General features: G+C 38.7%; 1 long non-coding RNA gene across 1 annotated transcript; it reads right to left on the bottom strand.

Moving 5' to 3' along the window:
• Positions 1 to 74,890: 74,890 nt before the first annotated feature.
• Positions 74,891 to 112,018, bottom strand: LOC145527049 (uncharacterized). Its single transcript, XR_014069432.1, has 5 exons — positions 111,959 to 112,018; positions 92,742 to 92,934; positions 89,947 to 92,038; positions 89,599 to 89,727; positions 74,891 to 75,162 (listed from the first exon to the last, which is right to left on the bottom strand). It is a non-coding gene; the product is annotated as an uncharacterized LOC145527049 (long non-coding RNA).
• Between the last annotated feature and the right edge of the window lie 32,161 nt (positions 112,019 to 144,179).

The following is a 144,179-nucleotide window of genomic DNA, read 5'->3' as shown; positions in this document are numbered from 1 at the left end:
GTGTATAAAACAGATAACTAATGAGAACTGCATAGCACAGGGAACTCTACTCAACACTCTGTGGTGACCTAAATGGGAAGGAAATAAAAAAAAGAGGGGATACACATATACATGTAGGTATGTATACATATACATAGGATTCATTTTGCTGTACAGCACTAACTAACACAGCATTGTAAAGCAACTATACTCTAACAAAAATTAATTTAAAAATTACTAGAATCTATTTTGCCTGACTTCCAGGATAGCTTTCTGTCCACTCCTCCTTACTATTTATAGCCAGAGAACTTACCTGACAATAAAAAGTTCTCAGAAGGTCTAAGGTAAGCATTGTGGGTAAGTACTTAAGAATTTATGATGTAACCTGAGATTCTTTGCTCTTAAAACTGCATATAAGGATAAGCTTTGCTCTCTGATATATGCTGGTTTCAGCCAGTTAACAACAATCACGAGACACGTTATAGTTTTATTTTGGTACATGCTCTTCTGGTCACGGCAAAAACCAGGAAACAAAAAGTTTGTTCTTTCTAACCTTTGGCATCATTTAATATTACTGGGCACTCATCATGTACATGCATTTATATAAGTAACATTTACTTAAATTTTAAATCAATCACATTTATTGAAACATTCAAAAGGAGAGTTCAATTTCATTCTACTGGTGCCAAATATTTATGATCTACCATTCATCTCTCTAATTAGCTTGTACAAACAAAACAACTTGCTTAAAACAAGAGATGACCAGAATGTCTTTCACCAAAGTGTCATTTCACTTTAAAGATAACTTACAGGAACGTAACTATGACTGTGTCTGGCAGAGAAGAGGTACTCAAGAAGTGTTAGAGCTGTTATTTTCTGGATTAAAAAAGAAAATTAGCATTCAGAACAGCCCCTTTGAATTTAATCACTCATTTGCTTTCTGGTATTAGTTAATATGGATATGGTTGGAACTATCTTATCTTGAAGATGTTGAGTTTATTCACAGTTGTCCTTGATTTTGAGCATCCAGAAAGAATTGGTGATGTGGAAGTGGTGAGAATCTGTGGACATGATGGGGTCACCCTGGGTGTGAGAATCACAATGAAAAGGAGTATCAATCCAGGCAAAATGAACCCCAATTTGTAAAACACAAGATTTTATAAGAGAGAAAGAAAAAGAGCAAGTGTCTTCCCAAAGGTAGCAATTCTATAAAGGAAGAAATAAGATGGATATAAGGGTTTAGACGTTAAATTCTAATGAAGATAATCAGGGTGACCAGAATACAGTGAGGTTGAGATCCACAGCCTAACTGTGTATTGGGAAACTTTTATGAACAAAACAGTGGGTGAAAGAGCCCTGAGCCACAGTTTAGAAAACTGTTAGAATCTCTTTGAAAAAAAAAGAGAGAGGAATCTGAAGATTCTTTGTGTCTACACATGATACAGCTGACTGAACTCAGATTTAAAAAGAAGCCCCGGGGAGCAAGGCTTTGGTATATTTATAAGAGTGCAGAGTACCGGGCCTGCATTTTTGACTACACATAGAAAGTCCCCAGTAAGTGAGTTATGTTTTTGTGCGTTTTACATAACCTATGAATTAATAATATGTGAATAAATGGGCTGTAAAACCAAAGATGAATATCACACACAAAGAGCCTAAAACAAAGCCTCTATCAGAATGGTGGCATGAAGTCTAACATCCAGACATGAATTTAGAAACAAAACAAAAAAAACTAAGCAAAGATCACAAGAAAAAGAAGGCTTAATGGCTTAAATGGTACCTGAAGATGGAGGCAGAGTCCTTGTGGGCAATCCTTCTTTTAGGGGAAGGCTCAGGTGATCAGGGAACCCTAAATGAAAGCCAATCAGAGGCGCTGACTTAGATGGGAAAGGCCATGGAGTTAAGTTCTAGAAATTTGTTTAAGGGACCCCTTCTTCAGATAATTTGTTATGTATTGTCTAGTTTGACATTTGCATCAATTATCTCACTAACAAGACAGAAAAAAAATTCTATGAAATGTGGTGATGTCAGAAAGCTGTGGGGGAAAAGAGAGGATTCAAGCACCAAATGATAGAAGCAAATTAAAATTACCGTGATGGGCCAAGCTGGTATGTATAAACTTATACAAAGAATGTAAAGTTTTATATAGGGTTCAAAGAGGCAGGATAGTGATTCAGTTCCTAGAAATTTATGTTGCCATTTATTTTTTACTTGATCCTAAACTTATGTAATGCAGGTGCGTGCGCGCACGCACACACACACACATACACACACACAGTCATCTGAGTTTACATGTAAAAAAATATAATGTCAAAATTAAGTACCCTTTTATTCTATACTGGTTCATATTTTGTAAGGTCTATTGTGTCCTATAGTGATTTCATTTTGAAAGACCCTGAAGCAAGGAATTGGCAAGTTTTTGCCCAGAGGAAACGTCAATTTAGGGTGTCAGCAGTGTCTTCAACCAGTTGAAGACATAATATGGAGGAAGATTTGACTAATTGTATTATTATAGAATATAGAAGACAATGGGCAAAAGTACAGGACGTGGATCAGTTGTAATATAATGAATCATATTTTATCAATGGCACTATTCAGCAATAATCAGCCAGCCTCAGGACGTGAGGATCTCTAGCCTCTACTAAAGGCTGGTTGACTATTGCCAATGAAGGAGCATGGATAATAGATTCTTTATGTTTTTTTCTCCTCTAGAGTAAATAGCATAGACCGTAGAAAAATCATGGAATCAGAAAAGCTTGTATCTCACATATATACCATCTCTGTAGTGTCAGCTCTTTAAACCTCTGTGAAAACTGTTTTCAAATCTGCTTTACTGTTTTCAGGAAAATTAGATTAAATAACCTGTGCAAAGGACCCATCACAAAGTGGATGCGAAATAAATCACAGAAAAATATATAATTCTATGATAGCAATGATACAGTCTCTACAGAGTAAAACTGGCAAATTTCTTAAACATCTTCCACCAGATAGAAGAAAAGAAACACAGGAGAAATCTAGTAATATCCTTTTTGCTTTCTGATCTGATCTCTAATGCAAAACTACAGGTCACCCTCTGAGGACCTTCTGATCACCTCAACAAGTGAAGTTCCATCTGTAGAAAACATTTACTTGAATTAAAATAATTTCACAGATGAGTCAGCTTGCTGATGGAGAGAAAATCAAAACCAATAAATTAATTAAAATTCTAAAATCTAGGTTCAGACAAGTACTATAAATCTACAGATATAATAATATGCACAATTGCAAGCAGGGATTGTTTTTGCTTTACTGTTTCATTTTCTTTCAAGTATTATCTGAAGAAGGGGCCCTTTACAGAAAGAAAAATACTATCATTTAAAATACTCTTTAGAAGTTAACCCATGAAAGTTGATGCTTGATCAATAACTTTGGAAATTGCTTTACCTTTCAGCTTTCTCTTTACAAAAAAAAAAGGAGAGCCTTTAGGTAGCTTAGCTTACAGACTAATTTTTAAAATTCATTGAAATGTCCTTTAAGTGTTAGTGAATTACAAATTACAATCTAAAGTTTGTATCTTTAAGTGCAAGAGAAATTGTGCTGGGTCCTCATTATGAATTTACCCAACAAACCACAACTAAAATACTCATTAAAAACAGAGTAACTTCCTTGAACACAGTGCTAGGGGAAAAAAGAAAAGAAAAGAACGCTCTGGTGTAGACAGAGTGAGGAATATAGCTTTACTTAGAGAACTTCACAAAACAGCTCAAAATTATGCACAAAAATTATTTTGAAGACACTTCACATAGACTTCTTTTTTTTCTTTCAAGTTTGAGAGCAGATGAAAGACATTTGCTGTACTAAAAGCAATAGCTTTCACCTGATCTGTGAACTCTGCCAACTTCAAGGATCTGGGAAGAACCAGTGCAATGAGCAGTGGTTCCTGGACAACAGGAGACACGAAGCTTATGCAAAGATGTTAGAAACTTAATCCAAACAATGATCACCAGAGACAGGAGAACAGAAAGAAAATATGGAGGGAAGGTACAGGCAGGAGGGGGGCCTGGGAGGGAGGGGGGAAGAACAGTGACATTTGGTGATGAACCATATGTGCGTGGTTTGAAAGACATGACTGAATTGTTTTTGGTGCAGTATTATTCTGACATTTAGAATGAGGCAATTTTCCATTTCCATTAATGTACTGCCAAATAGAAGGGGAACTGTCGCGAATTAAAGACTAAAGAAAGCTGTTCCTCAAAGTTGTATTAAATCATTGCTGATGAACTCATTAAGATCAAATTAATGAGGTAAATTGTACTAGGATTAACCGGCAAGAAAACCCAAGCAAGATTATACAACTTCACTAACTCTAAGCGGCCCATTGTGAAGCACTGTCAGCACATAAGGTGCACAGGAGAGCTCTTCCTTACTCTCTAAATCTCTCAGTCTCCTCCGGAAGGACTCGGGATTACCTCAGAACAAACGTGAAGCTCCTAACAACCAGAAGACATTAGAGGAAATAACCTCCCCATACTCATCTACCCCAAGTTTCAAATAGAAAAACAAGCTAAAAGGTGCCTACTTTGAAGTAAGATAAGAAGCAGAGACAAACTATCTGTGATCTAGACAGAGGATGAGATATTTGGATGGCAACACTGATTCAATGGACATGACTTTGAGCCAACTCCCAGAGATGGAGAAGGACAGGTAAGCCTGGTGTGCTATAGTCCATGGGGTTGCACAGAGCCAGACATGACTTAGCAACTGAACAACAGACTCTGCATTTATCACATCCACCCCCAGTCTAATCTCAGCAGAGAAGATCATTATAACTGTACACATGCGTCTCCTCATTCTACTGGAAGTCAAGTAGACATGATTGCCTTCCTCAGTTGAGGGTGGAAGATCCTCTCTGTGATCTTCAGTCCCCTCTAATTAATTTCATCTTTCAGATGGAGAATCTGAAAAATTATTTTTAAAGTTTCCAAAATCCTCCAAGATTAGCAGCTATTTATAGTAATGTAATCAGTTATAGAGCAACTCAGACTTTTCATTTCTATACTATTCTCAGCATTAGAGTTCTAAAGGTTGAAGACAGCTGGAAAAAACCAATGAACCAACCAAGTAACAAAACAGCAGTAACAATATGCTCCATAATTTTCCAGTGGCCACACTCCACCTCTTACCTTGAGTCCACAGTCTAGAACTCACCATTAAAGTCTGGGTGACTTTTTATATGATGATGCTCTGTCCTCTCATGATATGTTCATCACTGGTATTTTGATTTCTTCTTGCTGCCATGGAAAGCAGAGGCTCAAGTCAGAGCTCCAAATGGCTAGGCCAAGACCGTCTCCTTTCTCCTCCCCATGGTATCTCCAGTGTCTAGCAGGGTGTTTGGAAAATAGGAGGCACATAATAAGTGCTTATTTAAAATGGAGGAATGAATAACAATATTATGTACTTAATCGTAGAATTCTTCCCACATATCAACAGTCCTGGTTCTAACTTTGGATTTAGATATAACAGAACCATGTCTTAGATGAAAATTAATCTACTGACTTTTCTCTTTTCTTTTTCACAGTCATTAAAGTAAAGCTCAGCTTCCCCAAAATGTTTCCTTCAGAGTATGTTGTTATATGGTTTTTAAATTTTCAACTGAAATTCAGTTCAATTTGTATATAAAATCCTGTTTTAAAAGTAAAATTTCATTTGAGTTCAATTTAAATGACTGGATTATTCATATTTATACAGCATTTTTAATCTCATGATCCTAATGTCCATTTACATTTTTTTCCAACATAGGGCAGGATGGAATTATTGTTTCCATATTACAGGCACTGAAATAAATACCTGTAAATATGATTAGCCCACCAGGCTCCTCTGTCCACGAGATTTCCCAGGCAAGAATACTGGAGTGGGCTGCCATTCCCTTCTCCAGGGGGTCTTCCTGATCCAGGGATTGAACCTGGGTCTCCTGCATTGCAGGCAGATTCTTTACCTACTGAGCCACCTGGGAAGCCCCAAAATATATAATATTCAGTAAATCACCAAGTCATGGTAAATATGAAACTCAGGATCCAATCCATTATTATTTTTCCAACTAATTACAACATACCCAACCTCTTCTTTCTTAAAATTTTAATTTTCTACTGTAATTTGGTTTCCTTCATAAAGCATCTAACTTCTGCTTGCTGTGCTGTGCTCAATCGTTTCCAACTTTTTACGACCCCGTGGACTGCAGCTCTCCAGGCTCCTCTGTCCATGGGGATTCTCCAGGCAAGAACACTGGAGTGGGTTGCCATGTCTTCCTCCAGGGAATGTTCCCAACCCAGGGATCGAACCCAGGTCTCCTGCATTGCAGCTGGATTCTTTACCATCTAAGCCAACAGGGAAGCCCAAGAATACTGGTGTGGGTAGCCTATCCCTTCTCCAGGGGAACTTCCCAACCCAGGAATTGAACCAAGATCTTCTGCATTGCAGGCAAATTCTTTACTAGTTGAGCTACCAGGGAAGCCCCTAACTTCTGCTTACTACACTTTAAATGAAAATGTTCATAAATTGTTCCATCTATTCCCCATCAACTAATTTTCAAGGTCATTTGATATGGCCAGTTGCTGTTAAATCAGTGCTAAAATAAGTTCTGTTGAAGTCAACTGGAACCCAAGAAAGGCAATTGATGAAAAGTTTGAAGCCAGTATAGGTCTCTGACTCAAAGCTGTAGCCACTTTAGATCAATTAAAGGGATTATTGAATGCTGGCAAGGGCAGGCCACCTAGCCCTTTCCATTTGAAAGACTATAACATGGAAAATGATTTTGTCTAGACATTGTTACCTCAAATTGTTTATAAACACTAAATTCAATATATTATAAACAAAATGCATGAAATAAAGATGAACCACCTTTGCCTTTTAAATCAGACAATTCCATTTGATTTTGCAATCTTTCATGGCTGCAGCTTACTGACCTGATGATTATACCCACAGAAAAAGTGACCTTAACAAAAGAGACAATTCGAGAGAAGAAACCTAAAAAAATCTCGTTTGCTTTGTTTTTTTTGTTGGTTGTTATTTTTCAAAGTATTTTTAAATCATTTGTTTTATAGATGAACCAAAAACTTTGGCTGAAACAAAAACTAAGTCAACTTGCTTGAAAATGTTCTGGTCTAAGGGGGCATTTTCGCAGGTTCATTCCTTTTTTTTGCGTAAGGTCAGACCTCCTATTGAATGTTGTTTCCTCAAATGAGGATGCTTCATTTGTAATCCAAGTAAAGTCACCAAGGACCATAAATAGCTTCCTGACCTCATTGGGGCTGAGCTCCATGCTCTGTTAGCCAGCTAAGCAGAGCATAGTGAAGGCCCATCTAACCCTGGGTATGTACATTTCCAATGATTGCTACCTGCATTCATGCTTATGAGGCTCACCAAAATACGAAAGGAGTATCCCCTTTTCTGTCCTCTGGCTTTAGAAATGGCTTCTTCATCAGTATAATGCTATACTCAGAACCTTTTCCAATGATCCCTATATGCTTTCTTCCCTGATTTACATTGACATTTACTTACTTTATTATAATACCATCCACAATTTTAACAAAATGAAGATGTTAGAATTATATTGTTTTTATTTAAAATGGATTTTGCTTCTAAATAGCATGAGATGGACAACTTCATTTGCACATGATTCTCTATTTGCCCTCGGAATCCAGAAAGACCTTCCTTCTAATTCTGGACTTGTAGTTTATAAAGTTAAGAATTTAAAAAAATCACTTTAATCTTTATGGCAGCTTAACAATGACAATTTTCCCAATGGAGTACATTAGTAAAAAATATCCAAGGAGAAGCTTGTATATGCTCTGTAGCTTCAGTCTTGTCCGACTGTTTGTGACCCTATAGACTGTAGCCCACCAGGCTCCTCTGTCCAGCCAAGAATACTGGAGTGGGTCCTCCTCCAGGGAATTTTCCCAACCCAGGGATCAAGGAGAAGCTTATGTCAACTCAATTTGCCCCTGACAATTTTAGTCTCTCCTAAATCTTTCATACCAATTGCCATAGCTTGCTTTCCAATATGATAATATTCTATAGGTCTTTCTACTTATAATAAATCTCACCGTCTACCTCTTCAAAATACTCTTTAAAAATATATTTGTTTATTTGGCTTCACCAGGTCTTAGTTTTAGCATGTGTGATCTAGTTCCCTGACCAGGTATTGAACCTGGGCTCCCTGCATTGGGAGCATGGCGTGCCAGCTACTGGACCACCTGAGAAGTCCCATCAAAATATTCTCGAGTATTCTCACTAGTTATAGGAGACCTTTTTATTCTTCTTCTTACATAGTTTGCTTTGGCAAGTCATAGCTATTTATTCATAACTGATTATCATGTTTGATAGGATCTAAATTTGAACTTCTTTACCGAAAAATATATTTTCTCTAATTTCATGCCTGGGGAATTTTGTTTTATTTTCTACATAAGTTGCTATAACCTTAAGGTAACTTCAGCACACAGTTTCCTGTCTGGCACCTCTCCAAGTACAAACATTCCCATTGGGAGGCATCCTTATGAGGGGCACTGCATCTTGACACCTCACCACCTCAGATTGATGAATCTTTTTTCAGACATTTTATTCATGTCTCTTGATAACTGCCACTAAATTCTTTTCCTCAGACTTGGCTTGTCTTACAGCAAGACAACTCCACACCCAATTCTCTAGCTGTAACCTCTATGTCTTCTAATCAGTACATACTATCTCTGCTAAAATAAATCTCTTGGATTTAACATTTAGTTCCTTCCCCAAATCCTTGCATTATCTTTCCAAAGCTTTCCCCAAGTGACAAGACAGATACAAGTGAAGTTACATTCTGCCTTGTATTTGTAAGGCAGATACACTTATGTACCCACTTTCATGTACTATCTTTCCAAGTGCCATTGTGTACTTGTGTATTTCTCTGTCTGTCACATTTGCCCCATAGCCATAGAGATGTAAAAGTAACAACCTTAGAGATAGGAAAACTGACCTCACTAATTGTTCATTACTGCTAAGCATAGTGATATTGAATTACATTGCATCTCCTTCTTTTAGGTTCTCTAAAATTCAAGGTTTTGTCTTTTAAACAACATTCTCCTTCCATTTCTCACTCTAGACATCTTTCCATGAGTAACATATTCAATTAAGAACCCAGGCTAACTCTCTCAGAACATACTAGTAATGGACATGGGAAGCTTATTCTGTATCCAGAAGTTATCTTAAAGGAAGGAGGTAAGAATGCTGAATGCGTAGTTGTTGGCGTCAGAGAAAGTCAAGTTTGAATCTGTTTTGCTACTTAAGTATTGTGCAAACAACTTAAGCATTCTGTCCTTCAATTTCTCCATTTATAAAGTGAAGATAATAATAAAGCTGAAAGTGAATGTATTAGTCACTCAGTCGTATGTGACTCTTTGCAAACACATGGACTGTAGCCTGCCTGCTCCTCTGTCCATTGGATTATCCAGGTAAGAATACTGGAGTGGGTTGTCATTTCCTTATCCAGGGAATCTTCCCAACCCAGGGATCAAACCCCACGTCTCCTGCATTGCAGGAAGACCCTTTACTGTCTGAGCCACAGTAGAAGCCCAATAATAAAGCTGCTGCTAAGTCGCTTCAGTCGTGTCCGACTCAGTGCAACCCCATAGACGGCAGCCCACCAGGCTCCCCCGTCCCTGGGATTCTCCAGGCAAGAACACTGGAGTGGGTTGCCATTTCCTTCTCCAATGTATGAAAGTAAAAAGTGAAAGTGAAGTCGCTCAGTCATGTCCGACTCTTAGCGACCCCATGGACTGCAGTCCACCAGGCTCCTCCGTCCATGGGATTTTCCAGGCAAGAGTATTGGAGCGGGTTGCCATTGCCTTCTCCAATAATAAAGCTATCCTACTGCTATTTACAACAACATGGATAAACCTTAAGGGCATTATGCTAAGTGAAATAACTCAGAGAAAGACAAACAACATTACATGATCTCTCACTAAGTGGAATCTTAAAAAAAACAAACAAGCTCATAGATACAGAGAACAGATCAAGGGGGAAAAACATCTTTTTTAAATAAAAGAAAAATAAATCTATCTTATATGCTGATATTTTGTATATGAAGCACATTTACTATAATACCCTCCATAAAATAAGTATAAAAACTACCAATAGAATTTCACATACTGCATTTGAGCATCTATGATGGATCTAAAATCATATTATATTTTAGAGTTAAATAAAATATTATGACCAAGAATGTTCCGAAAGGAATATTTTTAATATATCTATGTTAATAATCAGAATATCATGGAAAATTTCATAGTTGAAAGCAGCTCAGAGAGACAAATTAGGGTTTCCCAGGTGGCACTAGTGGTAAAGAACCTGCTGCCAATGCAGGAGACCTAAAAGACACGAGTTCTATCCCTAGATTGGGAAGATCCCCTGGAGGAGGGCATGGCACCCCACTCCACTATTCTTGCCTGGAGAATCCCAAGGACAGAGGAGCCTGGCAGGCTGCAGTCCACGGGGTCGCAGAGTTGGACACGACCGAAGTGACTGCGCACACAGGCAGGCAGGGAGGAGAATCAGCTGTCTGAGGCCTCACAGTTGGTTCTTTATAGTCTTGGACAGGAACTCAGAGTGCCTGACTCCTAGCTAAGTGCTCTTTTCTTATACAGAATGAAAGGTGATCAGCTCTTCTCTGAAAATTAGTCCTAGTTTGCATTTACGGAAAAAAAAAAAAACACATTTTTTTTAGAAATACAAGTAATTCTGTATCCTTAACTCAGAAAGTCAACTGAGCTGCTTTAAGAAGAAAAATGGTCCCATTTGAAGGCAAATTGCCCATCAGCTGCCAAGACAACTTCAGCTATAACCAATGTCTATGGTCTGGAAAAATGCTCTACTGTACCTCCTCTTCTCAGCACAGACCTCTGTCTCATTATAGTCATTTCTTCTCACTGAACTTTTTCTTTGTTGTTATTACTGAGCATTGTAATTAAACATTCTTCCTGAATCTGCCTGGCAGCTGCCACTGTGTTCTAAGGAACCATTCATAGCCCTGGGCATTATTATCCTAATCCTCTATTATAAAGAAAATGACTTTATGCCAAAAATCAGATACAAATACTGAAGAGACTTAACATTTTGTTTTATTAGATTCGGTATTAATTGACATTTTGGGGGTGGGGATGGGTCCAATTCTTTAAGACACTAGGACCTCTGTTAGATTAAAATAATCACGCAATTTTGAATTCTACTTGAGTTATATTCAGCTTATGTGTTAACTTCAACATAGCTTGGGAAGCAGTCACTGAACTGAATATTCATATGGTGTGCATGATACAGACACTGAACCCAATTTAGTAAATGAATACTTGTAATTTCACCAAATCCCCGCTGAGAGATTATTATGCAGATTTATGAAGGAATATCACTGAAGCAATTCTTGGCTATGTCTTCAGTCACCAAGGACTCAAAGTATGTAAACCTCAAAACATTTCCAGTGTATTCACTGCTTCCAGTATCATCTTCTGAACTTTTCTGACATTACCTCTCACTCTCTGTCTCATTTCTAATTTTCCCTTCGATATTCTTGCCCTTGAGCAAAAAGCCAGCATCATAACACCTATGATCACTGCCAAGCTCCTCCTGACAATATCCTGGCTGCCATAATGCCAGCAATCTGTTCCAATCCTGTCATTGCAAAATCTCATTAAAGGCAAAAGGATGCCGGAACACAAGTTATAGGTACACAGTAAGAGCAGGCTCATGTTTCATGTTTCCAGGAGTGGCTATGCCTGGTGCTGAGGCCCCCTAATGTCTTCCAAGAAGTCACATATTGGCAAAGAGTTGGCCTCAGAGAGCAAAAGTGGCACAAACTGCAGAGTAGAGATGCATTCCCTCAAGGGATGTTTAACAGGTCAAAGTGACCAGGTTCTGAACCAGCACATTTTCCCAAAAGCATGTGCAAAGGGAGATATTCCACAGGCTGGTTGAATAATACCAGAAGTGCACACTAGGAGACCTGGATTCTGAGTTAAGCCCCATGATTAATTACCTCTTGGTCATCCTAGAAGAGTCACTTAAATTCCCTGCACCTCACATTCCCAGGCTATTGGGATATCTGGCCTTCAATTTGATGAGGATTTTATACAATTTACAAGTGAGGAAAAAGACCTCATAATTTTATAAATGACAAACCTCTACTTATACTACAAAGTAGCAGGAAAACCAGAAATGCATAGTTCCAAGAACACCAGCTCCTGAAATGACAGACACTTAAGTACGTGCAGTCGTTCAGATCTAAAAAATGATCCTTGTGTCTCTGTGAATGTCCATTGCGAGTTTACAGAAAACTCCAAATAACCAGGGCAAATCTCTTCATTATAACTGACAGAATTAGCTTACTAATATCCACTTCTCTAGCCTTATTTCTTTCTGCATCCCACTGGAATTATCTCTCTTTTTCTGGGATTAAAACCTAAAAGATATTTCTGTAGCAATATATACCATGACCCAGGGTTATGGTTAACAGCTTGGGCTTTGGACTGAAGCAGCTTATAGTTTAATCTCAGCTTCCTTACTTTCTTAACTTCTTTAAGTCTAAATCATACTAGCAGTAACCTCTTTGGGTAGATGTGAATATTAACAAGATATTGAAAGTAAAGTCCTCAGCACTGGGCTTGGTACTTAGAAACACTTAATAAATTTCAGTTCGTCTTCTCCTTTTTCTTCTTTTTATTACCGCAAAGAAACTCTATGCCAATCTTTGGGAAAACTGGATCGAAGTGTGAGGTACTATTGGTCTAAGAATAACCCTTGGGGAAAAGGGTTGAAGAGAGATGAGATAGAACTAAAGTGTTTTTTGTTTGTTTGGTTTTTTACTGGCTTTTTACATTGGGCTGGCCAAAAAATTCAACTGGGTTTTTCTATAAGATGTTATAGAAAATTCTGAATTAACTTTTGGCCAACAAGGTGCATGGCTGTGTAAGACTGAATGAGCCACTTAACTTCTCACAGTTTGTTTCTTCAACTGCAAAACAGAGATAATTACACTGATGTTTATGTGAAGTAGTACTAATACATATGAAAGAACACACCCAGGAAAACTTTTGGGTCAACTGAAGTGGACAATGGGGCCCCAATCCAAGGACCAGAACTTAAAACCATTTTCACAGGGGTGCAATCAGCAGTCAGGGCTACAAAGTCCTCCAGGGCCTACCAAAAAGGAGCAAAAACACTCTGACTACAATCAATCATAATAACTAGGCCTTTGCTAATCAACATGTGGTTCAGAAACCAATAGCATCAGCCTCATCTGGAAACCTGTTAGAAACACAGATCTCAGGTCACACCCCAAACCTATGGAGTTCAAAACTGTCATTTTAATAAGTTTCCTGGGTGACTCGTCTCATGTGCATATTAAAGTTTGAGAAATCTGAAAAAAAAATGGTATAGATGATCTTATTTACAGAGCAGAAATAGAGACACAGATGTAGAAAACAAACATATGGATTCTGAGCGGGGATGGGGGATAAGATAAATTGGGATTGACATAAATACACTACTGACATCATGTATAAAATAGATAACTAATGAGGATCTACTCTATAGCTCAAGGAATCCTACCCAGTGCTCTGTGGTGACCTAAATGGAAAGGAAATTCTAAAAAGAAGGGATATATTTACACATATAGCTGATTCACTTTGCTGTACAGTAGAAATTAACACAACATTGTAAAGCAACTACACTCCAATAAAAATTAAAAAAGGAAAAAGGTTTGAGAAACACTTGCCTAGACCATCTATAAACTGTAGTCTATACAAGCAAAAGATAGGTAGGCAAAAAAGAGAAGGAAATCTTTAAGTAGGGAGTTGTCAGCTCATTGCGGGGAGGGGGCATGGCATGACATTGGGTTTTGTTTCTCCCACCAAGGGGTGTGGGGCTTCCCAGGTGGCTGGAGGTAAAGAATTTACCTGCCAATGTAGGAGACACAGAAGCTGAGAGTTCAGTCCTGGGCTCAGGAACATTCTCTGGAGGAGGAAATGGCAACCCACTGTAGTATTCTTGCCTGGAGAATCCCATGGACAGAGGAGCCTGGCAGGCTACAGTCCACGGGGTCGCAAAGAGCTGGACAGGGGTTTTAACTAAGTTGGGGCAGGGTTAGGTAGATGGGGCACTGCTATGAATGTTGTGCTCCCCCAACACTCCCCCAACATTCATATGCTGAAACCTAATCCCTAGTGCAATGTTACTTGGAAGTGGAGCTCTTGGGGGGTGAACAGGTCACAAATGGGATTAGTGCCCTTATAAAAAAAGATCCAGAGAGTTACTTCACCCATTCTAGCATAGGAAGATGCAGTGAAAAGACAGTCTATGAGCCAGGAAGTAGACCCTCACCAGGCACCAAATTTGCAGGTGCCCTGATCTTGGTCTTTTCAGCCTCGAGAACTGTGAGAAATAAAATTCTGCCACTTGTAAGCCACCCAGTCTGTGGTGTTTTGTTACAGTAGCCCAAACAGACTAAATGAGCATCAAATGAATCATTTGAGAAGATGAGGGGTTTCTTCAAGAAAGGGGAGTTGGCATTTGGATAGCTAACTATTTGGTCAATTTGTGATTGCCTGACACAAGAAAGAAGAAATTGGAGGTAGCAGAGGTAGACAGGGAAGCAGCAGCCGAGAGGGCAACCTGCATACCTTACATCCTGAGGGGCCCAGATGCCTGAGCGTCCGGACGCCAGGCAGCACTGCTGGAGACAGTCAGGTTGGAGCTGCCCGATTTGCGTTAGATTTCCTAGTTCTAGAGACACCACACTGATAACTTGATCCCCATGTCCTGTTACATCAACAAAACCTCCTCACCTCTCTTCTTCTTTTTTACAGACGGAAAGATGAGCTGCGAGTGTAGAGCGTTCCAGAAGCAGGACTTGGGAAGACCTGGGAGCATTTTCTCCCGGGACTTTGCCTCTGAATGTGAGGAAGTCAGGCTGACTTCCTCTGAGTTTTCTTACTTTGTTATGTTTGCTCATCTCCAAGATCTCTAGCTTGCTCTCCCTATATTGAAAGAGGACACTCTTAGAGCTGAGGCCATGTTTTGGGTTTTATTGGAAGTCTCATCACACCTGGCCCAGTGTCTTAGGCATGCGTATGCGCATGCTCGGTCGTGTCTGACTCTTTTCTTCCCCAAGGACTGTAGCCCGCCAGGCTCCTCTGTCCCTAGAATTCTCCAGGTAAGAATACTGGAGTGGGTTGCCATTTCCTCCTCCAGGGGATCTTCCTGCCCCAGGGATCAAACCCACGTCTCCTATGTCTCCTGCATTGACAGATGGATTCTTTACCAATGAGCCACCTGGGAAGCCCGTCTTAGGCATACTAGAGGCTAAGTCAGTGTGAATTGAATTGAATTCTTAAGTATGTGAAAACATTAAAACTTTGAACGTTCATATGACCCTGCACTAAAACTGATAAAAATCAATATAAACATATGGAAGGTGGAGAATAAAAAGAGAAAGAGTTTATTATAGAGTAAGAGTGCAAGTAACATTTTTAAAAGGTTTTTTTATGTGGACCGTTTTTACATTTTTTATTGAATTTCTTACAATATTGCTTCTGTATTATGTTTTAGTTTTCTGGCCATGAGGCATGTGGGATCCTAGCTCCCCAACCAAGGATTGAACCCACTCCCTGTGCGTTGGAAGGCACAGTCTTAACCACTGGCCTCCAGGCAAGTCCTCAGCAAATAACATTTTTATTCATGTAAAGTATTTTTAGTTTCTTCTTTTTGTAGCCACAATTTGGTTCTATGTCTTGGGCCTTTAAAAGTTGAATACTTTAACATCATCGAGTTATGTCTTTGCTTTCTGGCTTATGTGCAGGCAAACACATCTAGTATGAACTCAGGTACATAAATGAAGGGATTCTGCATTTTCGCAGGGTCTCCATCACCCACTTCTTGTGTTTCCTTCTAAATCACAGAGCCTAAATTTTGAATTAAAAATACAAAGGAAGGAGTAAAACTTGGGCTCTAGAGAAATAGTTATGATAACGTTTAGATAACAGCCCTTTAATCAACCTAAGTCATGTTGACCTGCCTTCTGATACATCATCTCCAGGAGTATGTACCCAGGAGGACTGCCGTGAATCAGAAACAACCCACAAAATTCACTCTGCGTGACACCACTTGGAAGCATTTCCAAGTCTGTGGAGGCATAGGAAATATACACTTCATTTTTAACTACTGTATTTTTTCCACAGTTCCCTTTCTTTCTACAGCAAATCGTCACTTCCACAACCTCGCTCTCTTTTGGAACTGTCCCTGACCAGCATCCCACAATAAAATAGTAAGAACAGAATGGATATATTTGTACTCTATTTTTTCCTACTCTCCAGACGGGAGTTGCTCTTTCTCCAGTAATTTCAGAACATGCTCCTGATAGTTCCTCTCCCTCCTTTGTATTAACTCTGCTGTGTGATGGGGTGAGTATGATGAGCTGGTAGAAGGGAAGGAGATATGGAAAGCACCCAGGGAGTTGCTCCCAATTCCTCCCTAGCCACGGTCAACTCAGCATTAAAAAGAAACAGAAAGTGCTTCACTTCAAAATGACTACAGCCTGCTTGTTTCACACTGCATCTTCTGTCCAGCCCACCCTGCCCAGCCTCTGCTAATGACTCTCAGACTTTCAGAGCTCGTTTTCAAGAGATCTTATAATGCTTACACACTTTGCTAAATACCACATGAATTCATGCCCTGAGTGTTACTTCACTAACCAAATGAGGAGCAATCACCTGAAACAGAAGAGTGTTTTAAGCATGGTACAAAAGGGACTCATGGATGTCCATAATGAAAGGCATATAGTTTATACATCTAGGAATACCGGACACACATACAACTTCGTGGAGATGTGTAAGAAACCAATGAGAAAGAAGACAAAGGAGCAAACACATTATACTTTAAAAAAGGAGAGAATGGTGAGAAATTTTTAAAAGAGCTTATACGCAGAATATTTAAATATTATTCAAATGAACATTTACAAAACAGGATGAAAGAACAAATAGGAGAAGGGGGAAAGGGATAGCTAGGGAGTTTGGGTGGACATGTAAATACTGCAATATTTAAAACGGATAACCAACAAGGACCTACTGTATAGTACACAGAACTCTGCTCAATATTATGTAACAACTCAAATGGGAAAAGATCTTGAAAAAGAACAGATACATGTATATGTAAATAAATAAATTAAATAAAGTACAATAAAAAAAATCATCGTACCTACCACAAAAAGAGCAACGAAGTGGGATTAATAAAATGTTAATCAGTTAAAAATTAGCATTTAAATATAGTGTTCTTGGTCTAAAGAAAATTGGTACTAAGTGATGGAAAACAGTAGAATGGGAGGAGAAAAGAGAAAAGAAACGACATCTTTAACCTAGGATATTTATTTATGCTTTTATTATTGACATTTTTTTCTTCACTTCTAGAATGCAACCAGAATGAATCAGCAGACAAGCCTGAACTGAAAGACAGTCTACAAAATAACTGACTTGTCAACTTCAAAAGTGTCAAGCCCATCAGAGTGAAAGAAAGACTGAGAAATGTCCAGATCAAAGACAGCTAGAGGGATATGACTCTTGAATGCAAAGCACAATCTAGTAGTTTCTTTTGTTACACATGATAATACTGGGACAACTAGCCAAAGTTAAGAAGGTCTATAGGTAGCATTATTGTGACCATGTTAAATTCCTAAGCTTACTATTTACATTTTGGTTATGTAAGAGAATGTCCTGATTTTTAGGAAGCATACAGTGAAGCATTTAGAGATAAAAGGTAAATCAGCAACTCTGATGAAATTCAGAAAAATTATGCATTGAAATAGGTAGATATATTAATAGGTATAGATATATCTGTATATGCATAGAAAAAAAGAAAGAGAAGGAAAATAAAATGTTAATAATTGGGTAAATTATATATTAGAATTCTATATATCATGTGGGTAACTTTTCTGTATGTCTGAAGTTATATAAAAATTTGAGAGTAAACATAGGAGAGAACTGAACATCTTACACTCCCCCTTTTCATTTTCTAGCAGCTGCTGTTGGAAGTTTCAGGAAGCACAGAGAAACTCAAAGTTCCAGTCTTACCTCCTGCCCAGGACCTAAACTGCACAACCACAGCAAGAGTTGAAAGTTGATTGGCAACACGTGCCAGAGATATGCAAAAATTGCAACATCAACAAAAAAATCCAGTCAACTCTCTACTCCAGAAGGTGGGGTGGGGGATGGTGGGGAAAAGCAGAGGGCGGGGGGAGATGGGGCGGGTAGCCAAAAGGACGTTTCCTCTTCGGATCAGACTCATCAGACTCATCCTGGCTGCTGCTACAGCTTTTCCGGAGCTAATCTCTCCTGCAAAGAGGGAAAATTAGCCTCATTTTGTACTAGGCTATTTCCATTTTAAAAGTTCCCCAAAGATCTACAGGTTTCACAGTGATGTACTCACTTAGCACTCGCTCTCCAAAAGTGAGGCAGTTATGTAAAAGGAATAGGAATGCCAGACTTTGTGTCAGAAATCCCAAGTCTGTGCCTTTTTGTCCCAGCTCTCTATTAATGAGTTGTCTCATTTGACCTTTTTAAACTCATTTTCGATATCTGTAGACTAGAGGCACCCATGCCTGTTATTGCCGAGATAAAATCTAAAAGTGAATGGGAAGCACTTTGTAAACTGTAATATGCTCTATGTTATCACGTATTTCTATGAGTGCATCGAAGAAAGAAAACTCATCTTCTGACTCCTCTTCCTGCCACTTCTCATGGCTCGTTAAGGGAAGGTACCAGAGACCAGGTGTCCTAAACAAACGGTCCCCAACTCTTTGGCTACAGAGATCTGTTTCATGGAAGACAATTTTTTTCCCATGGATTGGGGAGGGTAGTTTGAGGATGATTCAAGCCCATTACATTTACTGTGCACTTTATTTCTATTATTATTACATCAGCTCCACCTCAGATAATCAGGCATTAGATTCTGCAGGTTGGGGTCCCCTTAAACTGCTAGTTCTGAGTAATTACCTTGAAGCTTCAGTTGGTCTTTTTATGTCAAGAGAAACAGAATCAAATCACACAATTTACGTAAGTTATAAGCAGTGTACTCCCTGGGGGCCCACTTCCTCTCCTCTCTTTCCCTAAGAGTGGAACAAGTCTTAACACACAGCTATTGCTCAGAAATATGATCCCCGGAGCTCATCACTGCCTGAGGGGTCATGAGATAGGCACTGGCGTGTGATGGCTCACCAGCCGCCCTTGTGAGGGTCCTCAAACTGGCCTCTGCTCTCTGAGACAACAAAAGTTAGTCCAAGCACAAATCCACCAAGGACTCAAGCGGACCAGGCAAGATACCTTCAACCCGGGGCTCAGTGGGCAATGGTAAGCCATTATGATGGACACCGATATCATTCTCTGGTCTTCCCTCCGGCGATTTCTGTACCCACTGGGCTTTTGGGAAAAATGGTCCCACCATCAAATGATTTTCTTGTTCTGCCTAAGAGTTTTCACACAAAAGCTTCAGTTTCCAAGCAAATAAATACATAATATCAAGACAGAAAACTGAGTGAGCTGGAATCGGCAGAGTCCTGTGACCTCTAAGAACCCGGGTTCTGCTTGGTAGCTTGTACTGTCCCATTCTTTTCCTGAGTGTATTTGTATTATCATAATAGTTATTTGGTGAGAGTAGGGGTGAGGCCAAATCTGCTGGGCAAACTCAGTCTCTGGGCCCCTGCCAGCCTGCACTCAGCCGGCAGCAGCCAGGTCCTGGGTTGAGTTGTGCTGGGGGTTTCAGTCCTATGCAAAGTCGCCTAAGATGATTCAGCTCTTTTCTCCGCTGCATTTCTCAAAGCTTTTTACTTAAACACATGCCTCTGACAATGTTCTTCCTACCAATGGTTTGTGCAAGCAGAACTGCAAGCACCCCTCCCCTTCATGCCCCACGGTACAGGCATACACGTTTTCCCATCCTGTCCAAGCTCCCTGGCCCCTGGGTTCCCACCCCAGCAAATCCTCCCAGCAGACTGTTTAAATGAACTGTCATCCTTGTCACATCGCTCAGACAGGGAACCTCTACCCGCCGGACTGGAGACACATGGGTGTTCCAAGGTTTGGCACAAAACCTTGTAAAATGAGGCCAAGTTTGCATCTCCTTGACTTTATATATTCTATTTGGATATCTTCCTCTCTCCCCCACTGACCCCCCAAATGGAATACTGCTGAAGAGACCATCTGCCACAAAGGCCCATACCCAGTGATCAAAATATTTTAGCTTCTTTCCCAGCTTGGTATCAGTGACAAAATATGTGAGGCTTGCAAACTGGCCTTTCAGAATTGAAGCTTCTTTAAAAGTCAGGTGATATCCACATCCTATTTGGCTCAGCCAGTCATACTCAGAAGGCATTGTGTTTTATGGTAAATTTCTCTTCATCGGACAAAAACCAAGCCTACAAAGGAAAGGATTTGAGGAGGGGCACAGCTATGGTCTTAGGCATTGCCGTATTATCTGAAAAAGATGAAAACTGAACAAATGACAAATAATAACTCTGGCAAGCCTACAGAGCCTGGGAGGGATCTGGATGTTAAAGAGAGCCACTAGTTTTACAAAGCACACACCTGTTCCTAGGCGGCCAGTGAGTGACACACACGCCCACATAATGTTACGCGTGGAGACCCAGTGGCGAGCGCTGCTCTTATACCCACCCAACGCCGGACACACATCAGAGACGGTCTGCCCTCCTCAGGGCTTGGTGAGGGCCAAGCTAGGGAATCAAGACCATCTCTAGTTGGGCTCCGCTTTAACGTTACTATCTTTTGTTTAAGATACGTGGCTCTGGAACAAGACAGTCATCTTGAACTTTGACACTGGGAACTGGTCATTCGGGGTCATGACGCAGCTCTGACAGGCCCTAATTACAGTCCGCTGCATTTCACTCAGTAAGATTTGAAGCTTCTCCAGAGTCTCCTCATTTAATCACAGGACAGGGTTTCAGAGATGGGTCTCAAAGAGCTAAATTTTTGACAGGGATAGCAACCATGCAAACTATATTTCCCTGAGAACATCTGCACCAAGTCCCAAGAGGTATGATGTTCAGCGTTCTCTGTCTGTTCTACAGAGAGGCTTCTGATGTCTAAACCGTCACTCACGCTGTCTCTGATTCTCTTCCAGTGACCTCTTTTAGAGTGCATGTGTGTGCTCAGGCCCTCAATCATGTCTGACTCTTTGCAACTCCATGCACTATAGCCCACCAGGCTCCTCTGTCCATGGGATTCTCCAGGGAAGAATCCTGGAGTGGGTTGCCATGCCCTCCTCCAGGGGATCTTCCCAACCCAGGGGTCAAACCCACATCTCCTGTGTCTCCTGCATTGGCAGGCAGATTCTCTATCACTGAGCTGCCTGGTCGTGGCCTTCTAACTCTCTTATTATAGCATTCTCCATCAGCATTCAAGGACAGGACTCATAAAGTCAGCCTTACTCAGTCACCTTATTATGAGAGTAAATCAAAGCAGTAAGTCCTGGTTTTCTGGGAGTTGAAGGTCAAATGTAGAAGGGGGGATAGTGTTATCCTAACAGAAAGTTCTATATAAAAAAATCCCTTCCCAATCTTTCCCCCCATGTCCACTAGCTTTAACTGTATCATGTTTATGTGTTTTAACCATGTGTCTCAGATTTCCGGGGTCATCCAGCATGGAAGAAGAATTGAGGTGCCACATATATCAGGCTTAGACCAGAAAACATGATTAGCATATGGGTTGCATGTATATACAAAATTTTCAGAAAAATGTATGTGAAGCATTCCATACTCACAACAATCCCTGAGAATTCAGTTTCAAAGCTCCTCCCAAGGTCCATGACATATAACAAATGATCATTTTGCTGAAGTTCAAATTCGAATCCTATGATGGAAAGAAGTTGCTCAGGAACAAGTCACTTAGCTAGTGAGTGAGCCCAGGGGTGGCTCCATGTCTCAGCTCCAAGGGGCTTTATACTGGAAGGCAGCTGAGAGCAGCGGTTAAGAGCATCAGTATTGGAGGTAGGGTGTACTGAAATCCAGTGCTGGCACAAAGTAACTCTGTGACCTTGGATAAGTCAGTGAAGCCCCATGTCTCAGGTTCATCATCTTTGAAATGGGGAAGAATGGTATCTACCTAGGAGAGTTCCTGTGAGGACTAACTGAGTCGATGCATAGATCTGAGCTGGGATCCCCTGCAAAGAAGATCCAGAGGCAAACATTATGGTAAGGATAGTTCATGTGGTTGCGACAAGCCTAGGGTGGCAACAATGAGGGTAAAAGGAAAATGAAACAAGAGATTTGACACAATGCAGCATGTCTCCTGCTATACTGGCTCTTCTGCAAAAGGTAAGGAGACCCAGCACACGGCCCAGCAAGCATTCTCTGAACACAGAGGACTTTAATGCGGTTTCTATGGGAGGGTGGCCAAGGAAGAGCTGGGCTGTGTGGACTTCACAGCCATCCACAAATGAGACCATGGAGGGGGATTCACCTTTCTGGCCCTTTCCACCACCTGAATGCCACTGGTTCAGCCTTATTCTACCAATAGCCCTATCTTTTGGAGACACCCTGAAAGCCACACCCATGCCTCAGCCAGGTCTCAGAATGAAGGAGTGCCGGGTGCGAGTTGCATGTTGCAAGTGAAAGATGTAGTTGAGGGATGGGAGAAGGCACGTAAGCTTTGCACCCCAAGAGCGGTGTGGAAGTCCTTAGACAGAGCCCAGCACATGGCAGGCTCTGAGAAGTGCTTCCTATTCTTGTTTGCTGCTGCTTGTCCCCCAGAGTAAACCACTGAGAAATTAGAGCTCTGTTTGATTGAGAAAACAAGCTCTAAACAGACAGTCAACTAAAGGCGCTGGTACTCAAATAAAATAAAAATTAAGATATTGGAAATGGCTTAATTTGTCATTAATGACTCATTCTTGGCAAGTAAAAAAGAAATGCTGGATAAACTAAAGAGGACAAAGAAAACAGCCACTGCCCTTCCTAAGAGAGGAACAAGTCCATTACATGTTTTATATGGAAATAAGAAACTACCCATGAGACTCTACCAGGACCTGTCCCTCCACACAGCGACGTGCTGTGGTGGTGTGCAGAGAAATCTGCATGTGGGAGGAACGTTAGGAGGAAGGAAAGGGAAAAGGGGGCCAAGATGAAGTGGGAAGCAGGCTATAAATTAGGAAGAAATTGGTATTCTTTCAAACAATCACATGAGAAAAGATTTGAAGATCAAAAAGTTGAAAGAAAAACCCTCCTCAATTTTTATGTTTTATTATATAATTACCAGAAAATATTTTCAGCTGAATGTGCAGAATTCTTGTTTGGAGAAATGAAGGAGGTAGTGGAGAAAATATTCACCCATTGATCAATGTAAAGCTCTTAGAACCAACGCCTGGCACATATTAATGTCATGGAAATATTATATTTGCTACTGGCATTACTCTATTGGGCTTCCTGGAAGCTCAGATTGGTTGGAAGATCCCTTGGAGAAGGAAATGGCTACCCACACCAGTATTCTTGCCTGGAGAATTCCATGGACAGAAGAGCCTGGCAGCCTACATCCTTGGGTCCCAAAGAGATGACAGGACTGAGTGACTAAGCACACACACTTTACTCTATTTCTCTTTCTTTACTTGATAAAAAGTTCACTTCCTAACCCAAAACAACAAAGCACATATATTTAGATTCACAGGGTCACAAGAAAACAAGAAGATTCTAGATAGTTCTAATAGTCATATGCAGGGAAATTTGGCAGTGTTCATCAAAATAAGTGTATTTTATGCCGTGACTGATCCAGAAATTCCACTGCTTGAAATTTATCCAATTCAAATGTACTTTCACAGGTTAATAAAATAATCAATGTACAGCATTATTTCAACTTTTTCTGCAATAACAAGCATAGAAAAGTATACCTTAGTGTTTATTAGTAGAAGACTGACTAAACAAATTATGCTATATCCACACAATGGAATACTCTGCAGCTATAGAAAGAGTAAAGAACTATTTTACATACTTATACGGAAAAAGTTCCAGGCTATACTATAAAGTGAAAAACTCAAAGTACAGAATGTCATGTATAGAATGAAATCATTTTTGAAAAGGTAAATAAATATAAGTACATATCTATGAAGACAAACACACACCTATACACTTGTATATGTATAAAATAACTCTGGAAGAATGTACCCAAAACCTAATCTGCCTACAAGGAGGACTAGTTGACAAGGATAAAGATACAAGGAAAATTTTTCCCTATATACTTTCTCTTACTTACTTTTGAATGTCTTTGACCCATGCAAATGTATTATTATTAAAATGAACTAAAACAAAGCAAAAGGAAGTGACTTAAATTGCTTATGTTTAAAGAATTCAAATAGAATGTCCCTACAGCTGCCTCTTCTCACAAGGAATTCTGTTTCTGGGGGTTCTTCAGGCCATGGGGGAGAGGAAGTCCATGACTGCTTTGCTCATGAAGTTGGCAAGATGGATGAGGCATCCAAGATGTGCCAGGAATGGGGAGCACATGTATTTTATAAGATGGATAAGAAATGATTTCAGGTCAATGTTCAAGTTGGGTGTATGTCACTACTGAGCTTCATATCATGTATGACAGCCGCCCATATTATCTGAGGTGAGCATTGTGACAACATAGTCATATCTATGGCAGAGGTCTATTTACCTCATTAAACATCGTAACAACTAGCACACTGCAAAATAAGAAAGTAGATATGTCACATTTTTCTTACTGTCTTCATCCTGGGGCTGCCTTCTACAAAGAGGGTAAAAATCAAAAGTGGACACTCCAGACCCAACTCAGGTCCTTAGTGACTGGACCAGTGTCTTAGCATCCCTCAGCCCAGCTTTCCTCTTCTGCTGAGTCGAGCTGCTGGGAACAAGTCAGAGCACACTCTAATTATCAAAGAATCAACTACAAAAGCAGGGGGTTGTTCTTCCCATTAAACACAAAGGAAAACCAAGCTTCTCCACCCATTTGTCCAACGCTTGGTTAGAGACAAGAGGATAAGGGTTTTTTGTTGTTGTGGTCGTTGTTTGGGCTTTCTTCCTTTTTTGTGGGGGAAGCACAGTTGATGTACATTGTGTTAGTTTCACGTGTACACCAAAGTGAATCAGTTATACATATACACATATCCACTGTTTTTTCAGATTCTTTTCCCATCTAGGTCATTACAGCATATTGAGTAGAGTTCCCTGGGGTATACTGTGGGTTCTTATTAGTTATCTATTTTATATACAGAATTATGTATATGTCAATTCCAATATCCCAATTTATGCCGCTCACTTCCCCTTCAGGAATCATAAGTTTATTTTCTCCATCTGTTACTTTATTTATGTTTTATAAATAGGTTCTTTATATAAGTGATATCATATTTGTCTTCCTCTGTCTGACTTACTTCACTCAGTATGACAATCTCTAGGTCCATCCATGTTGCTGCAAATGGCATTACTTTGTTCTTTTTTTATGGCTGAGTAATATTACATTGTAGGCTTCTCAGGTGGCACAAGTGGTAAAGAATCCACCTGCTAACTCAGGAGAAACAGGAGATGTAAATTCAATCCCTGGGTCGGGAAGATCCCCTGGAGGAGGAAGTGGCAACCCACTCCAATATTCGTGCCTGAAAAACTCCATGGACAGAGGAGCCATGTGGGCTACAGTCCATGGGGTCATGAGACCTGGACACCACTGAGCATGCACAGACACAATATTCCATTGTATACATGCACCCCATCTTCTTTATCCATTCCTCTGTTGATGGACATTCAGGTTGCTTCCATGTCCTGGCTATTGTAAATATTGCTGCAGTGAACACTGAAGTGCATGAATCTTTTTAAAGTATGGTTTTGTCTGGATATATGTCCAGGAGTGGGTACGTTTTATTTAGTATTGAATTAACTAAGGGTGTTAGGTAGGGTGTCCTAAAGCAGAACATCTCTCTATCCTGACCCTACCCAAACTCACTGGCTGAACCCAGCAAGACACCCACTCTCCTTGACCTTATTCTTCATTTGAAAATGAGGCAATCAGACTGCATAAAGTTTCCCTGCATTTCTGAAATTCTAATTTCTGAGATTCTTCTAGTCATTCCTCCAACCAGCATTTACTATGCACAGCACTGTTGCTTTATAAATCTCAACTCAAAGTGAGTTAGGATTCTGAAGACAATTCAGTTAGTAGCAATCTTAAATGTCAATATTTGAGTTTACCTTTTTTCTTTAAGTCCTTTTGAGAACAGAATATCATATAAGTGAAATTAAATTATCAGTGAAAAAATATGAACTACTTTATTATATAGATAAACCAAACTTATCTTCGTACTGTGCTGTGATAAGTCACTTTAGTCATGTCTGACTCTTTACGACTCTGTGGACTGTAGCCTTCCAGGCTCCTCTGTCCATGGGATTCTTCAGGCAAAAATACTGGAGTGGGTTGCCAATTCCTTCTCCAGGGGATCTTCCTGACCCAGGGATCAAACCCATGTCTCTTATGTCTCCAGCACCAGCAGGTGGTTCTTTACCACTAGCGCCACCTGAGAAGTCCAAATTTATCTTTAGGATATATCATATTTATGTTTCTTAACTGCTGCTGCTGCTGTCGTGTCTGACTCTGTGTGACCCCATAGACGGCAGCCCACCAGGCTCCCCCGTCCCTGGGATTCTCCAGGCAAGAACACTGGAGTGGGTTGCCACTTCCTTCTCCAATGCATGAAAGTGAAAAGTGAAAAGTGAAGTCACTCAGTCGTGTCCAACTCTTCGCGACCCCATGGACTGCAGCCTACCAGGCTCCTCCATCCATGGGATTTTTCAGGCAAGAGTACCGGAGTGGGTTGCCATTGCCTTCTCTGATGTTCCTTAACTACTCATTGTAAATATCCTAAAAGATATGCCCTCCCCTCATTTTGACTAACAGTCATTCTCTCATTTCCAGTCTGTCTGTAGGGCTGGTAAGGCTATTCTTTTGCCTGTGTCTTGCTTCCTGATTTAGTAAAACAAGGCCCACAGGTGATATGAGAGGCTTTGTTCTAGAGTCATTAAACTATCCTGGAGACACAGTAATAGACACACTGTATATGATTAGAGATGGGGCAGCAACATGATTACTGGACGCACCGAGATTTATGGAGTGTTTTACAGATTTTATCAGCTTTGTACTCATCACGTACCAAAAGCTCTCTTGTGGGCTTAAATATATGGCATAAACAACATCAAGAGACAAACAAGAAACGGAAAACAATACAGATAGTAGAAAAATTATAACAGCCCAGTATACAAAGAGTTCCTATCAATTGATAAAGAAAATTCTACTTATGACACATCTTTATTTATTCATTCAACTACTATTTCTTAAGACCCTCTGTAACACAGCACTCTTGTTTTGTTAAATAAGAACCATCAGTGAAGTAGGAGGGAAAGGACCAATAAATACTTGAAACCTTTCTGAATTACAGAGAAATACCACCTTAACAAAGAACGAGATAACGTTTTTGATGTTACACATTGGCAAAATGATTAAGAGTGATTAAATTCAGTGCTTTAAAAAAAAATCATTATTGGAGAATAGTTGATTTACAATGTTGTGTTGCTTTCTGTTGCATAGTGAAGTGTATACATGTATCCACTCTTTAGATTCTTGTCCCATATAGGCCATTACAGAGTACTGAGTAGAGTTCCCAGTGCTATATAGTAGGTTGTTATTAGTTATCTATTTTATATATAGTAGTGTGTATATGTCTATCCCAGACTCACAACTGATCCCTCCCTACCTCGTTTTCCCCTTGATAACCATAAGTTTGTTTTCTACATCTTTGATTCTATTTCTGTTCTGCAAATAAGTTCATTTGAGGCACTCTCATTTTGGTGGGAATGTGAATTGCTATAAACCATTTTGGAAACTTTTCTGGCAATAGGCATTAAAAGTAAAAACTGCACATAAAATATGTGAAAAGCAGAAACACACATTCTCTAACCTACATCATTTTTTCTAATGTAACACGTATAAACATGCAATATTTATATAAAATAAGAATATATAATAAACAATAATATATCTATTTAAGTAGTAAATATATATGAACAAGTGTGTTAAATACAGCATAATTTTCTAGTGGTTTAAACAACAACAACAAAAAAAACCTATAAATGGCCAGAAAGTGTTGAGCAAAAAGTGGTATATCATGGTGGGATATATAGAGTCATTAAAAGAATGCATTATTGGCCAGGAAAACTGTCCAGAATGATTTTTTGAAGCTTTACTGATATGTAATTGATGTAGAATAACTTGCATATGTTTAAAGTGTATAATTTGAAAAGTTTGACAGACATAGACAATTGTGAATCCATCAACACAATCAAGATAATGAACATATTTTTCACACACCCCAATTTTTCTCAAGCTTCTTTGTAATCTCTCCCTTGGGCAACTCCCCATGAACTCTTTTCCACCTCCCTTCTCCCTGTCTGCAGGCAGCCACCATCTGCTTTCTGTCACTGCAAATTTACTTGCATTTTCAATAGGTTTATATAAATGGAATCCTTATGCATTCTTTAGTTTTTAATTTCTTTCTCTCAGCATAATTACTTTGAGAACTCATCCATGTTGTTTCCTGTATCAGCGGTTCATTCCCTTTTCACTGATGAGTAGTATTCCACTGTACAGATTCACCAAAGTTGTTTATCTATTCACCTAGTGATGAATATTTGCATTGTTTCTAGCTTTTGGCCATTTATTTGTAATGAAAAAATGTGTGTACCAGTGCTGTGGGGTCATATGCTGTCTTTCCTCTTGAGTAAATCCTGCAGTGGAATAACTGGATCATATTGTAAGTGTATGTTTAATATGTTAAGAAACTGCCAAACTGTCTTCCAAAGTAGTTGTAGAATTTTACATTCCCACTAGCTGTATACAAGAGTTTTAGGTTTTCAAAATCCTTCCCAACACTTCATACGTTTTTAAAGTATTAGCCATTCTGCTAAATGAAAATGAAAAATGAAAGTGTTAGTTGCTCAGCTGTGTCTGACTCTTGAGACCCCTTGTACTGTAGCCCACCAGGTTCCTCTGTCCATGGGATTCTCCAGGCAAGAATACTGGAGTGGGTTGCCATTCCCTTCTGCAGGGGATCTTTCCGCCCCAGAGATCAAACCCGGGTCTCCTGCATTGCAGGCAGATTCTTTACTGTTGAACCATCAGGGAAGCCCAATAGATAGGTATTTATATCTAATTGAGATTTTTATTTTCAATTTTATAATTAAAATTATACACAAAAAACTATATTCAAAATCCTATGATAAACTATAATGGAAAAGAATATAAAAAAGAATGTGTATATATGTATAACTGAATCACTTTGCTGTTATAGTAGAAATGAGCACATTATAAATCAACTACACTTCAATAAAAATACTAATAAATGTACCTGAAAGTATAATTATGTTGAGTATCTTTCATGTGTTTATTTGATATCCATCTATTTTCCTTGGTGAACTATACATTGCTCAGTTGCTAAGTCATGCCCAACTCTTTGCAACCTCATGGACTGCAGATGCCAGGCTCCTGTGTCCTTCAATATCTCCCAGAGTTTGCTTAACTTCATGTCCATTGAGTCGGTGATGCTATCTAAACATCTCATCCTCTGGTACCCTCTTCTCCTTTTGCTTTCAATATTTCCCAACATCAGGGTCTTTTCCACAGCTCTTCATATCAAGAGGCCAAAGTGTTTTGGCACTTTAGCTTCAGCTTCAGTCCTCCCAATGAGGGGTTGATTTCCTTTAGGACTGACTGGTTTGATCTCCTTGCAGTCCAAGGGACTCTCAAGAGTCTTCTCTAGCATCACAATGTTCAAAAGCATCAGTTCTTCAGCGCTCAGCCTTCTTTATGGTCCAACTCTCACAGCTATACATGACTACTGGAAAAACCACAGCTTTGACTATATGGACCTTTGTCAGGTGAACAGGTACTGTATATTTAAGGTTTTTGCTCATTTTTTTAAAGTTGGTTTTTTTGTTTTCTTGCTATTTATTTTTATAGGACTTTATATATTTGAATTTAAGTTCTTTATTAGATATATACTTTGCAAATATCTCTTCCAGTCTATGGCTTGTCTTTCCATTCTCTTAACAATTTTTAAAGACTAAAAATGTTTAATTTTAGTAATATCTAATTCGTTAATTGTTTCATGGAGCACATTTCAGTGTCATATCTAAGTCATCTTTGCCTAACTAAAGGTCACAAAGATTTCTCCTATGTCCTCTTTTAGAATTTTTAGTTTTAGGGTTCATATTTAAGATCCATTTTATTTAATTTTATGTTTGGTACAAGGTATGGATCAAAGCCTATTTCCTTTGCTTATGCAATAATTGCTTATGCAATAGTTCACTTTCATTATTTGTTGGAAAGATGATACTTTCTCCAGTGAATTTCCTTTATAGCTTTTAGAACAACGCTGAAAGAGTCAAGGGGCAGATGGCATTTGAACTACACTTTGAAGGAGAGTGTAGGTAAAGGCAGTCTCACACCAGCAGTTTTCAACTCCCATATAACCATCGAAAAACAGGCCTTGGGTCTATTAAATCATTAAAGAACCCACACAGCCTGTGCTGTTTTTATTACCTTGTGTGGGTTACCCACTCCAGTATTCTGGCCTGGAGAATTCCATGGACTGTAGAGCCCATGGGGTCGCAGAGTCTGACACACTTTCACTTCACTTTTCACTTTAGGTGTCCTTTGTGAGGAAGCATAGGTTTCCTCCCACTGTGGCACAAGAGGGGTGCACATAGGCAAATTGCCCTGAACTGGTTGTTGAGAGAGACCCATTTGCTAAGGGGGACTAATGTCCATGATTGAGGCAGACCTTGCTCTGTCTCTAGGTAAGGAAGGCATTTCTCCACCATTGCTTGACTGAATTGTATTTTCCTTGCTGACTCAGATTAAAGAATGCAATAGGTAGAAATGTTTAGAGTCCTCTTCTCGGATTGCTAACCAGTGTACAGTACTCTGCTTGACAACTAGGAGTATAACATCTGTGTGAAAGGATAAGTCAGCGGCCAGGAGCTTTGACAATGTAGGACTCAAAGGGCAACAGCAAAGCTCTGTGCATGAGACCCTTGAAATCAAACCCGGTACTCAAGATGTTTCTACAATGCACCCTCTCTGATAACACTCTGGTTTAGAACCCTCCATTGGCTTCCCATCACCTAAGGAGCATGTACAGCACCTTCATGATCTGGCCTGTCTTGTATTGATCAGATTCATTTCTTGCCAGATCCCTCAACCCTACTGCCCCAACTCAAGATGCAGATAAACCAAACATTTTCTAGTTTTCTATAGGAGTCATGCTCTCTCTAGCTTATAGGACTTAATGTATCCTATTCCCTCTGCCTGCAACATCTTCCTCCATTTCCCTTAACCCACTTTTCCAAGCTTGTTCCCTATAGTCTCTTAAGATTCAGCTTTTGAGCCTTCCTCAGTTTCCAACTCTATGTACTCTTAACGTATGTTGCTAATCAGGGTTGATTATATAATCGCAGAATCTAGTGCAAACCAAAAATGTGGGGCTCCTTGTTCAAAAAGCAGGGGGAAAGCGTTATTAAAGATACTACAAATGTAAGCTATTGCTTTCTTTTCCCAGTCTCCTGACTTGTGTGTTTGCTTGCTATTATTTACTATTTCATGTAATTTTAACTAAAAAATTGTAAAAGTTAATTAACATGAATTTTACTATTCATCTCTATATTATGCAATACCAGTTCTTTCCCCTTTTAAAAGTTGAGGTAAAATTTATATATTACATTATACTAATTTCAAGTATACAACAAAATAATTTGATATTTGTATACACTAAAAACAATCACCATAATAAGTCTAGTTACCATCCATCACCATACAACTGACCTCCTACACTCATTTTATTCCCTACCAAGATGCTTTTTTTCTGGTAACTGTCAATCTGTTCTTTGTATCTATGAATTTACTTTTGTCTTATTTTGTTTCTTCCTCAGTTTTTTCCCTCATATAAGTGAAATAAAACAGTATTTGTCTTTTTATGACTTATTCACTTAGTATAATACCTTCAAGGTCCAAGCTTGTTGTCACAAATAATGAGATTCCCTTCTTTTACATGGCTGAGTAGTATGCCATTGATGTGTGGGTGTGTGTGTGTGGGTGTGTGTGTGTGCATGCACGCCGTATCTTCTTCATCCATTCATCCATCAATGGATATTCAGGTTGTTTTCATATCTCTGCTCTTTTAAATAATGCTGAGGGTGCATATATCTATTTGCATTAGTGTTTTCATATCCTTGGGATAAATATACAAAAGTGGGATCATATGATAATTCTATTTTTTTTTTTGAGGAACCACCATTTTTTTTCCATAGTGGCTATACCAATTTACATTCTCACCAATAGTGAATGGAGGTTTCCATATCTTTGCCAACACATTATTTTTGTCTTTTGGATAATAGTCATTCTAACAGGTGATATCTCAGTGGGGTTTTGATTTGCGTTTCTCTGACAATTAATGATTTTGAACATATTCACAAGTTCCTACTGGCCATCTGTATGTCTTCTTTAAAAAATTATCTACTTAGATCATCTAGCCATTTTTTTTCTTTTTTTTAAATTAATTAATTTATTTTAGTTGGAGGCTAATTACTTTACAATATTGTAGTGGTTTTTGCCATACATTGATATGAATCAGCCATGGGTGTACATGTGTTCCCCATCCTGAATCCCCCTCCCACTCCCCTCCCCATCCCATTCCATCTCTCTGGGTCATCCCATTGCACCAGCCCTGAGCACTTGTCTCATGCATCAAACCTGGACTGGCGTTCTGTTTCACATCTAGCCATTTTTTAATAGAACTGTGTTTTTTTCTTTTTTTACAGTTGAGTTGTTTCAGTTCTTTATATGTTTTGATATATGATTTGCAAATACTTTATTCTATTTAGGAAGTTACATTTTCACTTAGATGGTTTCCTTTATTGTTCAGAAGCCTCTCAGTCTGATACAGTCTTGTATATTTTTGGTTTTGCTGTCTCTGCTTTTAGAGTCAGATCCAAAAACTCAGTGCCAAGACCAATGTAAAAGAGCTTACTTTCTATGTTTTCTTCTAGGAGTTTTGTGGTTTCAGGTCTTAAATTCAAGTCTTTAATCCATCTGAGTAAAATTTTACATATGATATCCACTGAGTATGATGTTTGTCATGGTTTTATAACATATGGACTTTGTTGTGTTGAGGTGCATTCTCTCTATACTCATATTATTGAGAGCTTTTTTATCATAAACAGAGGTTGAATTTTGTCAAATACTTTTTCTACATCTATTGAAATGATCTTATGATACTGATTATTTTTTAATTGTGGTACATCATGTTGATTATTTTGCAATGTTAAACTGTCCTTGTAACCCTGGAATAAATCCCACTTGACCATGGTGTATGATTCTTTTAATGTATCATTGAATTCAGTTTGCTAAAATTTTGTTGAGAATTTTTGCACCTATGTTTGTCAGGGATACTGGCTTGTAATTTTCTCTTTTGTTGTGGTATCTTTGCCTAGTTTTGGTGTCAGGATAATGCTGACCTCCTAAAATGAGTTTGGAAGTGTTCCTTCCTTTTCACTTTTTGCAAGGGTTTGAGAAGGATAGATACAGTTGACTTTCCTTATTCCTGAGTGTCACATTCACAGGCTCAACCAACCATGATTAAAGTTCAAAACACAGTTGGTTTAATCTGTGAATATGGAACTCACGAACATGGACAACTATATGCATGACATTCATTTTATATAAGGGATTTGAGTGTGATTGGATTTTGGTATATCCAAAGAGAGTTCTGGAAGCAATGCCCTGCAGATACTGAGGGATGATTGTAAAAAATTTTCTTTGAATCTTTGGTAGAATTCACTAGTAAAACTGGTTCTGGGCTTTTGTTTGTTGGTAGTTGTTGGTTTTGTTTTTTTTTTTTGAATTGCTGACATGTTCTTTTTACTAGTAACTGGTCTATTCACATTTTCTATACCTCCATGATTCAGTGTTGGAAAATTGCACGCTTCTAAGAATTTATCCATTTCTTCTAGGTTGTCCAATTTGTTGGTATATAGTTTTTCATAGCAATCTCTTTGATCTTTGAACTTGTGTGATATTAATTGTAATTTCTCCTCTTTCAATTCTGATTTTATATACTTGAGCCCTCTCTTTTTTCTTTTGCTGAGTCCAGCAAACATTTGTCAATTTTGCTTATTTTTTCAAAAAACAGCTATTAATTTCATTAATATTTTCTGTTGCATTTTTATACTCTATTTCATTTATTTCCTCTCTGACCTTTATTAGTTTCTTCCTTCTAATTTGGGTTTTGTCCTAGTTCCTTTAGATGTAAAGTTAGACTGTTTATTTGAGATTTTTCCTGTTTCTCGAGCAGGACTGTATCACTAAAAACTTCCCTCTTAGAATTAGAACTACTTGTGATGCATAATATAGATTCTGGAATGTTGTAGTTGCATTTTCATTTGTCTCAAGGTTGTTCAGTAGCATATTGTTTGATTTCCATATATTTGTGAATTTTATAGTGTTCTTCTTGTAATTTATTTCTAGTTTCCTGCCATTATGGTAAAAAGAGATGACTGATACAGGATTTTAATCTTCTTAAATTTATTGAGACTTGTTTGTGGCTTAACATGTGATCTATCCTGGATAATGTGCCATGTGCACTTGTTATTCTGTCACCCACTCATGTCCGACTCTTTGCGACCCCATGGACTGCAGCATGCCAGGCCTCTGTGTTCCTCACCATCTCCCGTAGTTTGTCCAAGTTCATGTCCATTGCATTGGTGATGCCATCCAGCCACCTCATTCTCTGATGCCCTCTTTTCCTTCTGCCCTCACTTTTCCCAGCATCAGGGACTTTTCCAGCGAGTCAGCTGTTTGCATCAGATGACCAAAATACTGGAGTTTCAACTTTGGCATCAGTCCTTCCAATCAGTATTCAGGGTTGATTTCCTTTAAAGATTGACTTGTTTAATCTCCTTGCTGTCCAAGGGACTCTCAAGAGTTTTCTCCAGCACCACAGTTTGAAGGCATCACTTCTTTGGCACTCCACCTTCTTTCTGGCCCAGCTCTTACAACTGTACATGACCACTGGGAAGACCATAGTCTTGACTATATGGACCACTGTTGGCAGAGTAATGTCTCTGCTTTTAATCACACTGTCTAGGTTCATCATAGCTTTCCTGCCAAGAAGCAAACATCTGATTTCATGGCTGCAGTCACCATCTGCAGTGATTTTAGAGCCCAAGGAGAGGAAATCTGTCACCACTTCCACCTTTCCCCCATCTATTTGCCATGAAGTAATGGGGCCAGATGCCATGATCTTAGTTTTGTTTTGTTTTAATATTTAGTTTTAAGCTGGCTCTTTCTCTCTCCTCCTTCACCCTCATCAAGAGGCTCTTTAGTTCCTCTTCACTTTCTTCCATTAGGGTGGTATCATCTGCGTATCTGAGGTTGTTGATGTTTCACCAGCCTATCTTGATTCCAGCTTGTAACTCATCCAGCCCAGCATTTCTCATGATGTGCTCAGTGTATAGGTTAAACAAACAGGGTGACAGCAGACAGCCCTGTCGTACTCCTTTCTCAATCTTGAACCAATCAGTTGTTCCATACAGTGTTCTAACTGTTGCTTCTTGACTTGCATACAGGTTTCTCAGGAGACAGGTAAGATGGTTTGGTATTCCCATATCTTTCAAGGGCTTTCCACAGTTTATTATGATCCACACAATCAAAAGCTTTGGCATCATCAGTGAAGCAGAGGCAGATGTTTTTTGGAATTCCCTAGCTTTCTCTATGATCCAGTGAATGTTGGCAATTTGATCTCTCATACCTCTTCCTTTTCTAAACCCAGAATGGACATATGAAAGTTCTTGATTCACATAATGCTAAAGCTTCAGTTCAGTTCAGTTCAGTTCAGTCGCTCAGTCATGTCTGACTCTTTGCGACCCCATGAATCACAGCACGCCAGGCCTCCCTGTCCATCACCAACTCCGGGAGTTTACCCAAACCCATGTCCATCGAGTGGGTGATGCCATCCAACCATCTCATCCTCTGTCGTCCCCTACTCCTCCTGCCCCCAATCCTTCCCAGCATCAGGGTCTTTTCCAATGAGTCAGCTCTTCACACGAGGTGGCCAAAGTATTGGAGTTTCAGCTTCAACATCAGTCCTTCCAGTGAATACCCAGGACTGATCTTTAGGATGGACTGGTTGGATCTCCTTGCAGTCCAAAGGACTCTCAAGAGTCTTCTCCAACACCACAGTTCAAAAGCATCAACTCTTCGGTGCTCAGGTTCTTCACCAACCAACTCTCACATCCATACATGACCACTGGAAAAACCATAGCCTTGACTAGATGGACCTTTGTTGGCAAAGTAGTGTCTCTGCTTTGCAACACACTATCTAGGTTGGTCATAACCTTCCTTCCAAGGAGTAAGCGTCTTTTAATTTCATGGCTGCAATCACCATCAGCAGTGATTTTGGAGCCCCCAAAAATAAAGTCTGACACTATTTCCACTGTTTCCCCATCTATTTCCCATGAGGTGATGGGACCAGATGCCGTGATCTTAGTTTTCTGAATGTTGAGCTTTAAGCCAACATTTTCACTCTCCTCTTTCACTTTCATCAAGTGGCTCTTTAGTTCTTCTTCGCTTTCTGCCATAAGGGTGGTGTCATCCGCATATCTGAGGTTATTGATATTTCTTCTGGCAATCTTGATTTCAGCTTGTGTTTCTTCCAGCCCAGCATTTCTCATGATGTACTCTGCATATAAGTTAAATAAGCAGGGTGACAATATACAGCCTTGACGTACTCCTTTTCCTATTTGGAACCAGTCTGTTGTTCCATGTCCAATTCTAACTGTTGCTTCCTGACCTGCATACAGGTTTCTCAAGAGACAGGTAAGCATACAAGATTTTAAGCATGATCTTACTAGCATGGGAAATGGGTGCAATTATCCAATGGTTAGCATATTCCTTAGTACTACCCTTCTTGGGAATTGAGATGAGGATTGACCTTTTCCAATCCTGTGGCCACTATTGGGTCTTCCAGATTTGCTGACATATTGAATGCAACACCTTGATGGCATCATCCTTTAGGGTTTTGAATAGTTCAAAACCTTTTATTAAAAGCAGTGTTTCCTAAGGTCCACTTGACTTTGCTCTCCAGAATGTCTCAATCTGGGTGGCTGACCACAACACTGTAGCCATTTGGTTCATCTGGATCTCTTTAATACAGTTCTTCCATGTATATATATGTGTATATGTATACATATGTATGTATGTATATATGTATATGTGTATATATATATGTGTGTGTATATATGTATATGTGTTTGTATATATATGTATATAAAGTCTACCTGGTCAATGTGTCATTAAAGGCCAGTTTTTATGTATTGATTTTCCTTCCTGGTTATCTAACCATTAACGTAAGTTGGGTACTAAAGTCCCCTATTATATTGTCATCAGTTTCCCCCATTAAATCTTAATACTTGTTTGACATAAATATTCAAGTGCTACTGTGTTGGGCACATAGATATTTATAAATGCTCTATCTTTTTGGATCAAATCCTTTATCACTATGCAATGCTCTCCTTTGTTTTTTATTACAATAGTTTTTAAAATGCTATTTTGCCTGATATAGGTATACCAGATTTTTTTGTTGTTTCCATTTGCATGGAAAAAATTTTTCCTTCCCTTCATTTTCAGTCTCTGTGAGTATCTTTACACATGAAGTGGATCTCTTGTAGGCAACACAGAGATGAGTATTGTTTTTTCTAACTATTTGGCCACCTTTGTCTTTTGATCAGAGAATTTAGTCCCTTTACATTTAAAGTAATTATTGACAGGGATGCATTTGGTGCCATTTTGTTAACTATTATGTTTGTTTTTGTAGTTCTTCTCTGTTCCTTTCTTTTTTCTTTTACTCACTTCCTTTGTGGTTTGATGATTTTCCTACTGTTATGTTTAGATTCCTTTTTCATTATCTTTTCTGTATCAACTATCAAATATTGCTGTTGTTGTTCAGTCGCTCACTCCTGTCCAGCTCTTTGTGACCCCATGGACTGCAGTATGCCAGGCTTCCCTGTCCATCACCATCTCCCAGAGTTTGCTCAAACTCATGTCTATTGAGTCGATGATACCATGTAATCATCTAATCTCTGTTGCTTCCTGCCCTCAGTCTTTCCCAGCATCAGGGTCTTTTCCAATAGGCTGGCTCTTCACATCAGGTGGCCAAACTATTGGAACTTCAGCTTCAGCATCAATCCTTCCAATCAATATTCAGACTTGATTCCCACTGCTTTGATTTCCTTGCTAAGGGACTCTCAAGAATCTTCTCCAGCACCACTGTTCAAAAGTATCAATTCTTTGGTGCTCAGCCTTTTTAGGGTCCAACTTTCACATCCATACATGACTACTGGTAAAACCATAGCTTTGACTAGATGGACCTTTGTTGGCAAAGTGATGTCTCTGCATTTTAATAAGATGTCAGGTTTGTCATAACTTTTCTTCCAGGGAGCAAGTGTCTTTTAATTTCATGGTCGTAGTCACCACCAGCAATGATTACGAAGTCCAAGAAAACAAAGTCCATCACCATTTTCATTTTTTCCCCATCTATTTGCCATGAAGTGATGGCACTGGATGCCATGATCTTCATTTTCTGAATGTTGAGTTTTAAGCCAGGTTTTTCACTCTCTTCTTTTAACTTCATCAAGCAGCTCTATAGTTCCTCTTCACTTTCTTCCATTAGGGTGGTATCATCTGCATATGTGAGGTTACTGATATTTCTCCCAGCAATCTTGACTCCAGCTTGGGGGGTTTTGCTTTGAGCTTACAGTGAGGTTCACACTTAATTACACTAAAAGTCAGCAAAGGGGGCACCAAAATAGGCAAAGGCAAGAAGCTGGGGTTAAAAGAATCTGAAGACAAAAAGGAAGCAGACATGTCTTTCATGCATGTTGCCTTCTCATGCAAGATCAGCCAACACTCATGTACTGAACATGAATGAATATTGAACAGAAATCTTTCTTTGCCTTACCATGTATGTATATAGAAATTTTATAACATGTGAAAATGACCTCCAGACTGTCAGTATCTGATTAATGAAAGACAAGATTCATTTCCAGCTGAAAATTTCATATACATCTAGAGCTCTTTAGTTATCCCTTATAATCCCAGGGATGGGGGAGCCTGGTGGGCCCCTATCTATGGATCGCACAGAGTCAGACACGACTGAAACGACTTAGCAGCAGCAGCATAATCATTCTTGCTCCATCTGAAAATATATGCAACAGCATTTTATCTGCAGTGGAAGCTCAGAGTCATAACCAGTGGACCACCAGGGAATTGCATTACATATGTAAAGTTACAAACCGCTTTCATCACAGTCCTATTCTTTTGTGGGGCTAGACACTATGCTCCCAACTTATAAATAAATGTAAGCTCTTATTTAACATCCTATAAATAATACTTGAGTTATAGTGAAAGCATTGCCATTTATTTTCTTCTTTCTCCTTATGGACCAGGAAACACAGCTCTGCATTTCAAGCACCCAAGTATACTATTATTTTGACTACACAGAAAACATGGCAGGGTAAATTTAAAAATAATTTGGGTGAAATCCATCAGGAAAGTCTCCTGGTTGATCAGGTTCAGATAAAAATTAATCACAGATTTTTTATTAATAAGTAACTGTAATTTCCTCCCCCCCAAATATTACCCAGGTAATTGTCTTAAATCTCTATTTCATTTTGTGTATACAGACATGGCCTCAAAAAATACTCTAACAAAGATGGGAAGCAAGTCTTGCAAGTTCATATATTATCTCTGTGCAATTTCCACCATGAACAGAGCATATTAGTGCATTTATTTACCATCTGTGTCTGTTGGTACCATGGCCAGTTACCCTAGAGGACTAAGACACCCTATTTTGTAATAGACATTTGGACAATCACAGGGCTTCCCAAATGAACAATGTGAGGTCTATATTATGTGCAGATGGAAGACAGATAAATAGCCAAACATGGCAGGTTCAGCAATTTGCTTGGAATCCTCAGTCCTGGAGGATTAAGATAGGCACACAGAAATATGTCTAAGCCAGTCTCCATTTTCATGAAACAGTAATAGTGACACTTAGGGGAGATTTTTACACTAGTTTTTCACTTATACCACCAAATAAAATTGTCACTTCATTTAAGAAGTACCCTTTCTTGGGGAAAGCCCTGTTATCTGCCTATTCACAATGTCCTTTAAAAAATCTCTTTTTGTTTTCTCTATGGGCAGCTTCAGGTTGGAAAAGAAACAAAAACAAGCAAAAAACAAACAAACAAAAAAAACCCCATGGATTTGAGGCATGAATGACAGATTGGAAAACAAAATGGCTGGGCAGTTCTTCTTTTTTGGCATTCAGGAAACACAAGAGTATCTGCTTTCAAAACCAAATTATATTTAAATTTAAATAATTACTTTTTGGTGTATTCATCACTTTAAAAACCAGGATAATCATCACATTTGTGCAGTATTTTTTGCTGTTGTTAACTCTGCTGTGGTTAACTTCTCTGCTCAGGAAATCAAATATTGTCCTCTTAATCATTCATCATTTTCATTGGCTTCCTAGACAATTAGGTACAGATCATTGAGACCTAAGAAGCTCTAAACATTTTTCCATAGACTTCACTATCCTTTACTCAGTATATATAATTCACTATTATATTATTTGGTGCATAACTCCAAGATCTCTCTGCTATTTATTTGCTTTTCTAAGAATTTCACAAAAAGTAAACTATTATTTTAGTAATATTTAAATATATATTTCATATAAAAATGCTAAATAAACTCCTTGAGATTTTGCAAGTATCTAGATAAATAGAATGTTGTGGAGTTCATCTGCTGAATCCTCAGTCTAGAACAATGACCCCTTCTGCCCAACTATGTATTTATTCCAAATAGCTTAGCTACTCATTTATTCATTAAGCATTTATTGAGTACCCATTACAGTCCAAGCACTGTAAAATATACTGGGACAAGTTGATAAATGACTCACTCCTTACTGTGGAGTATCTCATAGTCCAGAGGAGGACAAAGAAAGCATATACAATAAATTACAACTCAATGTGGTAGGAACCAAAATAGAGTTATACATAAAGTACTATGAAAGCACTGAGGCAATGTGACCAATCCCTACTCAGGGAGTTTAGGAAGCCTTCATAGGAATGATAAAAATTCACCTGGGTCTTCAAGAATGTATAGAGGTTGGTCAAGTAATGAAAGAATAAATGGATGAATGAACAATTTTGACAGGATGACTGAAGAGACAATTATCAACACCAGCTGTGTTCTAGGCAGCCTTGGGAAGGGTTTTCTAGATGAGAGGAATAGCATTTGCAAATGGAAAGACAGGACAAAACATTGCAAGCTTAAGGAATGACAAGATACTCAGGTTAATTGAACAAAAGGTGTGTACAGAGGAAGATGCAAGGAAAGGAGGTGGAAGATCAGGTTGAGACCAGCATCAAAATCTCTTAAGTCCAGTGTTAATGTGTTTATACTACATTCTGGAAGAAACAGAAAGGCAACAAAGATTTTTAGGCAGAAGATTTAAAACATTCAGATGCACTTATTGAGCACCTAGAATATGTCAGGTCTGTTCTAGACCCAGCATTTATAGCCATAAAGAAACAGAAAAGAACTCCTGATTTCAAGGGGAATGGAAGATAATAAGCAAAATAAATAAGAAAAGTATATGTGGGAAATTTAAAGGTGATAAGTGCTAGGGAGAAGAATAAAACAGGAAAGAGCACAGTGATTCAGTTCAGTTCAGTTGCTCAGTCATGTCCAACTGTTTGCAACCCCATGGACTGCGGCACGCCAGGCTTTCCTGTCCATCACCAACTCCTGAAGCTTGCTCAAACTCATGTCCATTGAGTCAGTGATGCCATCCAACCATCTCATCCTGTTGTCCCCTTCTCCTCCTGCCTTCATTCTTTCCCAGCATCAGGGTCTTTTCAAATGAGTCAGTTCCTCACATCAGGTGGCCAAAGTATTGGAGCTTCAGCATCAGTCCTTCCGATGAGTAATCAGGACTGATTTCCTATAGGATTGACTGGTTAGATCTCCTTGCAGTCCAAGGGACTCTCAAGAGTCTTCTCCAACACCACAGTTCAAAAGCATCAATTCTTCAGTGCTCAGCTTTCTTTATGGTCCAATTCTCACATCCATAGTGATCAGATTTGTTTTAAAACAACTCTTCTGGATTATTTGAGGAGATTAGAGGCAGACTGTAGACAAAGATACAAGTTAAGATTCCACTACAACATTCATGGCAGGTATGATGCGATGAAGAACTGAGATTGTACAATGGGAATACAGAGAAAGACAGACCCTAGAGAATCAAGAGGACTCCACTGGGGTGAATTGTGTGTGAGAATGAAGAAGCAAATGAAGGATAAGGATGATGCTGAGTATTCTCATCAGAGTTTGACTCATTATTAGAAAGGAAAGATAATGAATCAATTTGTATAAGTGTTATATAATTTCATTACAATCATGTATCTCTTAAGCTCTCTTACACCATTAGCTATTATGTCTCTTCATTCTTTTAAACAAGAAATACTAAACAGATTCAATTACCTGAGATAGTTCAGTATAGCCAACAATATCTTTGCCTCTGGGAAATGGTTTCTTAGCATCTGAATAGTCATCCAATAGGTCATCTTGGGAGAAAGTTGTTGGAAAATTTCTGTACCTTTTTTCTGATTCTACTGTGAGCCATACAGTTAGAGACATTGTCCATCATAAAGCACATTCTTCATCCTATCCTAGCTTCACAGATCAAAAGAAGCACTGAAGTCTGGTGGTTTACACTGAAGTCTTATAGTAAATTTTTAGTGAATGATAACTGATATTACACTTGTTACCATCTCTGAATGTAATGGACATATTTGGGGAGTCAGTGTCAACCACTTGGTTCAGATTTTTTTAGGTCAGGACAGTACTGCCATGCCTCTAGTTGCATCCCATCCCAATAATGAAAATGCAGATCTTTTCTGAGTCTCTCTGGTGACTCTCAATGCTCCCAACCACGTGTGTCATCTGGCATCAGTGTCTGTTGCTGCATTCCTGGCTGCTGCGTCAATGACAACTCCATCCTTGTGGGGGCGAACTGAGGAGACAGATGGTGTCTCAGTACAGGGTGGGAACTGTCAGTCATGGAGGAGAGGGCTAAACGTGAGGCTGGAGTGTGGATCAATATCATGCCTCACGTGGATCCAATTTTCTGTTGTTCAGTTGCTCTATTGTGTCTGACTCTTTGCAACCCCATGGACTGCAGACGCCAGGCCTCCCTGTCCTTCACCTTCTCCTGGAGTTTGCTCAAACTCAAGTCCATTGAGTCAGTGATGCCATCCAACCCCTCATCCTCTGTTGCCCCCATCTCGAACTGCCTTCAATCTTTCCCAGCATCAGGGTCTTTTCCAATGAGTCAGCTCTTTGCATTAGGTGGCCAAAGTATTGGAGCTTCAGTTTCAGCATAATTCCTTCCAATGAATATTCAGGACCAGGATCAAATAACAGAAGCTAAAATGAAGCGACCTCATGTCTATTCATTCTTAGGGAGTTCCTGGATCCATTTGAAAGACTTGAATTTTCTTTTCCTAAAACTAGAGGGAAATGAACAATCAGATGGGGACTACCTTGTTCATTTTGCTTAGCCATTATCCAGTTTGGACAAGTCATTGATCAATCACTGAAGAAGTGTTGTTCCTAATATAAAAATAAACTCTGTAAGGGAACTAAGACCAACTGCGTTTCTTCTCAAGTAGAAGAGGATGGTCCCTCCCCTGAAGTGAGCCCAGAGTCCAGAAAGCAGTCACAGTTTTGCAGAGGAGAGGGTCCCCATGGAGTCACAACAGTTTTCAGAGCAAATTCTGGAAGCAAAGAGCTGACTCCAGTAGTAGTAATTTATTCTTGAGAGCCAAGAGTAGTTTTCAGTGGTAGAAGAAGCAAGAGCTTTTGTTCCTTTTCCTTAGGAAGAGTGCTTTATACAAATTTCCTTTTATTTTGAGCATATATATATATATATATATATATATATATATATTCTCTTTTTACTTTCTTGCTTTTCTGAAAGTTAGTTCTGGGGATAAAGGGAAGAAAAAGATTCAGGGATATCTAAGGACCTCTTAAGTGGGAATAGAGACTACAGCTGAGTAACTTCATGCTTGCTGCTAGGTCTTCTTACAGCAGAATAAATAAACGAAACTCATCTTCAGTCCATGGGAGATGAAAGAAAATTTCTTCCAAATATCTTTTTGTTCAAGAAGGGTCTCTGTCACCTGCTGGTTGTCTAATTGTTGGCCTAAAGGAAGGTTTGTACAACATAAGGTGGTGCTCCAGAGAGAAATGAAGAACACAGGGAGAACCCAGTTATCAAAGTATCAGTGTTGTTCTGTGGTGGGGTTTCTATTTATCCTTGTTTGAGTTTACCAGATTCCTATTTTGATCCTTTAAAATAAATATCCTTCTCTCTCATAGAGAAGCCATTCACCGTGCATCTATTTTGCTTGCATATGTGTTTACAAACCCTTGCTTGCACATACATGCAAACAGAAAGGGGAACAGGCACCCAGAAAGAAATATCTTAGGTTGGCATACAGCCGTGTAAACAAATGTACACTGAAGCCTCTGACAAGACCAGAAAAACTATAGCCAAATCTGTCCAAATGAAGCCTAAAGCCCTGTACTTTACACTAAGTTGCAGGTAAAGGTAGAGAGAAGAAAGGTGGACCTGGAGGCAATCATATGAGTTTGGGGACTTCTTTCCTCCAGCTTGAAATGTATTGCTGGTAAAATGTAATTATTCAATATTTAGGATTTTTTTCTTCCTCTGAGAGATGAAGAGAGAGATTGGATGCATGTGGCACTGATCCCCAAAAGCAAGGGGAAAAAAAGGACAAGGGAAAATTTGGGGCAATAAAAACTGGCAAGGAATAGGTGAGAGGGAGGCATTCCCAGCAGCATTCTCCAAATTGACAGAACAAGCTGAGGCCTCCACAACCCCTTTTCTTGTGTTTACAGATGTGCAGACCCCAGGGCAAGATTTTTGGGGGTACTGTCAATCTAGATTCAACAGAAGGGACAAAATAAAATACAACCCATTAAAATGTTGGGAAAAGGACCAATAAGAAGCCTCCATGAGATTCACAGATAAACTCATCCAAGACCTCTGGTCCTGGCTGCTCCGTCCCCTTCCCTCCTACCCTGTAAATCACCAGGTAAATGACCAGGTAGGCAAGAACTTCCAGGATCCAGGAAACTCCCAGGGACTCCTGAGTTCTAACCTTGGAAAATACTCAGACTTCAATTGCTTCAAGGGAACAGAAAACAGTACTGATGAGTGCCTACTTGGCTGGTGCATCCCTTCTGAAGAACTAAGTCCAAATTCTGTACCAACTATATTAACATATTAATAATTTCAGAAAATTATAGCCAGGTGCCCCATTTTCTGTCTGGACTACCTGGTTTCCTGGGGTTTCAAGACTTTTTAAAAGACAGGGAGCGGCACATCATTTGATCCTGAGATAACCTTTACAAGCCAATCTCTCAGACAAGCCTCTCCCTCCCTGGTAGACATATGCATCGTGAAGAATTTGGCAAGGTTCAATCGATAACTGAAGTAATGCAAGTAATGACACCAGTGTGAATGCTGCTGGCTTAGATATTTCCTGTTTTTCAGAAAGAACAAGTACCCACTATTCCTGTCATTTTAAGGGAAAGAAACAAGGACCATTATTTCCTTGGCTTAATATTAATATTAAGTGGATGCCCAGAGAATGTTGTCAATGAGAATCTGTGTTTAAGCGATAATATATTCTAAAATGCTTGGCCCAGAGTTTTCTTAAGAAACAGCTCTTAAGATAATGAAGTTTATGACATTTTTAAATATTCTCATGGTTTAGGATTAGGGGCAGGAGGGGAGATGTGGAGAAAGCCCAACAGCTACCTGATAGACCGTTAATGTGGCTACTGCTGCTGCTGCTAAGTCGCTTCAGTCGTGTCTGGCTCTGTGAGACCCCATAGACGGCAGCCCACCAGGCTGCTCCATCCCTGGGATTCTCCAGGCAAGAACACTGGAGTGGGTTGCCATTTCCTCCTCCAATGCATGAAAGTGAAAAGTGAAAGTGAAGTCGCCCAGTCGTGTCTGACTCTTCATGGACTGCAGCCTACCAGGCTCCTCCGTCCATGGGATGTTCCAGGCAAAAGTACTGGAGTGGGGTGCCATTGCCTTCTCTGATGTGGCTACTGAGGAATGAATAAATCCATGAAGAGCCATCGCATCTGAATCATTTTCATTGATTAAAGAGGGCTTACAGACAGCTCACTGTCGAATGCAAGTTAGGAAGAAACGGTATGTGTTATTACAAGTGTCTGCCCTACAGAGGGCTGGCCATAGTCACACACTGATATTATTTTAATAGTATTAAAAGTCTTAAGAATGGGCTTTTTCCATGAGATGAGAAAATTTTACTTTCTTTTTAGTTAGAAAATCAACCTACAAGATCGTCAAAAAAGATTAAATTTTCAAAGAAGGCAGTTTTATAAAGCGAGGTCAGCATTTAAAATTGACAAGAAGTTCTGGGCTTGTTTCTGTTTGTTTTTTTTCTTTTACGAGATAACTTTTTGGGAAAAACACAGCTAAAAATTTCAAAGTTGGCAATAAGGCTTTCTTGGATCTGTTGGTATTTCAAACATGGCCAGGATGGAATACATAAATAAACAAAAACAAACACAAAACCAAATATGCTTATTCTAACCGGATGGGCAGAAGAGACGGTGGGATGGCCACAGGGATGACTGACAGCGTGACCTAGGATGGACCTGGAGCCTTGCTACCCAAGCTGAGGATTGCAGATCAGCTGCATGAACATCAGGGAACTCGTGAGAAACACAAAAGCTCAGGCCCCACGCTAGACCTACTCAATGAGACTGCATTTTTAGCAAGATCCCCAAGTGTCTTGCCTCCACATTAAATTTGTGAGAGTTTAATTCGAGAGATAGTGCTTTTGGCACAGAAGAGCCTGAATTTTCACATAGAGTATAAACTGGAGTCATGACTATCTAAAAAATATCTAATGAGAGAGGGAGATGGCACATTTCTAGGTAAATTTGTGACAATAGCAGGTGCTTTGCAGAGCACATTTTGAAAGAAACCTGATTTCTTATTCTAACTGCATGAATCTGTGCTGCAGCATTAGTAGCTGAGAAGATGGCAGGCATGCACTTACTGCAGACATTTATTCTTTGTGGTATGTAAACATTTAACAACTAACAACACAGGATCTGAGCATCTCTGTAAGTTAGCATAAAAATCAGCTCAAGACATATACACTATCATGTGTAAAATGGATGGCTAGTGGGGAGCTGCTGTACAGCACAGGGAGCTCAGCTCAGTGCTCTGTGACGACCCAGGGAGGGAGGCTCAAGGAGGAAGGGACATACGCATAGTTATGGCTGACCTGCATTGTTGTGTGGCAGAAACCAACACGACACTATAAAGCAACTATACTCCAGTTAAAAAAGATAATCAGCTCAGGACTCTGGCAATGATCAGGAACTGACACAGGAGCAGAAAAAGAAGGAAGAGTCAAGTAAGATAAGGAACCAAGCTGTACCGGTGCAGCACTTCAGCCAAAGGGCTTAGGGTTACCCTGGTGGCTCAGATGGTAAAGAATCTGCCTGCAACACAGAAGACCTGGGTTCGATCCCTGGGTCAGGAAGATCCCCTGATGAAGGGAATGGCAACCCACTCCAGTATTCTTGCCTGGAGAATTCCACGGACCAAGGAGCCTGGCAGGCTACAGTCCACAGGGTCACAAAGAGCTGGACACGACTGAGTGAGTAACACAAACGGCATCTTCTATGAGTTTGGTCCAATGCTGGGCTCCAGAATAGATTTTTGTCTCTTAAATCCAATAGCAACCCAAATGAGGAATGAACTCTTATTTCACTAATGAGGAAATCATGGCCTAACAAGGATAAAATAATTGCCCAAGGTCACAAAACTAATAAGTGAAAGAACCAGGATTTGAAATTAGTTTTGTCTGAGTCTGATGGCTCTCGCAACCATGCTATGCTGCTAAGTGTAGATATCGTTTCAGTAAGCTAAATATTTAGTAAAATGTATACAGTTATTATGACACTCTGATTCATGCTAAACTGCATGCTTCCTTTGTATTTATATAGTCTTGAATTAAAAGAAACTTTTCATATATTGTTAAAAATAGATATCTGAACAAGGTGGACGCCAAATGGTAATTTTAGTAAAAATTCCAGCACCCAGAGTCAGTGGCATGGATAGACAACATCCGTTATTGAATTCTGCCCAAGTCAGGCTTGTCTGCAGTCAGGGGTGCACTATTTATTTACAGAAGGATGACCTCTAACACAATTTCAAAGGATTGTGATCATTCACCACATCAGTATTAACCCTCTTTAATCATAAACTGTCGGAAGAATTACCTTAGGGAAACAGAAGGTGGAACTCTCGAGACCACTGTCATGTGTAATTCACACGGAATGTGTGTTGACCAAGAAATAGATAGTGATCTAAGCTGCTGAATAGATTTGTGATTGTGTGCTTGCACATGTGTATATGTGCTCATGTTCCTGTATATATGCATCGATCAAAAGCTTAGATAAACATCAAACCTTTTGCAAAATAAACACAAAAGACCAGTAAAGATAGTTTTAGACTTTCTACTTTTACTTCAATCATAACAGTTTAGCTTTCTCTGTTTAATGCACTGCGATTCCATGTAAAATTTGTAGAGTTATTCAAAAGCTTTTATACGGCTTCAAAAAAAAGAAAACCTTGAAAATAATTGCTGTTGTTTTTGTTCAGTCACTCAGTTGTATCTGACTCATTACAACCCCATGGACTGCAGCACGCCAGGCTGTCCTGTCCTTCACCATCTCCCGGAATTTGCTCAAACTCACATCCATTGAGTCGGTGATGCCATCCAACCATCTCATCTGTCATCCTCTTCCCCTCCTGCCTTCAACCTTTCCCAGCATCAGGGTCTTTTCCAGTGACTCAGCTCTTCGCATCAGGTGGCCAAAGTATTGGAGTTTCAGCTTCAGTATCAGTCCTTTCAATGAATATTCAGGGCTAATTCCCTTTAGGATTGACTGGTTAGATCTCCTTGCAGTCCAAGGGACTTTCAAGAGTGTTCTCCAACACCACAGTTCAAAGGCATCGATTCTCCGGTGCTCAGCTTTCTTTATGGTCCAACTCTCACATCTTTACATGACTACTGGAAAAACTACAGCTTTGACTATATGGACTTTTGTTGGCAAAGTGATGTCTATGCTTTTTAAAATGCTGCCTGGGTTTTTTATAGCTTTTCTTTCAAGGAGCAAGCATCTTTTAATGTAATGATTGTGTTATAAATCAAACTCCTCACTTCATGGATGAGAAATTTGAGAAAGATTCAGAACCCATGACTACTTGTGTGTGCCTGCTGGCTGCCAGACACCCTCCCAGAGATTTCCAAGGATGTTTCCATTTTCTGTCCACAGGCTGACTAAGAGAGTAAAGTTGACAGAGATGAGTTAACTTGTCTAGGTTTGTCCTAACTATTTGGTCAAGACAGACTGGAGGTTAGAGGCTAGGATTATTAACTATTAAGTGACTTTCACTTCACTTCACTTCACTATGCTTTTCCCAGGAGATCTTTTTATTGGCATAAAGACTCTTCAATCTTCACATACTATTCCCAGGTTAGATTATTGAACTCTGCTTTCATAATCTGTTCTTTCTACACAGAGAATACAATATTAAGCAACACACCATGGGAAATACATATATATATATTTATATATATATATATATATATATATGTGACTCTGAATAGTTTAGTGTATGTATGTATACGTATATACATCATGCTAAGTCGCTTCTGTTGTGTCCAACTCTGTGACCCCATAGACCGTAGCCTAACTGGTTCCTCGGTCCGTGGAATTCTCTCAGAAAGAATATTGGGGTAGGTTGCCATTTCCTTCTCTCTCTCCAAATATATATATATATATATATACACACATAAGACAGAATATATATATTCTATGTCTTATGTGTATATCTATATCAATTTATATATATATATATATATATATATATATATGTATACACACACACTTACATACACTAAACTATCCAATAGATGCTGTTTAGAGTCACACTTGTCTTATTTTTTTCCCTTGGTTTCTGGCCAAGAACATCAACTAAGTATTACCTGGTGTTCAAGCTGCCATCTTGACTTAGGAACATTTTTCTTTTACCCATATGTAAGATATACAATGGAGTAGGAAATTCTTATTATTTCAGTAGACCTCAACCCACAATAAATGGGCAATAATATGTATCTTATCCCTTTGTTTTACATTTAAGCAGAAACAATGATTCTCCTCCATATGGCTGTAACAGTAATGCTCACAAAGCTACTTTGCTCATTTAACTCACATATGGGAAATAAATCCAAATATCATGTGAATGGACTTCAATATAGTTTTAAACTTGACCTGTGAACTTGATGTCACAATGAATTAAAATTTTCACACTATATAGTTTTTCCATAATTTTTTCCCACCTAAATAGCAATCTAGTCAGGGCAAGAAGATGTGGTAGAGAAAGTGTCCTAGTTAACCACTACTGAAGATAGATTCAGAATCATCAGTAGATTCTGAGATACAATTTAATGAAGAAGTGTGGTCTGCTACATATTTTAGTGTGAATTCCTGGCACACTGTGGGGTCTTGCAGTTTAAAGATGTAGGCTGTTGGGACAAAGAAATAGAAAGAGGAGGAAGAGAGTATTCTATAGCAGATAAAATATGGACTTGATATTCAGAGTTCTTTCTCTTTCAAGTTTCAGAAGATTGAACACTTTTGGCACCCCAAAATGTCTGGGTGGTTGATTGAATTATAACTGTTCAATTTATATGATTTCACCAGGGTTAGAAGTATATTTGTGAGCTAACAGTCCTTATATTCTGCCCAGGGGAAAAAAGAGGAAAACAGTTATGAGGGGAAGGATAATCACAACCAATCGATGAGATGTGGAAAAATAAGCAATGACTAGCTCTTCCCTTCCTGAAAAATATCCCATGCTCAGCACTGAAAACTTTAATGTGACCCCTTCTCTATGATGACGATGACAAAGCATGTTCCAACTCATAAAACTTCCAGTAGCAGCAGTAATTGCTATTTCAAAGAAGAAGATAGAGAATTATAAAAAGAAAACTTTTTTTTTCCTTCACATTTTCAGTAGGAAAAAAATCCATGCAAAAAGTTAGAAGAGAAAGAAATATTTAAGTTAATGTAGTAGATATCAAAGCTATAATATCACTGAAACTTGTAAATTTGCCAACATTTGTGGGCTCCTTTGCCCCAAGGATCTAGTGTTTCCCAAATGAAAAACAGGTTTTAGGAGGACTTTCGTTTATTTCTCAGCCACTAGGAAAATAGAGAATCAAGGAATGCTCTGAGAGGAAAGAACCTATAACATCATCTAATTCAATTTTCTTATTTTCTGAGATAAGGTAACAGAAACCCAGAGAATTTAAGTAAACTGCCTGAAGCCAAACAGTATCGTCTCCAAACTCCTCCTCCTGGTTTTTTTTTTTTTCTGCCTTTCTCCTATGTCTTTGCTATTATCACGTGAATAATTTATGAAAGGTTAGAGTTGGAAGAAATATTGAAGATGCTTTTTTTTTTTTTTTACCATTTTCTCCTTCCCAGTGTTTAGCTGTCAAGCATTTGCTTGAACATCTCTGGTGACAATAAATTTACTATTAAAAATTTTCAAGGCAGTTTTTACTAACACATTGAATAATGTCTAAGAGATTCCTAATTTTCTCTAAATATAAAAGTACTAGAAAAAGTAATTAAATGACCAATCTCCAAACTATTTTTAACCCTGTGATTAATGTAAGAACAGAAGTTGTCAACACTAAGATTAACACTATAATAAATAATATTGAAGAATCCAGTGTAACCGATCATTTAGTGATGCATTAAAAGGACCCTTATCCACTTCAAAAAGTTCATTTTCTCTCCCAAAGTATGACTTGGGCTCTAGGGAAAAGAGGGCTAAGCTAATATAGGATTATTTAAATTCCCAAATTTTTCTTATTCCTATTCAACACTGCCAGTTTCTGTTTCTCTCCTAACTGAGCTATGGAAGGAGCAACTGCCTTGGTTATAGATCAATATCTAATTTTTGGAAGTTAATTTTTTAAAAAAAACATGGGTTCTTTTAGGGGAAAGGGGCATAATGATGCATAATGAAAAATACTATGACTATCTTGGCAAATTTTCTATGTGAAATTCCAACAGAATCCATCAATTATACTAAATGACCAATAAAAATGTTCAATCAAAAACTCATTTTAAGATACATTGTTAATGAACTGTATATAATGATGCTTAATCAAAACTCGACATGATCGCATGGGAGAAAAGTTCCACAGGACCTCAAGAGCACTATTGTTCTGAATAAAAGATTGCAATAAAACTGTATAATTAATAGCCTACGGTCATGTGGCATTCTCTGGGGAAGCTCATTTTTGTAACAAACTGTATTGCTTTTCAAAACACAGGAATTGTGTTCTATAGTAGCACTAATGCCATAAGCAGAAAGCATCATTTTTGAGGCTGTTTTTATTTGACATGGAAATTTTTATGGTTGTTTCACACTAAAGTATAACTAAGATGCAAAATCAGTGAATGAATCTGCTGACCAGAAAGATGGAAAAAACTCAATTTTGCCTCAGTTTTACATCTTCACACTCTAGAAAGTAAAAGTGAAGTTGCTTATTCATGTCTGACTCTTTGCGACCCCATGGACTGTAGCCTATCACACTCCTCCATCCATGGGATTTTCCAGGCAAGAGTACTGAAGTGGGTTGCCATTTCACACTCTGGAAATGATGCACTATTAACTTTAAATTCTTTTTTTTCCAATAAGAGACTTCCGATAAGTGGGTAAGACTTCACCTTCGTGCAGGGCATGCAGGTTCCATCCCTGGTCAGGGAGCATAGATCCCACATGCTTCACAGTCAAACAAACCAAATGTAAAATAGAACCAGGATTGTATCAAATTCAGTAAAGACTTTAAAAATGGTACATCAAAAAAACTTTTCCTTAAATCTTTCAATATCTGTATCAAATAATTCTATATGGAACATTAGTCTTTTCCTGGTGAGACAGTGTAATAGTGACAGAGAGCATAGGCTTCTCTAAGATCCTGAGATACAGTCCTCAAGGTACAAATGAAGATGCTCATGGAAGAAATATAGTAGATTGTGAAAGACACTTTGTTAAAAACAAATATTTACTTGAGCACTTATGTTAAGGTCAGTGTATGAATTTAGATAATTTTGAGTCCTCCCATTTCAGTGAATACATTAATAAGTAACAATATTTTACATTTAACATATATGCAGCCAATATATAGTTCTCCCCAAAATGTAATTTTATGCCAATTTTATTGATAGGAAAATAAAATGAGAACATATTGGAAGACATGTGGTCCACTTATGAAGGTTATCAATCAGAAGTCAGCATTGCAGTATTTTATTGCTATAAATTTGGGATGAGGCCATTGGCCCAAATGCTGATTATAGCTTATTTTTCATAAATATGCATATTAAATATGAGACCTATTTCTAAGCATGTAAACTAAGATATATCAGCATCTCCTTCTCTTGCTGCATCCAAACTCAGAATTAAGGACATGGTAAATACAATGCATATTTCAAGCCAATCAATTTAATCAGAGTCCTATGAAAGTATTCAAAAACTCTTTCTATAAATTAGATGGCCCCTTGACCCAATGAGCAAGAAAATCATAACTGAAAAATGAGAAAATTTTATATTTTCCCATTAAATCTCAGAAGGAATATGAGAATGGTTAGTCAATTATTCTCAGAATGGTTACTCATGAAAAAATTATTACTGGATACACACAAGAACTTATTCAGAAAGACTCTCCATTAAGAGCAGAAACCCATGGACAATGGCAATTCCAGTGACTCTGTATTGTCAAAAGGAAAATAAACAAAAATTAGATTCTATGATTTCCTCTAGGGAAACCCTAATTTTCTCTAGGAAGACCTTGATTTTGTGTGTGTGTGGGTGTGTGTGTGTGTGTGTGTGTGTGTGTGTGCACACTCAGTCACTTAGTCATCTAATTCTTTGCAACCCCATGGACAGTAGCCCACCAAGCTCCTCTGTCCTTGGGATTTCCCAGGCAAGAATACCGGAGTGGGTTGACCTTTACTTCTCCAGGGGATCTTCTCAACCCAGAGATTTAACCCAAGTGTCTTGCGTCTCCTGTATTGGCAGGTGTATTCTTTACCACTAGTGCCACCCCGAGAAGGGCACAGCAAACTACTCTAGTATTCTTGCCTAGCGAATCCCATGGACAGAGGAGCCTGGTGATCTAGAATCCATAGGGTTGCACAGTCAGATACGGCTAAAGTGAATTAGCATGGCATGGCACACACACACACATATATATATATATATATACTTGCATATATATATGCATCATTATATATATTATTAATATATATATATATAATTTAGCCATATATATATAATTTAGGCTTTCCTTGAAATATCTATCTATATATACATATAAATATATATTATAATATATGGGCTTCCCAGGTAGCTCAGCTAGTAAAGAATCTGCCTGCAATGCAGGAGACGCCAGTTCAAATCCTGGGTTGGGACGATCCCCTGGAGAAGGGATAGGCTACACACTCCAGTATTCTTTGGCTTTCCCTGGTGGCTCAGATGAAAAAGAATCTGTCTGCAATATAGGAGACCTGGGTTTGATCCCTTTGTTGGGAAGATCCCCTGGAGGAGTACATGGCAAACCATTCCAGTATTCTTACCTGCAGAATCCCATGGACAGGGGAGCCTGGTGGGCTACAATCCATGGGGTTGGAAAGAGGTGGACACAACTGAACAACTAAGCACATTACAATATATACATATTTATTTATATATTTCCCTGAGGTAGATAGTTAGATAATTTCAGGTAAAGCCTAAGGCTTAATCAAGCATCTGCAGATAGAATCCACACAGATAGCACAGTTAACTAGAGATGGGGAGAAGGTGAACAAGGAAGGGCCCAGAAAGATAAGCTGAAGCAGCAAAGACTTACTGGTAAACACTACCTTTAATGAGCCCCTCATTACTTCCAAGCAGTTCCACTCAGTACTGCCATTTCCAATCTATCTACAAGGAAATGGGTGAGGACCCTTTTACGAGCCCTGTGTCTCTTGCAGGTGCCCCTAAAAGCACTGGAGGTTCAGGTTTTGGTAAATCCTCTACTGTGGACTGGTGGGTGGGTCAGCTGGAGTCCAATCAGGAGACAGAAATCACACCCACCAAACTGAACAAAAAACTTTAACATGCAGAATTATTAAATAGACAAAAGAATAGTAATACCAAAAGGGGTAAAGAGAATCTTAAAGATTACTGAAAGAGCAGGTGAAGGGACCAGCTGCTACTTCTAGGAATGAGACACAATTCACAAGAAGGAAATAAACTAAGAAGTCCCTATCCATCTCCCCTTAAGGCTGAGATTGACTGTTGGAGAGGGTGTGGCTGCAACCCACTGGATAACACTGAAGTTCATGGAGGTAGCACAGGCTGAGACTGTCAAGCAGAAAACAACCTGTTGGAGGGCCAGAGAAATTTGCTAGGGGTGGGCCCTGATGTGGGTAAACACTCGTGGGTCTCCCAGACTGCCCTGTCAAGAAAGTTGCCCACTGGAGTGCTGGTTCTCACTGAGAAGCCACTTGCTGGGGTGTCTGAAAAACTCCTTGAGGAGGTGCTGGCAAAAGTGCCAGGAAAACTTGCTGGAGGATGTGTATCACTTGGTTTCTTACATGAAGGTACCTGCTGGCCAGTGCACTGAAGAAGCAAGAAGAAAAGCAAGAGAAGCAGGTTGCCCATAGAGTTCCTCTAGCATCCTCTACTGAAAAAGCTTAACATGAAGCAAGTTGGCAAAAGAGAAATGTGTATAGGATCCAGGTTCAGTGTCAAAAAACACTACAGGGTTTCCCTGGTGGGTCGGTGGTAAAGAACCCAGCTGCCAATGCAGGAGACATGGGTTCGATCCCTGATCCGGGAAGATCCCACATGCCATGCAGCAACTAAGCCTGTGTGCCACAGCTATCAACCTGAGCTGCAACTGCTGAGCCCACATGCCACAAGTAGAGAAAGCCCAGATGCAGCAATGAAGAGGCAGCACGGCCAAACATAAATAAACAGAGTAAATGAAATGATAAAAAAGAAACAGCTTTACATACTAGCTACCTACCAGCAATATTAAAAAATAAAATAAAACAGTACACAGAAGAGTGGGTTTGGATTGAAAAAGCTACACATTGATGATTAATATACGGGGATAATGAATCTGGGAAACTAAGTTCTAAGTCTGGTCTTCTGAATCATATTTTCCCTAATCTTCAAGTTACCAGCGTTATCTTCTTTGGAGATAGGAAATCAGGATGGCCCAAATTCATGAAATTAAAAGACTAGGGGTTGAGACTAGGAAAACAGTGTGTGGGGGGGAAACAGCAAAAATCTTGAAACAATAGGGACACTAGTTGTTATCCATGACTTTGATGACACAGAAATTACCCTGGAAGGAAACAAGATACTCACAGAGTGGAGATACTAGGTCTCAAGGCAAGAACCAGAGCCAGTGCTTGCAGGAATCTGGGAGACAGTATTTGTGCCCTAAATAAGTTTATTGCCTTACATTACACTCAACCTTGTCAAATCTAAAATTAGATGGCTCCCAACTTTCACACTGTCTCCCAGTAACTAACACATGTGTATATGTATGTATGTGTGTGTATGTGCATTTTATTAGTTGCCTTAATTGCTAAAAAATGACCTATGAATTGAAATCCAAAGAATATAAATATTTGAAAGTATGTGTATGTCCCAGTTGTAAATCTCAATAATATTAAAATAGATGACAAAACAACAGTTTTAAAAGAAACTGGATATTAGGTATCAAAATAAGAAAAGCATATTAGCCCTGCTGGTACAGTATTCAAGTATTGAACTAATTTATTGGGAAGGAGTGTTAACCAATGATATTGTACTCTTAAGGACTGCTGGAAATGAGGAGAGTCATTGGTAAAAGGCTGATAGACTTTCAATGTTTCCTACTGCCAATTCATAGATTCTGAATTTCATGGATTACCAAGCATATTAGAAGTTGATGATGGATAATAGCCTTATCTACGGAATCAGCCTAGGCTTAATTTCAAATCCCACAAGCAAGGAAACTTCAAAGCAGACAGACATGGAATGTTAGTACCCATCTGAGCTATCCTTACAGGCTTATTGACCCAAATCCCCCCTACCCTCTCCAACCCAGGCTTGTCTTCTGGAATATTACTCTAGAACTAGAGCCTCTGGAGCATTGTTATAGCATTAATAACTCAGAACTGAGGGGAAGAACTGCTGGAAGGAAGTGGGCCAGCCATGGCTCTTGAGTTAACACCAATGCCTGTGAGCAGCTTGAAGAATTTCCCAAAAGGTGGAAATGTATCCAGGAAATATTAGGAGATCTGAGAAAAAGATGGATCTGACCATGGAGCAGAAATAGGAGACATTCTCTAGGGCAGGGCTTCAAAATGGTTAAGGTCAAAAGAAAGGGATCATGTCAGCATGCAGACTCTGATGAAGTATACCTGGGACACAGACAGTCTGCATTTCTAACAAAGTCCCAGGTAATGATCCTGCTACTACATTATAGACCACATTTTGAAGAGCAAGTCTGTTGAGGGCACTGGTTCTCAACCAGAGATGATACTGACTCCTCAGGGACATTTGGTAAGGTCTGGAGACCTTTTGGGTCATCAAAATGACCAAAAGTGCTATCGATAGAAAAGCGCTATTGGCATCCAGCGGATAGAATCAAAGATGCTGCTAACCACCCTACAATCCACAGGACAAGCCCACAACAAAGGACTGCCCAAAATGTCAATGGTGCCAACATTGAGAAACCCTACTAGAGAGAACTTTCTCTGAAGAGTTTAACTCTTGAGTACTTTTCCCCTAGAAAGTGGGTAGAAATGTGGTAAATGTTGGGCTTCCCTGGTAGTTCAGCTGGTAAAGAATCCACCTGCAATGCAGGAGACCCTGGTTCAATTCCTGGGTCGGGAAGATCCCCTGGAGAAGGCAATGGCAACCCAGTTCAGAATTCTTGCCTGGAAAATCTCATGGACAGAGGATCCTGTGACCCCATGGAGTTGCAGAGTCAGACACGACTAAGCGACTAAGCACAAACATGAGTGGTAAATATCGGGTTTAAAGAATTGCACATACACTTGCAGAGTTGCTGCCATGTTATTTCACTTCCCTAGCTTTTCAGTAAACATATATTCCCACACAACTTCGTTTGGTGATTTACTAGTGCTTGGGCTTCCCTGGTGGCTCAGATGGCAAAGAACCTTCCTGCAAAGTGGGAGACATGGGTTCAATCCCTGAGTCGGGAGGATCACCTGGAGAAGAGAATGGCTACACACTCCAGTAGTTTTGCCTGGGAAATCCCATGGACAGAGGAACCTGGTGGGCTACAGCATATGGGGTCGCAAAGAGTCAGATATGACAGAGTGACTAACACACACACACACACACACACACACACACTAGAGTTCAGCAGAAAAAGGGACAATAAAGGAGGCAAGGACTCTTCACAGGTACAGACATCAGCTCAGAGAAACTAACAGAATAAAACTGCTGGCAGTTACAATGAGCAGTAGAGAAAGAAGAGCAGATGGGAGGCCATGAGTTCCCAGCAAAGTGAGAGGTGCCTCCAGCAGAAGGGAAGTGTCAGGTCAGAGCATGTGATTGAAAACCTCCCATTTGTACCAACAGGGTGTACTAAGAAATATCTCCCTTTACCTAGATAGGTATGATTTGGAATGCCAATGTGAAATACTAATGAGCCAGACTATTCGTCAGTCAATACCAAGTGGTTTGCTAAGGCCAGTACCCATGGTTCATGGTGTACCAGGTTAAATAATTTAAAGATGTGCACACACATACGTGTGGATATTTGGTAGTTTGATGAGACTGGTGAGAGGCTTCCTAGAAATGGAAAGGGAGGTTGATAAGAGTGGAGCTCCCTGGTGTTATAGAAGGCCCCAGATCATGAAAGTCATTTATGTGTAAGGACATTTGGTCTTAGGGTTCTAAGTAGGGAAGACATGACTTAAGATGGGTCAAGGACGCATCAGCAAAAAATGTACAGCAAATTTCACAGGAAAGTCAGAGGAGAGTGAAAAGCTTGTAACTTATCATCCTGTGATCCCAAACTAAATGATCAATAGATAACCTTTGGTCTCCTTCAAGACAAGCAAGAGTGGATGGCTTTTCAAATCTCATCTTAGAGAACCAAACAGGAAGCCCAATAAATGTAAAATATTTCATATGCTATATGAAAATGTGACTCACTTCACAGAAGATATAAATTGGAAAAGCAATTTTCAATAAGCAGTTTAAGTCATAATTAATAAGGAGTGAAATTCTATGTAAAGGAAGAGCCACCAGCTCTTGAACTTGGTGACTATAATGTCCACCCTGATTAAACTTAAAAGACTTAGGCCAAAGATGGGATAGCCCCAGTCCTTCAAAAGTTTCATCTGGGCTGAAAAAAATCCATCCTAGGAAATTAGCCACTGCCCATCCAGCCTGCACTCCCTGACAATACCAGACCCAGATAAATGACAACACCTTATCCGTTTAAATGTTCTTATTTACTTGGTCCTCCCTTGTCCCAAATTTGCCCATTTGACCTTGGCTGCCTCTCGTTCTTGCTTTACAGATAATCTACCTCTTGTCACATTTCCTTGATCTCTATCAGTTTGGAGCTTCAATTGCTTCTGGATGTTTCCAATCTGCCCAGCACAGTGGAATCACATCCATAGGACTGAGAAGAAGCTTCTGAAAGAAAGTAGTTGTGTGGGAACCTGAAGTAAACCATACTTCTCTTATTCTTTTCTTATGTCACAAATGATGTCTATCTTGTCTACCTTCCTTACACTTACCCAATTCACAGTATTCACAAAGGTGAGAGGGGGAACGATATGTATGAAATAAAGTGTTAGGATCACCCCCTAAACTTCTGCAACTGCCAATTTATCTGTCTAAAATACCTTCTATTCAACTCCACTTCCCTCCATATGATCCTTCAGACTTTGATGTCAAAGACCAGATATGGTGTTCAGCAGGTAGCTCACCTTTCTAGCCTCATCTATAAACTGAGACTAATAGTCCCTGCCTCATAGAGTTGCTAAGAAGATAACAAGAGTGGTTGGTTTAGTCACTCAGTCATGTCCGACTCTTTGCGACCCCATGGACTGTAGCCCACCAGGCTCCTCCATGGGATTTCTCAGGCAAGAGTACTGGAGTGGGTTGCCATTTCCTCCTCCAGGGGATCTCCCCAACCCAGGGATCAAAACCGAGTTTCCTGCATTGCAGGCTGTCTCCTTCACTGCAGGTGGATTCTTTACTGACTGAGCCACCAGTAATGAATGTCAAATGCTTGGCATTGTTTAGAAAATGTAGGAAGCATTACAGAAGTGAATGAGGGAGAGAATGGACAAGTAAATTGGCTGCGCTTGACAGAAACTGCCACTGAGTCTTTAGTCATAATATTACCAATAAAAATGATGGCCAACTATGTGTCAAGCACTGTTCTAGATCCTTTCATTCTCACAGAAACACCCAGAAGTACATATCTTTAACATCTTTGTACAGGTAGTGATACATTTATGCCTGTGCTAGGTGTCAGGGATGTCTCTTCTCTCCTAGGGCTTATGATCGGCCTGTTGGCTAGAATAGAGATTCTCTGCTGTATCTCTATGCCCTTTAATGCTGCTGCTGCTAAATCGCTTCAGTCGTGTCCGACTCTGTGAGACCCCATGGTCTGCAGCCTACCAGGCTCCTCCGTCCGTGGGATTTTCCAGGCAAGAGTACTGAAGTGGGGTGCCATTGCCTTCTCCTATGCCCTTTAATGCAGAGCTGTTTAAACAGTAAGCCATAACCAATTTAATATGTAAAAGAAAGAAAGAGAAAGAGGAAGGGAGGAAACAGAATAGAATGGGAAAATTAGAGAGCAATGCCCATAGCTAAGGCCATTATTGTTTCATAAAATCTTTGTGTGTGTGTGTGTGTGTTTGCATGTGCATATAATGCATGTTCAATGTAAAATTTGTTAACAGTTGGTCACAGTCAGAAAAGCTGAAAGTCTTTGCCTTGACAAGGTGCACAGGATCCACATTAGCCTGCATGAAGTGCCTGTGGCCATGCTCTTCATACAGTGCTCAAATTGTCTAACAAGTAGCCTTCGGTAAACCACGATTTAGTGGAGGAAACTTCTACCATTTTCCCACATATTGCTTAAGTTCCAACATTCAGGTAGTCACTTTTAAAAGTTGTGTTGCTGACCAGATCAAAAAGACACACAGCCACCCTCTAGAAGTTGTGTTAGTAGCTCAGTCATGTCTGAATCTTTGCAAACCTATGGACTGCAGCCCACCAGGCTCCTCTGTGCATGGAATTCTCCAGGCAAGAAAACTGGAGTGGGAGCCATTCCCTTCTCCCGGGACCCTCTAGAAGCCCATAGATGGCCATGAACTTTTTGGAGGCTAGCAGACTGCCACAGCAGAAAAGCAGCGGGCCCTCTTCTTGGCCTGTGTTTCAAATCCCAAGCCGGCTGGCCTCACCCTTGATTTATTCTGTGCATGAACATGCATACGTCTTCCACAGATTAGGTGTTCCATATCAAGAGATGGAGGGAGGAAAAAAGCCATATATTTTCAGGTGCTGTAGCTTTCACACGAGGCACATTTGTCAGAGACACAGGTTCCATCCATAACTCATTGTGAGACCAGAGCATGTTTTGTTGTCACTGCTGACACTGTTATATTCTGTAGCAAATTCCCCCAAATGGTACCCCTGTTCTATTTCCTGGCATCAGTGTCTGGGAAGAGAAAGTCAGGTCGTCTCTCTCTCGTCCTAATTGGTTTTTGTAGACCTGTTTATATCTATGTCAGGGCTGCTATTTTCAGGCATTGCCTTTTTCCTCCCAAGGTTTTTATAGTGTATTATTTACCCACAGTAACCAAGGGTGATGATTATTTTCAATTCCAGGACTCATCACTCCTGCTCCTTGATGTTTTAACCATTACTTTTGATTCTTTCTATACCCTGCAGCAGCTTATAAAAAATAAAATATAATGAAACATTCAAACCGTTGACATTCCCCTTATGGGTTTTTGGAGAAGCAGCGGTGTGTTCTGCCTTTAGCTTTCATTTCATTGGTTACCCTGGCATTTGTACGACATTCTGGGAACAGCTAAGCAGATCCACCTGAAACCTATTTTCATCCTTGTTGTCATCAGCATCACCATCATCATCACTCTCCTCCCACTTCCACGGTGGATTAGACAAAAGCCAGAGTAGCTGCACTAACAGCCATTCATTCCGAAGCCTGTCTCCACTCCTGAAACTGTCCTGTTGCAGGTCAGCCTTAGAGGGAGAGGGAGAAACAGAGATAGGACGTGAAAAGCCAGGAGGTGCGCAGTAGCCCAGGGAGGGGACTTCACTCCAGGGACATGTTATGTGTTTATGTTCTCTCTCTGAATCCCCTGCTATGACTTATATTAATAGAATTTGCTCACAAATGAATAATTTCATAGCAAAATTAGTGTGCGTGCACATGATATTCAGCAAATTAAAAGCAACTAGTACAAAAATTAAAATGGAAAGTTCCTCAGTTAGTGTCCTTTCTATGACCGCATAAGCTGGTGCTTGGGGACATTTGTCCTCCCTCTGGGAGCCAAGCCCAAGTCCTGCTTGAACCATAGATGCCTAGGAAGTATGCAGGTCCTTTGTAAAGGTCATTTCTCAGAGGCAGGATGGTGTATACAGCAGGGATCCCTAACCTCCAGGATCCAATGCCTGATGATCTGAAGTGGAGCTGATGTAATAATAATAAATATAATGTGCACAATAAATGTATTGCACTTGAATCATCCCCAAACCATCCCATCTCCAGGCTGGCCTGTGGAAAAACTGTCTTCCACGAAAGGAGTGCCAAAAACTTTGGGGACTGCTGATCTAGAGGAGAGAAGAAATATCAGGAGTCAGATAATTCCCAAGTTCAAGATTATTTCTGCCACTGAATTGCTGTTTCATGCTGAGGATCTTCAGTTCTCCTGCATGAAAAGGAAGAATGGACTTTTCCACTAAAATGCTTGGATCTCGGCTACCATCCTCCAGTCCCCTGGTCCCAGGGCTCGCCCCTGGCTTTCAGCCACCAAGCAAATGTTTGCAGAGCCTAAGCCGGGCGTGCACCACTGCCCTTGTCCGATGGCTCCCCGCTACTTTCTTAGAAAAGAAAGCCTTACTTGACTTGCTGCATTCCTGGCCGCTCTGTGGGTGGCAGGGATTTCCTAGCAGCCCCCAAGTATGTTTCAACATTTCATGTGGCCCATCCAGGTGACCTCCCAGCAGCTTCTCCTCCAGGGTGGCTTGAGGTTGCCATGAAGGACTCTGCAGACTGTGTGATTTTCCTTCAGGACTGGCCGTTTATGTCCTTTAAGACAGGACAGGGTCTTAATGCTCACCCTTGTCCTCCGAAGCATTTGAACTCTCATCACAGAGTGCCTTGTTACCTGACAGAGTTCACAACTGGACAGTTCCAGCCAGTTTGTTCATCCTCACTTTTATTTTTCTGCCCCCTGGCCAGAGGTGACTGGTCACATAGTCTTTCTCTAGGAGTTTTCAACCAAACATCTTAAGATTCAGAAACAGTCAGCAGCCTTTTCTTCTGACCAGGCTGCTGCCAAATCAATGAGAAAGATTGAGGCCAGAGCTAGAGAGAGAGAGTGGAAAAAGAGTGAGCAAGAGAACTGAGCAAGTCAGAGATGGGGACAGGCGGGAGGGAGGGAAAAAGAGAGACAGAGACAGAGAGAGAGAGAGAGACAAGAGTGGACTGGCCTACTTGAGTTTCAGTGTTCATCCATGCCACTGCTCATATACCACAGTTCAAGCAGTCTTTCAAGAAACTTTTCTTTTACCTAAGAAGGTACTATTTGGGTCTGTTTCTTGCAACTAGGGGCTGGTCAAAAATTTAGTTCAGGTTTTTCCACATGCTGTTATAGAAAACCCAAATCAAATTTGTGGCCAGGCCAATAAAAGAATCTTAAACAAAATATAGTCCAGAAGAGATCCAAAAGTCATTTCATCCAAAAAGCTTCTCAAAGCTTGGGTTTCCTCTGCCAAGTATTACAATGAATGCCACTTGTGACAGGGAACAAACTCCTTCCTAAGGCAACCCTTTCAATCAACTCCAGCCATTCTGATTAAATTCTTAGTCTGAATTGAAGCTTTTCCCATGGCACTTTCCTCTTATTAGCCTTGGAACTACCCCTTAGACAAATATACTTTCCAAATGGGAGTTCTTTAAATATTCCAAAGCAGTTAAAATGACATCTCTTACTTAAGGTGTCAATGTTTGTTTTTTTCACAAGCCCCAAATATCCAATTTCTTCCTGTCTTTCTCAGATGATGCCTTTTTAAAACCCCTTCATCTTCCGGTCAGCAGTTTTATGACTACCTAATGGTATGGAGCCCAGAACCGGACACAATATTCCCAGTAGGATCTGAGCAGTGCATAAAACAGACTTCTCTCTTCCCTGAGTCCAGGACTATACTTCAGCCTAATGCTGTACTTACTTTTTGACAGTCACAAACTTACTGAACTGGTAGACTAAAATCTCTAATTGTATTTTATTCATGCTACACGTATGTTTCTACCTCCTCACCCTTGTGCTTATGAAGCTGGCTTTTAGATCCAAGTGTTATTTGCACTGTTCCTACAAAATCTCAAATCAAATTCAGTGAGTCAAAAATTGAGGTGATGATGATGAAAAAGTTCTAGAGATGGATGTTAGGGATGGTTGTACAACAATGTAAATGTACTTAATGCTACTGAACTGGTCACTTAATGATCAAAAAAGTTATGTTACTTGTGTTACAAATATTTTACCAGAATAAAAAATCAAAGAAAGTTGAACATGGACTGGATATTATGATCTTGGGGAATTGCTATTAATTTTTTTTAGATATTAGAATTAGAGTGATATAGAAGGATGTATTTTTAGAAGACAGAGAAGTATTTAGCAGTCAAATTTTATGAGGTCTGCAACTTTCTTTCAAATTGTTAGAAGAATAAATATTTAGAAAGAGAGGTAAACAAAACTGATAAAATATTAACCATGGTTTAACAGAAGTATTCAGTACCTGAATGTTCATTAGTGGTATTCCTTATACCTTTTATCATGTATGGAATTTTTCTTATTAAAAAGTTGGAGAAAATTCAGCCCAATATTTTGTCTTGTTAAGATCATTTTGAATGATGAGTCTGTCGGTTTTGTTATCCTTCCAGCATTTGTGTGACTACAAATTAAATATTAAATATTACCCATATATCTTTGTTCTGGTCATAAAATTGCTGAGGAGGACGTGATTGAGAACTTAGCACTGAGCTAGCCATGAAGCATCTTGCTCCAGGCCCACCTCATCTCATCCCTCAGTGTCTTTACATATGGTTGTTCAACAAGGTATGTATCCATTTAATTATCCTAATCCACATCGTATTTCTCCATCACAATACCAGAATATGGAACTGACACACACTGCTGGCTTCTTTTTTGCAGTTCATGTGAACCCTGGTCATGTTAACTGTGCAAGCCGCACACGGTGATAGCATGATAAACCTGAGCTTTGGAGGATGACCACCTCCCCTTAAAGCCTCGGTGGGCTACTCGGCAAGGATGTGACCTCACAGAAGCTCAATAACTGTCTGGAGTTTGATTTCTTCATTTGTAAATTGGAATAAGACAGAAGTGGTTGCCATGATTAGGTAGATTTCTGCGTTGCCCTAGCGTCGTGTCGCAGGCCAGGTGCTGGGGTTGGAGCAGAGACTGTGGCCGGGCGAAGGTGCAGAGTCAGCGCAAGTTCACCGCCCCTGGGCCCTGCTGAGATGCTCCTCAGACGGAGCATGGGCTTCACCAGTTCTTCTTAGACAGAAGAACAAAGAACAAGGCCTCCAGACAGTGACAAAGGATCTGTGTGATAAGGAAAAGAAGAGAGAACAGGAAGACCAGACCATGTCACAGGATGCCCCAAGGGGTAGGAGGACATCCTGGCCCTAGGATGTGGTCTGAGAGTCTGAGATGACCAGAAGTAACAGCAGGAGGGCAAAGAGGTGGGAAGAGCCTCCACAGAAGCCTGCAGCCCTTTCCTAGTCAACTCTAAATATGACTGAACTTGTCATGTGCATAAACACAGCTTAAAAGATATTATCACCTCCCTCATGAACCTCCCTCCCACCCTCTCCTTCCACCCCTCATGCATATACATAGAGCTGATTCACTTTGTTGTACAGCAGAAACTAATACAACATTGTAAAGCAATTATACTCCAATAAAAAATAAAATTAAAAAAGATGTTATCACTTATATTGGAACCTAAAATGTAGCAAAACTTAATAAGTATAACAAAGCAGGAACAGACTTACAGATAAAAAATTAGTGATTGATTACCAGTCAGGAAAGGGGCAAGATAGGAGTATGGAATTAAGAGGTATGAATTACTATGTATAAAATAAAAACTACAAGGATCTATTGAACGGCACAAGAAAATATTGGAGAAGGAAATGGTAACTCACTCCAGTATTCTTGCTTGGAGAATTCCCATGGACAGAGGAGCCTGGTGGGCTACAGTAAATGGGGTTGCAAAGAGTCGGACATGACTTAGCGATTAAACAACAGGAAAATATAGCAATTATTTTATATTAAATTTAAATGGGGTATAATCTATAAAAATATCAAATCATTATGTTGTACACCTAAGGATAATGTAACATTGTAAATCAACTATACTTCCAAAAAAATAAGTCTTAAGTAGCTTTTCTTGGTAGAATCCTTCAGAAAACCCCTCCCCTGACTGCCCCACTACCTTCAGGATGGGGCCAAGGGCACAGCTTAGCTCTTTGGGACAATTCAGCCCACAGAGTGTGTCTGTTAAATAATAATACCATATTTTTCTTTAACTTCCTATTTTCTTATTGTTTTTTAAAATATGAGACATAATTCACACACTATAAAAATTGTATACCTTCTAAAGTATACAATTATGTCTCATAGGACTCTCTGGGATGGAAATCTGTATATATTCGCTTCCAGGAAGGAACCTGTTATTTTTTTAAGTATGAACTATGGGGACCCAGTAATCTTCATAAGATAATGTGTTATAAAAAGAAGCAGTTAAACTCCAGATACAGAGAGGAGACCAGGTGAAGAAAGTGAAAGAAAATGTTTATCTTCAAGCCAAGGAGAGATTACCTCAGAGAAACCAACTTTGTCCCCACCTTGATCTCAGACCTCTAGCCTCCAGAACTGTGAGAAAATAAACTCTTGTTGATTAAGTGTCAAAAAAAGAAAAAAAGGAAGGAAGAAGAAAATTTCTTTGGGGTCTGTCTCCTGGTCCTGCTCACCACCATTCTGGTCTCACCAACTTCAGTTTGATTTTTCAGGTGCTAGAAACTAACTTGGAATTGCCTGAACAGCTGGGGGCTTTTGCACCTTCCTTGATCTGGGAAGCCTCCTCCCTCACCCCACTCTCAGCTTCACAGCTAACTCTCATTGCCCTTCTTGGGGAACTCTCCCTAAACCCCAGGCTTCTGTACAAAGTTGATCAATTCTATGCAGATTTGTCATTCTATGCAATAATTTTCTGTGTAACTCGAATATTTGCCACCCAAGAGTTCCCAAGTCCTCAATCCCTCTGGAGTAGCACATTTTCCCTTTAATACCTGAGTTAGATGGCTCAGGTGGAAAGCCCTTGGCAACCTCCCCTATTTGCCTGTATTTACAAGGGGCTATGTGCCTATTAATTTCCTGCTCCTTTTCACTGTCAGACCTCTGATCTAACTCTTCTCTTTCCAGCATTTCACAGCACCTCCCCCCCACCGCACCCCAGAATAGACATTTCCCTTTCTTCTGTGTTCCTTTTTTTTTTTTTTACCAGGAATATAAGACTGTTGTACATACCAGATTTTCCAAAATAATGTCATGAATAATAGGAGTTCATTGTAGCCCAAAGTAGGAAATAACTTTCCATTCCAGTTCCTTAAAACTGGCCAGTCTCTCCTGGGAACCCAGTCACCTGCGTGCTGCCATATTGGGCCCAAAGAAAACGCACTGGTCATAGCAAACGCCCTCTTCCAACAAGACAAGAGAAGACTCTACACGTGGACATCAACAGATGGTCAATACCAAAATCAGATTGATTATATTCTTTGCAGCCAAAGATGGAGAAGCACTATAAAGTCAGCAAAAAAAAGACCAGGAGCAGACTGTGGCTCAGAACATGAACTCCTTATTGCAAAATTCAGACTTAAATTGAAGAATGTAGGGAAAACCACTAGACCATTCAGGTATGACTTAAATCAAATCCCTTATGATTGAATATACAGTGGAAGTGACAAATAGATTCAAGGGATTAGATCTGATAGAGTCCCTGAAGAACTATGGATGGAGGTTTGTGGCACTGTACAGGAGGCAGTGATCAAGAACTTCCCCAAGAGAAAGAAACACAAAAAAGCAAAATGGCTGTCTGAGGAGGCCCTACAAATAGCTATCAAAAGAAGAGAAGTTAAAGGCAAAGGAGAAAAGGAAAGATATACCCATTTGATGCAGAGTTCCTAAGAATAGCAAGGCGAGATAAGAAAGCCTTCCTCGGTGATCAATGCAAAGAAATAGAGGAAAACAATAGAATGGGAAACACTAGAGATCTCTTCAAGAAAATTAGAGATACCAAGGGAACACTTCATGCAAAGACAGGCACAGTAAAGGACAGAAATGGTATGGACCTAACAGAAGCAGAAGATATTAAGAAGAGGTGGCAAACTATACAAAAAAGATCTTCACTACCCAGATAATCACAATGATGTGATCACTCATCGAGAACCAGACATCCTGGAATGTGAAATCAAGTGGGCCTTAGGAAGCATCACTATGAACAAAGCTAGTGGAGGTGATAGAATTCCAGTTGAGCTATTGTAAATCTTAAAAGATGATGCTGGGAAAGTGCTGCACTCAATATGCCAGCAAATTTGGAAAATTCAGCAGTGACCACAGGACTGAAAAAGGTCAGTTTTCATTCTAATCCCAAAGAAAGGGAATGCCAGAGAATACTCAAACTACCGCACAATGGCACTCATCTCACATGCTAGCAAAGTGATGCTCAAAATTCCAAGCCAGGTTTCAACAATACATGAACTGTGAACTTCCATATGTTCAAGCTGGGTTTAGAAAAGGTGGAGGAACCAGAGATCAAATTGTCAACATCCGTTGGATCATCAAAAAAGCAAGAGAGTTCCAGAAAAACATTATTTCTGCTTCATTGACTATGCCAAAGCCTTTGACTATGTGGATCACAACAAACTGTGGAAAATTCTTCAAGAGATGGGAATGCCAGACCACCTGACCTGCCTCTTAAGAAACCTGTATGCAGGTCAGGAAGCAACAGTTAGAACTGGACATGGAACAACAGACTGCTTCCAAATAGGAAAAGGAGTACGTCAAGGCTGTATATTGTCACCCTGCTTATTTAACTTATATGCAGAGTACATCATGAGAAATGCTGGGCCAGATGAAGCACAAGCTGGAATCAAGACTGCCGGGAGAAATATCAATAACCTCAGATATGCAGATGACACCACCCTTATGGCAGAACGTGAAGAAGAACTAGAGTCTCTTGATGAAAGTGAAAGAGGAGAGTGAAAAAGTTGGCTTACAACTCAACATTCAGAAAACTAATATCATGGCATCTGGTCCTATCACTTCATGGCAAATAGATGGGGAAACAGTGGAAACAGTGATAGACTTTATTTTGGGGGGCTCCAAAATCACTGCAGATGGTAATTGCAGCCATGAAATTAAAAGACATTTGCTCCTTGGAAGAAAAGTTATGACCAACCTAGACAGTATATTAAAAAGCAGAGACATTACTTTGCCAACAAATGTCCATTTAGTCAAAGCTATGGTTTTTCTAGTAGTCACGTATGGATGTGAGAGTTGGAGTATAAAGAAAGCTGAGTGTCAAAGAATTGATGCTTTTGAACTATGGTGTTGGAGAAGATTCTTGAGAATCCCTTGTATAGCAAGGAGATCCAACTATTCCATCCTAAAGGAAATTGGTCCTGAATATTCATTGGAAGGACTGATGCTGAAGATGAAGATGAAGCACCAATAATTTGGCCACCTGATGCGAAGAAATGACTCATTGGAAAAGTCCTTGATCCTGGGAAAGATTGAGGGCAGGAGGAGAAGGGGATGACAGAGGATGAGATGGTTGGATGGCATCACCTACTCAATGGGCATGAGTTTGAGTAAACTCCAGGAGTTGGTGATGGACAGGGAGGCCTGGCGTGCTACTGTCCACGGGGTCACAAAGAGTCAGACAGGACTGAGCGACTGAACTGAACTGAACTGAACTGAACTGCTTCTGAAATCCTTTCCACTTCTCTCCCTGCTTTACTCCAAGTCCTGGGGACCAATATAAACACCTTCAACTCCCAACATTTTACTACCTAGGTCAGTTTTGCTTTTCTGTTTAAATCTCTACCATCATACTACCACTAAGACACTTTATGTTTTATAATTTAAAACAGTCCGTTGTAGATTTTTCTTAAACATGATTTTTTTTTTCCCCCTCAAAGAAACTCCACTGGTTCAAATCTCAGCAGCTCTAGTTAAGTTGTCATTTCGATCATGAAACTAGAAGATCTCTGAGGGCTGGAACTGTTGTTTGGATCTCCAGTACCCAGAAGCGGTTCCTACGTAAGTTCCCCCAGTGAACACTTTAGGATGGATGACCTTCCAGCATGCCCTTTCTGCTTTCTTCCCCCATCTGCTATAGGGATAGATAACCCACACGTCCACAGGTATAACATTCATTCTCCAATATTTGTTTTTTAACAAGGAAGTCAATAGTTTAGATACATTCCAACAAATATCAATTTTATCAATAATAAAGTGATTCTTTGGTCACATTCTCCAATATTACTTTTAACAGTAATAAAGTTGATTGTTGTTTCGTTCAGTTGCTCAGCCATTCCAACTCACACGACCCCATGGACTGAAGCACGCCAGGCTTCTCTGTCCTTCACTACCTCCCAGAGTTTGCTCAGTCCACTGAGTCAATGATGGCATCCAACCACTTCATCTTCTGTCAACCCTTTCTCCTTCTGCTCCTAAAATCTTTCCCAGCATCATGGTCTTTTCCAATAAGTTGGCTCTTTGCATCAGGTAGCCAAAGTATTGGAGCTTCAGCTTTAGCATCAGTCCTTCCAAACTTTGGTCTTTAAAAAAAGCTGCTTTTCTGCAAATGGCATCCCACTACACTAAGAATAAAATTCTCATTCTGTGCCACGTCATGGCCTACGTGACCAGACCAGGTCTTTCTCTCCAACTGATCTCCTTCCACTCTTCTCTCCCCCGTCATACTCTCTTCCCACCTCAGAGACCCCAGCAAACTGAGTTCTGCTTTAGGCCTTTACATTTGTTCATCCATCAGCCACCCTTCACACCCATCTCCCTACTGCCGGATGACTTCTTTCTTGTCTTTAGGGTCTCAAGTCCAGTGTCACCACCCCAGAGAAGTCTTTCATGATTACATAAGCCTCACAACACCTCATGACTTTTTATCACGTTATCCTATTTTATTTCTGTATCACACATATCATGACTTAAAATTATCTTATGTGTTCAATAACCTATTTCTTATTTTCTACTCTTTGCTCACTAACACTGGAATATCAATTCCATGACAGCAGAAGCTTTATCTTTCTCTATTTTTCCAACACCTAGAATATAACCTAGCAAACAGTAGGGACTTAATAAAGAATTGTAGAATGGGTTTAAGCATAAATGAATTAAAGAACACTATAAGTGTCCACCTGGTCTACTCATAACTTAAGGTGTTAGGAATCCCAGGAATAACCTTGAAGAAGTATGTCACCTTCAGAAACAACTTACTTACACAATTCAAGTAATAACAGCTAGTGCTGCGTGATATAAAATTTGCCCAGTGTCTACCTAGCTACACTTTGACATTTTGTAGAATAATCTTAGATTGTCCCATGAACACACATGAATTGAGATCATCTTGGAAAATATGGCCACAGTTTTTGCCGATTCTTCACAGTCTGTATTTGAATGAAAGAAGACATAGTGACATATGAGACTCCAAAAAGCACACAATCCCAGGCAGTTGATTCATTTGCCACATCATCTGGTCCATTCTTCTTTCACATTCCTCCTTAGGACTTATTAGAACTTAGTCTTTGCCTGGATAAAAGCTTGGATTGTTTTTTCACAGGGCTTGTTTGAAAGATATACTCTCCATATTCCTTGTCCAATGTCAAAGTCCCAACTAGACTGCCCTATCAGGGCTTTCTATTCACTCCATAGACCCAGGGATCAGTTTAGGTCACACTATAAAAGGTTCCCACTTCCTAGTTCCTTTGTCTGGTGGCTTCTGGTTATATTTTCAGGCACTATTTGCTTTACACACTTTGTCCATATTACTGTTTTCTGTCTAAGCTATTTCTCCTCCATCTCTTTATCTTTTGCTCTGTTCTCAGTTCCTATAGCCCTGGCAAAGATCTGATTCTCTCAAGTTTCCAGGAAGAAAGTTTATACTCATTCCCATCACCAAGGTATCTTCGCTGATTAGTGATGTTTCTCCCAAGGGTTTAGAAGTGAAAGTCACTCAGTTGAGTCCAACTCTTTGCGACCCCATGGACTATACGGTCCATGGAACTCTCCAGGCCAGAATACTGGAGTGGGTAGCCTTTCTCTTCTCCAGGGGATCTTCCCAACTCAGGGATGGAACCCAGGTCTCCCACATTGCAGGTGGATTCTTTACCAGCTAGCCACCAGGGAAGCCCACAAGGGTTTAGAAGAGGCGAGTAAACTTGAAGACAGTATGCTGAGTGAAATAAGCTAGTCACAAAAAAAGACAACTACTGTATGGTTGTGCTCTATGAGGGGCCGACAGTAGTCTAAGCCATGGAAACAAAGCGTGTGCCTGGGGCCAGGGAGCGAGGGTAAAAGGAGCAGCTGATATTTAAAGGGGGTATACAGTTTCTCCATTCTGCAAGATGAAGAGTATCTGGAGATCCTCTTCACACAAATGTGAATATACTTAACTGTACTGAAATGTACATTTAAAATTTTTATGTTGTATGCATTTTGTCACAGTAAAAATAAAACAAGCAGTAAATTTTTGTCATTCTAGGCAGTATTCCTAAGAAGTGGTACTCTTCCACCATTTGTAGTAACGCATTTTCTTCTTTCTTTCAATCTCTAGGAAGTAAGCCTCTCTCACAATCCAGCAGGGTAATTTCCCTCCACTGAGCCCACACCATTTCACTATGGAACTATCTATTACACTTTGGATTTGGACGACTCTATTTAATCATTGCTCCTTTAGCCTTCATTCCCCTTGGATTCCTTTATTCTGCTATGGAGCTTCACCCTGCTTCTCTAACTACATGTGCAAATAGCCTTCTTCTTATTTACATTTCAATTCCTCCTACAGCTAAACCTTCCCCCAAGCTGCACTCTAAGCTCACAACAGCCTCCTTATCTAAACTCATCTACCTTTCTCCCTCCTCTTACTTAAATAGCTCATAAAGCCTATTTTCCATAAGGTCTTTCTGAAAAAATTAATAATATATATTTTATACCTTATTTCCCAATGGCTTCCAAAAAAGAGACTTTATGGCATATATGATCACTGGTGAAAAAATTGTTCTTCTTATATACAACACAAATTGTATCTCACCCCACTGCACTTATCTCTTTGACTTAAGTAATATAAAAATTTCACTTAATTCTATTCTTACTATCAGTTTATTTATTACTAGTACCACTATAATCCCATACTAAACATTTTGGGATACACTGGAAATAATAAATACTACTTATTATGACTATTTACAACGTGTGAAACACTTTTACCAACTACTATAAAGTATCTCATTTTCATAATAACACTTCAAATTTAGGGGAAAGAATTAAGCTATACTTCATCACGTTTCTCTCAACTTAAAAAAAAAAAGAACTTTATTCATATTTAAAATACAAGTTGATGGTAGTCTCCGAATTAGGAATTAGGTTTCTGGAGGAGATGGGTTCTCCTGTTTAGCCACCATCACGTTTAGTATCTAGCACAGTGATGGGCACATAGTGAACACTCATTTTATGTACTCAGTCTATATCTGAAGGATGAATGAATGAATGATTGAAGAAAGTTTTTTGAAATTATATAAAGGGTAGATCTTAAAATTAGGGTTTAATTCAGCCCTCTCAGACATGAAAGCTAATGATCATAATTCTTTTCTTTTTTCAGAAGTAAAAGAAGTCCTAACCCTTTTCATTATCATCTTCATTACTGCCTCTATCCCTTTTCACATCATGATTACTAGCTTTAATTTGGTAGTTAATGAGCTGAGTTTAATATGACTCAAACAGAGGGAAGTACAAGGCAGATGAGCTTCCAAAAGGGGGCAGGAGAGTGTCAGTCACATGACCTGAATCAGAAGGCTTTCAATTACTTGTTAATTTGCTTAACATAGAAATAAGTAGGCTTTATCTCCTTTTTGCTCCAAAATATGTTATTGAAAAAGTAATGTACACCATTATTAACTGTTATAGCAGAACATATTAATGTTTCAGATACACTTTTGAAAAGGAAAAAAATTGAAGGTCAAGTCTAAGAGTTTCCTCACTACTTCTGCCTCTTCGGTCAAAGTCACTTCTCAGCAGTTTCTTCTCCAGCGTCACACTTGTTCCAACAGTTTCCCTGCACAGCTTGTTTGTTAGAAGATTTGGTTTCTTCAGCCTATTCACCTTTCCTGCACTTTGCATCCTAGTGAAAGAGAGAACCTCTGTTATTACCTTTTCAACTTTCTTGCTCCCAGAATATGAGTGTCTTATTTATTTGCTTGTTTTTGTGCATCACAAAATCAAAAAGTGGAAGAAATATCTACAGAGTAGCATGGTGTTGCTGAGACAGTTTTTACCCAAAGAAAGTATTTATACGTTTTCCATGTTATTTTTCTCCATCCCGCTTGTTAAGATTCTACTTCCCCAATTCACAAGGAGCACAGCTCATTGAAAGCATGCATGGGCAAATGCCAAGACAGAGTTCCATATTGAAAGGGGCACTGGAGGTTCAAATCGAAGGAGTAGGCTTACTTCAGAAGCAAAGTCCAAAATCCATTACAGAATAGGAAAAATCAGTATCTACAAAGATCCAGAGAAAAGAAAGTTCATACTACTTCCAGGAAGCTGGAAGTAGCTCAGAAAGTCAAGATGAACATAAGATTTCCATCAGCACCTACTTGTCTGCAGGCCCCTCTTAGTGAGATTTCCATGCCTCGAGTCTCTTACTGCCACAGCAATGTTTTTTTTCATATAAACTTTTACCCGCACTGGCCAGGACTGGCACCATTTTAATAACAGTCAATCTTCCTACTGGCCAGTGACACATGATCCATGGCTTGGCATTGAAAAATAAACTAGACTAATAAGTTTTCTTTCTCCAAAATTTGAGCTAAGAAACACTAAGGAAATAAGCAAGATATGATAAGAATTAAAATACACGATGAGACATATACAAGGGAAAACTACGGAGGAATGGAAGTTTTTACTGAGGAAAAAAGTCAGTTAAAGGTGAAAAAAATGTAACAGATATGCAGAAAGCAGCAAAGCATGCTCCTTTAAGAGCTTTTTAAAATACAGTTTTGTTGGACTTCCCTTGTGGTACAGTGGTTAAGACTTTGCACTTCCGTTGCAGAAGATATGGGCTCTCTCAATGCCAGGGAACCCACATGCCAAGTGGTATGGCCAAAAAAAATAAAATAAAATAAAAGGTTTCATTCTTTATAAATAAATAAATAAATAAATACAATTTTGAGTTTTGGAATCTGTACCACATTTTGCCCTCTTAAGCATTAACAACAAAAGATGTGGTTAACCCGGCATGGTCTACTGCACCACCTTTGTTTTCCTTACTACTAGTATATTACTATTATACTCTTACAGCCATACTCTCAAAGTACCTGTGAATCTACCTTCTCATTCCATCATGAAAATGAGCCTATTTTATAGATTATAATATTGAGGAACTGAGAGGTTTAAGTAACTGGCCCAAGTGAATTTCTGGTGACCCTTCAACTAAACCTTACATATTTTTCATTCCTTTAGCATTATTTACCTCAATATACCATAAATGAATCACAGGATTATACATTAAAATGAGTCCAATCTCACATTTACACTGGCCATAGATACTTTGAACCCATTCCCTGTTTCTCATCCAGATAGTCAGTTCCACGCTATAAATTATTTATATGCCTAAAAGTATAAAACAACATTTTAAATATTTAGCTTAATGACTTTCTAGTGGGTGCCATTATTCTCGGGCTGCCATTCCATCAAGCTTAGTGTAAATGACATTATTAAATCATACTAGCAGCATAAAATTACATTCTTTAAATTGTGTGCTTCAGAATATTTTATTTTAATATAGTCTTCGCAATAGAAATCTTCCATCACTCACTCTTCCTCACAAAACAAAATTTGCTTTAGGCTTTCAATGAGGGCCAATTGAAAAATTAATCATAAAATTGCTAGAGCGGTGACAAAGTTGCTTTGGAATGCTTTTAAATATTTAATTGGCTCTTCTTTGCTATCAGCATCAAGTCCTAAAAGTGTGGTCGAAAAAGGAAAAATCTAAGTAAATACATATCCTGGTAAATTTCAAAATAGCAAAGGGTTGGTTAAAATAATTTGTAAAATTTTGTTAATTGCTCCATTTGTCTCCAGTTGTTGCCATGGAAACACGTACGCGGTTAAAACACATGTGCATACACACACATAAGTTTACAGGATTTTTTGTACTTATACATTTATCCACCTTCTTATTGTGTTCAATCCAAATGAAATATTCTCAGTATCGAATATATTTGCTGTTGCTCTCAGAAGCCTATAAAAACAGAAGCAAACATGCAACTGCTAAACCAGTTCAGAGAAACTAGTGAAGCAGAAATAGAGAAACTTTTTAAATCTAGCATATCCCTCCAAACCCAGATTTTTAAAATGAGCATGTGTGAGTATCTAACATGAGATTCCATATCATGTTTTATCCAAATGACCTAATCAAGAGACAGGATTTTGTGAGTAGGCGGGATTTAGGTTACAGCCTCTGTGTTTTCCAGCTGTATCTTTGCTGAACCTGAAAGTAACAGATAGGTGTCAAAGACACCCTGGCCCCTCCACTGCCAGCATTATGAGTTCTCTGTGATCCTGCAGGAGATGCATTAGCATGGCACTGTGGCTAAGGGACTGCAGGGGAATCAAAACCCAGCCCTTGGATAATGCTGCATTACAGCTTTGGCTGACACTTGGAGGCAGGGAGCCAATGGATAACAAAATGCATTTTTAAATTTCTCAATCTGCATTAAGAATCCCAAAGGAAGAAAGTACTGATTGAAGAAGAACCACAGCTGTCCCTGTCGGGTGTCCCTCTGGACTTTCAAGGAAGCAGCTGGTAAACTGGCCTGTCCTTACACTTCCAGTTCTCAGGAACCTGGGCGGTAGAGCAATTCAAGTTATTACTGTTCGAGGAAACCCTGGCTACTGCAGTCCAGCTGACGAAGCCAGAGATGGTCTTCCTGATATGGCCTGAAAACCTCAGTAATATTTTAACCCACAATTGCAGATAACCATTTATATGCCATTTACTTGGAGGTCAGTAATGATTTTTACTTCAAGAGCTAATTTCATTTTCCTTAACACTAACATTTCTTAACACTGAAGCAAAAGGCAAAGGAGAAAAGGAAAGATATACCTATCTGAATACAGAGTTCTAAAGAATAGCAAGGAGAGATAAGAAAGACTTCATAAGGAAACAATGAAAAGAAATAGAGGAAAACAATAGAATGAGAAAGACTAGAAATCTCCTCAAGAGAATTACAGATACCAAGGGAACATTTCATGCAAAGATGAGCACAATAAAGGACAGAAATGGTATGGACCTAACAGAAGCAGAAGATATTAAGAAGAGGTGGCAAGAATACACAGAACTGTACAAAAAAGGTCTTAATGACCCAGATAACCATGATGGTGAGATCACCCACCTAGAGCCAGACATTTTGGAGTCTGAAGTCAAGTGGGCCTTAGGAAGCATCACTACAAACAAAGCTAATGGAAGTGATGGAATTCCAGCAGAGCTATTTCAAATCCTAAAAGATGATGCTGTGAAAGTGCTGCACTCAATATGTCAGCAAATTTGGAAAACTCAGCAGTGGCCACAGGACTGGAAAAGGTCAGTTTTCATTCCAATCCCAAAAAAAGGCAGTGCCAAAGAATGTTCAAACTATTGCACAATTGCACTCATTTCACATACTAGCAAACTAATGCTGAAAATTCTCCAAGCTAGGCTTCAACAGTGAACCAAGAACTTCCAGATGTTCCAAATGGATTTAGAAAAGGCAGAGGAACCAGAGATCAAATTGCCAACATCTGTTGGATCATAAAAAAAGTAAAAGAATTCCAGAAAAACATCTACTTCTGCTCCATTGACTATGCTAAAGCTTTTGACTGTGTGGATCACAATGAACTGTGGAAAATTCTTCAAGAGATGGGAATACCAGACCACCTTACCTGCCTCCTGGGAAACCTGTATGCAGGTCAAGAAGTATCAGTTAGAACTGGACATGGAACAACAGACTGGTTTAAAATTAGGAAAGGAATACATCAAGGCTGTATATTGTCACCCTGCTTATTTAACTTACTTGCAGAGTACATCATGAGAAATGCTGGCCCAGATGAAGCACAGGCTGGAATCAAGATTGCTGGAAGAAATATCAATAACCACAGATATGCAGATGACAGCACCCTTATGGCAGAAAGCAAAGAGAAACTAAAGAGTCTCTTGATGAAAGTGAAAGAGGAGAGTGGAAAAGCTGGCTTAAAGCTCAACATTCAAAAAACCAAGATCATGGCATCCAACCCCATCCCTTCACGGCAAATTGATGGGGAAACAATGGAAATTATGAGAGACTTTATTTTCTTGGGCTGCAAAATCACTGCAGATGGTGACTGCAGCCATGAAATTAAAAGATGCTTGCTTCTTGGGGAAAAAGCTATGACAAACCTAGACAAAGCAAGACAGTATATTAAAAAGCAGAGACTTTTATTTGCCAACAAAGTTCATATAGTCAAAGAAAGCTGAGTGCTGAAGAATTGACGCTTTTGAACTGTGGTATTGGAAAAGACTCTTGAGAGTCCCTTGGACTGCAAGGAGATCAAACTAGTCAATCCTAAAGGAAATCAACCCTGAATATTCATTGGTAGGACTGTTGCTGCAGCTGAAGCTCCAATATTTTGGCCACCTGATGCAAAGAGCTGACTCATTAGAAAAGACCCTGATGCTGGGAAAGATTGAAGGCTAGAGGAGAAGGGGATGACAGAAGATGAGATGGTTGGATGGCATCACCTACTCAATGGATATGAGTTTAAGCATGCTCCGGGAGGTGGTGAAGGATAGGGAATCCTAGTGTGCTGCAGTCTATCGGGTGGCAAAGAGTCAGACACGACTGAGTGACTGAATAACAACAAAAGCCTCTTGACTCTGGGGGTTAGACTCAGGAAGGAGCGGGTAGGATAACTTATTGTAAAGGTCTGCAGCAAGTATACAAATTAAAGACACTATTAACCAAGTATCTGCCTCTGTCAATTTCTTTCTCTCTCGGTCTCCTTCCCTCTTTTTCTCATCAAATCTCTTAGAATCTAAGTTTTCTAAGAAGCTTTAATTTTTAATGAATTACTCCAGAATAAATACACATGTCACCAAATTGTCCCCCAGAAAGATTGTGCAAAGTGACAATCTCACCAGCAGGGCCTGAGCTAGTCCACCTAGTGGCTTGCTCACCAGCTTGGTAACCTGGCTTTCCCCATCTTTATCAATTCCATAAAGGAATATATTCCTCTCTTTTGTTTTATAAGAGCCCATTTGGCTATTAGTTTAAATGATCATATTTGTAAATGTAACCTCTTAAAGTGTTTATTAATCCCTTTTATGGTAGTAAATCAACCTTGCATTCTTAGGAAAAAAATCTCAGGACAATGATGAATGATTTTGTGAATACCCTGACAGAGGTCAGTTATCTCTGCTATTAAAGATTTCAACATGTATGTTAACCAGGGACATTGACCTCTGACATCTCTCTGGTATCTGAGAACTTGAGCATTCTTCATATTAGGGGGCCAAACATTGGGAATAATTATTAGGTGTACAATGTGGTAAAGAAGGAATAAGGGAAGGTGTTTCTTATTGTCAAGTAAATTTCATAAGCTTATATTTCAGTATATTATAGATCCTAAGATATCCTGTACTAAAATACTCTGTTAAGATTTGTTTTATCATGGTATATTACATTTATTTGGCTACATATATAGAATGCTTTCTGTATAGAATAGCTAATAACTTCCAACAGGACATTTGAGTGTTTAACATTTTGAAGAGAGCATAGTTTTCTTTTGTTATGTATTTGGTGTTAAGTTTTATGCTAGCTTAACAAAGTTAAGCCATCTTTTATTGTTCTCAAAAACAATTTAAATAGAAGGCATGTAATTTTTCTTTGAAAGTTTGAAAAAATGCTCCTGTGAAATCAACTAGTGTCAGTGATTTTTGTTGATGATTATTACATCAATTTTTCAATTTCTTTTATGCTTACTTAAATATTTGGTTTTGTATTCTTCATATATTTTGGTTTCTTAGTCCATTATTTTGGAAATTCTTTTATCAAACGAGTATCTGTGTCATTAGGCTTTTTTAATTAATAGGAAAATTGCATATATATACTTAATATTTAAAAAATTTGTCACTTCTTGTATTCACTTTTATTTACAATATTTTATTAGCACTTTTCTCTCACATTTTTCACTAAACTTTCCAAAATGTTTATTTTTAATTTTTACTAGGTTTATTGAGATATAATTGATATACATCACTGTATACCTTTAAATGTACAAAACAATGGTTGACTTACTGTGTTATGAAATTACAGTAAGTTTGGTTAGCATCCAACATCTCATTTATGTTTTTAATTGAAGTATAGCTGACTTACAATATTATATCAATTATTTCTTTTTCTTGTCTTATTGTTGTGCTATGTAAAAATGGTAAGAGTGGGCATCCTTGTCTTGTTCATGAATTTAGAGGAAAGATTTTCAGCTTTTCACTGATAACTATGATGTTAGCTGTATGTTTCTCATAAAAAGTGATTATGCTGAGATATGTTCCCTCTACAACCACTTTGATGAGAGTTTTTAATCATAAATCGATGTTGGATTTTGTCAATTGCTTTTTCTACATCTATCAAGATGACCATGTAATTTTTATCCTTCCTTTTTTTAATGTGGTATATCACATTGACTGATTTGCAAATATTGAAACATCCTTGCTTCCCTGAAGTAAATCCCACTTGATCATGGTTTATGATCATTTTTATACATTGTTGAATTGTTTGCTAATATTTTTGAGCATTTTTGCATCTAAATATATTTATCAGATATATCAAATTTTTGTAGTGTCTTTGGTTTTGGTATCAAGGTAATAGTAACCTCGCAGAATGAACTGTGGAGTTGTCCATCTCCTTCACTTTTGGAATAGTTTGAGGATAGGTATTACTGTTTTTATATGTTTGGTAGGATTTCCCTGTGAAGCTATTACTGGACTTTTGTTTCCTGGGAGTTTTTTTTTTTTTTAACAAACTCAATTTCACTGCTAGTGATTGGTCTGTTCAAACTGTCTACTCGTTCCTGATTCAGTCTTGAAAGATTAGATATTTCTAGAAATTTGTCTGTTCACTCTAGGTTATCCAATTTGTTGCCATATAACAGTAGTATTGTTTTATGAGTTTTTGTATTTCTGGGATATTGGTTGCTATTTCTCCTTTTCATTTTTTTTAATTGAAGGATACTTGCTTTGTAATAGTGTGTTGTTTCTGCCATATATCAACATGAATCAGGCATAGGTATATATATGTCCCCTCCTTCTTGAACCTTTCTCCCACATCCCACCCCATCCCATTCTTCCAGGTTGTTACAGAGCTCTAGTTTGAGTTCCCTGAGTCACGCAGAAATTTCCACTGGTTATCTATTTTACATATGGTATATGTTTCCCTGTTACTCTATTTGTCAGACCCTCTCCTTCCCCCACCTGTTGGCATGTTTTTGCTCTATGTCTGTGTCTCCATTTCTGCCCTGCAGATAGGTTCATCAGTACCATTTTTCTAGATTCCATATATATGCATTAATGTATGATATGTTTCTCTTTCTGATTTACTTCACTCTGTATAATAGGCTCTAGGTTAATCCACCTCATTAGAATTGACTCAAATGTGTTCTTTTTTATCACTGAGTAATATTCCATTATATATATATATACCACAGATTCTTTATCCCTTCATCTACTGGTAGACATTGCATGGAGGCTGCTTCCATGCTCAAGCTATGGTACATAGTGCTGCAATGAACATTGGGATATGCACGTCTTTTTCCATTATGGTTTACTCAGGGTATATGCCCAGTAGTGGGATTGTTGGGTTACTCCTAGTTTTTTTAGGGAACCTCCATAATGTCTTCCATAGTGGCTGTATCAATTTACATTCCCACCAATAGTGCAAGAGGGTTTTCTTTTCTCCACACCCTCTCCAGCATTTACTCTTTGTAGATTTTTGATGATGGCCATTCTGACTGGTGTGAGGTAATGTCTCATTGTAGTTTTGACTTGCATTTCTCTAATACTGAGTAATCTTGAGCACCTCTGCATGTGTTTATTAGCCATCTCGGTGTGTTCTTTGGAGATGTGTCTGTTTAGGTCTTCTGCTCATTTTTTGATTGTTTTTCTGTCATTGAGTTGAATGTGTTGTTTCTGTATTTTGGAAATTAATAGTTTGTCAGTTGTTTAATTTGCTATTATTTTCTCCCATTCTGAGAGTTGTCTTTTCACCTTGTTAACAGTTTCTTTTGCTATGCAAAAGTTTTTAAGTTTAATTAGTTCCCACATGTTTATTTTTGTTTTTATGTCCATTACTCTAGGAAGTGTATATAAAGTTTCATACAATTAAAATAATTCCTTCTTGTTAAAATTTGTGTATCTCTATTACTGTGCTCCTTATCTGCTAAACAAATAAAAAGTTATAATGATTTATTTAAATATAACTTTAAAAAGATTTTAATGTGTTCTTATATTTCCAAACTTTTAAAATATATTTGAAATCTGTGTTATTACATATAAAACTTAAAGCTATCATACTTTCATTGGGTAAAGGAGAATTTGTCAATAAGAAAACATCCTTCTGTCTTTTATAATGTATTGCCTTCACTTTTATTTCATTTGTAATTTAACACTGGCACTCATAATTTGCGTTTGATCATCTTCACATTCTAGATCAATGTTTCTCATATGTGGTCTAGGGACTCCTGTCAGTCCCTGAGAACCTTTCAGAAAGCTCATGAGTTCAACATTTTCAGTGTAATTCTAAGATATTATTTTCCTTCTTCATTTTCATTCTCTCAGGAATGTACAGTGAAACTTTCCAATCCACAAATAGCTCTGATCCATACACGCATCTCACTCTGACTGCTAACAGTAGGTAAGTTTGTGTATTTTGTGCTTTAAATTTTTCTCAGCTTTTATAAAATATCTAGAGGAAAACATAAGACAAAGTCCAGTGACCTTGAGTTAGGCAAAGTTTTCTTAGATAGGATACAAAAGAGTCAACCATAAAATAAAAATTGATAAACTGGACTTGATCAAAGTTTAAAATTTCAGCTCTTTGAAAAACACTGTTAGAAAAAAGAAAAGACAAGCCTCAGAATAGAAGAATATATGTTGAAAAACAAATATAATAAAGGACTAGTATCCAGAAGATATCAAGAACTCTTAAGATTCAATAAAAAATAAACAACTCGATGGGTAAAAGATTTGAATAGACACATTACCGAAGACACACAGAAAGCGAACAAGCAGTAAAAACGTCTTCAACATCATTAGTGATTAGGAAAATGCAAACTAAAATCACAATAGGATAATACTACACTTCTATTAGAATATCTGAACCAGAAATTTTTTAACTGACAAAAGTCAAGTCTCAGCAGGAATACTGGGTAGGTGGAACTCATTAGAATGCAAACATGTTCAACCACTTTGGAATTGTTTTTTATAAAGTTGCTTCTTAACACTTACTGTGTGTCATAACAATCCCACTCCTGAGATTTCACCAGAGAAATGGAGACATATATCCACACAAAAATCTATACAAATCTGTTCATAACATCTTTATTTCTAATAACCAAAATTTTGAAAATCCCAAATACCCACTGACTAGTGAATCAGTAAAGAAACCGTGGTGCAACTATATAGTGGAATAGTACCCAGGAATAAGAAGGACCAAACTGCTGATGCACATAGCAACAGCGATGAATCTCAAAATCACTGTGTTATGTGAAAGGATCCAGACTCCATAGGCTGAATGATATATAACTCCATTTATATGGTGTCTGCCAATAGTAAAACTATAGGGCCATAAAACAAGGCTGGGAGTGGAAAGAGGGATTTAACTGCAAAAGGTCATGAAAGCATCCTGTATCTTAATTGTATTGGTGGATACACAAGTCCAGAGATTTGTCAAAATTCATAGACCTGAATACATAAGGGCTAATTTTAATGTATATAGATCAATTAACATGACTAACAATAATTCAGTTTTAGTTTGAGATGTAATCTATATAGATAAATATAATCACAAAAAAACAGACTTTGGATTCTCAATAACTTTTTAGAGGATAAAGATATTCTTAGATCAAAAAGTATGTGAACAATTATTATATATCATAGTGAGTAATATCATTTTTATTTCTTTTTATTGTATTTTGTAAAGCAGCGTACTATTGGATTTCTCAAATCTAATCTGAATATTTCAGCTTTTATTAAGATTAGAACATGTAATTTCTGTTAAAAATATTTTTGTCTTGTTCCAGTCCTCTTATTTTCTCTTTTTAAAAACTCTACCTTTTGCTAGGTGGAATTTAAACTTCCTCCAGTCAACTAAAAAGTATACTTTTTGCCTACCTGAATTAACCTTTAAGTTTTCTAAATACAAATATAGTTTTTTTCTAATTATCAGGGAGAAAAATAAAATAATGCTTTTTATCTTTCCCATATACCTTATGAGATCAGAAATTAATCAATTTATCCATCCTATCTTATTCTAAAGCTGTGGTCTTGAAACATAGGCTATAATCATAAATTATTTTATATTATGTATGTTCTCTATCAAAGAACGTGAATTTTGTTTTAAGATACAGTAATAATCATAACTACATAAATATTTACTAAGCCTACTACTCTGTTCTTATTCATTCCATTCATTTGTCCCTGTTTAATTCCTTCCATTATGAAATATATGAATTTTTTGGGTGTGGGGAGAATGGATTGCTGTGCCAAATATTTTTCATCTATACATCGCATCCATTTTCCATGCTTTTCTCTGCAGTGAGGGGTTGGTTTGAATATCTTACATCATTGGGATTCCTGGTCTGTTTTCTGTTGCATTTAGCTTATGGGGCCAAGAGTTTGGAGGAGAAAAGAGAGTGAGATTAGCATATATTTTGCCCTTAGGAAGTTGCCTCAAGTTGTTGTTGTTCAGTCACTAAGTCCTGTCTGACTCTCTGCATCCCCGTGAACTACAGCATGCCAGACTTCCCTGTCCTTCACTATCTCCCGGAGTTTGCTGAAACTCCTGTCTATTGAGTCAGTGAGCCTATCCAACCGTCTCATCCTCTGTCACCCCCTTCTCCTCTTGCCCTCAATCTTTCCCAGGATAGGGGTCTGTTCCAGTGAATCAGCTCTTCCCATCAGGTGGCCAAACTATTGGAGCTTCAGCTTCAGTCCTTCAGTGCATATTCAGGGAGGATTTTCTTTAGGACTGACAGTCCAAAGGGATTCTCAAGAGTCTTCTCTAGCACCACAGTTCAAAAGTATCAATTCTTCAGTGCTCAGCCTTCTTTATGGTCCAACTTTCACATCCATACATGACTACTGGAAAAGCCATAGCTTTGACTAGACAGACCTTCTTTGGCAAAGTGATGTCTCTGTTTTTTAATACACTATCTAGATTTGTCATAGCTTTCCTTCCATGGAGTAAGCATCTTTTAATTTTGTGGCCGCAGTCACCGTCCACAGTGATTTTGGGGCCCAAGAAAATGAAATCTGACAATGTTTCCACTTTTTTCTTATCTATTTGCCATGAAGTAATGGGACCAGATGCCACGATCTTCATTTTTTGAATGTTGAGTTTTAAGACAGCTTTTTCATGCTCCTCTTCCACCTTTATCAAGAGGCTCTTTAATTCCTCTTCATTTTCTGCCATTAAAGTGATATCATATGCATATCTGAGGTTGCTGATATTTCTCCCAGCAAACTTGATTCCAGCTATTGAGTCATCCAGCTCAGCATTTCATATGATGTACTCTGCATATAAGTTAATTAAGCAGGGTGATAATATACAGCCTTGATGAACTCCTTTCCCAATTTTGAACCAGCACATTGCTCCATGTCCATTTCTAACTGCTGCTTCTTGACCTACATGCAGGTTTCTCAGGAGGCAGGTAAGGTGGCCTAGTATTCCCATCTCTTTAGGAATATTCCACAGTTTGCCTCAAGTTAGTATATTTTTTAACAGAAAGTCACTGATCACCTCAATGTGGCCTGCTTTACATAACACTTTCACAGTTTGGATCCAACCACACCTCTCTGCATCTTCTTTTCCCCTTGGGCCTAGGGGTAGTGGCAGCTGGCTGAGCAAGCCCTGGGCTCTTATATTATTCCTTTTGGTTCTCCTACGTCTCACTCGCTCATTTGTAATTAGTCTCCCTGAATATAAATTCTCATTTATTTTTAACCTAATTTGAGTCGCCATCTGTTTTGTGTAGGGACACGGATGTCACTGATTATTCATAAGATTGGCTAAGATATAGCTGGCATAGGATCTCTTTTCATAATTTTTTGCAACATTATAAGCTTTTTCACTCCATATACTCCAGGTTTTAGTTGTTGTTTTTTGTTTTCTTCAGTGCAGACATTATTGTTCAATTTGTCTTTGCTGATTGCACTGCTCCTGTTGTTTGGCATTTTCCTTAAGTTCACTCGTAATTTTTATATTGGGTCTTTGTTCTGTCTTCACTATCTGCTATCTTCTCTCCTATTACTGTCATTTCTCCATCTTACCTCTGCATGCTGGAGCATTTACCTACTCACCCTTGACATTATGCATTTGGTTTTCCGCAACATTAATTCTTCCCTTAACCAGCAGACTTTCATATGTCATTACATGCTTAGTTTGTGGTTGTTTAAAAAAATTAAATCCCACTCCCAATGTTTATTTTTATAGCACTACTTCTCTGGATGGCTTTTGCTTCTGTATCATAAGACTTTTAACTTCTTATAAACTAGGTTTTTTTCCAGTCACTGGGTGATTTTGTTAAATTTGTATTAAATTTTCTTATTTTCCCTGCAAAAACTCACTTTCTGGGTTCTATTCATTTAATTATAAACTACCGAAATGTCATTCTACTTCTGTATACTGTGCTACATGCCATTCTTTTTTGTTTGTTAGCTTCTCTAGGAAGTCATCCACTATCCAAATTTTCCCAGCTCTATTTCCCTTTCATTTTGGGTGAGTAGGCTCCCAGGCTCATACGTCCATCTTAAGAGCAAAAGTACATACCTAACTTTTAGCTCCAATCCTCTATCTTCCTAGCCATTATGGAGTATGGATGTGCTGATCTTCTACTCTCTAATTCTGTGTCACTTAGAGTAATTGGAATCTATGGAATCATCTAACTTGAAGTTTGTCTTCCTATTAGGGCTTTTCCTGATCTACCTCCATTTACAGCTCTTTGAGTCCATGAAATAATGGGCCACTCTCATCTTCATTTATACCTGCCCATTTTGTGTTCTCTTTTCATTTTGCTTTCTAGTCCTAAAGGGTATACAAAAAGATCTACTGGTGGTGAGAAAAAGTGGGGAATGGTGCCTTGGCAAACTTCGAAGAAAATATCTATGTGGATGACAGACAGCTGCCCATTTTAGTGTCTGGGACAGAGCCTGGGGACAGAGGGCTACGGGGCTGACATTAATAGAACCGAAATAATTCTACCTTCCTGAAGACCCTATAGGAGTTCTATTAGAAAAAGCAAACTATGCGGTTCCCTCTCAATTCTAAGGTTGTTTCAGTACTCCTTTCCTAAGAAAAAAAAAGGAATTTAGGAACCATCAAAATGAGGATAAGATACAGGCAAGGAAATAAGATGACTCAAAGTATATGGAGGTCACAAGGGAACAAGCATAGTTTTCAGTCCTTTGGAATTCCTTTCAAGGATCTGAATTCATTCAAGCTATGATGAAATCCTCTACCCTAGGATGCCAGTCTTTTCTATATTTGCTTCCACTGTTCCAAAAAGCTCAAATCTGTAGTTTCTGATGACCCCTTCCATATCCCTGCCTCCACATATTGCTCACATACTATGAGCTCCATTCCTGAACACCCCCTTTCCTCAGCTCTGCCTTTCCAGATCAAACTATTCTATGGAGTTCTGATTGGATTTTCTTCCATGAAAAGACTCAACGGCTGCCATGAAAAGAAGTGGGCAGAAGTTACTCTAAATTTCTGCCTCATTTGAATCACAGCAAATATGTTTTCTCTATTTTCTATATTGGGTTTCCAATCTCAAATATTTTTCTGTGGCTTAAAAATATTGGAGATCTACTATTAATTTTGGTCAGATTCTTTCATTTTTCTCAGCCACAAGGGTTGGCTTCTTTTCTTTTTTATTTTCTTTTTAATTGGATGATGATTATCTAACAATATTGTAGTGGTTTCTGCCACATATCAAGACGAATAAGGCATAGGTATACATGTATCCCCTCCCTCTGGAACCTCCCTTCCACCTTCCTCCCCTCCCCCCCAGATTGTCACTGAGCACTGGCTTTGGGTTCCCTGCATCATACAGCAAATTCCCACTGGCTATCTACTTTACATATGGTAATGTGTATGTTTCCATGCTAGTCTCTCAAAGCATCCCACCCTCTCCTTCCACCACTGTGTCCAAAAGTCTGTTCTCTATGTCGGCATCTCCACTGCTGCCCTGCAAATAGGTTCTCCAGTACCACCTTTCTAGATTCCATATATATGTGTTGGAATATGATATTTGTCTTTCTCTAACTTACTTCACTTTGTAGAGGCTCTAGGTTCATCCACCTCACTAGAACCGACTCAAATGCATTCCATTTCAGAGCTGAATAATATTCCATTGTGTATATGAGCCACAACTTCTTCATCAATTCACTGACTTCTGACTAAAAGGTAAATTCTCAGTAGAAGGGATTAGTCATAACTTTTGTCTTTAAGTAATGCCTATAGTACCCAGAAGAATGTTTTACATATTTTGAGTACTCAATGTACTCTATTTCAAGACATAATTAAGATATATGTGTCCCTCTTATGGGTAGAACTGTGCCCCAGCAATATTCATATGCTGAAATTTTAACTCTCAGTACCCTAGAATGTAACCTTACTTGGGAAAGGGTTGGTGCAGAGGTAATTCTTTGAGGTCAGACTGAACTAAGGCGAGCTCTAATCCAATATGACTGGTGTTTTTATAAAAAGGGGAAATGTAGGCACAGACATGAACACAGGGAGAAAGAATGCCACGTGAACACGAAGGCAGAGATCAGGGTGATGCAGAAGAAGCCAAGAAGCTCAGAGAGAAGCCGGAAGCAGACTCTCCCCACAGTGCCCAGAAGGAATCGACAGTGCCAACCCTTGCTTTCAGGTTTCCAACCTGCAGAAACGCAAAGCAATAAATTTCTGCTGCTTAAGCTACTCAGTTGTGATGCTTTGTTATGATAGCCATAGGAAACTAACACAGTCTCTAATGACAGAAACAGATGAAGGACAAAACAAATGTGATTCTCCACCTTCCTGTGAAACCCTGGATTTGACTAGCAGGAAACTGCACAAAGGTGTAGCTTCCACTCAGCAGAATCCAGGTCTTACTGTGAAGGAATCTAGTCCATGGCAGGCCAGCACTGTAGAGCTAAGTCGGTGTTTGTTGTGATTTTGGAAAAGCAAGGATAATGAGAGGGCTCTAGGACTCAGCCCCATGTCATATGGGTACCACAGTTCAAAGAGCAGGATGCAGAGGTCTGGCCTCTGTTGGAAACAATGGCCAATGCAGAGGGGCTGGGACCCTGGTCTCCTTCTCCAAGACACAAATACGGCAGGCTTAAAGCCACACTGGCTGCAGGAAGCATTATGCAAGGTTTGGTGCTGGTAAACCTGGAATGGGCTGGCTGCACCATCCACACCAATATAACCATGCCTTGGAAATGGGTTTTTTCCTTAGTTTTCTCCTTAGGACATGTCCAGAGCCTCCAAGTATAAATTTAGAAGGGAATTGTTATTGCTCTGGGCCCTGAAGAAAAAATAAACAATTCCACAAAGGAAATATGTAAAGGCTTATTTGTCACGAAATCATAAGACTAGAAGAAAGCCTCAGAGAGACTAAGACCTCTTCCTCTATCACTAAGCCTTTGCTTAAAGATAAGAAGCTACTTTATAAAGAAAGGTGAGAAGGCAATTTTCTATCTGTCTTCTCTGTTGTTTGCTACTTGGAATTGCAAGGGAGAGAGGAAAGATGGAAAGAGTGGGGAAACACATTGATCATACTAAAAACCCACATTCATATTTACTCTACGTGTTACAGAATGATTTTAGGACAGGCCATTTTATTTTGTCCTCTCAGCAACCCTATGAGGCTGAAATTATTCCCTTTCTTTTACACCTTAGGAGACATTTATTTTTTTTTCTAAAAGTAAAATTGAGAACTGGCTCTAGTTCATATATCTAATCATTACCAGCTGAAATTTCATATTCAGAACTTCTAGCTACAAATATCATAGTATTTCCACAGACACACGGAGAGAAGCAGCAGTAGAGGCAGACAGGGTGTAAGAAAGCAAGAGCAGAAGGGACTTTCACGGTGGGCCAGTGGTTAAGAACCTGCCCTCAAGGACAGAGGAGCCTGGTGGGCTACAGTTCATGAGGTCGCAAAGAGTCACACACAACGTAGCAGCTAAACCACCACTGCAATGCAGGGGACACAGGTTCAATCCCTGGTCAGGGAAATAAGGTCTCACAGGCTGTGAGGCTACTAAGCCCATTCGCCACAACTAGAGAGCTTGCATACGAGGACTCAGAGCAGCCAAAAAAAAAAAGAGCAAGAAAGATGGACCTATGGAAAGGGACTTCCTTTTCATGGGGGTAAGATTAAAGACCACAAAGGATGAGAAGGTTCTCTTCTACCTTGTCTGAGTCTGGCCTGGCTTTGTCTGCACGTAGGCCACCATGCTGCCCAGCTGAGTTTCAACTCTTTTTATAGGTTTAGGTCATTTTTATCCAAGTTTCACTCCGGGCTTTATAATTATAACCCCACTAGCATTTCTTCCCAGGCTTCACCTTGCAGCCTCTTGGCATCTCTGTGTCTTTTCTCCAAAGCTTCCACATATTATCTGTATTTCCCCTCAGTTGTAGAAGCCAAAGCTGGGTGAAGTCTTACAACTCAGTTTTTCCTTCCATCTACTGCACTCTACTTCACAAGGAAGGTGTCTGTCAAAAGATTAGAATGATTCTCTCACCTTATGTCAGCTTTTAAATGACATTTAAGTAATGAGATGTATACCTTAGAGCCAGTATTTCATTTAGCTGGCGAATGTTTTCGTTGTTTCTCTATTTACTAATAACAATTAATAATTAGATGATGAAAGAGGAAAATAAATTATGTTGATTCTAAACAACACTATACTTTTCTGGGCTGCCACTCATCTTGGGGTGTTATTTTCCATTTCAGGCAACAGTGAACCTAGTAGAAGGTGAGCAAAGCTTTCCATCAAGTGATGATGGGAAAAGGACAAAAATGCCTATCTACTTCTAGTGCCTATCATCTATTACTCCTTGGAAACAAGAGTGAACATTAGTTGATAAATCAGTATGTATCACTCACCATGTGCTAAGGATTTCCTGTTCCTAGTAGCCTTTAATCCCCTCAACCTTAGAAAGTAGATATTGTAACTTCCATTGCAGAAAAGAAGAATATCAATCCAGGCCCATTTAACTGTAAAGGTTTTGGTTATTATGTTATACCACCAGAATGCTTGTGATATTATTTACTGCCTAGCCTAGAGAGAGAAAAAGAGACAGACAACCAGAGAGGGAATATTGAAAGGAAAGGGAAAAAGTATGTTTTATATATTTCAAAAATAAATAATGCAACTTTACAAATGACAGTAGAAAAAAGTGGGAATGGAAACACTTCCCTTGGAGCGCTGGAGTCTTGATGGCAAAACTGAAATGGCTATTTGGGAGTCTGATCATCTTTCCAGATAAACGCCTGCCTCATCCTATTTTTGCTGTCTGTCTGAACTCGGACAGCAGCGGCCACATCTATGTCTCAGTTAACCAGAGCAGAGTAGAGTCAGACTGGCTGTGTTGATTAACTCCAGTTGCTAAATGGTAGAGATTTATATTCATATTAGTCACTAAACAATCCAGTTAATAGATAAGAGTGAATAACAGACCGAATCTGCCACGGCAAATTTCATCACCACCTGTTGATTCTTTAGTACTTGATCTGATCCACCACATATGACCTGATCTAACCCACATGGTTGTTAAGATGCCTAGGATACTGTGTGAGATGTTCCAGCTACTTCAACATTACATTTATAGCCTTCAAATGCCATATCCTCAAAAAGAGCCAGATCTAGGATGAAAGCACATACAACAAGCCTATCTGATTTTTTAATAGATACATTTTCTAACAATGGATTATCTAATTGATATAAATACATATTTTATCTTTATATATAAATATAAAAGTATGTAACAAAAATTGTCTTTAAAAGTGATTACTTTGTGCACCAGAGTTCCTTAAATTGTCATACTGATAACTAATAAGTAATAGCATTATTATTGTTATTAACTAATAGTTTAGAGAGTTTTACTTGTTTCACATAAAGCATTCTAGGTTTACCATTTTATTTTTCATTAAGACATAAACAGTCTCCATTACTAAAATTTTATCTGTTAGAGCCTCTGTACAAATAAAAAAATATTAATAAACAGAAAGTGACTGGTTGTGTGACTAATAAACCTGTATGATCTTATTGAATAGACCACTAGTCTTCATTCAGGGAATCTGGTTGATAATCACAGCTACAGCACAAATTTCCTGAGCTAAGAGAACTGAGTCAGGCCATTTAGTTCAAACTCTCAAAGGAGAGGATCTGAAGACCAGACAAGTTCATTGCAGATCTCCTGATTCCTAGCTGTGTATCACCTACACCTCCTGAGTCTAAGAATTTACAAAGAAAAACATTAGAAAGTATAGATCACAATTAGATTATAGAACTATCTCATGTCTTGATTACACTGAATCAGTCTTGAAAGTACAGCATGATTATTAATATTGTATAGTGTTAGCCATTCAGTTTTGAAATATAAATGCAAACCCACTTTGTAAAGATTTCTTGAGTATAACTGAGACCAATCATAACAAATCACTGATTTTATTTTTGGTAGGCCATGGAAACATGTATGGATTTTTATTCTAAAAACAATGAGACAATGGATGAATTTTCTAAATTTAGACATTTTTTATTTTCTATTTTAATTATTTTAAATCATTGAGTTTTGACCCATACACCTTCATTAGATGTTCCACCAACTTTTCAGGGGTGCAGGGGGGCTGATATAACTTTTTAGCATTAATAACTCAACAAGATGGAGGTGGCTAGAGAGCATAACATGTGAATCCACAGCTTATATGCTTCTATCAATTATTCATTCACTCACCTAATTATTCAACACATACTGACCTCCTGGCTGTAGGCTTTAGGATACAGAAATGAACAAGACATGGCTGGTTCCAGACTCTACAATCCAGGATGAGATGAACATGTCAACTAGGATTACAGTGCAGAACAGGATGTGCTGTGAGCCAGGTAAGAACAAGGGACAGCGAGGACATGGGATGATGTAAATGCAAGCTGCGTAGCAAAGGACAGGCTACTAGGAGGAGACGGCTTCAAGGACTGAATTAAATATTTATAACTGGGGTGGGAGGAAGGGGCAGTTCAGGAGATTGGGATCAACATGTACACACTGCTATATTTAAAATGGATAACCAACAAGAACCTACTATATAGCAAGAGGAACTCTGCCAGCCAGGGTGGGAGGGGAGTTTGGGGGAGAATGAATACATGTATATGCATGGCTGAGTCTCTTTGCTGTCCACCTGAAACTACCACAACATTTTTAACTGGCTATACTCCAATATAAAATAAAAAGCTAAAAAAGGGGCAGGCTACCAGGAGGAGAAGGCTTAAAGGATTGAATTCAGTATTTATAATTATAAAAATAGAAAATATTTTATTGTTTCTTATATATCTATTTATCTCATTAATATTGACAATAATTTATTTACATGTATATTGTTAATAATACTTAGAATAGATAATATTTTACTGATGCCAGGTGTTATTCTAAGGACTTTACATCTATTAACTTATTTAACCCTCACAACTCCTTGAAATAGGTGCTATTATTAACTCCATTTTGATGTGAACCAAGGTTCAAGGTCATAGAGTTAGGAAGTGGCAGAAGTGGAATTTGAACTCAAACAGACTCTACTTTGTGACAAAGAAAAGGAAGTGGGAGCGAACAAAAAGTTAGGATGAGATAAGATCACAGATGTCAGCAATAGCAAGTCATAGCAGATTTGTGTGACATATGGACAGCTGTGAATTTGTCCTAAAGGCTATAACTACGGGGGGCTCTGCAGTGTCAGAACATGACCGTAGCACACACACCTTCACTTCCATCCCTCTGCTCACATGCTACCAGACATGTCCCTTCTCCCTCCCTGCTTTTCCTTAATTGTGTCCCATCCTTTAAAACCTATCTCTTCTGTGATACTGCCAACCCATAAAACCACCACCCAACTCTTCCAGCATAAACTGCCCTTATCACATTATTCAGTAATTTTGGCTGATATTGTGCAGTAATTTTTCACAAGTATTTATGCAATAACCCCACAGATGTCACACACACTCTTAAGGATTAGAAACCATGACCTTTTCCCTTTCTGTACTCCCACAGCATCTAGTTCAGCTAGTAAGCATCTAGAAGGTACTAAGAGAATAAAACTGATAAAGTTTAAACATTGCAGGGGCAGTAGAATCTGTTGTTATTACTGTTCCTCAAAACCAAAATTTCCCAACCTGTCTATCCAGTCTTTCTGAGTGCTTGTGGTATAATCAAGAGACTTAAATCTCAACAATAGATAATTATAATTTACTTGGCAAATGCCCAAACTGCTGCCCAGATTAATGGAGGGGAAAGATAAAATAATAAGACATAACACAGAAATAGTTCTCCCTGATTTTCTAATACCTTAACTCATAACTAGTATTATTTTCAAGATAATCAATATATTTTAATATTAGAAGGTCTCTTATGATGTAATCCTACACCTCCCAATTCATCAGTCTCCAGGCTTACTGTTCAGACAGGATTTAATTTTTAAATTAGCCTTGACACTTGAGAGACTATCTTTAAAGATCTACCCCATAGAAAATCCCATATCCTTCCATAGTAATGCATCCCACACAGCCAGTCCTTCCCCAGGTTTAATCTAAATCCCACACATTGCAGTTGGGGTTCATTCCTTCTTGTTTTGACCCCTGCTGTGTAAATGAAGAATAGTCAATTATGTTCAATTATGACTAAACCATTCTTAAAAAAAAAAAAAGAAAGAAAAGAACTATTAAATAAGCCAGGCCTCTCTTGCTTAGTTGACTAATCATAGTTATTTTAACTTATACTCATAGACCTGATTCCCTAATTATTTTATCTTCACTACTAAATACTTTCCAAGTCCTCTACATTCTTTAGTGAAGAATCTAGAGCTCAACAATGGGACCTGGGGACTGTCTGGCTAGTAGCAGGCATGACTGGAAGATGACCTCACGGTTCCTGAGTTCTGCTCCCTCATAGTCCTGTTCCTGCCTCTCACTGAGATGACTCCACTCCTTATAGGGAGACTGTCTAGCATCACTGCCTGATAATCATCCCTAAAATATCCATCAATCAGACTAAAGAAGATTACAGAGCAAGGATTCTCTTTTTAGTGATTACTGCTCTGCCCCAGCTAGTTGATACTCTTAGTTGAAATTCTCTGTGAATGCATTGTCATTTGCTCACATTATTAAGAAATATATATTCATATTGCTAACCTTATCCTCTGAGATGCACACTATTATAATCAGTAAATTTAATGAGTATGTTTCTTTTCTTCTTTTCTAGATTACTGACCATTTTGTCCCAATCATGCCAACCCCTCTACTTAGTTGGTGTGTATTTTCATGACCATGTGCTGAGTTTGGTCCTCAGTCCAGTGAACTTCCCTAGGATGGCTGCAATTGTATTCCCTAATAAAATGATGAGGCTTTCCTATTGGATATAATATTAAATAGGTTAAAGTCAAAATAGACAGCATCAAGGCTTTCAAACCCTAAAGTCATAATGAATGAGTCTGACAAGGTTTTTTTCATCATGAGTATCAGTTACCTGTCTAAGTTTGGAAAAAAAAGAAAAGCTTTAATTCTGGTCACCTACTATGATCTTTAAAATTGTATTAGTCTGCTGCTGCTGCTGCTAAGTTGCTTCAGTCGTGTCCAACCCCACAGACGGCAGCCCACCAGGCTCCACCGTCCCTGGGATTCTCCAGGCAAGAATACTGGAGTGGGTTGCCATTTCCTTCTCCAATGCAGGAAAGTGAAAAGTGAAAGTGAATCTCTCAGTTGGGTCTGACTCGTCGGGACCCCATGGACTGCAGCCCACCAGGCTCCTCTGTCCATGGGATTTTCTAGGCAAGAATACTGGAGTAGGGTGTCATTGCCTTCTCCAATAGGGCTGTCCTAACAAAGTACCACAGACTGGATGGCTTAAACAAATTTATTTTATCATAGTTCTGGAGGTTAGAAATCCAAGGTCAGTGCAAGGCTGGTATCTATTGAGGCCTCTCTCCTTGGATTATACATGGCCATCTTCTCCTTGTGTCTTCACATGATTGCCCATCTGTGCATATTTGCGTCCTAATCTCTTTTTATAAGGACACAAATTGTGTTGACTTAGGACCCACCCCAGTGACCTCATTTAATCGTAATCACCTTGATAAAATCCTGTCTTCAAATACAGATACATTCTGAGATACTGGGAGTTAGGATTTCAACATATGAATTTTGAGGGGGACACAGCTCATAAAAATACATATTTATCCATTACTATCTTCTTCCTCCACTATGTATAATACTGCTGATGATTTTCCAGAAATGCATTTTTGCCTTGCTTTATTTTTTTTTCCCAAATCACTTCCTAAACCCAATCTCAGATGTTTTGTTATCCTAAAAACTTCACCAATTCCCTATATTTCTTTTTAAAATTCTCTTTTTCTTTTTTTAATGATATCAAAGCAACTCATCAATTCAGTCAAACTGGACAATTGACTGAGAAAAAAAAATTCAAACTACATGTTTAGTACAGCTTGGTCCCTATTGCCAAGATCACTTAAGCCAGTAAGCCTTAAATCTAGCCTTGATAATATTCTGCTTTATTTCCATTTCAAATGTAGTTCTGTATACAGAAACCTCTCCCTTTTTTTCATCATTCCTATGTTTAAGTATGCTGCATTCTTTTGGATGGTTTGTTTCCTTAAGTTCTTTTAGCAGAGAGATTTTTTTTTTTTTAACTATCTACCTAAGATTATTAAAACCTGATTTCTAAAACATTAACTTTACTTAACTGATATAAAAGAATCTATGTAGTAGCAACGATCACCAAAGACATGAATAACTGGATTAAAAGATAAAGAGTCAAGATTCCCCAGCCTCAGATCCAAGGGGAGCTCCTGGGTTAAAATGTTCAGACATGTTTCTCCAACACTGTCTTAGATCCTCCTGCTTTTGACCAGGTCCCCTCATCAATCATTAATTCCTTTAATGCCTCCTCTGCGTGGACTATTTCTAGTCCTATCCTACATATCCAGGTTCTCAGCCTTACTTCAGGCACCTCTACCTAAATATCCCTCCACATCATTAACGACTCCTTCAAATCTGCTTCTTCTCCAGATATCTCAATTTTTCTTGACCCCTACTCTCCTAGTTAGCCAGGCTGGAAACTTTATAAACAGACATACAGTTTTTCTCTTCCTTCACTAAAATTTCCACTTTGCCTTCATGACCTCTGAGTTAAACCACTTGTTGATAATCATATAAAAAGGACCTTAATTTATTGAATTTCTTTCCCACCACCCTTTCAATCTCAGCCCCTGTACTGCTAGACTGCTATTTCCAATAACCAACTGTGTAGAGAAGAGGAGGCAGATAAGGAAAGAGGCACTTCCATAGAGATCAAGAAGACAGATGTTAAAGGAAAAGTTGTTTCCCTTTAACAGTTCCCAATTCAAATTTATATATGTTTGATGCGTTCCAAAGCTGAACAAAGTTCAAATTCTTACACTAGGAAATGCCTTCCACATTCTGGTGCTAATTTCCCAACAATTTACCTCTGACACTCTAAAAAAACACGGACATTTCATTATTCCTTCCATAAACCCTGTGCTTCCACAGCAGCACAACTGTCATACACTTTTTTTTTCAAATGTTTCCTCTCCTCTAGTTTCTACTCATCATTCAAATTTAAGTTATTGTGTGAAGCTTTTTCTAATATTTTCAGATACAATGGACTCATATCCAAACCATCCTCTAGCCTGTGTGTGTGGTGTGTGCTCAATCATGTCCGACGCTCTTCAGCCTATGGTCTGTAGCCCGCCAGGCTCCTCTGTCCATGGGATTCTCCGGGCAAGAATACTGGAAGGCTTGCCATTTCCTACTCCAGGGGATCTTCCCAAGCCAGGGATCGACCCATGTCTCTTGCGTCTCCTACATTGCAGGCAGATTCTTTACCACGAGAGCCACCTGGGAAGCCCTAGGAGTCTCCAACTTACTATATACAAACCCAAGAGAAAAGCAAACCATCTATTGGAGTGTGGAAAGAAAATATTTGAACATCTATTACAGTTAATTCTAAAAATAAGAAAGAAGTTAAAGGCTACTATTATTTAATAAACATATTGACACTGGGACCCTCACTAGGTCAATGCATTAGATACAGATGCTATGGAAAGTAGCCTTCAAAAGTCTGGAGTTCCATAACGACGAAGCATTTGTTGAGATGCACATCCATCATTCATTTTCAGCATATTATGACATATGGAAGTTTATGCAGGTTTTTGGATAGTCTTATTTAGTCTTATAATATGCTTTCTACAAGTCCCTGAAAATTAGAAAATAATATTATAATGTAAGCACCAGCAAACAAGAATTAAATGACAGACATAACATTCTCTGTCTCCCAATAGGAGCTTTATACCAATCACACTAGATGCAAAAACAATAGCTGTTAAATCAGATCTGACCTATAAATCACATCCCTACTGCCAAAAAATATATTAGTCATATATTTAAGAAAGAAAGAAGAATCTCCATTGCTCAGCAAAATTAAAATCATTTCCAAATATACTACCTATTTCCTCTTTACATTTTTTAAATTTCTCATTTTATATATGATTATAATATATGTAATATATTAGTACAGAGTACATGCCTGTAACTTATCATGTATTTTTGGCATGCCAAAATTTTTATTAATAGGCTGCACACACAAAAAGTGGGGATCAATCTTCTGAACTGACATAACTATTCATACTTTTTAGTGGAATTCAGTATTTTCTTACTTTTACTCTGGGCTTCCCAGATGACGAAGTGGTAAAGAATCTGCCTGCCAATTCAGGAGACACAGGTTTGATCCCTGGGTGGGGAAGATTCCCTGGAGGAGGAAATGGCAACCTACTCCAGTATTCTTGCCTGGAGAATCGCATAGAGGAGCCTGGCAGGCTACAGTCCATGGGGTCACAAACAGTCAGACATGACTGAACGACTGAACACTACTTTTATTCTAGCCACTTATAAACAGGCATTTTTGACCCTCCCTCCCCACTGTCTTCTAAACTATAATCTCTTGGAGGAAAGAGGCATCTTATTTGATTCACATGTAATTGTCCATGGTGTTTAACACATTTATGGAGCACATTAGTGATTGATTATTTGCTAAGTGTTTGGTGGGAGGATGAATGTTTTGTTTCAAGTGCTATTTAAGGGACCTCCCTGATGATTCAATGGTTAAGACTTTGCCTTCCAATGTATGGGATGCAAGTTCAATCCCTGGTCAGGAAACTAAGATCCTACATGCCACATGGCCAAAAAAAAGCAGAAGCAATGTTGTAGCAAATTCAATAAAGACTTTAAAAATAGCCCACCACCACAACAAAAACTCTAAATATGAAAAAATAAATAAATAAAGTGCTATTTAAATGTCCCTGTTTGGATGACCAAGAAAGAATAGTTCAGATAGCCCTCCCTGGGCAAGAGGGGTCAAGAGCATCTTGGGTGGAGCTACAAGAACCAACATAATACCCCAGATTTCCCTGAGAAGAATGTCACATCTCAGCAAGTAGAAAGAAGGCTGAGTCAAAATCAGCAGTGGCAACGGTTTTCCTCTTTGAAGAGAACCAGGGCTCCCGACACATTCTCCATTGCCCGAAAGAAAAGTGCCTGTCTTCTCTCATCATCAACAGAAGTGTTTTTCTGATACGTATTCTGGGAACATGCCATCTCTGCTACATGCACTAGAACCCAGGGCCTGCTTTGTTACCTAAAATGAACTGGCTCCCAGGAAATGCATCTTTACTGCCCTTTTTAGATGAGGATCCCAGCTCCATTTATAGTATAAACATGCATCACAGTAGCCACATTAAAAATATCACACAGGACCACCATCAACGATAAAACATTTTAATCATGCAAGCCCTTCACAGGGCGAGCACCATAATTACCAAAGTTTTAGTATCGCCTGCATTGAGAGACATTCCAGGCAAAAATAGAGGGGAAAGCCCTATGGCATCATTAAACCTGAAAAGAAAGAGTAGAAACGAGACCGGAGGCAAGGAGGTTGTTGGGGAAAGAAGTGTCTGAATCTGATAAGAAAACTGTAGCACATACTGCATTCAGAGCAAAGAGTGGGGTAGGAGGAGGAACTGCCGTGGGGAAGGAAAATCCAGCAGCATCCACAGAGAGAGAAAGAGGAAGGGAATGCACGTTCCACCCCCACCCCCACCCCCCGTGTTATGTAAGTGCTGGGTTTGGGTATAGATGTTTTACTGTATTTGAGGGCACTGTGGAGTTTCAAACACCTTAGTTGTTCTGTTTCTGACAATTCTTAGCTAAACACAGAGCTCATGAAACCCAGATATCACAAAGACTAAAGCCAGGTGCAGCTGTGAAGTTGCCTCCAATTGCTCAGCCAGAAGGTGACCAGAACAAAGGGGTCAAGTTAGCCAACAGGGAGGCTCTGCCCACGAACCCACTCTTCAGCATCACAGCACAGGCTAGTAGAGGGTAAGGCGAACTCCAAAATTATACAGTTTCATGGAGTCCTGGGAGGGGAAATAATGCCCCTCACGTGTGCCAGCCCAGCTGAAGTGTGACAGCTCCACAAAGTGTTAAGGTTTGACCGGCTGCCCAGGTGCAAGGCGAAAGGGAAATGTGAGGCCTATCAGAGACTCTTGGAGTTGAGAATGTAGGTTTGCTTCTACTTCCTTGAAGCTCAGTTAGAAGCCTGACTGGTCTATTCCCAGGCAGTTCAGAGTTCCCTGTGTACCTTCAAACCAGTGTGAAACTAGAGACCTTCCTACGGAGAGTGATCATACAGAGGGGGAGGTCATGAAGCCCCACATCAGTCACAAAAGAAAGGCGTTAAAATGTAGCAAAATAACAGATTGGAGGAACACTTCGGAAAAAGATTGAGCAATTTCTTACAGTCACATGTATACCTACCACGCCACAGCAACTCCATTTTTATATATCCAGGAAAACTGAAAACATATGTCCGCACAAAGACTTGTACAAGAATGTTCATAGCAGCTTTATTCATAAGAGTGAACAACTTCCCAAATGTCCATCAACAGGAGAATGGATAAACAAATCGTGGAGTCTATAATGAGACACTTCTCAGCAAACAAACAAACAAGCAAAACAAAACAAAAACTACTGATATGCACAGCACATATGAATCTTCCAGACACGATGCTGAGCAAAAGAATCCCAACACTGAAGAATACACACTGTGTTATTCCGTTATACATGTAAAGTTGCAGAACAGGCTAAACACACATATTATGAAAAAAATCAGAACTGTGGTGGCTCCGCAGAAGAGAGAGAAGAATTGCCTGCGAGGAGTAAATTGCTGGGATGATTGAAATGTTCAATATCTCTATTAAGGGTGTGGATTATACTAGGTATGCATTTATAAAAACTTACTGAATTGTTTACTTAATATTATTTTACTATATGTAAATTTTACCTTAATAAACAGTAAACAAAAGTTGAAGCCTAGTTAGTGGGTTTCTTTTCTTCCTCTCCACAGTAGTGTGATCAGTCACTCAGTCCTGTCCGACTCTTTGCAGCCCCGTGGACTGTAGCCCAACAGGCTCGTCTGCTCATGGGATTATCCCAGCAAGATACTGGAGTGGGTTCCCATGCCCTCCTTCAAGGGATCCTCCCAAGCCAGAGATCAAACTCACATCTCCTGCATGGCAGGCAGATTCCTTACCACCAGTGCCACCTGGGAAGTCCCCTCCACAGTGGTATGGGTTACCAATTCTTAAACTAATTTCTGTGTATTCTAATCTTGAGCAAGTAAGTAAATGTATTAAGGATAATGAGATCCCAAATAGTTGTAGAAGAGCTATAAATTCAGAAAAGACAGTATCAGAATGCACACTGTACTGTTAGACTGCAATTAAAAGCACCACTGGGAAGCCATAGTTTTTAATAGATGAATGGACATAAACAGAGATAGATAGACAGACAGACAGACAGATAGATAGTTTCCCAGCTCTGTTCATGTGAGAAGACCTAGAAGCAATGACATCCATAACAATGAGCACGCGTAGTACATACATTGACTTCTAATTAATAGTGGCTTCTCTAAAAAAAAAAAGTAGAAGACAATCCTGGAACATCTAGTTATACAGAAATTCAGAAAGTAGTCAAGAATGATGGAAATAGATCAAAAGGACATTAAATCCTAATTTCTGCTTCCACTTTGACCAAAAACAAGCTAAATTACCTACAGTCATAGTTTTTTGTAACCTCATCAGAGAGTTGAGGATAAAAAGCCAAAATGAACTAAAATCTAGAAACTGTAGCAAGCCCTTCATAAGAAATGCCCTACAGCCTCCACCATCTTTTGTAGGGAAGTGGGACTAGGAAGAAGCCACTGTTAATGGTTAAAGGAGAAACGAAATGAACTTTGTAAGAATTTTAAAGACTACAAGAGAGTTGGTGTGATGTTTAGAATTCTGAGGAGCTGTGTCTACACCAACTCATCAGATCTTTCTCATAGGCTCTCACTAAGTGTTCATCCAAGATCATGAGCAGAGCAAGAGGGCTGAGACAGAACCCCTAAAACACAGGAATTTGATAAATGCTGAGAGGAGGACAAAAGAAATGAAAGACTTTCAAGGCACTGTAGGTCCCTATTCCATCCTTCTCAGAGGCTGCCCACAGCTGGAGGAAAAACAGGAGAGCCAGGAGAGACCCCTTTGAGGAGGAGGTACCCACAGCCTGAGAGTCTCTCAGCTCTTTTGCCCTGCCTGTCACAGACAAACCTGCTAATTCCCTTTCTGGCACTCTGAGCATTCAACTGAATACTCTTTTCAGCAATCCAAAGATAAGGGCAAGGCAGGAGAGCAGAAAAAGATCTCCTGAACCACAAAAAGCTGGAAGGCAGGACTGAATAGCAAAGGGGACTCCATAGCAACATAAAAAGCTGGAAGCCAGTTTATAAAGCAAAATGAGATGCCAATTAATTCAGAAAGCTAGAGATTGTTTGCACAAAAAGGTCTTGCCCTGCCGAAGGTAAAGTCCTAACTCAGCCCTGAATCATTAACCTAATGGTGAGCTAAATTTAATTAAAACAACAATAAATTCCAGTCCTAGCGCAACTATGACCTAGATGAACTACTGACAGAAAAAAGGGTGTTCCCTTTCCTGGGCAAATACATTATTTACTTAAGTTTCTACTGTTTTTGTTTGTTTGTTTGTTTTCTAGTACACACAATGTCCCACATACAATGAAAAATTACAAAATGCATGAAGAAAAATTTTATGAAATAGTAGCTGATTAAGAGATGGCCCAGAAATTAAAATGATATGACAGGGAATTTACAATAGCTTTGAAAAAAGGATACACTGAAAGAGATACCTAACTTATATAAACATGGTAATTTGGGCATAGCAGTAGAAACTATTACAAAAGAGGAGTCAAATGAAATTGATAGAAATAAAAGACATATCTTAGATAAAAAATTATATAATCATCTTATCAACAGACTGGTAACAGTGAAAAGAATAACAGGTTAACACTGACAACAGGTCAATTGAAATCATCTAAATTTTACACAAAAAAGTGAAAAAAATAGAGCAGGAATATCAAACAGTCTACAGCATATATAATTAGAATTCCATAATGTGAATTAAAATTGCATTAAATTTCCCTTTATAAAAGGGAAAGTCCTAAGTTATAATAAAGAAAACTGGTAGGCTGCAGTCCATGGGGTCGCGAAGAATCGGACACGACTGAGCAACCTTACTTTCACTTTTCACTTTCATGCATTAGAGAAGGAAATGGCAACCCACTCCAGTGTTCTTGCCTGGAGAATGCCAGGGACGGGGGAGCCTGGTGGGCTGCCGTCTATGGGGTCGCACAGAGTCGGCCACAACTGAAGTGACTTAGCAGCAGCAGCAGCAGAACCACCTTAACCAAAGGATCAGAGTTAGCAACCCCAGTATGGAGATAAACCAGTATCATGTACCTCCTGACATGATACACTGAGAAAGACAGTATACAACTTCAATGGTATAACTGCCCCTCAAAGTATATAATCTGAACCTAATTATAAGTACACATTAGACAAACTGAATTTGAAGGACATTCTACAACATAATTGACCTGCACTCTTCAAACATATTAAGATGAAGAAACACAAAGGAAGGATGAGGAGCCATTCCATATTTAAAGAGACATCACAGCTCAAGGCTATTGGTGATTCTGGATTGGATTCTGGATGAAGGAAAATATCCATAAAGGACATTATTAACATAATTAATTAAAATTCAGTATGGATTATGCATTAGATTAAAATAATGCTAAATTTTCTGGTCTGATAATTGGATTATGGTTATATTGGAGAATGCTTGTGTTCTTAAGAATTATGCAGTAAACTAAGAATAACAGATTATAATGTTTTAAACTCTAAAATGGTATTCTGTCTATAAATACACACAATATACATATACCTATACCTATACACACAAAAGAGAATAATAAAGCAAATGAACAAAAATGTAAAGAGTTAGTGAATCTGGAAAAAGTTATGACTGGAGTTTCTTACACAATTAACGTAGCTTTTTCATAAATCTGAAATCATATCAAAATACAAAGTTACCCCCAAAGAGCATCACTGAAAACATAAAAACACACTGCCATGGAATACTGTTGTTGATGTTCAGTCGCTCAGTCATGTCCGACTCTTTGCAACCCCATGGACTGCAGCACATCAGCTTTCTCTGTCATTCACCATCTGCTGGAGCTTGCTCAAACTCATGTCCATCGAGTCAGTAATGCCAGAGAATACTAGACTGCTTAAAAAGTGGTTCTGTAACCACTGTATAGCAGACAGGGAGATGCTGTGGTCAAGCAAGCAATCTAGCAATTCAGTTCAGTTCAGTTCAGTCACTCAGTCGTGTCCAACTCTGCAGTCCCATGGACTGCAGCACGCCAGGCCTCCCTGTCCATCATCAACTACTGGTGCTTGCTCAAACTCATCTCCATCAAACTCATCTCCATCAAGTCAGTAATGCCATCCAACCATCTCATCCTCTGTCATCCCCTTCTCTTCCACCTTCAATCTTTCCCAGCATCAGGGTCTTTTCTAATGAGTCAGTTCTTAGCATCAGGTGGCCAAAGTATTGGAGCTTCAGCTTTAGCATCAGTCCTTCCAATGAATATTCAGGACTGATCTCCTTTAGGATGGACTGGTCTGATCTCCTTGCTGTCCAAGGAACTCTCAAGAGTCTTCTCCAACACCACAGTTCAAATGCATCACTTTTTCAGCACTCAGCTTTCTTTATAGTCCAACTCTCACATCAATACATGACTACTGGAAAAACCATAGCTTTGACTAGACTGACCTTTGTTGATAAAGTAATGTCTCTGCTTTTTAATAGCCTGTCTAGTATTCTTGCTTGGAGAATCCCATGGACAGAGGACCCTGGCAGGCTATAGTCCATGTGGTCACAAGAGTCAGACACGACTTAGTGATTAAACCACCACCACCAGGCTTGTCATTGCTTTTCTTCCAAGGGCCAAGTGTCTTTTAATTTCACAGCTGCAATCACCATTGGTAGTGATTTTGGAGTCCCCGCAAATAAAGTGTCTCACAGTTTCCATTGTTTCCCCATCTATTTGCATGAAGTGATGGGACCTAAGTCCATGATCTTAGTTTTCTGAATGTTGAGCTTTAAGCCAGATTTTTCACTCTCCTCTTTCACCTTCTTCAAGAGGCTGTTTAGTTCTTCTTCACTTTCTGCCATAAGGGTGGTGTCATCTGCATATTTGAGGTTATTGATATTTCTCCCGGCAATCTTGATTCCAGCTTGTGCTTCATTCAGTCCGGCATTTAGCATGATGTACTCTGCATATAAGTTAAATAAGCAGGGTGACAATATACAGCCTTGACGTACTCCTTTCCCGATTTGGAATCAGTCCGTTGTTCCATGTCTGGTTCTAACTGTTGCTTCTTGCCCTGAATACAGATTTCTCAGGAGGCAGGCAAAGTGGTCTGGTATCCTCATCTCTTTCAGAATTTTCAGTTTGTTGTGACGCACAGTCAAAGTCTTTAGCGTAGTCAATGAAGCAGAAGTAGATGTTTTTGGAAGTTCTTTGTTCATGTACCATTGAAGCATGGCTCAGAGAATTTTGGGCATTACTTTGCTAGCCTGTGAGATGAGTACAATTGTGGGGTAGTTTGAACATTCTTTGGCATTGCCTTGCTTTGCGACTGGAATGAAAACTGACTTTTTCCCATCCTGTGGCCACTGCTGAACATTTCACTGGTGATCAATTCTGTGTCACCTGTGTCAATTCTGTGTCGATTCTGAAATGATATAAGTTGAAAACCTAGGGGCTTTAAAACAGGAAGGAACCTTGGCACTGCTCTGGCCTACCCTCCTCCTTCTACAGAGAAGGAACCTGCAGTTAGCAGTGGAGCCCAAGCTTGGAAATGGCCCCCCACTCCAGTACTCGTGCCTGGAAAACCCCATTGATGGAGGAGCCTGGCAGGCTACAGTCCATGCGGTTGCAGGTTGCAAAGAGTCAGACAAGACTGAGCAACTTCACTTTCACTAAGCCTTCTAAGACTCAGTCTTCATTTCTCATGCATTCATTCTTCATTTATTCATCATGTTTCCTTCTCAAGAATGTTAGGTCTCTCTCAGCAGGCTTGCCATGGCTTCCTTCTCTGCAAGCCACTCTGAAGTTCTAAATGCTAATCTGGGCAATCACCATAATCTTCCATGGTGGAGGTGTGTGTCTACATCACATCATGGCACTCCTTACAGAGGGAGGTACTGGAGTTCCAAGTAATATAAGGACTTTTCAGACTCATGGGGGCACTATAACTCTTTACCACTGTTTCCCCCTTGCAGGTCACCTCCTCTGAGTGCAGATTCATCTTAATTACTTTCCCTCCTATTTTTATTGACCAGCTGTTGAGATTTATTGAACAATCAATGTGTACTTATCATTCCCCTATCACATTGATAATATGACTTATTACTGCCCATGTAGTTACTGCCTATTTAGTTATTCCTTGGTTAAGTACTCTTGAAGTAAATAAGGGTGTGGTATACACATGGGGAGGGGTAGGGAAAACTTGGCCCTTCCTTTCTCAAGAAAGGTACTCAGTAATATGTAACTATGTGACTTCTGGTGGACACACAATGCTAATGAGGAAAAATTTTGGATTCCAAACATGTAGCTAGACCAATTATTCTCTGTGGCCACAGGGTAAGACCCAAACCTCACAGCCATATCACAATGTGAATCAACAAAATTTCCTCCTTTGCTGGAAAAATGTTTTATGGAAATGATCCTACTAGAGGCCTAGTAATCTCTTCTTCCCAATTGTAGACCAGTTCAGCTATAGCTGTAATGATTATTTTGGCCCTAAGTCCTACTAGCAGCAGTGTCTTCTTAGTGAATTGTATATAATAGATATTAATATCTGTCTCTTGAAAAGTGATTCATTAATAGCAATATCTTTGCAGTCACTCAGACACAATGTGCTGGGAACAAGGGGGCTTCCTCTGTTGAACATTATCTTGACCCTCCACTTCTTCCATCTCCATGCCATCAGTTCTCAAGCCCTTTGTGTTACTTTTTAATGCTTCCTACCCATGAAATTAAAAGACACTTACTCCTTGGAAGGAAAGTTATGACCAACCTAGATAGCATATTAAAAAGCAGAGACATTCCTTTGCCAACAAAGGTCCGTCTAGTGAAAGCTATGGTTTTTCCAGTAGTCATATATGGATGTGAGAGTTGGACTATAAAGAAAGCTGAGTGCTGAAGAATTGATGCTTTTGAACTGTGGTGCTGGAGAAGACTCTTGAGAGTCCCTTGGACTGCAAGGAGATCCAACCAGTCCATCTTAAAGGAAATCAGTCCTGGGTGTTCATTGGAAGGACTGATGTTGAAGCTGAAACTACAATACTTTGGCCACCTCATGTGAAGAGATGACTCATTGGAAAAGACCCTGATGCTGGGAAAGATTGAAGGCAGGAGGAGAAGGGGACGACAGAGGATGAGATGGCTGGATGGCATCGTCGACTCGATGGACATGGGTTTGGATGGACTTAGGGAGTTAGTGATGGACAGGGAGGCCTGGCGTGCTGCAATTCATGGGGTCACAAAGAGTCGGACACGACTGAGTGACTGAACTGAACTGAACTGAACTGAACCTCTTCCTCTACCATTTAGTTCCTACTGAGTGCTTTCTGGTGTAGGATCACTATCATTTGAACTTGAAAGAAAAAGAAGTACCTTGATGGAATTATGTGAGCTGATGTTCAAAGAAAAAAGCAGTAAGGAAGCAGTAACAAGACATAACTAGGTGATACAGAGATACTGAGCTGGACATTTGCAACCACTAGCTGGCACAAAGTGGAGCTGACCACTGACTTTTATATCCTATAATGTTTTCAGCACTATTTTTCCACATAATCCCTATGAGACATAATCTTAATAATATTTGTTAACTCAATGACCTCTTCTATGTATGTATAGGAGTGACAGTGCTCAGCTTTCATTATAACTAAAAGAGGAAACCATTATTTTTTTTTAACTTAATTTAGCACAGTCTTCACACCTCCAACACACACACACACACACACACACAATACAGGGATGTGTAACAATCAAGGACTTTCATGTCAGACAAACTTTATTTCAAATCTCTTTCTGTCCTTATTACATTTGTGACCTCGAGAGAGTTACCTAATCTCTATAAGGTCCAGCTTCCTACTCTATAAACAAGATTAGGTGAGATAATATAAAATTTTCTTGAAAAAGTTATATATTATTCTACTTCTCTTCCTAGTATTCTCCTTTTAGTAACTATTTATATAAACTATTCCCTGAACATGTTATCATGATTTTATAGGCCCAAATATAAAATGTTATACAACCTCCCAGAAGTTCATTTTCCCTTAAGCATACGACTACATGGATACAGTTCTCATGAGTAACACTGTGCCGCTATCCTCAAACAACCTCACCCCAACTTTCAACCATGTCTGTCTGTACTCAGAGAAGCTATACACACATGGGAGAAATATTCTACTTAAGGTTTTCCACAGTCATGCACTCATATCCCTTAGATCACTTGGTGGGTATGCCAGCAACCGAGGGACAAGCTACCACCAGGGTCTAATACTCTGCATTTACTGTGTTGGAACCAGAAATCCACCCTTGTCCATGGGATGTCCTCAGGGCTTCACAGTGCCACTTTGGAGGCTCACTCCTCTTCCGGAGAACCATAAAGAGAGGATGAGAGAAAGCAACTTCCTCGACTCAACCCACTCCCAGTATGTTCCATCCCTCAGAGCAGTTAAGGGCAAAGTGTCTGGAGCCAGATGCCTAGATTCAAATCCTGCACATTACTTCATCTGTGACTTTGGAGAAAATTGTGGAAACTCTCTGGGCCTTAGTTTTTTCATCTGTAAAATGGGGGTATTTATAGGACCTATTTCAAGGTGTACTGTAAGGATTACATGAACTATTAAGATATTTAAAGTACCTAGTCTGTACCTGGCACACCGGAAACTGTCACTGCAACATTTGGTAGACTTGGTGAAGGTCCTGAGAAAGACCAGGCTCTGCCTGAAGAAACTTAAAATCCTAGCCCATTATTGACTCACAAACAGGCTGGTCATTTCTTTGCTCAAGATAATGTGGGTGTTAATAAGTCTGTAAGTTTCTGTGTCCATACCAGAAAGCATTGCTGTGCCTGCCTAACTTTTCATTCTTTATTAACATGGTAAGTTCCCTAAATACAAAAATGTTCCATTCCGAGATTGTGTTCTTAAGTCCAATTTGTTTGCAAGTCCAACCAAATTAGCCTTGGTACCCAACTAACACAATTGGCTATATACTATGGAACTGTAATAGTTTATACTACTTTTTGCATAAATAATACATAAAAGTCATACAAACAAAAAACAAACACTTTTTAATTTTGTAATATAGTACCTTGAAAAGTACAGTAGTACAGTACAACAGCTGGCATACAGGGGTTGGCATTGAGTGAACAGGCAAGAAGAGTTACTGACTGGAGGAAGAAGAGGAGGTGGGAGATGGTAGAGCTGAAGGACTGTCAGCAATAGGAAGGCAAGCTACAATTTCACTCACCCCTTAAGCAATTGGACATAGGGATGCACGTTTGCACTGTTGAAAGTTCACAACTTGAAAGTTCGTATGTAAGGGACTTACTGTATGTTTCTGGAGCACAGGAACCAGTGAGTGTGTTATGGATATTAGTGGCACCAAATACCTGTGCAAGTTAACTCATTCCCACAGAGGACAGAGAAATACAAATATTATAAGTAAAAATGGAGGTCTCTGGAACTGACCTAATTTACTCCCCCCCCCCCCCCCCCCAGAAATCATGTATTTAGGTTTACAATAGAGATCTGTGGCCTGAGAGAAGGCCATGCCCAAGGAAGTGGATACCTGGTGTTCAGTGGCCGGTGGGAAGGCCTTGATCACCATGAATCTCTTCCTGGCAAATGTGACAGAAAATTGCTGTATTTCCCTTTTTCTCAGCCTCATGACATTATCCTGCATGCACACATAATTGTTAGATTGTGACTGTCCTTTCATACTCATGAGACCTGCTGCCCAGGGATGACTCACAGGGTAACAAGTCATAGCCTCACAGCCCTCCTCTAGAAGGGTGTATGAGAGGTAGGTCAAGTTTGTCAAAAATTGATTCTAGATTTTAAATGTCCTCCCCACCAAAAGAGAACTGTTCCTTCCTTTAGAGGTAAATGATAACTATACTCATATTTGAATTCTGTTTTAAAGAGACAGATGATAGATACTTTAATTAGATAGATAGATAGGTGATAGGCAGACGATAGATATGTAGATAGATAGATAAGCAGACAGGTTGGTAGGGAGACATAATAGATATACAATTCTATACTTACATACTGTTTAGTATGTATGTATGCACACATGTATATATTATGTATATGTTAATGTTATTTATAGTTATGTATGTATTTCAGAATGGGAGAACTATACAGTTATCTAAGGTTTAGATGATACTAAGCCTGCGAGGCCTTAGTATTTAACAGTGGGGTGCTCCATAGAGAAGACCTAACCTCATTGAGGAAGAACAAGAAAACAAAGAAAATAATACACAAGCCTGCATGCTAAGCCACCTCCGTCATGTCTGACTTTGTGACCCTAAGGACTGTAGCCCACCACGTAATCCTTTGTAATCCCATGTAATCCCATGTAATCCTTTGTCCATGGGATTCTCCAGGCAAGAATACTGGAGTGAATTGCCATACCCTCCTCCAGGGAATCTTCCTGACCCAGGGATCAAACCCACTTCCCCCATGTCTCCTGCATTGGCAGGCGAGTTCTTTACCACTAGTGCCACCTAGGAAGCCAATATATAAGCAGGCAATGCAAAAGCCAAGAGAAAGTGATGGAGTCCACATTTTAGGCCGTGTGAAATGTTAACTACAAAATCAAGGCTACAGACATCCCACCACACTATTTTGATAGTTCATTTATCATTGCCCACTTGTGAAGTGGAATAAAGAACAAAATGGTTTATGACTGGTATTGCTGGAAGTGAAATGACCTAGAACATATTTTAATAAGAGTAGACTCCAAGAGCAGAAAAAAATTAAAGAAAAAATCCTAATCACTCAGTAACTAACCACAATTAATAAGCTCCAGCCAATGTGGTTAATTATGGGAAATAAGGGGCAAAATCTTAAAGAAAAACATACAAACTTATTCAAGAGAAAATACCATTCTTTGTTATCAGAAAAAGGGGTTGGGCATGGGAATTGAAAACTCAGAAAGTTCACTTGTCTATTTTTGTTGTTTTAATCCAGGGTGAAATAACCCCTTAGTTCAATGTAGTTCAACTAACAGATACCACGCAATACATATAAAAAGCAAGAGGCTGCAGCTTTTGAAGAAAACATGAATAGCTAACAAGAACTAGACACTTAAAAAAGACTCCTGGGGAGCAGAAGTGACTATATCCTTCTTTGAAAGCAGCTTCTCCTTTTATTTCATCAAGTTAGTAGTGTTGGGAGAAAACACTGTAAAAACTTTAATGAAACCATAAAACTCACTTTGAAACCTTTTGCATATGCTTCGTTTTCTCACAGAGCAGCTCAGGATTACATCCATATAAAAGAAACAGCACCCATAACTGACCTATGACTGCTTATTAAACATTTACCTTAGTGACCACATATAAAACAGTCAAATGTAAAAGGAGCTCTCAATTTCACAGTTTATCTGCGGCACAAATGGCAACTCCAAGCTGCTAAATAGGCAAGGGGCCAAAAGAGAAGTGTTCCCCAAGCCTTTGAAATCTAGTGTCCCTTTGTCTTAAAATGCTTTAAGAGTATAAATTGGCAGTGATCTACACATTGCCTGAGAACACTCCACCTTCACTCCAAGTCCATGTAGATCGCCTTTGAGCACAGCTTCCACTCCAGGTTTGTATTTCCAACAAAGTCATGCTCTCCCAGGTCACAGGACTTTCCACATAACTTCCCTTATTGCTGCAAAGTGCAGCGTCAATCCCATCTCCCTTACAAGGACTCTCTTTACTTAATCGAATGGCAATGACATTTGTATTTCTAACAAGCTAACATAAGCAACTTCCCTTGTAGCTCAGTTGGTAAAGAATCTGCCTGCAGTGCAGGAGACCTGGGTTCGATCCCTGGATCAGGAAGATCCCCTGGAGAAGGAAATGGCAACCCACTCCAGTATTCTTGCCTGGAGAACCCCAAGGACAGAGGAGCCTGGCGGGCTACAGTCCATGTGGTCTCAAGAGTCGGACACAACTTAGCGACTAAAGAGAGAGAACATATGCAAGAGCTTTTAGCTGTCATCACCAACAAGATGACCCACAGGAGAAATTACTACAGTATATTTGTTTATCTACCATGAGGACAGAGGCTATATTTTCCTTTCAACTCTACAAAGAAGGTATTATAGTATCAAAGAGCCCTCAATGCCAGATGATCATGTTAAATTTCTTCAGGTAGTGGATAATAAAGAAGGAAAATAGTTGGAGGGTGGGGGAATCAGACATTTAATTGATTAAAAGGGACAGGTGATATGTATATGACATATACACATACACATATATATATATACACACATATATATACATACTTTAGTTTTCCAGCTATAATAGTTTACAGTTTACAAGTTACTTAATTTTCATATCACAAAACCTCAATTATATATATTTTTAATATTTAATTTTTATTTGACTGCACCAAGTCTTAGCTGTGGCATGTGAGATCTTTTAGTTGTGGCAGGCAAACTCTTAGTTGCATCATGTGGGATCTAGTTTCCTGATCAGGGATGGATCCTGGGGCCCCCGTATAGGGAGCACAGAGTCTTACCCACTGGACCACCAGGGCAGTCCCCCTCACTTATATTTCTAAGTGTAATTTTATATGTAAGTTTATAGTACACTCTTTTTGTTTCACTAAAAATGATCATGATCATCATTATATTGTTAAGAGTCAAGTACTAAGTATCCTAAAATAGCCATTGGTGGACCTTTTCCACACTCCCATAGTTCTCTTCTCTCTAAGTCCTATTGGTTTAAAGTTGCAAATGCCTCTCCTACTATTTATTGTCTTGGCCAAAGAGTTTGTTCAAGATTTTCTTCAAAATGTTACGGAAAAACACGGACAAACTTTTTGGCCAAACCAAATATTTTTCTATAGTCTCTTTTCCTGTTCTAAACTCACCACTGTTTCTTTTTCCTCATTATGAAAGTGAGATTCCCCTTTCCTAGTTACTGAGTACTCCAAATAAGAAATAGATTTTGGATAGAAAAACATGAGCTATAAACAGGGATTTATAGATTTTTCTCCTTGAAATTTAATTTTTCTCTAGACAAAATACAAAAAGTTCTTATTTTCTATTTTTAAGGTTTTTTTTTTTTCCCCAGACTTATATTCTAAGTCTTCTAAATCTATATTTCCCCCTTGAAGTTTAATTTCATTTTAATTTTCTCTAGACAAAACACAAAAGTCTTTATTTCCAAAAAAAAAAAAAAAAGAATTTTTTTCTGGATTTATATTCTAAGATTGTATTTCTAAGTCTCAATAATTTTGGCTCTCTTTGTCAAGCCCTGTGATATAATTGACTAATATTATTTCCGCCATCTACTTAAAGTGTTCTATAAAAGTATCATGGCATTTAAGTATCCAATGTAAGCTATGGATTTAAGGGAAATTTCTGGCACTGTTTTTTTTTTTTTTTTGCCTTAGTAGTTCACTACCAAGTCAAATTTACAAACTAAACCCATTGAATTTACCACACTTCTATGTTGGGAATTAGTAACATTCTCTTCTATTTGAGAAACCATTTCTTCTAGTTACTTGGTAATTGTGATTTCTGCTGTGTCCAGGGAAATGCCACTAAACTAAGAAAGTATGCTTCTATCTCTAAATTAAAATTCAAAAAATGTTTCAATCTAGAAAGAAATAAAGATAACAGAAATAAGAACCACCATTCCCCCTCCCCCATTTTTTTCTTTCTATATTCTGTTGAAGAGTATCCCATTTTTCACAATAGTATCAAGAGCATGGGTGATGTTACATGGGTCAACTTGTTTCTTCTCTAGCTCTACATTTGATTTTAGAAAAGAAAGAATAATGGAGAAAATCACTAGCTTTGTCTTTCAAAATGCTCTCTCAGAGGTGCAACCACACCCAGCATCAGACCAACTGTCTGAAAACAGCACCTATTTTGAAGTGAGAGTCAGCTGAATATTCCCTTAGGATATTTAATCATTAATGACAGTGTTATCTACTTATACAGTGAGGAAAAGTGCCAGAGGAATTCTGCAGTATGTGACCTGTCAACCTTTTCACTTCGCCTGACATATTGGCTTCATTTAGGGCTTCCTGACCTAACCAAGAGCAACATCAACCAGGGTTTGATTTTTCCAATTCCTCTGATCATTTTTCCCAGTCTATCTTGGGTCCCATACTTTCGAAAGTTCAAAAGACCAATAAACCTGTTCTCTAATTGTTTATGATCTTGTCCTGACGGCATTTAGAATAATAAAATTTTAGGTTTCCCATAGTATCCATACTCCCTGACAAGTAACACTGAGCACTCAAGAAATAGACTAGAAAAAGCCAAGTGGACTATTTCTACAGATAATTTCCAAGTTACTAGCAAATTGACCATTATGGTTGTATGGTTTCAGAACATAGGAAAAGTTATAAATCTTATACGAAAGAACCTATAGAGGAGGTCAACAATGAAGATCAAGACCTAATTTAATCAAGAGATACAAACCTCCAGCTACAATATAAGTGAGTCACATGGATGAAATATACAGCAGGGAGAATACAGTCAATTGTATTATAATATCTTTGTATGCTGACAGACAGTAACTAGACTTACTAGGATGAGCATTCTGTAATCTATAAACATATTGAATCACTATGTTGTACACCTGGAACTAACATAGTGTTGTAGGTCAACTATACTTCAATTATAAAAAAGAATATGTAGACTCTGGGAGGCTATGCATCCATATGCTAATCATGGTTATCTCTGAAGTGGGGATTATGGGTGATTGTTATCTTTTAGTTTATGCTTCATGTATTTCTGGCTGTCTGCAATGAACATATATTGCTCATGAAAGTAAAAAAAAAAACAAAATGTCATTAAAAATGAAAAAAAAAACTAATTGAATTAGAAGGAGGCAGGTAAGGAAAATGGATTCATTTATAGAAAAGGGGCCTAATCAATGCTACTTGAGACATGCACTCCACGTATGTGTGAAATCACAAAGTCATAGAGTTCTGCAGCTGGAATGCTCTTTGAGTTCTTCTTGTTTCATCCTATTTAGGTACCAAGAGTTACATGGAGTTTTCTTAGCTATGTTTGGGAACTCTCAGATCAACTTTGATCTCTGTGATTTGCCATCCCAGGGCAAAATATACTTTCCCTGTTCTTCAATTAATGTATATTTAAGGGTTTTCTGAAGAAAATCATAAAATTAATAGACACACTTAACTGAATATTGTGCCTTTCTTTTAAAGAAACCAAAAGGTTTTCTTTTCATTTCTCCTTAAACAAATAGTGCTATTTAACATATGAGAAAAAGGTACCACTATTCTTCTTTTATAAATGAAGAACTAAGGCCCAGGGAGATGAAGCAAAAAGCATGCTATTATTATTATTATTTTTTTTTCCAGAAAATGAATCTTCTCACATAAAGCTATACATGCACTTTTAGTCTCTTCCTCAGTCATTGTCATGAACTTATAGTGAATTTCATTACTATACTAACACCCTTATCTTTACCTACTCTTTCTTGGATACTCTGGATCTAGTGTGATGTGCTGTATTAAACATGCATGCATGCATGGCAAGTCACTCACTTGTGTTTGACTCTTTGCAATCCCATAGTCTATAGCATGCCAGGCTCCTCTGTCCATGGGATTTTCCAGACCAGAATACTGGAGTGGGTTGCCATTTCCTACTTCAGGAGATCTTCCTGACCCAGGATTAAACCTACATCTCCTGCATTCGCAGGCAGATTCTTTACCACTGTGCTTCCTGCCCGTATTATAAATACACGTAAAGGCACACACACGCATATAAATGGTCTTTTGGAATTTGCACTGCTGCATTCATACCAATTTCATCAGCATTCTCATTTTGAACATTATAAATCCACATAATGACTGGTAAGGATTAGGAGTCCAGTCTGGTGATCATAAAACAAAGAAAAGCTTATTGGCCCACACTGAGATCAAATAGATTAACTTAGCCTCATTAACGTCTTTATTCATAAAGCTAACCGATTGCCCTAAGACAGAAACACAACAAAAGATAAACTCAGTACATCTAATATCTAACTTGTAGCTCCCAACTTGATCAAGTGGTACCATAAAAGATACACTGATATTTACCACTAATAATTACTAAATTTTGTGGATCATTCATTTCAAGACCTCAGTCTTAAAACAAAATTAATGTATATTTTGTTACAATATCCTACTATAGTTCTACTCATTGGTCTATTTCAAACTGAATTTCTCTGATTTGAGAATTTTTCATTCTACAGACATTGGTTACTAAGGTACTTAGAAAATATAAGTACTTACTCCAGTCAGACTTTAATAAAATGGTAAGCTGCCACAATTTGAATCTATTTCAGGTGATTTAAAGTTGTTCATTTTAGCCCACATACAATTAATTCCCAAGAAATTAGCCAGTGCTAATGAATGATTATTATGTGTTAAGCACAGGCTATGCTCTGAGTAATTTTATTATCTTATTTCAACTTCATATGGAGAAGGAAATGTCAACCCACTCCAGTATTCTTGTCTGGAGAATCCCATGGATAGAGGAGCCCTGTGACCTACAGTCAGTGGGGTCGCAAGAGTCGGACATGACTTAGTGACTAAACCACCATCAACTTCATAAGAACCCCATGAGAAAGTTATTAGGAGATTTATCCCATTTTACACAGAAGGAAATCAGTAACTTGGTAAAGATATCATGTAGTTCATACCTATAACTAAAACTTGACCTATGTGTAGGCAATGAGCAGATTACCTGTAGAGTTTAAGGACACTATTTATAAGTGCATGCTTACACACACCCCTGCCTTACATAGGCATCATCCAGACAGGCATTAGGCTATTCCATCACTAGAGACTAAGTACTTTGAGCTAAAGCATCATGTTTTCAGTAATCATAGGTAAAATATAAAGAACACTAAAACAAGTAACACAAGTAGTAGAGCCCAAGGATTTATGTGAAAGAGAGGTATACATTTCCAAGGGATATCCATAAGGATGAAGGACAAGAGAGCAACAGGGAGGAGGCCAAGCATTCAACAGAGGAACCTTGAAGGGTAGGCTTTGCCTCAGTGTTGTCTCTGACCCAAGGTAAGACAGCTGGTCTTTCATAATCCTACACTCCTCAGCTGTTCTTTAAAGCCTGCTCCAGAAGGGTGTAAAGCCTACTCCAGAAGGCTGTAAAGCCTTGCAAGTTCTCCCCACTGCAGACTCCCCTGAAATTAAAACAAAACAAAACAAAACAAAAAATGAGCCAAAGTCCTTGACAGACCCCTCACCAAAGAAGATGTACAAATGGCAAATAAGCAAATGAAAAAATGTCCCACCTGATGTGTCATCAGGGAAATGCAAATTAAAGTGAGATACCACTACATACCCATTATAATTGCCAAAATCCAGGACACTGACAATACCAAGTGCTGGTGAGAGTGTGAGACAACAGGAATTCTCATTCATTAACTGCTGGTGGAAGAGCAAAATGGTACAGCCACTTTGGGAGATAGTGTAGCAGTTTCTTATAAACTAAACATGCCTGTACCATATGATCCAGCAATCACACTCCTTGTCATTTACTGAAAGAAGCTGAAAATGAATGTTCACACAAAGACTTGCATGCAGATATTTATAGAAGTTTTATTTATAATTGCTAAAACTTGGAAGCAACCAAGGTGTCCCTCAGTACTTAAATAGATAAGTATACTGTGGTGCATCCAGACAATGGAATATCATTCAGTGCTCTAAAGAAATGAGCTATCAAGCCATGAAAAGACAAGGCAGAAATATAAATGCATATTGCTAAGTGAAAGAAGTCAATCCAGAAAGACGACATATTTCATCTTTCCAATTATAAGACAATCTGGAAAAGGAAACATTACAGAGATAGTAAAAAGATCAGTGTCACCAAGGGTTGAAAGGGTGGAGAAGGATAAATAGGAGGAGAACACAGGATTTTTAGGGTAGTGAAATTAGTCTCTCTGATGCTATGATGGTGGAGACTTATCATTATATATTTGTCCAAATACATGGAATGTGTAACACCAAGAGTGAACTTTGACATCATCAATGGACTTTTTGTGATAATGATGTATCAATGTAGGTTCATCAATTACAATAAATGTACCACTCTGGTGGATGATGCTGATAATGTGGAAAGATAGAGGTTATATGAGAAAGCTCTGTACTTTCCCAATTTTACTGTGAAAGCTCTAAAAAACATTAGTTTCAATTTAAAAAACTTAAATTCAGAAATTCCTCTTTTTCACTTTCAACTAATATTAATTTGTTTTTTTCTGGCCAAATATATCGATAATGACTGCTCTTCAAAGAAGTCAACATTTAGAGTTTTTTTTTTTCCTCTTATTCTTGAAACTCAAATTATGGAAACGTTATAGAGTTTATGTGATGGTGAAAAAAATATACTTTGTACCTGCTTTCAGAAACTCTGTTCCATGTGCACATTAATCATATTTGGGATGATTTATTTCTGCATTCATGTTGGCCAATTTTATTAAGTGTTTGGTTTGGCCAAATAAAAGAAAATCTGCTTTCTATTTCACCTCTGTAAAAAGAAGAGTTAGATTTGTGCTAACTTATATAAAGACTATAGTTCTGCTTTGTTCCCTGTATCAGGCACTTCCATATTCATCTTCTATACACTCTGTCTCCAGCATCCTCTTAAAAAAAAAAATCTCTTGATCTAGGGCTCTTAAAGTAATAACTTTGGTTTGTTTTCCAAACTCTTCAGAATCTTCAACACCTACAACAGGAATGTATCATGTTCACCATATGGATCTTGTCACAACCATTCCCCACTTGAGTGCTTAGAGTCCAGTGCTGGTCTCAAACAATTTTGTTTTTGAGACTGTTCCCTTCGTGCTCATCTTCCTTTGTACTGCCAACATCGGCGTGGCCCACTGCACAGCCCCCAAAGCCACCTTCCTTTGATGACTGACATAGTAATGGCTCATTATTCCCAAATACAACCATATTCCTTTAAAGCACAAAGCAAGCACCCTTCATCTTTGCAACTACTGTTCAACTCTAAACACTCAGAAAGCTTTCTCAACTCCCTCCCCCAAAACAATGCCTCAACCTTTGCAAAATACTCAACAGCACATTTCTTTCAGATCCACTACAACCCTGACCTCTCTGAGGTCAGGGTTCACATTCAGTAATTCCTAAATTCCTAATACCAAATAAGAGCCCACTGGCCTGACCACTAAATTACTATCGGATTTACTATGCCATTTTGGTCATACTCTTGATATTCTTTTTCAGGGAAGAGTACTTTTCAGATAGACTTTCGGCTCTCCTGCCCCCAGCAATGTTCAAACTTCGCCATACTCCAGCACTTCTGCCGAAGAGCAAATAATTTAGTGAAAATCCATCTCTCTGCTATATATTTGTATACCTACAATGTTTCAAGCTTGTGACAAATATTTGGCTAACTTTGGTCCCATTCTTATAGCAGATCCATGTGAATAATTAAAGGTAGATCTAGCTCCAATTAACTCAAAAGTTTATAGGCTATAAAACTGCTGGCCAAGTTACTGACTTTAAATGGTTCAGGCTATTTTAAAACATAAGAATGAAGAATAAGACATCAATCTTCTGGATATTTAGGCTACAAAAGAGCAGTGGTTGAGATTTTAGGCTAATTTTTTTTGTATTCTCTACCCTTATCCCTGCTGCTATAGACACAACTGTACATGGAGATTTGAAGTTTCCAACAGCATTTTGAATATAATGTTTTCCTTTTCTCATGCTCCTTTATCTACTTCATCCGACAAATAACCAGGGACAAGAACTATTGTTCTGTGGCTGTATAAGAAACTGATTCATGTCAATGTATGGCAAAACAAATACAATATTGTAAAGTTAAAAAATAGAAAATAAACTAATTAAAAAAAAAGAAAGAAACTGGTTCTTGTAGAATGGGTAAGAGAAGAGGGCAATGTGTTTTACCATATTGATTTGGAGCTTAGACTTTGAAGTTAAATGCAGTCTGAAGTCCTGGTTGCGCTAATCAACTGTGAGCCTAGGACAAGTACTTTATCATCTCTGTACTTTTGTCTGCTTATCTGTTAAATGAGGACAACTCTAGTATCCATTTCATCCAGTTATATAGGTATTCAATGATGTAATAAATGTAAAGCATGTGACTTTGTGCTTAGATAAGTCAAGTTAGTAAATGTAAAGTACTATTAATAGTGTCACCATCATTATTTCACATGCTCTACATGCTCATATCTCAGTGACATGCTAAGTAAAACATGGTGGAAAAAAGGAATAATGAAAAATGTTGATGGAAAGAAAACCCAACCAAATAAATAACATATTTCTACAAAATAAAGATCAGTGTCAGACTTTATTTTTTTGGGCTCCAAAATCACTGCTGATGGTGACTGCAGCCATGAAATTAAAAGACGCTTACTCCTTGGAAGGAAGGTTATGACCAACCTAGATAGCATATTTAAAAGCAGAGACATTACTTTGCCAACAAAGGTCCATCTAGTCAAGGCTATGGTTTTTCCAGTGGTCATGTATGGATGTGAGAGTTGGATGGTGAAGAAAGCTGAGCGCCGAAGAATTGATGCTTTTGAACTGTGGTGTTGGAGAAGACTCTCGAGAGTCCCTTGGACTGCAAGGAGATCCAACCAGTCCATCCTAAAGGAGATCAGCCCTGAGTGTTCATTGGAAGGACTGATGTTGAAGCTGAAACTCCAACACTTTGGCCACCTCATGCGAAGAGTTGACTCACTGGAAAAGACCCTAATGCTGGGAAGGGTTGGGGACAGGAGGAGAAGGGGACAACAGAGGATGAGATGGTTGGATGGCATCACCGACTCGATGGACATGGGTTTGGGTAAACTCCCGGAGTTGGTGATGGACAGGGATGTCTGGCATGCTGCGATTCATGGGGTCACAAAGAGTCCGACACGACTGAGCAACTGAACTGACTGACTGACTGACATCCTAATAGGGACCCTTTGGAGAGTGGAGGGAATGCTATTAGGATAAAAAACAAAAACCATCAATGGCTGAACCAGGAGTTAGGGTTACCCTTTTACTAGCACACTCTTTTTTCTGGTATATCTAAAATGAAAAAGATGGGAAAAAATTTTCAGCTCTGAGATTTTCTATGTGATATAATCCTTGCATCCATAGTAAGCACAGAGAAAATAGTCAAAGCTCCTCAAACTACCAAAGTATAGTTAGATATCTAGAAACACAGATTGAAATTAAAAACAATGAACTTGTGGAAAGGATGCAAATTTTAACATTTAAACTCTGGGTCAAATTCTAGTTCTGCACTTAAATCTGCAGGTTACTTGGGGTAGTCAACCTCTGACCCTTTGTCTATCACCTATGGATGGGAATGATGGCAGTGATAACAATAAATCTACCCACTCATAAGGATATATAAAAAGCTCCACTTTATTAAAAACATTATTGGGTTGGCCAAAAAGTTAGTTCAAGTTTTTCTGTAATATCTTATGGAAAAATTCTAACAAACTTTTAATAAAAGCAATAAACAACAGTTATTACTGAACTAGTTTTTGTCAGGAATTTCTTGAAGATCCAATCATGATTGTCTTTCTTAGAGAAATGAAGAGAAAAACAAGAAGCTTGTTTACAAAATGCAAGAACTATAGGAACAAAAACAATGCAGAAATCTGCCTTGCAGTGATGATTGCTGGGCTGATTGTAGAATCTTTTAGTTATTACTAAAACTGTATGTACTTCAACAAAATGTGGCAACTGACTCGATATTATTGGATTCACTTTTTTTAAAAGCAGGTCTTAAAAATAACTGAACCAATATGAAATATGAAATAAATCCTTTTTTAACAGGCTGGGTTTTCAGTGGTTTAAATCAAACAGAACCTGTGGGTAACTTGGGGAGAACCAGGTAAAAGTGCTTCCTGTAGCTCTGTTTCTTCTTATTCCATGACTTTCCATCTTTAAAACATGTGAATTGCCCGAGGAGCTTTTAAACATGAAAGATACCTCCTCAACCAGCTAAATTAAACCAATTAAATCTTCATGCTTGAGCTGTGGGGCCTGTGTTGGTATGTTGTGAAGACTTCTGAGGTGATTCTGATGGGCAGGGGGAAGTTGATGTCTTAATTCAGTAGCCAATGTGAAAAGAAAACATCTTAGAGAAATGTTTTATTCCTGCATCCTTCAAGGCTTCGCTCTTTTAACCCACCTCCATCAACTCTTTCCTAACCCCTGAGGCCACAGAATCCCTTAAACTTCTCTCTTTACTTTGTTCTAATCAAATCCCATTAAAAGGAAAGTCACTGATAAATCCACTCACATCACAAGGCTAATCACTGATGAAGCAAAGTAGTAATCCTCCTAATAGCATTTACATTTTAACAATGAACTAAGAAACACATGGAAGGTGAAAGTAGAGACATCAGGCCAGCACAAGCCACTAGTAGCACCTTTCTAGGATTCCAGAAATCACATCCAGGATGCAGTGTTCCATCTGCTTGGGCCTAACTCTATAAAGCTGATGAATAAAGCAAATAGTCCAACTTAATAAACTAACATAATATGTGAACCATACATTCCGTCTTTCAGACATTGTTAGGTGTTTCCACGTTATCGTCAATCCCTTAACCCTGATGAAAGTTCAGTTTAGTTCAATTGCTCAGTCGTGTCCGACTCTGTGACCCCATGGACTGCAGCACACGAGGCTTCCCTGTCATCATCAACTCCTGGAGTTTGTTCAAACTCATGTCCATTGAGTCAGTGATGCTATCCAACCACCTCATCTGTCGTCACCTTCTCCTTCTCCATCTGCCTTCAATCTTTCCCAGCATCAGTGTCTTTTCTAATGAGTCCATTCTTCCCATCAGGTGGCCAAAATACTGGAGTTTCAGCTGCAGCATCAGTCCTTCCAAAGTATATTTAGGACTTACATCTTTAGGATTGACTGGTTGGATCTCCTTGCTGTCCAAGGGACTCTCAAGAGTCTTCTCGAACACCCCAGTTCAAAAGCATCAATTCTTTGGTGCTCAGCTTTCTTTATGGTCTAACTCTCACCTCCATACACGACTACTGGAAAAACCACAGCTTTGACTAGATGGACCTTTATCAGCCAAGTAATGTCTCTGCTTTTTAATATGCTATCTAGGTTGGTCATAGCTTTTCTTCCAAGGAGCAAGCATCTTTTAATTTTATGGCTGCAGTCACCATCTGCAGTGATTTTGGAGCCCCTCAAAATGAAGTCTATCACTGTTTCCACTGTTTCCCCATCTATTTGCCATAAAGTGATGGGGCTGGATGCCATGATCTTAGTTTTTCGAATGTTGAGTTTTAAGCCAGCTTTTTCACTCTACTCTTTCACTTTCATCAAGAGGTTCTTTAGTTCCTTTTTGCTTTCTATCATAAGAGTGGTGTCATCTGCGTATCTGAGGTTATTGATATTTCTCCCAGCAATCTTGATTCCAGTTTGTGCTTCATCTGGTCTGGCATTTTGCATGATATACTCTGCATAGAAGTTAAATAAGCAGGGTGACACTATACAGCCTTGATGTACTCCTTTCCCAATTTTGAAACAGTCCATTGTTCCATGTCTGATTCTAACTGTTGTTTCTTCACCTGAATACAGATTTCTCAGGAGGCAGGGAAGGTGACCTGGTATTCTCATCTCTTGAAGAATTTTCCACAGTTGGTTGTGATCCACACAGTCAAAGGCTTTAGCATAGTGTTATAGTTCATACTGTCTGATGAAAGTTAGGACTTGCTGTTTTCATTGTACTTATGAGAAAATGAGGCCCAGAGGGTGACATCACTCCTGCAAACACAGACAAAGTGTTGTCACTTCCATCTGACTTCACACTCAAGATCTTCCTGTGCTTCTGCTCCAAAGATGACCACTGCTTTAGAAAATATTAAGGCCACAATAAAGGGAATTCAGAACAAAAAAGAGAAAATCTGCTAGAGAGGTTGTTAACCCCTGTAGAAGAAAATTAGAGCTGTTTTCTTTGTTTTTTTGTATTTTAAAGCCAGCTATCACAGGGGATTGCAAACATGTTTAATCCAAAAAAATATTTATTATCATATTCAACCTCTACTGTTTTTGCTATCACTTCAGATGTTGTGGGGACATCAGTAAGTCCCCACAAGCTGCCCTTGGCAGGAAAAGCCTTTGTGGTAAAATCATAAGCACCACATTTTGTGTGATTTTGAAATGGCAGAGGCAAGAATCTGCATCATCTCAGGAATAAAGAGGGAAATGAGTGATTTGTATATTCTATATACCTAAGTCAGTCTGTTAAAGAATATCCAGGTACACTTAATAATGTATTGGTTTGACATTTTAGAGAATATATCACTTACTCACACGTAAAAGGTTTATGCCAAACAAGTCAGCTACAATCTTGGCATATTGATCATTTTTAAGGATAACTCAGCGACTGGAAAATGAGTGGAAATAATTTGTTAGATGGCAAATTGTGTTATTATTTTTAATGATGATTTATTTACATTATTTACATTTAATGATGATTTTTATTTATACACTTGATACTGAATTTCTTAGTGTTTGTCGCTAAAAACTCAGATTTTATTTTTTTCCTCTTTATTTTTAAATTTATTTTTAATTGGAGCATAATTACTTTGCAGTATTGTGTTGGTTACTCTGGTTTCTCTTCAGATAGAATGAATCTTTTGCCTTTTACTTAGATTTTTAAATTACCTATAAAATCTTAGATTGCATTGTAAGATTAATGTGTACATATAAGGATGGAAATTGCTAGAAGTAATTTTTTGAAGGAAGAGAAAAAGAGATAGAAAAGTGAAAGGAAGAGGAATAAAAAAAGACTAAATTTCAGGCAAAGAACAAGAGGTTTCTCACATCATACATTCCTTTTGTCCAAGAAAGACAAAAGTTAAGTTTGAAGAGGAAAAAATAGCTTTGGTCTTGTTCCCTACAATGGATGGATAGATGACTTAGTTGCAAGACTCAGAGTAAGCTTTACCATACAAGGACAGAGGAAAAAGACAGTATCAAAAATGATAATATCTAAGCAGTCAATATAAGTAGATAGAAATGGAAGGTGTGGCAGATCCACAAACAGTTTTGAAATGGGCAGGAAAAACAATTTCAAATTGTATAAAGACATAAAAAGACAGTAAAGTGGATACAATGGTGATTCATCGTAATGCAGACTCACTGAACGTGAGCTCATAGCTGCCACTAGGGTAGGAAGCTATTGATTAAGTGATGACAGAAATCTCAGTGATATATCACAAAGCAAATGGCCTTAGGAAGGACCAGATGAGAACCAGACCTCAGGGAGGATGCTGGAAGGAACAAGTGGCAGTTGAACCTTCGGTGATCACTCACAGTCTTTATTTGGGGGCAAAACATGAGGCTGATGCCCTTAAAAGTTGATTAAGTTCTTCATCCCCAAAGAAAAACAAAAAGCATGCCTTACCCAATAGGCCAACAATGCTGACAATTCACTTCCTTTCAGTCTATAGTTAAACTACTCACTCAGAATGACGTTACTCTATGGCAGGCACTGAAGTCAGGAAGTAGTTTATTTTCACTGAAAGTGAAGGAGGAAGTTAGAAAAACAGCTGCAATGAGATCAATTCAGGAAAGCCAGGTACGAATACAGACAGCAAGTAAAAGAGAAAGCCGCCTCAGATTTGCGGCGAGCTGAATTTTGCACACCAAGAAAAGATAAAAACCTCAGCAGTACTTCTTCACTCTCAGTCTGAAAGAGGGAAGCTAAATCCGTGAGGGAAGCTTTCTGTGTTGGAGGCCATGGGGCTCTCTGTGAGGCCACTTGAAAAACCAAAGACAAATAGATTGAATAGACTGAATCGCTGGATTCCTCCAAGTAGGAGCCTATGAGTGAGGACCAGAGAGGCCAGGGTAGGCCAGGGAGGAGAGGAGAGAAGGGAGAGTTGGGGGGAGGAAGGGGTTTTGAATTGAAGGCAGGGAATGGGGACAAAGGTAGAAAAAGCTGCTTGTTTTAAAATCAGTATTTTTCAGAACGGATGTCATCTTTCCCCAGGGATATTCCCAGAGAGTCACAGGACCAGAGTTGCAGCAAACCTAACATCTGTTCAGCAAGGGCGGCTTTAGATTTGCAGCAAAACCTCTTCCTCTGCATCACCCCCTCCTCCTTCTCCCTCCTTCTCTTACTCTGGAACCAGAAGGCCTGATTTCCTGCCCACCCTACATTCCAGTCCCTTCCCACCTTTCCCCTGAGTGCTTCCCTCCCTTCTTCAGTGTCCAGAAAAGTAAAAACGTCACCTGCTTCTCCTCCCAACAGCTGAATTATTCTTCCACACTTTTATTTTGATAGCAAAGTGGTTCAAGGTATGTTTCAGGGTTGTGGAAACCCTCAAAGGGATTACAGAATGAAAAAGTTTTGAGAACCATGCTCTAAATAAAGAATTGGAGATGAAAACCTGTCATAATGAAAAATTAAACTAAACTGCCTCAAATAAAGCAAAGGATCAACCAATGCCTTGGCAAGCAAGGAGAGAAGTTCATATAATGTGGGGCTGGTGATAAGCCAGTTTCTTGCCAAAGTCTAAGCCTCTTTCCAGCAGGCTAGGGAAATGCAAGGAAAGAACTTAAGAGCCACGCAATAAAACATGCAAAGTCTGGATAAGTTTATTCCTAAATTTGAAGTGTTTTTTCAGTAACTTCTACCGGGGCTAACTAAACCTACATGAATGAATGGGTATGATGGCCAGTAGCTCAGTAGACAACAAGGCCAAGCTTGTCTCTTACTGTAAAAGCTTTGAAGTTTGTCTTTACAAATAATTAATATAGTATGGTGGTCAAGAGCCTACAGCAAAACCACCATCACTTTTTGGTTACATGATCTTGGGAAATGTAATCATTCTCTCAAATTAAATAAGCATTATTTAATCTGTTAAGGTGGAGATAATACCTATATCACAGAGATGCAGTGAGGATTATGATTACAAAGCAGCCATTATTTTTGAGCGCTTTGCATGTTTCAGGTGGTGTACTAAGTATTTTGCATGCATTATCTCATTCTTAACCTACCCTCTAAATAACTGCATGAATGCATGCATGGATGCATTGATGGAATGAATTATCAGTTCCCACTTTAGAGAAGAGAAAATGAGACCTAGATTAAATGATTTATACAAGGTCCCATGGTTGTCTGGTTATCAGAAGAGAAATTCTACCTGATTCCAAAGTCTTGCTCTGTATTATAGTGTTACTTTATTATTCTGTTATTTGTACCCTATTTTTCCAGTCTCCTTTTATTCTCCCCCTATCCTGAAAAGTACTAGCAGCCAAGTCTCACACCTAACCCAAGTACCTAGGATTTTCAGATTCTCTTTTATTTTCCTCTTCCTAAATCATTTCCAATAAAAAGGCCAGAAAATCTCTCCATTAAACTCAGCAAATAATAATGGGATAAGATCAATTTGCCAGGCATGGGGTTAGAGGCTAGAGAAACAGAATAAAACATGGTTCATTTTCTCAAATGATTCACAAGTAATAAATGAATCTTAAAGTCTTAGATTTCATCTCATCTCTCAAACTCCCTATTTCCTCAATCCTCAATCTCCAGTTCACTCTCCTTTCCCCTTCTCCCCCAAAACTCTGCCAAATTTTCTATTTCTTTGACAGAGGGTTTTGTTTGTTTCTTTGGTCTTTGGAGATTATACTCCTGAGTTGGGCTCCATCTCTGCCTGATTAGAAAAGATCTGATTTTCAAGGCTAATGGCCTGTGTATTTTTAACTGCCTTTGAATCAGAGCAATCACATTTTTCTACCACCGAGTGATCACAACTCATGAAGAAATGTCCCCAAAGTATTTACAAGCATAAGGTTTTCTGAATGAGGACTAGACATATACTAGGAAATCATGGTCTTCATAGAAGTACAGTGGCTTGGGAGAGAGAAAGACTTTGGGTTCAGAAAGCCTGTTTTTTTAATCTCAGTTCTGCCTCTCACTAAGAGTGTGATTATGAACAAATTAATTAACCTCTCTGAGTATCATTTCCTTGTCTTTGTAAAATAAGTTCTATAATCCTTTTGTCTCAAGGTTGTTCCTAAAATCCAACAAGATAATTATGCACAACACTTAGACACCTAAGTGGTCAATAAATGGTAGCTTATTAGTGGTACCAATAATGGTTATCACTAGCATTTTCTATGTGGAAATCAAGTAATCAAACTTCTGAAGAGATTTAAGATTAACCTGTCTTTGTGTCCTTCTAAGTCCTTCTACATGCTTTCTCTGCATTTTTACATCATACTATATTTTTAAGTCCATGATGGACAACTAACTTCTGTATCTTGACACAGCCAGGATGTTTTTCTGCTTAGAGGACTTCAATTACTACTGCATTACATTAGCATTCCCATGGAATTACTTATTAGAGCCCCACAGTGCCAGAATGAGTCATCATGATGAAATCTATTGGAACGGCTACCAAGGAAACGACGTATGAGATTCCATCCTCTACAGTATCTGGTCACATGAAACCAGCATCCAGCGAGGAAGACGAGTAAGATCTCAGGGATTTCATGGCATCATAGACAGTGAATAAGGAGCTTTACAAGTTAAATAGAACCTTAAGTGACAGTATTAATTTAGATGCTACGGTGTACTTTCTTTTTCAATAACTTTAAATTAAAGACATAATTTTATATGTTTATTCATTCACATTTATCTTCTAATTTTAGAGAAGGCAAAAAATAAATTCATTGATTTATGATTATGTAAAAACGTTAATGAGCATTGTAATGTACACAGCAAACATAGGATACCAAATATACCATGCATTTCTGTGAAAAGCAGAAAAGCACTAAAATAATGAATAAAATGTTATTATCTCCTCCTATGATTGAACTGTTTCTTAGAAAATAATTTTCAAAATTCATAAATACATTCTATAGGTCTATTTTAAAGTTAACATATAAATCAACGTTACATCAATGGTTTCAGATTTTGGGATTCTGAAATGTGAAATAATAAAAACTACTACGATGTCAATGGCACCCCACTCCAGTACTCTTGCCTGGAAAATCCCATGGACGGCGGAGCCTGGTAGGCTGCAGTCCATGGGGTCGCTGAGAGTCGGACATGACTGAGTGACTTCACTTTCACTTTTCACTTTCACGCATTGGAGAAAGAAATGGCAACCCACTCCAGTGTTCTTGCCTGGAGAATCCCAGGGACGGAGGAGCCTGGTGGGCTTCCATCTGTGGGGTCGCACAGAGTCGGCCACGACTGAAGCGACTTAGCAGCAGCAGCAGCAGTATGATGTCATGCATTGCTTGATTCCATAAAGATGTAAAAAGTATCTTCACATTTCAGTAATATTGCAACCGGTATTGTACTGATATGACATCATATTTTACTCACATCACATTCCCTGAATTTTGATCCCTGTTTGCCTGTGCCAAATGGTGACCCTAGACCCTCGAATCAGAGGAAGGGGCAGGTGAGCATCCAGAGGCAGAATGGTAGGTTTTGGGAGGAATCAAAAGCAAACTCCATGTGAAATTAAGGTTTCTTGGGTGAAATGCTGGTGGAAGCATTTTACAATTTTATTCAATCCGAAAAATGTGTAACTTCAATGTACTCTATATAGAAGCTACTATTTTATGAAATGGGTCAAGATCAGGCAACTCCCTGAATGATCAGCTTTTTTGCTGCTGTTTTCCAGGACTAACCCTCCTCCTAGAATTTACTGGATAGCGCAAATGTAGATTAAAACACTTCAAACTTTCATGACTCTACACATTTTCAGTTGGCTCCACACATCATTTACTCCATTCTTTTTCAGCTTCACGTACAGATGTTTACATATCTGAAGGCATGGAGCCTATTTTGTGTAATCATGAAATATTACATCTTAAGATGTCATTAATATAATTTTTCTAATGTCGCACTGTGTTTATGTTATTTATGTTGTGAAAGGGACTATCTCCATTTGTTTTAAAGGTGATGGAAACTGAGGTTAAGTATTTAGAGCTGTCGAGTGAATCAAGAGCAGCTAAAAGCCCAGAAATCTTTCCTTTTATCCCTCCCACTTTGTTATGAACATAAGGAAAGTCTCAGTCATTCTCAGCTTTCTTCCTTTGCCCCCACTTGTGAATTGGATGCACTTCTATTCTTATCTTTCTTACACTTTCTGCATCCCAATAAAATTTCAAAGCAGAAGACAGGAGGAAAAGATGCTAATAATCAGAGTGGGGAAGGCAGAAACTGCACTCAGTGGAGAGTGAATCTCTTGGGCATGCTGGCACTTCTAGTAATTTTCTCACTCTTTTCTCCTATTTACTTCCTATCACTCAGCATAAGCAAAATCTCAAGCGAAACTCTAGGTCTCAAATAAAGAGGCTAGGCCTTCATGTTGGAGAGACTGTCCTTGAGTCTCAGAGCCACACATTTACCATCTTTCTTCATCTGTAAAATGAAGGTAACATACTTATTTCTTACAGGCACTGTGACAAGCACTAAAGGCACAAATTATCATTAAGTTGGTGGGACTGGGAAGGAAGGTTTGTTTTACTTGAGCCTGCCTTTGTGCCATTTTAAAGAACAGAGCCACACAGGTATTATATGTGTGTAGTTATATTACATTTGCAGACTAAATTATCATGTAAAAATTTGTGTTTTTAATTTTTTTCCCTGTTTCTTCCTCTTTCTTCTGTTTTATTACTTTTTAATTTTTTTCTTTTTTTGTATGAGAGAGAGGTTAGAAAGGTTTGGTTTACTCGGAGAATGTTTGTTGACAGTTGCTAAGTTTCCTCAGTTAGGTAGCAAAAAAAAAAAAGACACTGTGTAGAGAATTTCAGAAAATATTACTGGGTACGGAACCTTTAAATAGTCAACACACCTTTATGTCAGGTCCCAGAGCTGGCTGCTTACTGAGTTTAGGCCAGTCCTTTAACTTTCCTGAGACTGACTCCACATATTTATTTTCACCTGAACACCATCTTTCATATTATCTTTTCTATTTCATTACATTATTATATACAACAGATGGTATAAATTGTGCGACTGCCTTTTTCGAAACAATAACAACTAAGCTATAAAATGTTTGGTGTAAATATATGTAAATGTAACATATACATCACAACTGTGATTTGTTTCGGAGAATTTTGCCCTCACTATAGGGATATGTACTCACGCTTCTTTAATTTCATATTTTTATTCAAATTCTTACTCATACAGGGATTTTGAAGCACTGACTCTGCTTCAAAATGTAGGACAATCTCCTCTGTTATAATCACCTCATTAAAGTCTAATGAGATGTGGAGGGAAAAAGGATCATGTGTTGGCCTTTAAACCTATTCCATATACATTGTTAGAAGCAGTGTTACATGCTTACAAACTTATTTTCTAAAATTCTTTAAAGAATAAGTTTTCTTGGGATGAAATCTGAATTTCACCCTTTGTATGCCATTTCATTTTCCTTCTGATTTTACCCAAGTGTTTGGCTTTTGGGCTCCAGTTTCCATCTGAATCCAACACTCTACCTAGCCCACGTAGACTGCCTGGATTAGGAGAACAGAAATCCCAGAAAGCTGCCCTAAGGGGCAAAAAAAAAGGCATTACAGAGAAGTCAGGTAGGCCATGAATGGAGCCTTCTGTGTGAAATAAATAAACTACAAAAGGCCCCAGGTGGCTTTTTCTATCTTCCAAGAATTAACAATGTTTCATTGTTATTGAATAAACTTAGGGGATTTTTTTTTTAATGACAGAATGAATGTTATATATACAACATACAATTTATTTCATCCTGGCAGGAAATGGCCTTCAGTTTTCTCTGGGGAACTGTGCAAACATCTGGATAATCTTGAAATCTTTTAATATGAGAAACTAGTAATTACCCCCAAACTTACTACTTCCCACATTTATTTCCTCTTTTTCAATGATTAGGGATTTATTTTTTCTCAATGAGGATTTTAAGACTGCTTATGAAGGAATTAATTTTGCAATGTGTCTGCAAAGAGCACAGTTCTCTCAGCTCGGTCCCACAGAAATTCACAGAAAGTTAATTTTTACCATTTTTCCTCAAGGCAGCCAAATTTCCTAATTTTACAGATGTTCATTTTGTAAAAAAAAAAAAAAAAAATTGCCAGCATAGTTTCGTTTGGTTTTGAATGTTGAGCTGAAATGCCTTTTTAATGTAGCGAGCACTATTACATGGCTATTTATATTTAGCTCTGATTCTCATTCATCACCAGCCTATGGAAGAATTTTGACAAGCCATGTACAAATGTGACATGGGTACAAAGGCATATCTCAGAGGTCTGGAATCTCTGGGTGAATGCCCTGCTCAGTATAGTGCAGCAGGGCTCCAGAAGAGACTTTCCAGTAAGTTACACGGGGTATGAATCCAGCTTTGATATTTCATTCCATAATACTTTTCTGTTTCTCGGAAAGCAGTGTGAGGTCGTGCCCTCCTTTTCCCCCCTATATTCCTTTCTTTTCTCATGTGTTCTTCAGTGTTGGCTCCATTCGTTTACTCAACTCACTCTATTTTTTAAAATAATTTAGTTGGTAAAATGTTATTTAATCTCAGGTAATTTTCTTTCTTCTATTCCTCCCTTGCTATGTCTAAGCATTTTTTATTTTTGTTTTGTCTCCTTATTAAACTGCTAAGTCATGTCCGACACTTTGTGACCTCATAGTCTGTAGCCATTAATAGTACATCTCGAGCTGTATTATTTCCCCATATGACCTACATTTGAGTTCGTTTATTTTCCTTGTATTGGTTTCAGTGTTCTATGCTGAATTTCAAGGACATTGAAAAGAAGAAGAGCTGAGTCATCTAAGTCACCAATCTTCATTTTATTAAGAATGCAGTTTTTGAACTTTGACAAGTTTTCTTTATTATTTGGACCCCAATTTCTGATCTGAAATAATTTATATGTTCCATCAATGGATTCAGCATGGAGCAGTTAGTTTCTGAAGGTGTAAACTGTATTTAATGTTTAACTTAGAATATTTAATGATCCAAATATACGTCTAGTATTATGGTGTGTGTTGGGGGTACAAAGATGAATTGGGATCCCTTTCCTCCAGAACTGTTTTGAGAAACACATTGTTATAGAAGGATAGCTTGAATTGACCATGAGAAAGGCTTTGCATTACAATTACACCAGATACTAGTTACTGTTATACTATGACAGTATTGTTATTATTATTTTTTTAACATTCTATACTGCATGCTAAGCCGCTTGATTCAGTGTACCCAACCCTTTGTGACCCCATGGACGATAGCCCACCAGGCCCCTCTGTCCATGGGATTCTCCAGGCAAGAATATTGGAGTGGGTTGCCATTTCCTTCTCCAGGCCATCTTCCTGACCCAGAGATCCAATGCATGTCTCTTATGTCTCCTGCATTGGCAGGTGGGTTCTTTACCATTAGCGCCACCTGGGAAGCCCTTCTATATCGCAATAATTGTTAATTAGGGCAGAGAAATAAACTTCCAACACAACCTAGTCTTTCTGGATTCAAGCACAATTATCCAAACAACTTTGACCAAATTTTACTCAGTTAACACCAATCATCAAATCCATATTTTTTTAACGTTGTCCTATATTTAGTAAGCATTTACTTTTGCTTCATGTTAATCCAAATATTTTCTGTTTTAAATAAAGAGAAGGGAAGAAGGAATTAACATTTGTTGAACACCTATGATCTGCTAACTATAATGCTAAGTGTTTTAAGAGCAATGTTTCAATAAGTACCCAGAATAATTCTCCAAGGTAGGTATTGTTATCTCTAATTTAAGAATATGAGAAGTTACACTGAGAGATCAAATAATCTGTCCAAGATCACCCATCCAGAAAATATTAGTCAATATTCACATCCAGGTTTACTCACTCCAAAACTCATGTTTACTCTGCTACAACCATATCCCTGCATACATGCAACTCTTTGCCACCCTATGGATGGTAGCCCACCAGGCTCCTCTGTCCATGGGGTTCACCAAGAATCCCATGGACAAGAATACTGGAGTGGGTTACCATGCCCACCTCCAGGGGATCTTCCCAACCCAGGAATTGAACCCATGTTTCTTACGTCTCCTGCATTGACAGGCAGGTTCTTTACCACTAGCACCACCTGGAAAGCCCCACACCACATCCCTACCCCAAAGAAAATCCACAGAATGTGAGTTCAAATAGCCCTTTAAAGACAGTGCAGGATACTGGTGGCCTCTGAACTAATTGCCTCACCATACAGATGAAGAATATGAAGCATGGAGAGCTTAAATGACTTGCCAGAATTCACCCTACAAGTTGATGTCAGAGATTGGAATAGGCATTATTTTTTCCATGGACAAGTCCATGCAAAGGAACATTCTGCCTGAAAATGAAATAATGAACTGCCTGCTTCAAGAAATGCTTAAACAGAAATGTGATGATCAAAAACATTATAGAAACAATTTTCAATGGATAGCAATTTGGACTGGAAGACCTAAAAGTTCCTTTGTGTCTCTCCCATTCATTGAGGCTGTATAATTAAAGATACTTTACCAGTATCTTTTCTGCAATGAAAAATAAATAACCAAATAACTTTCCAATTCTCCTCAAGGTTTATACTTTTTAAAATAGGCTTTATCTTATAGAGCAGGTTTAGATTCATAGCAAATCTGAGCAGTAGGTACAGAGATTTCCCATATACACAACCTCCTCACTATCAACAGTCTCCACTGAAGTGATACTTTTGTTACAATTGATGAACCTACATGACACATCACTATTACTCAAAGCCCATAGCTTATCACAGTTCTCTTTTGGTGTGTAGGCTGTCAGTTTTGAGAAGGGTATAATAAGGTGAATCTACCAGTACAGCATCATATAGATGAGTTTCACTGCCCTAAAAATCCTCTGTGTTCCCCTTTATCTCTCCTTCTTTACTCTTGGCTTTTGGCAAGGACTCACATTTTTACTGTCTTCATAGTTTTTCCTTTGCCAGAACGTCATACATATGGAATCTTTCTGTATATATAGCCTTTCGGATTGACTTCTTTCATTTAGTAATATGCATTTATGTTCTCTCCTTTTCAGGGGCTTCCCTGGTAGCTCAGATGGTAAAGAATCTATTTGTAATGCAGGAGACCAGGGTTTGATCCCTGGGTTGGGAAGTTCCCCTGGAGGAGCGAATAGCAACCCACTCCAGCATTCTTGCCTGGAGGATTCCATGGAGAGAGGAGCCTTGCGGGCTACAGTCTGTGGGGTCACAAAGAGTCAGACATGGCTGAGTGACTAACACACACCATATCTTTTTATGACCTGGTAGCTCATTTCTTTTTAGTGCTGAATACTATTCTGTTGTCTGGATGTACCACAATTTATTAATCCATTCACCTACTGAAGGGTATCTTGGTTGCTTCCAAGCTTTGACACATAAAAATAAAGCTGCTATAAACATCTGTGTGCATGTTTTTGTGCAGACCTACATTTTAAAATCCTTTGAGTAAATACCAAGGAGTGCGATGAATGGATAACATGGTAAGAGTATGTTTAGTTTTGTAAGAAATTGCCAAACTATCTTCTAAAATTGGCTACAGCATTCTGTATTCTCACCAGTAATGAGCAAGAATTTCTGTTGCTCCACAACCTTCCCAGAACTTGATGTCAGTGTTCTGGATTTTCGCTGTTTTAGTAGGTATGTGGGCTTCCCTGGTGGCTCAGATGGTACAGAATCCGCCTGCAACGTGGGAGACCTGGGTTTGATCCCAGGGTTGGGAAGATCCCCTGGAGGAGAACATGGCAACCCACTCCAGTATTCTTGCCTAGAGAATCCCATGGACAGAGGAACCTGGTCCTCTGGGACAGTCCATGGAGCTGCAAAGAGTCAGACACGACTGAGCGACTAAGCACAGCACAGTAGGTGTGTAAGGGTATCTCACTGTTTTTATTTTCCTGATGACATTCAGCATGGAGCATCTTTTCATGTGCTTATTTGCCATCTATATATCTTCTTTGGTGAGATATCTGTTAAGGTCTTTGGCCCATTTATAAACTGTGTTGTTTCCTTATTGTTGAGTTTTAATATTCTTTCATATATTTTAGAGAGCAGTCCTTTATCAGATATGTCTTTTGCAAATATTTGCTTCTAGTTTGTGGCTTGTTTTATTCTCTTGACACTGTCTCTCATAGAACAGATTTTTAAAGTTTTAATAAAATTCATCTTACCAATGATTTCTTTCATGAATCATGCTGTTGATGTTGGATCTGAAATATCATCACCATAGTCAAGGTCATCTAGGTTTCCTCCAAGGTTATCTTCTAGAAGTTTTATAGTTTCGTGCTTTACATTTAGATCTGTGGACTACTTTGAGTTAATTTTTTTGAAGGATGTATGGTCCAGGTTAAAACTCCTTTATTTGCATGTGAATGTTCAGATGTTCTAGCACCATTTGTTGAAAATAGTATTTTGGCTCCTTTGTATTGTATTTACTCCTTTGTCAAAAACCAGGGAACTATATTAAAAGTTCTATTTCTGGTCTCTCTTGACAATAACACACTGTTTTTATTATTGTACCTTTATAGCAAGTCTGAAATCTGGTTTCATCAGTCCAACAATTCTGTTCTTCTCCAATAATGTGCTGCCTCTTCTGGGACTTGTGGCTCTCCATATAAACTTTAGAATCCATTTATGATATTCATAGATATCGGGCTGGGATTTTGATTGGGATTGCATCAAATCTATAGGTCAAATTGAAAAAAATCTAATATTTAACAATATTGAGTCTTCCTATCCATGAAAATAGTAGAGTTCTCCATTTTTCAGTTCTTCTTAGATACTCTTCTTCAGAGATTATGGTTTTCCTTATACAGATCATGTACCTTTTTTTTTTTTTTTAAAGATTTATAACTATTACATTTGGGAGTGCTAATTTAAGTATTGTTGAGTTTTTGTTTTCCAATTTCCCTTGTTCATTGCTATTGTATACAAAAGTGACACTGGTATGTATTAACCTTGTATCTTCCAATCTTGCTATAATCATTCTTTAGTTCTAGAAATTTTTTATTGATTCTTTCAGATTTTCTATGTAGAAGATCATGTCATCTGTGAACAAAGTATCATTTCTTCCTTCCCAATCTGTATATATTTTATTTCCTTTAAAGTTCTTGTTGCTTTAGGTAGGACTACCATTATGATCCTGAAAAGTGGTGGTGAGAAAGGGCATCCTTGCTTCGTTCTTGATCTTAGAAAACCTTCAAGCTTCTCCCATTAAGTGTCATGTTTAGGTATTAGTTTTTATGCAGATATCTTTATCAAGCTGAAGAAGTTCCCTAATGTTTCTAGTTTATTAGGAGGTTTAATCAAGAATGGATGTTGGATTTTATCATGTGACTTTTCTGCATTTTTTAAATAGTCATGTAACTGTTTTTCTTTAGTCTATTGAAATTAAAATCAACATTAATTGATTTTCAAATGTTGAAACAGCCTTGTATACCTTGCTTATGTCTAACTTGGTCATGGTGTATAATTCTTTTACATATTTCTGCTTTGAATTTGCTAATATTTAGCCAAGGATTTTTCTGCATCTATGTTTAAGAAAGAGATAGGTCTTAGTTTTCTTTTCTTATGTTTCTTATGGTTTTTGGTATTAAGGAAACACTGACCTCATAAAATTAGTTAGAAATAGTCCCCTCAGCTTCTATCTTCTGAAAGAAAATGCAGACACATGGTAAATTTTTTTTCCTTAAATGTTTGATAGAATTCATCAGTGATCCCAGCTGGGTCTGGTGCTTTATGTTGCACAAGGTTATTAATTACTGATTAGATTTTTTAATAGGTACAGGTCTATTCAGATTGCTTATTTCTTCTGTGTGAGTTTTGGGAGATTGTGTCTTTTCAGGAATTAGCCCATTTCACCTAAGTTACCAAATTTGTGGACATACAGCTGTTCATATTATTCCTTTATGATTCTTTTAATGTCCATGGGCTCTGTAATGACATCCCTCTTTCATTTCTGACACAATTTTTGTCCTCTCTTTTTTTCTTAGCTTGGATAAGGAGACTTACCCATTTTGTTGGTCTTTTCAAAACCTTTGGTTTTGTTGCTTTTCTATATTGATTTCCTATTTAAGGTTTCATCAATCTCTGCATTTAATAGTTTCTCTTCTGCTTGCTTTGGATTTAACTTTCTTTTCTTTTTCTAGTTTTTAAGGCAGAAACTGTGATTATCAATTTTAGATTTTTCTTCTTTTCTAGTGTAAGCATTCACTGTTATACATTCTCCCTCTAAGTGTGGTTTTTGCTATATCCTACAAATTTTTATGTTGTGTTTTCATTTATTTTAAAATTTATTTTATCTTGAGATTTCCTCTTATGCTATTTTTAAATTTATATTTAATTGGAGGAAAATTGCTTTACAATGTTCTGTTGCTTTCTGCTGTACAACAATGTGAATCAGCCATAACTATACATATATCCTCTCCCACTTGAGCCTCTTTCCCCTCCTCCCATCACACCCCTCTAGGTAATCACAGAGCACCAAGTAGGTCCCCCTGTGTTATATATGAACTTCTCACCAGCTATCTATTTTACACATGATATGTATATATATATATATGTCAATGCTACTTCTGCATTCATCCCATGCTCTCCTTCCCCTGTTGTGTCAACAAGTCCATACTCTACATCTGCATCTCCATTCCTTCCCTGCAAATAGGTTCATCAATACCATTTTTCTATATTCCATATATATGTGTTAAAATATGATGTTTGTTTTTCTGACTTACTTCACTCTGTATAACCAGCTCAAGGTTCGTCCACCTCACTTGAACTGATTCATATTCATTCTTTCTTATGGCTGAGTAATATTCCATTGTATATATGTACCACATCTTCTTTATCCATTCATCTGTCAGTGGACATCTAGGCTGCTTCCACATCCTGGCTATTGTCAACAGTGTTGCAATAAACATTGGGATACATTTGTCATTTAGAATTGTGGCTTTCTCAGGGTATATGCCCAGTAGTATGGTAGATTCTATTTAGAAGTGTGCTGTTTAATCTCCACATATTTGGGAGGTTTCCAATTATCTTCTTGTTACTGATTTCTAGTTTAATTTCACTGTGGCATGAGTGTATATTCTATGATTGCTGTTCTCTTAAATTTGTTAAGGTGTTTTTTATGGCCCTAAATGTGGGTTATTGTGATGAATGTTCCACGTGCTTGAAAAAAATGTGTACTCTGCTACTGATGGATGAATTAGTCTACAGATGTCAATTATAGTCAGTTGACTGATAGTGTTCTGAGTTCAACTATGTGTTTACTGATTTAGAGGGATATTGAAGTCTCCAGCTATAATAGTTGACTCATCTATTTCAACTTGTACCTCTAGTAGTTTTTGCCCCCTATTGTTTGAGGCTGTGTTGTCAGAAACACACACACTAAGGATCATTTTGTCTTCTTGGAGAATTGACCCCTTCAGCATTATGTAATACCCCTTGTTATTCCAGGTAACTCTCCTTACTCTCAAGTCTGTTCAGTCTAAAATTAATATAGCTATTCCTTCTTGCCCATAGTTAGTGGTAGCATGATGTGTCTTTATCTACCCATTTACTTTCAATATATAAATGTTTACATGTAAAGTGAATTTCTTGTAGACAACATAGAGTTGGGTCTTATTTTTGGATCCAATTCTGTCTTTTAATTGGTGCAGTGAGACCACTGATGTTCTAAGTGATTATTGATAGGGCTGGATGGGCAGCTACCGTATTTGTTGCTGTTTTCTGTTTGTTGCCTTTGTTCTTTTATTTCTGTTTTGTCTCCCATTCTTATTTGCTCTCTGTGGTTTTGAATGATCACATTATATGACTTCATTTTCTCTTTTTAGCACCTTAATTATATTTCTTTTATAATGCTTTCCCTAGAGTTTGTAATATACATTTACAACTAATCCAGATCACTAACAAATAACACTATACCACTTCACAGGCAGTGCAAGTGCCTTATAATAACAAAATAATTCCTCCTGTCTCCTATTGTCATCATTCATTCATTTCACTTACATACGAGCATACACATATATACATAAGCATACATAGTCAACTGTGGTATTATTTGTTAGATCAATCAAGAAAAGTAAAAGTTTTTATTTAACCCTCACTTAGTCCTTCTCCAGTGATCTTTCTTTCTTAGGGATCATAGGTTATCTTTTACAGGAGAGAGCAGTCATTCTGATGTCTGAGTGTTCCAAGTCTCCTTTGTTTAACCAACACTTTCAAAGACAGTTTTAATAAAAGAAATACAAACAGAATTTCATGCTTCAGAATGGTCTCTGATCAGTAGAGAGAGACAGAGAGATCACTAGTTCTGTGAACATTCTCTCTTTTCCCCTTGACAGCAGCTTCTGGGCATGTTTGGTTTCCAAAGCTAAAATCTAGGATTCTATTAGTGCCAAACATGTTAGACTTATTAAATAAATCTAGTATTAAAATAAGAAACATGAAACTTACAGATATGGAAAGAAAATGGCTTAATAGAATTATTAACAGAGAATATAGAGAATAATGTATCTACAGCAAGGGTTGATAGACTATGGTCCACATGCTAAATATGGTCACAGGTTATTTTTCTAAATATATTTCACTGGAACAGAGCCATGTTCATTCATTTGTGTATTGTTTATGGCTATTCTCATGCTATAATAGCAGAATTGAAAAGTTGAAATGGAGATCATTTGGTCCACAAAATCTAACATATTTACTCTCTGGCCCTTTACAGAAAAAGTTTTCTGATCCATGGTTTCCAACATAAAGTACCAGATGAGTACAAATTCCTGATTTTTTTTTCTTTATGTAAGTCTGAGTTTCTGACCCATATCATTTTTCTTCTCTCTAAAGAAACTCTTTTAATGATTTTTACAAGTTGGGCCCACAGGCAACAATTTATTTCAGTTTTGGTTTGTCTGGCAAAGTATTTCTCCTTTTTTAAAAGGAGATTTTCACAGGGTATAGAAATCTAGGTTGCTTATGTTTGCTTGTTTTGTTTTCCTTCTCAGCATCAAATATTTGATTCCACTTTCTTGCTCATGAGGTTTTTAAGGAGAGTCAAAGATGTAATTCTTATCTTTGCTCCTCAATAAGTTAGGTGTTTCCCCCACTCTGGATACTTTCAGTATTTTTTTCCTTTAACTTTGCCTTTTCCATAGTTTGAAAATGATATGCCTAGTTATAGTTTTCTTTGCATTTGACTTGTTTGTGATTATCTGACTTCTTGAGTCTGTGGGTTGATGTCTGACTCAAATTTGGGAGAAATTATCATTCATTATTGCTTCAAATACTTCTGTTTCTTTCTCTCTTTCTTCTCCTTATGGTAGTCCCCTTACAAATATATCACACTTTTTGTAAATGTCTTGCAGTCTTTGGATATTCTGGGTGTTTTTTCAGTGTTTATTCTCTTTTGTAAGGCTTATATTTTTAAAGAATTTTATTGAGATAGTCTCATGATAAGAGAATGGCAACCCACTCCAGTACTCTTGCCTGGAAAATCCCATGGATGGAAGAGCCTGGTAGGCTGCAGTCCATGGGGTCGCGAAGAGTCAGACACGACTGAGCGACTTCACTTTCACTTTTCACTTCCGTGCGTTGGAGAAGGAAATGGCAACCCACTCCAGTATTCTTGCCTGGAGAATCCTAGGGACGGCGGAGCCTGGTGGGCTGCCATCTATGGGGTCGCAAAGAGTTGGACACGACTGAAGCGACTTAGCAGCAGCAGCATGATAAGAGAGTGTTTGTTCAGCTCTGTCAAGTCTACTAACAAGCCTATCAAAGGCATTCTTCATTTCTGTAATAGTGGTTTTGATCTCTAGCATTTT

The sequence above is a fragment of the Giraffa tippelskirchi genome, chromosome 11, assembly GCF_054371585.1.
Source record: "Giraffa tippelskirchi isolate mGirTip1 chromosome 11, T2T-mGirTip1v1.2.pri, whole genome shotgun sequence".
NCBI classification, from domain to species: Eukaryota; Metazoa; Chordata; class Mammalia; order Artiodactyla; family Giraffidae; genus Giraffa; species Giraffa tippelskirchi.
The sequence above is the reverse complement of the archived record's forward strand: the minus strand, read 5'-3'. Positions and strand labels throughout refer to the sequence as shown.